Source organism: Cimex lectularius, unplaced genomic scaffold (genome assembly GCF_000648675.2).
Source record: "Cimex lectularius strain Harlan isolate CLEC.00 unplaced genomic scaffold, Clec_2.1 scaffold461, whole genome shotgun sequence".
Classification (NCBI taxonomy): Eukaryota; Metazoa; Arthropoda; class Insecta; order Hemiptera; family Cimicidae; genus Cimex; species Cimex lectularius.
This window is the reverse complement of record NW_019392982.1, coordinates 1-132419: the sequence shown is the minus strand read 5'-3', so window position 1 is coordinate 132419 and position 132419 is coordinate 1. Positions and strand designations below refer to the sequence as shown.

General features: G+C 35.5%; 3 protein-coding genes across 8 annotated transcripts; all 3 read left to right on the top strand.

The window, feature by feature from the left end:
- Positions 1 to 14598: 14598 nt before the first annotated feature.
- LOC106670527 (teneurin-a) lies at positions 14599 to 89296 on the top strand. The gene is made up of 32 exons (XM_014400963.2): positions 14599 to 14758; positions 38973 to 39650; positions 42716 to 42907; positions 68454 to 68663; positions 70155 to 70340; positions 70415 to 70561; positions 70682 to 70889; positions 73157 to 73183; positions 76498 to 76617; positions 76682 to 76869; positions 76942 to 77078; positions 77316 to 77724; positions 77782 to 78031; positions 78092 to 78230; positions 78293 to 78389; positions 78458 to 78615; positions 78674 to 78847; positions 78919 to 79109; positions 79166 to 79577; positions 79861 to 80019; positions 80087 to 80294; positions 80365 to 80624; positions 80723 to 80889; positions 80952 to 81084; positions 81157 to 81566; positions 81625 to 81948; positions 82019 to 82186; positions 82241 to 82514; positions 82573 to 82830; positions 82887 to 83064; positions 83190 to 83800; positions 85668 to 89296. Exons 1-32 carry the CDS (start codon positions 14599 to 14601, stop codon positions 85977 to 85979), a joined length of 7545 nt encoding a protein of 2514 aa, XP_014256449.1. The 3' UTR covers positions 85980 to 89296.
- A 5669-nt stretch (positions 89297 to 94965) lies between these two features.
- Positions 94966 to 100001, top strand: LOC106670586 (TBC1 domain family member 19). The gene is made up of 15 exons (XM_014401069.2): positions 94966 to 95151; positions 95261 to 95332; positions 95410 to 95727; positions 97384 to 97557; positions 97624 to 97762; positions 97839 to 97926; positions 98033 to 98093; positions 98151 to 98265; positions 98324 to 98436; positions 98493 to 98567; positions 98623 to 98685; positions 98796 to 98958; positions 99017 to 99218; positions 99278 to 99464; positions 99518 to 100001. Exons 3-15 carry the CDS (start codon positions 95560 to 95562, stop codon positions 99893 to 99895), a joined length of 1926 nt encoding a protein of 641 aa, XP_014256555.1. The 5' UTR covers positions 94966 to 95151; positions 95261 to 95332; positions 95410 to 95559; the 3' UTR covers positions 99896 to 100001.
- Positions 100002 to 109134: 9133 nt separating this feature from the next.
- LOC106670536 lies at positions 109135 to 125669 on the top strand. Of its 6 annotated transcripts, none has more exons than XM_024229582.1 (3): positions 109135 to 110001; positions 116141 to 116212; positions 122225 to 125669. In XM_024229582.1, the coding sequence occupies exons 1-2, from the start codon at positions 109503 to 109505 to the stop codon at positions 116188 to 116190; spliced, it is 549 nt and encodes a 182-aa protein (XP_024085350.1). In that variant the 5' UTR covers positions 109135 to 109502; the 3' UTR covers positions 116191 to 116212; positions 122225 to 125669. The 6 variants fall into 6 exon arrangements, 5 of the variants coding, with proteins under 5 accessions (XP_024085350.1, XP_024085348.1, XP_024085349.1 ...); XM_024229580.1 differs by lacking the exon at positions 122225 to 125669 and adding an exon at positions 117648 to 122025; XM_024229581.1 differs by lacking the exon at positions 122225 to 125669 and adding an exon at positions 117697 to 122025 and having other exon boundaries at positions 109136 to 110001.
- Positions 125670 to 132419: the final 6750 nt, after the last annotated feature.

Here is a 132419-nt window from a genome sequence, read left to right as displayed (position 1 = left end):
CCATTTCATTTGTCGCCGAGAATCAAATAGATTACACGGCATTTGAAAAATGGCAAAAAGGAGGGAAAATTCAAAAGGTTGGGTTTAGGTGGGAAGTTAGTGTCCGAGTGGATGGAAGTCAAGATAGCTTAAGTGGTAGAGCAGCGGCGTATTTAGCAATACCCTACATAAAGATTAATTAATTTAATTAATAACTTAAATTAGTAAATGTTAAAATTTACTGACAAATTGAAATGCATGGTACGATAAAATTAAATATTGATATTACATAGAACAATTTCGACTTCTGAATGGCATCATGATGATAATAATTTACTGTTATTTCATTCTTTATTCTTATTTAATTAACTGATTAATTAACAGTTATAATTTTGAAGGCCGATCACAATTTATAATTATTCAGAAATCGTGAGATGCGGTCTGGTGTGATGTAGGTTTCAGAAAAACATTTTCTTTATCGTGCCAAAGTTTCGATCTTTATTGAGATCATCTTCAGGGCTCAAAGTGTTTGTCTTCTGTGTAATTGGGCCATTCTTACGTGTCGTGTTGAGAGTGCCCAGCATTCAAACCTTCAGTCGTGATCAATGGAAAAATGTTTAATATACACATTGAATTAAGAATTCCTCTTAAAATAAAAATGAAAGTTCTCCGTGTTGACGGGCAATCAAAACAGAAAAGAGAGTATATTTTTTCTCTGGCTTATACAAATGTAAAAATATTTTTATAAGGAGATCGGGGTAATAGTTCCAAAGAGCTTCCAAAATATTCTCCGTGATAGCAACCATTACCAGGTAATTTACAGTCCCGCGCTCTGGATTTGACGTTATCCAAACACTGTATTTTTTTCTTTTTAATCAGATAACTCGTATCTTTTACGTCAGGGTTGAAAACACGGCCCGGTTTATAATTCGCTTCTCAGGTCGGCGTATTATCTGGGTGCGTAACGTGACGTAAGAGAAAAATATTGTTGCGCCGTCACGGTTTTTCTCGCCGACGGGGGGTGGGATTTTGTCCGCGACGATAGCGACAACACTGATTTAAACTAAACAGAGGGTCCGGCAAAAACAAAAAAGTACCCAAGAATTCATCGCGATATTAAATTCTTGTGGGCCGTGTTTGCATATTGTCCCCGGGTCATAAATACTGCCGTAGGCTCATGGCAGTAGAACGGAAAATAAATGTTTTTAGACAATTGAGATATCGCTTTGTTTTACTGCTCTATTAATTGAAATAGTTTCGATAATTTATGATCCGGTACTTTCACTTTTCAATTTCAACCGCCCTTGGAAGTTTAATTCCTTCCAGACAAAAAATATTTGTTGAGTTACTTGAACCGATTCTTTACAATGAAAACACGACAAGGTGTGGTTTGTTTTGCATCCCCTGTCACGTTCCTAGGCAGGAATTTTCAACCCTTCTGACTTGCCAATAAATAAAAAAGTTTACAAACGGTTAGCCAAGAAAACGTGTTTGCAAAAAAGTTGAATTGTTCTTAAGTCCATAGTTGTAAAAGTGGGGCCGAGGAAAGTCGTTTAAGTTTTTTCCTGAATGAAATCAGCATCTAGCACACTAACAAGATAATTTCATCAGGGCTGTACTTATGGACGAAAACGCCTGAAAATCTAAGGAAACGCCCCTTTGCTTATTACACATCTTTCCTTATTAAAAAAGAATACAATTTCCGTCGGTTTTTTAGGAATAAAGACGCAAACAAGCTTAACAAGAAACATTTTGAAAAGTGTGTCCATTTCACACCCAACGAAAACGATCTAGTTTGGTCAAAAATGTAACGAACGGCAAGTAATATAAATATTGATTTTAATTATTTATCATTTCTTTAATTTATATTTCGTGTATTACGGTGAAACAGGATTATCCTCGATTAACATGATTTGAAGTATTACTAATTTCTTATTTTCTTAATTTATTTCAATGGTCTTAATAATTCCTTCTACATTTTCAAAGTTGCACTGGTTTATAAGATAAACCTTCATTTATTGTGTATCTTTTTATTTATTTATTTTTTTATTTTTTTTTGACCGGGACTTCCGACATCTAGGTCATTTCAGCCCACCAACTAAGTCTACATTCTATTTACCCTTTCAAACACTACATTCATAAAAATAGATACATTCATACACATAAATACATCCATACAGTACACTCATTCCGTTTGGTCGGTGGAGTACTTGATATTCCTCCACCGACCATATACTCAAACTAATCTAGATTGGGGTCGATGGAGTACTTTTATAAATATTCCGCCATCGACCCCGAACACACACTCATACCCTCTCAACATTCGAGTGGCGATGATGACGTTATATTTCACCCTCACCCCTCGCCATTCACGCTAATAAATACATGCACTCAGACAAAACATATAGACACACAACACATAAGACATATTATATACAATAAAAAAAATTCCCCTAAAAAGCGGAACAGGGGACCCAAAAACTCGAGTACCATTTTCAGATTGGATGGCATGCCTACACGCTCCATGTAGGAAGCCAAGGCATGACGTGTTTCAAGTATGTGGGACACATCGAACAACCTTTCTCTGCATCTTGTTATTTATTACATTACAGTTTGATCTTAGTTAAAAGATTCGTCATTTATATTTTTCATTGATTTAATTAGGTACATATAGACAAAAAATTATTTGTATGAAAATTGTGTTATATATATATTATATAAATTATATAAATTACATTCATTCCTATAAGTTAACATAAACACAACACTCGATGCAAACCTAGAAGTCTTGTCATATTCACTCCCCCACTCAATTAAAATATATATATATTTTATTTTTTATTTTATTTATTTATTGTTTTTTTTTTAAATTGAGTGGAGGAGTGAATATGACAAGACGTCTAGGTTTGCATCGAGTGTTGTGTTTATGTTAACTTATAGGAATGAATGTAATTTATTAGCGTGAAAGCAAAAGATTGCTTAACCTCGCCGGATGAGTATGGAGTACTCCGGGGCGGGTGTGTGACGTCAAAGTCAAGGGAATCAAAGTAAATTATTTGCCAGATTGGAATGGGTTAGAACCACTACGAGAAATATTGCGTGCTCTCTGGTGAGTGAATGAGACCAGATGGTGTATGTACGTTGTATTATATGTATTCTGTACTTGACAACATGAGGTAAATGAGGGCGTAAAATTTTAGAAATTAGACTTAGTTTTCATATAAAAGCGGTTAGTCAGTAACATAGAGGCTGTAGGCTAAAAATATGCGAGAAGGACCAGAAAAGGATGTAAAAAAACGCAGAGGGCCGGCGATGACCGCATATGTTTGTCGGCCTCTAAACGTCCCACATTATTATTACTTCAATGAATTATTCTTTTTATCTAAAGTCTTGGTTGAGATGAAAAGGTTAGTGTCACCAGTGATCAGGTCGTGCGTTCAAATTCCGCTCGTGACTTTTTCATCTCAACCAAGACCTTAGATAAAAAGAATAATTAATTGAAATATTTAATACAAATACTTATGACCGCTAAACACGTGTGGATTATTATTATTATTATTATTATTATTTATTTTTTTATGTTGTTATGTTTGTTTCGCCAGCATTATTCATTTCATTATACACTGCCAGGCTAAAATTTCCACCTAAGTGATTTTTTTTTTCATTTTCTCGATAAAAGAAAATTCTGCCCTTCATTTGTCACATTGTTTTTATCAATAAATATTTGTTTTAAATTGGGAATATCAACTAAACATGAACACACTTAATCCTTAAACAAAAACAAGGATAAAGGATTTTTCAATGTTTTGTTATTACGGAATTTAAAATATTCATTCAGTCTCATTTGAATTCTGAAGCAATAAACTGTTTAGTTTCGAAATTTGTTTTCCCAATTTCAATTTTTACACTTAAAAATGCCTCTTAGTTCTTAGGATGTTGTGCGTGGTATGGCACTTGATGATGGACGTTCCATCAGGTATGAGGCTAATGCCATTGGAATTCCCTACGAACTCTGCGAGCCGCCGTTAGACGTTTTCGAGAAATTGGGTTCTACCATAAAAAGCCCGGTTCTGGACGCTCTAGGGTAATAAAACCACAGAATGACCGTTTTTTTACTTTGAGAATTTTGCGAAACCGTCACCTTACTGTTGTTCAAGCGATTCATCAGCTCCAAAAATTTCGATGTGTCCAAATTTCTCAACGCACTGCTCGATGAAGATTAAATCAGTATGAATTGATGACTCTTTGCCCGTAAGAGGACTAGAATTGAAGACCACACAGAGTTGCAGGGCTCGCATTTGCTGGAGAACACAGCCATTCGTCTTTGGACGATTGGTCTTCTGTACTTTTTACAGATGAGTGTAGATTTGCTCTACGATCTCCAGATGGGTGTGAAAGATTGTGGAGAAGGCGAAATGAAAGGTACGAAGCTTGTAATTTTTCCCAGAGCCAACCTTTTCAACGTAGCTCAGTGATAGTGTGAGCGGCAATTTGAATGGAGTGTCCTCCAAAATTAGTTGTTATTCGTGAAGGGTCTTTGACGGCCTCTCGCTATGTGGATAAAATTTTGGAACATCATGCGTTGCCTATCCTCGATGAAATCAGCGACAGTCCTATTCTAATGCACGATAATGCTAGCTAACCTCCAGCAAATAGACTTTCCAGACTGGTAGAAAGTATGCCAAGGCGTCTTCGAGATGTAATTAAGACAAGAGGAGGAAAACGCGATATTAAAATGTTAATTAACAATTTAAAACAAAATTAAAATAAATTTTATCTGTTCTTTTTTTTTTAATTTTATTTTTTTCATTTTCCTTAGCAATTTCTTTTTTTTACTTTTTTAAACAAAGAATCAATTATTAAACGTTATAAAACGTGAAACGTTGATTAATACATAAAAACATATACAAATCAAGCCATATTACAAGTGGGCGGAATTTTTTGCCTGTCAGTGTATCATCGTATCTTTATTATAGAGTACTTAATTATATTTTAAAACGAGAAATAAAATATGATAATTGATTTTTATTGTAAGAAAACATTCAGACAAAAGGAAATTTCCCTTTTTAATTTCTCTCGGGTCAGATTTTTACATTCCTTCAAATTAGGTTCCACGTTGAATAAACTAATAACAAGGAGCCTAAGCCAGCCAAAGCCCGGTCAGAGTACGACATTATTTATAATTCAGCCCCGTCTCTAATTGCTATCTTGCCAAAGGGAAACCGTAAGCTACTGGTAAAAGAAAGGGTTCCTCCTGCGAGGGCGAAATCCTCCTTTTCAAAAGATCTCCGCCCGTGCTTAGCTATGCACAAAAGGTTTATACATTTATAACTAACAGTAACAAATATAGCTGATTCTTAGAGGATTAACCGTGGAGAGGAAATATTTTGTTTTTGACTTCGCCAAATAAAGAAAGAATAAAAAATAGGAATTTCTGCTTAAAACCAAAGAGCTGTCTTAAGTCTGCAGTTTCTAAAAAAAATTGAAAGTGTTTTATTCCTTGATTATTTTTGTCCGCTTGTCATTGCTACATATCATGGTCAAATGCTATTCCGCAAATGACGATTTTCAGTAATTTCGTGCGTTTGCCTACCCTTGAGATTAAAATTGCCCCCTTACAATTGAGATTAAAATTCAAAAATTATATACAAATAAACCCTAATACAATGAGAAGACAGCAGTATGACCAACTCGGGGAGGACCATGCTTGTGTTATGATGAAAATGGTGTTCTATGTTGACGAAAACCGAAATTGAACAGCAAAGACACTGACCACCTCATAAAACCAGTTATGATAAGAATTATTCAGGTTTTCAAGAAATTGTAGAATAGTAATGGTGTCAGATATCTAAGGCTAGAAATTAAAAACAGATGGCAAAAACGGGCGGACCGTGATTATCTGAGTGAAAATGCAAATTGAGGAGAAATATCCATTTTTATCCTCAGCAGGAGCCCATTCGAACTGCAATCTCAAAATTGTTACTTTCATAGAACTCCGCATAAAATCTTTCTGAGGGTGGGTCAGGTGCGGTCCAGAAAAAGTTCCAAAATAAATTGATTAAAAAAAATTAGTTGTTATAAAAAGTTCAATAAACCAACTTCCGATCACGACATGAAACAAATAGACTGTGAAGGAAAAAAGGAGAAAAAACAAGTGAATGAAAACGTATCGTTATTTTCATTAAAAATACATAATACATATCAAACTTTCATTAATGTTATTACATGTTTTAAGGAATGTATGAACTGTGTAAATCTATATAAAACACATTAAAGTGTTAGCTGCGACATGGCCGGCAACCTTTCTTCCCAGTTCCTACGAAATATATAATAGAAACTACAAGAGAGTAGATGTAGTGCTGCTTTGAAGTTTAATAGCTTTTAGAAGAAGACGAATCTATTATCCTCAGTAATTATAATAAACTTTTCGAATTAAACTTTAATTAATTATTGTTTCGCGAAACAGTTACAGTGCAGTTTGCACCTGACCTTTAGAAGTTGGGTTGGTTGGGGGATGTATTAATGAATTCCGCTCGCAATACCCCTTTCCGCATATTTTATCGCATCTTAATTAGGTACACGGCGATGCCGGGCGAACTTTGTTGTTTCAATGTAAACTTTTCTTCTGAAAGTTTCACGTAGGGCTGTTGGATTGTGTTTCGACGTGTGACTATTTTTTACAACCTGATAATTTTCCTTTTCCGAAGCTGAAGAAGTGAGGAACCGATCGTATTTCTTACCCCTAGGATGTAAGGGGCGCATCTTCGAGAAGATAAAAACGCGAAAGTTTCTGCGAAAGGCGGGGCGCTTCGGAGGGGAGTGGATTGATGAACCGCGGACTTTCTTCTCTCCGGCCCCCTTTTCTCTGCCGCGGCACAATTAGGCGGAAACGAATTTTATACAAATTACCGATATCAATTTCTTCTTCCCTGTGTCGCTGAACCGGGCGATTCCCATTTCACGAGGAGCCCTGATAAATGAAGATGTTTTCCTAGAGGGCTCTAATGGCGCTATTGAAGCCGAGGGACCTTAATTTAACGAGGAAACAAAAATAAACCCTTATCTCGGTTCATTTGTTATCATTCGCATATTTTAAAACCGAGGGGGAAGACTCATAAATTCATTGTCTGCAATCAATTCGCCAGACAGCGTAAAACGGTCTTCCTCATAGCACCGAACAGCCCCTCCAGATTTCATTATTCACGGTTTCGATTAAATATTTATTATTAGCCCTTCTACCCATCTTAGAAAACATTCGCTTTCAGTTTTAATTATGTACGACATGAATAATGCTTTTTTGAAAAGGCCATTCGAGTGATGAGCAAAACGAAACGGGCTTGCTATTTTATTTGAGATGCTATAAGTAAAATCCTTGCTGCATGTGGAATTTACCTTATTGATCTCAACAGGAAAAACACAATTTTAAAAATGTCGTCTTAATTTATTTTATAATCCCGCCTTTAAACACAATCCCAAATTTTCCATTTCTTTAAATTTTTTGTTGTTTTTTCATTATGCTATATTGTCCTAAATCAAGTAAAAAAATACTTCCTATAAACTTGTTTGTGCCATGATGATATACAAGCAATTCACAGAAGTAGATTAATGAAGAACAGAAGTATTTTAATGCAGTTTCTTGTCACTTTGGTTTGCCTACTTTGACAGTTTTGGTATATCAGATGAGTTTCGGCTTCTCGCCATGTTCAGTGGTGTGATCGATTTTCCTTAAAGGCGGGTCACAGTCTCTTGAAACCAAAACGCGTTTGACAAGCAAAACAGCGCGAATAGCCAAACGATCAGAAGCCAAACTACGATATTAGTATTGCAAAGTTACAAATAGCTGGACTAACTAATATGTTACACTTAACAATGAAAAAAATTAATTAAATTTCGTGGTCCGATTGACCAAATAACATCTTACAATTAATTAATCTTTATTTAAGATTATTTGGTTGAGATAAAAAAGTTCGTATCACGAGCGGGATTCGAACCCACGACTTTCGGTTAAATACGCCGCTGCTCTACCACTTGAGCTATCGTGACTTCGATCCACTCGGTCACCAACTTCCCACCTCAACCCAACCTTTCGAATTTTACCTCTTTTTTGCCATTTTTCAAGTTATCGAGTGGATCGAAATCACGATGGCAAAACTAGCGAAGATAGGCAGACTAAAAGACTGGAAAAAATAAAAATACCCAACACATCGCAAGTAGAAATATCACAATTTATTTTTATACTCTCCTGTTATCATTTTAGAATTTTTTTTTCTTAGTTAATAATTTACGTTGTATAATATTGATTTTTTACAAGGACTTAAAAAAAGAACGTCAGAAAAAAGGAATCTTCTTCTAGATCACTATGGCAAACATCTTCTGTATTTTATCACAAGGCCAAATATTTTCCTCCGATCCACTCTCCATTGTTCGTCCCCCGTGTGGAGGAGAGTGGAAAAAAGACTACTTGAGCCGGCGGTAATTAGAGAAGGGGCGGAGCGGCGGTAATACCTGTGCCGAAGAGATAAGGGAAGAGGTCTACGGCCGGGGGCATTGTTGTCCGAGACAATGGGACACATATTGGATGACTCCAGTGACAATTTAGGGTAAATGTCACCGAGGCCGGGTCACGCAAAGCGTTATCTCGATGGTCAGGCATGTTTGATCTCGATGGTCCGGATCGGTACTGATAACGCTTCAATCACGCCGCCTCCACCCCTTTGCAATACCCTGGTAATTATTGCTTCTATTAACTCGAACGCCGCACTTCGTATCGGGATTCATTAAGGCACCTGTATTACCTGGAAATTGGAAAAGCCATCACTGCTTAATGCTCGATTCAGATGGTTTATCGGCTTAATGTGTTACAATCCCGTCTAGTGATTGTGAAAAAACAGTAATTGTAATAATGAAGGAAAATGGTTTGATTGAAAGTCTGATATCCAATGGCAAATAGAGTCTAACTGTTTTAAAATGTTTCACCTAGTTTTCTACACACCACGCTCCTAATTTCCAACCTAAACCTCTTTTCTGCCACTAATTCATCACTCTCACCACCATTGCCTTTCCCCCCACCGGAAGCCTCTCTCACTTAATTCCTCCCTCTCTTTTTTCTCTATCTCCTCTCTTTCTTTCTCTCTCTCCCCCTCCCACCTTCTCTCTCTCTTTCTCTCTCTCTCTCTCTCTCTCTCTCTCTCTCTCTCTCTCTCTCTCTCTTTATTTATTTATATATTTATCTATCTATCTATTTTGCAATTTATCTTTCTATTTTTCTATTAGACCCCTACATCTACATATCTACCTCCATTTAGGATTGATTACACTTATTAATAATTTGTCTTCTTTTCTCTCTCCCTCTCTCTTTTCCACACAACACACACACACACACACACACTCTCACTCACTCACTCACACACACACACTCGCTCGCACGCGAGCGCGCGCACACACACACACACATGGATAGAGAGAGATATATGAATAGAGAGAGAGAGAGAGAGAGTACAAGACAGAGAGACAGAAAGAGTGAGGGGGTAAATAACAAGCACTCTCAAATACGCAAAGGGTTAGGAGTAAGAGGTGAGGGAAGGGAAAGAAGATAAGTAATTTAAACTTCTTCAATTGATAATCATTGACCTAAACAACAAAATGAAAATTTTGTTGACACGAAATCATAATTATCAATTACCACACCAAAAACACAAACATTTTCATTTCAACACAGAAACCATTACTTACACCACATTCACACTGGACAAATAAACAAAAGTACACGCCAAGAAACATGCAAACACTTCTACGTTCACTGATAAACAATCCGCATAAAGGAACAAAGAATGTGAAGTAGTGCGTGACTGTCCAAGAAGTGGAGTCGGAGGACAAATAAATTATTAAAACAAGCAAAATATTTGTTTTTCTTTGTTTGTCTTTTCATTGTTTCATTCTATCCTATTGCGGATTACGATCAATTTTCGTCAAGATATGACCAATTCCTGATATTTCATTAAAGATTTGTTTATACATAGTTTTGTTTATAGTCTGGCATGGGTACGAGGTTTTTTTCTGAATTGAATTCAATATATCATCGAAAATTCAGACATAATTTTTATAAGTTCACGGACATTTTAAAAAGATAATCTACTAGAACCAATTGCACATGGTTTAGAGAAATTGATGGTATTTCTTCAAGTAGCATGAAGTCTCCCAATTGACTTCCTTGTCATTGAGCCTGTTTGTTGCGTGTGATGAACTCAGTATGATCGTTTTATAAAAATAGATACACAATAAGTTCATAATTGGACATAACCAACGTGGCCGACATACTTTTGTTTGGTTTAAAAAACGAAAGGTGCTCAGATAAACCTTTTAAGGGGCAGTTCGTAATTCGAAAACATGAAACTCGCTAAATTTCCAATTCATTCATGATTCTGTTCAAGGTTTTTCATTATATTGCCCTCTTCGCATAAAACTCTTTCAATTTCCCCTTATTCTCCGAAGAGGGTGAGCCCGTACGCACTGGGACGCGAAAAAATGCCGTCCGGCCACCCCCTACACCTCAATATCCCCAGGGGATGCTTTATGAATTCTTAAGGAGTCGCAAAAATTAATGCCGACGCCCGCCCTTCTCAGCCGACACTACTTGAAACAATTAGCCGATTTCCCCGAGGATAAATAAGAACTAAGGGAACCCGATTGATACGTGCTGGCAATAAAGAATTTATTAATAAACAAAAAGGTCAAGAACCACGTCCCACCAGATATGGATTTGTCCGGTCGTGCAGGGGTGTACAGAAAATTTTATGTTTCTTAACAATGAGACAAGGACCAGGGATGGTAAATTGAAACGTTTGCTTTTTTCTTCGACAAAATGCCAATACAATTAATTAATTAATTATTGAATTAATTAATTATACAATTGAAAAGCAGTATAATAAATCAATCTATAAGCACATCACCGCCTATTATTTCTTTATTTATATCTATTGATATTGATGATTTGGTTTACTGCGTATCATCTCAAAGCCAACATTCACGTATGCGCCAGTAATAATAAACAATCACCTATAAATTGGACATCGTTCAGACTCTTTTCAGTTGGTTTTCAAAATTGGAACGTCCAAAGTGCTGATCATATATATTTATTGTCACTCGATTTGTTTTGTTGTTGATTTTCAAACGTAATTTTAGTTTAACTAATCTCTCTAATACTGCTATTATTTTCTTAAGCAAAATTTAAAAAAATAAACCGAGGATGTTTAGTAACTTTGAAATACATTCACAACAAAGAACACGAAACAATAGAAAAAATTCTTTGTTTAAAATATTTTTTCTCCACTCTTAGGGCCAATTGGCGAGAACAATCGTACAATGTTACACAATCGTAGCTTCCCCTTGTTATTTTCTCCGACAGTGTTACAGGGAAACGTTCTCGGCCAGAAAAACAAACAAATTGAAACGCTTAGTCCAATTTGGGAATTATATGACGAAAAGATAATAATGATTTTGCTGGAGAATGACAAATTGGTAAATGATAATCCAACAAACAGCGAGACAAACCGCTCCCAACTTTTAACGTTCAGCTATCGAAGAGATAGATCTAGGTGGACAAAAACACGCTAATTTGTTACTGAAAGAAAAGATGTTGTGATTATGAGCAGTCGTGCGGTCGCGGCGACCAGAGTTAGCAGATGCTCCAAACTTGTGTACAAACAAAGGGTCGGCGTTGAAAGGGTCGCCAAATTGGGGTGCGGCTGTGAGGATCTTGTTCTGAAATTGACTTGTGACATTCGGGCCCCAACACAAGGGTCGCTTTGTGGCCGGATTGGCCCGAGTTCAGAACTCTCACCGCTATCTCCTCCACCTAGAAACGATCCGGGAGCCTTTGATAAAAGACTTCGATAAAGTCCCTTTAATAAACCTTAGAACGTCACGCTCTTGAATAGATTAAGCAAGCCGAAGTAATCACTTAGGGTTGTATTCAGAGGTCCTCTTTTTTCTCTCTCTCTCTCTCTCTCTCTCTCTCTCTCTCTCTCTCTCTCTCTCTCTCTTTCTCTCTCTCCTGTTCCTATTTATAACTTTCAAAGAAGACTCGTTTGACGTATTTAATACAAACCCAGATTCCGATCTGTACGGTGGAGTTGTTTTAATTTAAGATTACAGCCGCTCGAAAATTGGCAATTTCCGTTTTCTAGTTAGTATAGAAAGTCCCGATCTCCCTAAGATTTCAAGGAAATCCTGTAAATACGAGTCGCACGAAATCTTTCTTTGTGTTATTCTTATCGAAACTAGTTTTAAGACTGGCAAGGTTTTTCATCTGACCTAATTAAAAATTATTGATAAATCGGTCGAAATGTCATTTCTTTCCTTTTCTATGTATTATATGTTAATACTAATACTTACAGTATATAACCTTGGTCTGTTGTAATCGGAATTTATGATAAAACGAAATTATTTGTCTGCTAGGTGCTAATATTTCTCCCTTCGTTTTGAGATCCTCCTATATGGATGAAGCATGTTTCCCTACGATACTGCGATCTCAGGCTTCAATACTGCTCAGAAAAGTCATACGTTTTTTGTAGTTTCTTGACGTTCAGCATGTTACATGACAAGGAAGGTCCTTATACTTTGCGAGATTTCACTGTGTACTCTGCGGTGTGATAAACCTGCAATTTTGTCATTCCCGATCATTTTGGTCTTCCTATCCTCGCTGTGTTTTTCTGTCAGAAAAAACGCTCTGTTTCGTCAATTTACATTTTCACCACTTACACACTCGGACAACTACTAAGACAAAACATTTACAAAGCCAAACCACTTGGCAAAAATGCCATATATGAGAATGCGGAGACAAATATATAAGTCAAAAAAATAAAAGACAGATACAATGAACATATAAAATTGTTTAGGGAGAACTTAGCAATTCACACACAGAAAACAATTACGAACATTCAACGATCTAATAAGCATTAAAGTGTTTGTACAAAAAAAGGACAAAAAATGAACGTACGTAAAATGTGCTTGAAAACATGGAAATATAAAATAAAAAAATTTTGTCAAGAAAACAACTCATAATCTCACAAATTAACAATAGTTCACATACATCAATCACACCATTCAAAGTACAGTTAAAAAGAAAAACGACTGACGGACAAAGATCGATCGGAACTATACAAAAACCCATACTTAATCCACTACATACACCGACAAACTAATATAAAGCGGACACTCCTCATGACGTTATTAAGAGACCTGACTTGACAGAAATTACACATCTAATACTGAAGATGGCAAAAAAGTATTTGATTTATCAAATTTGTACTGGTAAATGCCCTGTGACTAATTTTGAGACTAAAAAGGTAGTTTTTCTGTACATTATCAACATTTCTTGATAAATAAATTAACCATATATTTTATGTTTATCTCTGATGTATTTTGAGACATTATAATATTGCTTGTCAATCAAACAAAATGCTCGCTGTATGATTTAAAAAAACCCGTGACAACCCTTCTTAAGTGAATGTCGGCATGTGAAGTTAGTTTAAAAAGAATAGTAGAAGGAATATAATTAAAAAATATGGAGACAAAATTTAAGTTATCAATGTGACGAGATAAATAGAAAATAAAATGAAGTCGAAGGTTAGCGATCCTCTTAAATAAGCCTGTGCTTTTTTTAATGCCGTACCTCTTTGCCTTCTATGTTTATTAAATACACGATTTAGTAACACTGATTATAAAATCGATTTAAAAAATTGTGTTTATGACTTTATATAAGAAGATATGAAACTGAATTAATTAAAACTTTGAACATTTGGGCACTAATGAAAGAAAACCTCTATTGTAGATAATCTGTAACGTATATATGAATGAATCAACGTTACGCCCATGATTGAATCTCACTACAAAGTAATTTTAAAATAAATTGTCTCTTCTCTTGTTATTTAAACTATTGTTAATGTTCCATTTGTAAAATTTGCAGGGTAACAAACATTTAAATAAATATTTAATATCTTGTTATATGTATTTATTGAACGAACCATCGTTTTAAAAATAGTATGTCTACGACTGTTTAGCTTTGGATATGTTCAACCCTGGACGACGAGGGTAGGTCTGTTCTTTTTCTGCAGTGAATCTCTCCTGTTATGACGCCGATCAGACCAGGGGCGAATGAAATATTTGTTATTTTGAACTGAATCGAAAGGTATAAATTCGCCGGGGGAAAATAAAACAAAAAAAACTTTTACAGCGCGATAACCTATGTTGATCGGGTTTACGTGCCCGTAAGTAAATATCGGGATGTGCGTGTCGGCCGTCACTCATGTTTTTGAAAGCTCATGTCGTCTGTTGACGTTCCCAACTGGGTCATAGCAAGAGTTTAAAACAGGGATACACTTTGGATTAAATAATAGCAAGGGCTTCCGAGCAATTAAACCCACGGCTCCCGGATCGGGAAAGGGTGATAGCGACTGACATATGGAGCTGAACCGACCCTAGATAAGGAAGTACTAAGTTAATAGCCGTAGCGTGACTTTACTCACACCCGGGGCTACAAATCCGGGCACACATATGTCCCCAGACGGACATTACGCCTTCTCACGTACCTCCTCTAATGCCCCGAAACGCACGATAAAAATGTTAATTGGACTAATCCAGATTGTTCTCTATGTTGCAGCTGTGAGCTCGATGAGGTCGACCATGGATCCTTCCAATTGTATAGTAGTAGAGGAGTCAAAAGTAATCTCACAGGACGTACCGCCAAACGATTCTACTATCTCACAAGCACCAACAGAAGGTAATTAGATATTAATTTGATTAATAATTCCTATTTTATGTATGCTCAACTTATACATAATAAGTCCGCTTTAAAAGAAGTGTACTAATTTAATGAAGATAAATGACGCCTTCACATCCACCCTAACTAGAGTGTAACATTATTTGCATGTTTCAATTAATTAAGGTTTTTAGGTGAGATAAAAAAGTCAGTGTCACGAGCGGGTTTCGAACCCACGATCTTCGGCTAGATACGCCGCTGCTCTACCACTTGAGCTATCGTGACCTCCATCCACTCGGACACTAACTTCCCATCTCAACCCCACCTTTTGAATTTTCCCTCCTTTTTGCCATTTTTCAAATGTCGTGTAATCTATTTGATTCTCGGCGACAAATGAAATGCCACGGAGAGCTTTAGTGAAGGTATACTTCATTTTAACTTATTAAATTCACTAGTTTTCGTGGTCCGCTTGGCCATTTAATATCTTTCAATTAATTAAGGTTTTTAGTTGAGATAAAAAAGTCAGTGTCATGAGCGGGGTTCGAACCCATGACCTTCGGCTAGATACGCCGCTGCTCTACCGCTTGAGCTATCGTGACTTCGATCCACTCGGTCACCAACTTCCCATCTCAACCCCACCTTTTGAATTTTCCCTCCTTTTTGCCATTTTTATCCGAAGTAATTAAACAAACCCGCGAGTGAAGACGGACCCAATAAGCGACCTTATGGCGGTTCAGCATGAAATTACACAAAACAAGCACAAGTGGTTGAAAAGTTAGTTTACCTGCTACGAGCCGCAACTTTTACAACACTGTTAACTGAGCGAAAACAATAGCAAGAAGAGAAAGGGAAGGAGGAAAGAATTAGAGCAATTTGATCTATTATGCATGTTGATAATATATATTTTAAATAAAACTCTTTTCTGCGTATTTAAAATTTAAAAGGTATATTTATCTGAGGCGATTAGGGACAAGAATGGGCGTAACTGATAAGGTGACCCATCACTGGCCTCTTGTCCTCTGAGAGAAAAAACCTCAACGAATTCGAGTTTGCCCGAACGAATAATCATGAAAACTGGCGAATGATCAAAACACATATGAGTCCATTAGGCCATCTTATTCGTCGAAAATATTGCGGATCCAAATCAGTTTGGATCTTTCCAGCGGAGAGGTACGAAAAAGTCTGCTAGCCCTCTATCGCTGGTCATTTTATTTTCTCAAATCTACATCATCTTTCTCCTCTGTATGGAGTCTACAAGCCTTTAATTATTTTTATTTACTGGCTCACCATGGGCTAGGAAGTATTAATTTTTCCCTTGCAGGAGAGTTTATATAGTACATAATAATATGTATAATATATTATATATAATAATATATATAATTATATATATAATATATACGATCAAAGGGAAAAATTGTTTGCATTCCGTTTATGGCATAGATTAATAGATTAATCATTAGGTATTGTTTATTGAACCATCGTTCACAAAATAGTTTTTAAATGTTTTTATTATGTATTTATTATGTTTATAATGTTTTTCAATGTAAATCATTTCCCAGGAAAAAGTTTCCCGATTCAAGACTAAATTATGATTTCTTACTTGCTTACTGCCATATCTCCATGAGATCTTCAAAGATAGGAAGTTGGATATGCTAACTAAGATAATTAGTGTATTAATGTATGGATTACATCAGTATAACAAAAAAAATAGAAATTAGAACACTTATTGTTACTTATTAATCTCTCGTTAAATTATATTTTGCCCAAACGATTAGGACAAAAGAAAAATTCAAATTGATCAATTTTGTTGTTAACTTCTAGTATTGAATCAGCCAACCGTTCTTCAGGTACATTCGTCTCTCGAAACTGCTGGGTTTTTTTTTCCAAGCAATTGTTTTTTTAAATGTTAACTAAATATGTTACTGTTCATTCGGAAATACCAATAGTGGTGGCTTCGATCATTTTGTAGATCCCTCTATTAATGAACAAATTCACCATATTTTTTACATTAATACATTTTATCCATATTCTCCGTCTTCTCTATCACACGGCGTGTAACCTCCTCCAAATTACTGGTATGAAATTTGGACGAATACTGCGGCAATGGACGCCATTTCATGCGTAATGATTCACATGAAGTTTCGCAGTTCGCAGCTTTTTGTTTCCAATGGACGCGAGGCCTAAGGATTCACGTCTTGAATCTCATCTCTTAATTGGAGGTTAAAGTTCTTAAAAATGAGTCAATTTTTTTTTCAAAATCACTGAAATCTAGGGGATCGATATGGCCGCGTAGTTATGATTCAATTTTTCCAGAGGAAAGATTTTAATAGAGGAGTAACAAGAATACGAAAATTTTACAAAAATTAACATGATAACTTTCTGCATGCTCCGGTTAAAATTTTACAACACAAACAAGGATCCTTTTAAATTTAATTATAACTTTTTATGTTCAAAAATGATTCCAGACTTTAAAAAAACCAGAACGTTTGAATCTGGAAAATGAAATCATTTCAAGGATTTTATTATTAAAGCGTTTAATCTGTCTCATATATGTTGGATACCTCCGGGTTTTAAACGGTCAAATATAACTTTTATTTCTCCGAAATATATATATATATTAAACTTAAATAAAATATTTATTTAGAAATTGTGAGATGCGGTCTGGTGTGATGTAGGTTTCAGAAAAATATTTTCTTTATCGTGCCAACGTTTCGATCTTTGACAATTAATTAAGGTTTTTAGTCGAGATGAAAAAAAGTTAATGGCACGAGAGGGATTCGAACCCACGACCTTCAGCTAGATACGCCGCTGCTCTACCACCTGAGCTATCGTGACCTCGATCCACTCGGACATCAACTCCCCATCTCAACCCCACTTGTCATCTCGACTAAAAACCTTAATTAATTGTCATGTATTAATTGGTCAAGCGGACCACGAAATTAGTGAATTTACCAAAAGGTTGATAATGAAATGTTTATATTATAAAGATAATTTATTACCTTCTGGGAATGATCAATACACAATTAGATAAATTCCATGATTCAATATTAAATACACCTGGATCGAGGTCACGATAGCTCAGTTGGTAGAGCAGCGGCGCATCTAGCCGAAGGTGGTGGGTTCAAATCCCTCTCGTGCCATTAACTTTTTTTCATCTCGACTAAAAACCTTAATTAATTGTCACGTATTAATTGGTCAACCGGACCACGAAATTAGTGAATTAAAGTTTCGATCTTTATTGAGATCATCTTCAAGGCCTGGGATTTACAAACATTGTTTACATATAACAATTACATTTTGGATGTGGAAAAGTGAATTTATACAATGCAAACTATATTTTTTATATATTCAATCAAAGTATTTCAGTTTTCCACATCTAAAATGTAATTGTTATATGTAAACAATGTTTGTAAATCCCAGGCCCTGAAGATGATCTCAATAAAGATCGAAACGTTCGCACGATAAAGAAAATTTTTTTCTGAAACCTACATCACACCAGACCGCATCTCACTATTTCTAAAGAAATATCGATTAACGGTCACTAATCACCACACATTAAATAAAATAATATAATATCGGCATTGCTGGGACAACAGGAAATAATATTAATCCTTCAAAACTAGGAATAATTATTTTATGCACTTTGCATTTTCGTAAAACATCACTCAAGTTATTAAACTATGAAATAAACTTAAAAGGCATCCATTGAATTATGATGAAATAATGAGATTACAAGTCAAACGTAAAACATTTTGAACTTGACCTCCTTAAGGGCCAACTATCAATATTTTTCGTTCAGACATTACAAGATTATATTCGTTTAAAAAAGCATAAATTATTAGCATAAATCAAATGAAAACTCGAACTGTAGTCGTAGTTGGATTTCATCATCAGGTAAGATAGTGTACGTGCTAATAATACATATAAATACATCTTTTACCTTTTAATTTACTTTTTTCGGGGTTCGCACAACATTGCCAGTGTTTAAAAAAAAATAATAGGTGGAATATATATTTTATTTTATTTGTAGTATTATATTATTAGAAAGCATAAACTAGACCCTACCAGCATTGTACAAATTTTTTTTAGATTCCCTGTCATCGTTTTCCTTCCATAATTTCAATAATCAAGCCCGATTAAACACAACTGTACATGAAATAAAAGTCAAATTGTGGTATATTATTGATTAGCCTGAAGATGTTAAAGTAATTACTAGTTTAACCACAATCAAGATGGAGCACTGGTAAATTGCTCTTACCGATAAAACAAGATAGGCGCTGTCAAAGGTTACATGTCTGCAGTTAATTCTAGATATATATTACACTCCAGAGGTGTAATAATTGTCGTCTGATAGGTCAATAGTTAGTACTTAACCATCGCTTTGGCATGACGGATTGCTTTATTGATTAAACTCAAGCCCGAGTATTGGTCAATTTTATTTTGGGCTAATTAAAAAAAAGCGATTAATTTTTGGAAATTCGTCACTAGGTCGAGTTTTTTTTATCGTCTCCGCCCTTATTGCAGTTCCGGGCTACTTTGCGTCTAAAACTGAATAATACGCCGCATAAATCCTCACTCTCCTGTAAATGTACAGGCCACGGAGGAAAGAAATATGAAAGGGACTATTATGATTTACTCTTAACCCCCTCTAGGGCAGTGAAAAAACGCTCGGGAGTATTTTTCTCTTCCTAAACCCGGTCCGATAGGTGGATTGGACATTTTTTAAACCAGTAAGAGAATCCCTATTTATTTATTTTTCGGGAATATTAATCGAAACGCTCCGATCTGGAAAAGAGGAAAAGAAAAATTGGGGAAAGAACAAAAAAGTCAATCCTTCTCAACCCTCCGTTTTACCCCTTTTCCTCCTAGAAAGGGTAGATAATCATCATCTTCGCTTTGAATTAAACCGAAAAGTTTTGCTCATTGCATTTTAACAAAAATAAATCTGTATTGAAAAACAATAAACGTTACTCTTTTCCTAAGAGACATTTTTATAAACCATTCCCATTAAGTTATACACCAAGTTGTATTTAAGTATGAAAGTAAATCTCATTTTCACGACTACATATCTACATATCAAGCTATGCGTAAATTTGAAAATTATTTAGAAAAAGATTTTGAAATGGAAAAAATAGTCAGAATGAAGGAATATAAAACATTTTTTGATATGCCCACAATTAAAACAAAATTATAATATTTTCTAAAGAATAATAACAATTATAAATATATACATTATATTTCCTGGTCTAATTACCCAAATAATTTCTTTCAATTAATTAATCTTTATCTAAGGTATTGGTTGAAATGAAAAAGTTAGTATCGCGAGTGGGATTCGAACCAACGACCTTCGGCTAAATTCGCTGCTGCTCTACCACTTGAGCTATCGTGACTTCGAATCCCGCTCGTGACACTAACTTTTTCATTTCAACCAATACCTTACATAAAAATTAATTAACTATAAATATATATTTTCTGTTGATTACAATGTTTGTTTTTATTATATTAAGGGTACATTAAGGTTTTCTTCGTGAATCACCATGTGACGTATACAGAGTGAACCCTCTTCTTTCTATATTATTTGCTACTTTGTTGAAGTCGAGAGGGGGGTTTAAGAATGAGGTAGTTTAGAAAAACACAGTTTTCATTTTTTTGCCGACGTTTCGACCTTTATTTAGGTAACCTTCAGGTCATAAAGTGTGGTGCTTCTTATTATATATTTTAGATTTGTCGTTAAACAGGAGTAAAATCGCTCAACACTCGCATAGACCACAAAGTCGAGGCTTTCCGAAAGATGAAAGTTTATTAATTTCGCCCAATACGAAGTGTTGTCGTTTTCTTGAAGACGAATTAAACTAAATTATGTTTCTCGGAGGGAGGATTTATCCCAAAGGAATAAAAAAACAAGAGATCAAAAGAGATGGAATAAGAGATCAAAGAAAAATTTGCTAATGAACAACTCCAGAAAGCTACGTCCTACAGGTTATTAACAATTTGTTAACGAAGGTCTTAAGTCCCGTGAGTAAAAAAAAAAAGAGAAAAACTTAAAGATCCCAAGAAGAATAATAAAACAACAAGACCAAAGTAATTGAAGAAAGAGGCTGTCTGGTGGAAAAGGGGCGAATTTTGGCTTGCGAGAAATCCGATCCGGCCCGCGTTCCCGACGATCGGAATTAGCAGTTTCTGCCGTCCCCGGAGACCCTGTCAATCCCAGGGAATCATTAGTATTTATTGTCGGAGGAGGATGAGCCTGCGGGATCAATATCGTCTTCCAGCCGTTCGTTCGGGGTTTTTAATGCTCCCCGATCTGGAGGAAATCGCCGCTGCCGTCGTCGCACATCCTGACTGCTGTGACATTCAATTTTATTATTAAAGAGGTTTTCAGCCGGGCCCAGATTTCCACTTTTAATCTGACCTGTCCCTTTGAAACGGTAGAAATGAGTAAAATACATTTCCTACACTTTCATTTTCAGTTTATTATATCGTCCGAGAGAGTAATTCGATGTATTGCTTAAGAAAACTCCTATCTTCTTAATCTCTGTGCAATATCTTCATGGGATCTACGGGGTGATAAATCTGTGGTTTGAGTTTTCCAATCATTCATCAGTCATCCAATCCTCAATGGCTTAGTCTGACAGACACGTTTCAGCATTCTGCAATCTTCAGTAGGTCTTCATAATTTTGATCTAAAATATGTTTTCAAATATCTTTCAAAGCTGAAAAATTGTGCTATCTCTTGCCGATTAATAAATTCGTATGTACAAGAAATACAAATAAAAAAATTATTATTCCAAAATAAAAAACAAGCCTACACTCTTATTACTAGTAAGTTCGAGCTCAGTGACGCGGTCATCAAAAACAAGTAAGTTTTGCAACTTTTGCCAAGCTGTCAACCTTTATTGATGTCTTCATCAGGGATCTACAAGTAATAACAACATTTATAATTAATAAATAATAAGTAACACAATAATTCTCAAAACAATGGATAACTTACTCGTCACGTTATTAAAAATAAAATATTATAATGATAGCGGTTACAAACAATAGTATATATATATAATGTGTGTATTGTGTTTGTGTGTGTGGCAACTGTAGAGGGCCCTAAGATTATTGATATCACTTCTCAAATTCAGTGGTGACATCAGATTTAATGTGTAGCATTTCTTTCAATTATCTTCGGTCCAAGATTTTCTCCCTGTCAACCACAACCACATCATCATAATTTATTTCATGATTGGTTACATGATGATGCCTTGAAAAAGCTGTTCCTGGCCTGCTATTGCAGAACAATCGTATCTGTTCTGTGTCAACCTTGTATCAAGGCAAAAAGGATAAAAAGGAAGGAAAATACAAAAGGTGGGGTTGAGATGGGATGTTGGTGTCCGAATGGATCGAAGTCACGATAGCTCAGGTGGTAGAGTAGCGGCATATCTAGCCGAAGGTCGTGGGTTCGAATCCCGCTCGTGATATTGGCTATTTTATCTCAACTAAACACCTTAATTACTGGTATCAAGGTATTGTTTGGTCTGACCATAGTAAACCAAGGGGGCAATCTTTTCACGGGACAGTCTTAAAGGCGGATCAACACACTGTATTTTTGTGAAATTTTAATTTAATTCCTCTGCTCAATAGGAATGTAGTCAGGGACAAAGGTATGCGAAAAAGTTTATCAAAGGACCATCGCAGAAACTAACGGCAGAGCTACTAAATCTAGGACGTACTATGATTAGAAAAATAGTTGGACTGCTAACTTGACACTGCAGACTCCAGAGGCCTATGTAGAGACTCGGGGTGACAGAAACAAGCCTTAGCAGATATCGCCAAGAAGAAGAAGAAGAAACAGAGGAACACGTTCTCTGTAGGTGCGAAGACCTATGTGCACTGAGATTTCTAATCCTGGGGTAGGAAAAGGCAGGGCTTGAAGGAGCTCTTGAAAAAGTTTTCGAGTCTGGTAAAAAGCCTTAAGCTTAACGAGTAGGTAAAAAAATGGAGATGCACAATAGACCAATAGTGGTCGCACAGGTCGTAAAGAGGCCGGCTCCTATATCATCTAATCTAAGCTTATGCCAGTCTTAATAATGACAAAACAAATTTAATGGTTAAATGGTTTGTAGTTTTCATAAAATTATTGTGATATTTCGAAAAGTCGGTTTGATTTGTATGCAGTAATGAATATTGTATATTAATGTATATGACTATAAATCTTACGCCGGGTTTTATTTTACAAAAAACTATGTATTTGTATTCATGAATCCGTAAATAAAAATTACACAGAGATTTTTAAGTTAGCAAAACCTCAAAGTAGCAGGAACAATTTAAGATTTTTAACGTTCATATTCCAAGGTTCATTTCATGCTTATGAGAATACTAAAGGAAGCTGAAAGCACCTAATAAAGTTGGTTAACAGCTGTTTGTACGAAGCGGGAGGCACTTAAATAATTGAAAGTGGAGAACAAAAAAAAATCAACGATCCTAATAACGCCACGGTATTCATTTATTCCGAGTTTTACGATGCTGAAGAAACGCTGATATAAAACCGGCTTTCTTTTATTGAATTTTCACCGTTCGGCTTTTCCACCGAAGATTGATTCATTCCGATGAGTGCCCTGCGTGCTGTATCATACAAAAGAGTGTCTTACGTCGACCCCGCGAATAAGTAATAGAATTGACGATATCTGCCCCGGACCATGTTTTATTCAAAGGCGGCATAAATATTTTACAACATTTGTCCGCGAAATGACAATGTGGTAGGCGCCGTTTTACGGCTTGTACCCGGTTTTATGATATCGCCCCGAGTCACATTGTTTAAAGGTTTAGTTGGGCGGAAAGCGATAGGTGCTCGCCTTCTGACATAAATGTGCTGGTATCAACACTCAAAAGGGATTTTTGACCCCCTCCCCGACATCGGTGGAAGATAAATACGACAAATATACTGGTTTTTACGAGCGCCCAGTCGAATCAGACAAGGAGATAAAACCATACAAACAAAAAGATTAATAAAAATAATTTTTCCTCTATTCTTCGAGAACGTTTCAATACTTGGCACTACCGATGAAAAAAATTGTGTAAAACAGCACTGTCTTAAAAACAAATTACACATACATATATATTTTGTATATTCCAAAAATGATTTGTTTATTAATTAACTTACTACCCATCTATCAAATTTCTCATTCACGACTTCTTTGCAGGGTACATATAGCATAATTTTTAACAATTTTTATGCAAGGTGTAAAAATGTGTATACAAAATCATATTGACAAATTCAATAAAAACAATTTCTCATAGGCAAACATAGAAAATTAGAAAAACTAATATTGGAACTATGAATATACTGCAATAGTTTGAAGTCACGGAGCTTAAACACAACAAATGAAAATATGTGCGATTTCTCTGTACGGTGTACCTAGATGATGAAACGCGTCTGACAGACCAACACAGTGTGAATAATGATTTGTTACGAAGAAATCACACATTTAAATTAATTAACATGGGAAAAAAGAAGAAAGCATGTAGACATTTGTACCGGATTTTTTAACCAGTTTAGCAAGTTTCACATCAAGGTGAACTACAGAGCCCATCTTTGTTTTTGGTACACGGCACATTGCAGTTTAGTATAGACTTTTTTATTCTGTTATGTTAGTGCAGAGTTAAAATAAAGGTCTTAAGGAAATAATTACACTTGACATTCAAGTCAAATGATGTTTTTATTTTTAGAGTTTCAGATCCCCCAAATCCTAGCCTGAATTTTGTAGAATCATAGAAAAAAATTGGAACAAAGCAAAAAGTAAGGGGTATATCAACAGTATTTTTTAATTACTGATTATGAAATAAAGGTAATTTAAGTAGAATACCTAGAATGTATAGTTCTTGTGACCATGAAAGCTAAAGGATAAATATTTTTACACCCACAGATCGTTTTACTACGTTTAACCTCAAGTCTCTGTCGCGGATGAAGGTCTAACTTTATATACTTACTTGCACAATTTAAAAAATCAATGCTAAGTTTAAATGGGAGGCCAGAAATCGAACCCAGTACATGTGATCATCGAACTACCAAACTATAACCATCAAGTCCTATGTATCTGTGTGCAAACAATTATTTTTAAAAATTCGGATATTTCAGAACGATTGTTCAATATTATTGTATCATTAGGTGCGAGGGGTCTTCCACTGAGGTCGGGATTGAAGTCTAAAATTTCATTTTCATTGTTTTCCCCCAAAACACCTTCAGGGATAATCCCGGCTTAGAGGTGCTGTACCCCCCGGCACGACTTATATTTACATTCCCCGAGCAATTAAGGCGTTATCTAAATTGCCATCTAGTTAACAAATTTCGAGGCAAATGCTGACCTTAGGGCTTTATCTAGAACCGGATCTGCTCGGCAAACACATACTTAGCGCTCAACACACTGCCTAGAAATCCCAAGTGCACACGCATATCTCGGTTTAACCGGCTTCGCCCACGGAAGCACCAGCCAAAAGTCCCCTCCTTTTATTTAATTATCGCTATGCTTAATTGACTGGGTTATTTCAATTGGAAAGGTTGTCAACCAAACACGTGTTAGGATGGCCAGAAAAAAATCCGGACGTGGACCTTAAATTAATATTTATTTGAAGTGTGTGGTATGTAGTGACCGTTACTTAATGATTATTTGACATTACAGAATGACTCTCAACACAACATCCAACAATGACGCATCTACACAGAAAGCAAACACTTTGAGCCCTGAAGATGATCTCAATAAAGATCGAAACGTTGGTACGATAAAGAAAATGTTTTTCTAAAACCTACCTCACACCAGACCGTATCTCACGATCTCCAAATAATCATTTATTTTAATTTTCAGTTCTGAAAAAATACATTACATACCTTAAATTGTAAACCGTCACATTGTATTCACCCAGCAGATATTAACGATTATTTAATCTCGTGCAGAAATTTCAGAAATTTTGTAGGCCTCTTAAATTTTTTATAACATTTTAATATTGACATTCAAATCAATTTTAATTTTAATTAAACACATGAAAACAATTGTAATAATTTAATTTTGTTTTATGTAGATTTTCGGATGTTGTAGAGGAAGCAAGTTTGCTACAACAACATTTACATTTAATGTATGGTGATTAGTAACCGTTAATGAATGATTATTTGCAGATCGTGAGATGCGGTCTGGTGCGACGTAGGTTTAGAAAAAAATTTATCGTACCAACGTTTCGATCTTTATTGATATCATCTTCAGGGCCTGGGGCTTACAACATTGTCTAAATTATACAAATACATGTAGCATGTGAAAAAATAAATGTAAAATATTTAAATAAATGTAAATAAATGCAAAAATAAATACATGTAGCATGTTAGATTCAATTAAATTTCTATAATAGTATAAATTCATTTTTTCACATCTTATATGTATTTTGTATAATTTATACAATGTTTGTAAACCCCAGACCATGAAGATGATCTCAATAAAGATGGAANTGTCGTGTTGAGAGTGCCCTTTGTTTGTAAATGTTTTTCTGAAACCTACATCACACCAGACCGCATCTCACGATTTCTGAATAATTATCGATTAACGGTCACTAATCACCACACAAAGATCGAAACGTTGGCACTATAAAGAAAATGTTTTTTCAAACCTTCGACACATCAGACCTCATCTCACGATCTCCAAACAATCATTATTTAATCTATTAATTGTGGCATACTATCTAGTTTTCATCCTCTTCCTTATAACTTATAAATAAATTATTTCTAACAATCCAACCCAAGGTATAAAATTAAGCCAATAAGAGATTAACAGATTTTTTTTCTAAATGGTTCTGTCCTATATAATTAATTACTCCAATAAATTTCTAAATGTAAATATACAATTTTTTCATAGTATTTGGCATAAATATCACGTATATACAGGTTAGATTGATTTGACGATCTACGACATGGTCATCTCCTATGCCCTACCTTGTTCTTGCCATTCGGCGATAAAATCGTCTGTGGTTCGCGCCAATTAATGTATATTGCGAATTTTTGACAATACAAAAAGTGGTGTATTATTCATTGCACATGTAGTTCAGATTGTCTGAAAGACTTATTTAAAAGGCTAATTATTTGATGTACCTAATTGAGTAACGTCCTGTTGTGCTTATAGATCAGATGGTTTTGAAGAGGTACGACATGGTAATCTATTGAGCCCTACCATGTTGTTGCTATACAAAAACGGATTAATTGCTTAAATTCCCTCGAGAAGATCTGTACTTATTGTAAAGCGAACAAGCTGATATTCTAATTGAATAACATGTTGTTGCACCTTTATGCCAGATTGTTCTGAAGAAGTACAGCACGGTCAGCTATTGAGCCCAACCGTGTCATGCTATAAAAAACGGATTTTGTTATTAATTTTAAAAAAATTATTGTATTTATTGCAAAGCGATATAAACTGATGTACCTAATTGAAATAAATAAAATAATCGGTGGGATTAGTTAACAGTTTAATCAGAAAGAAATAGGTTGAGAGGTTTCTTATTTTAAAAAACACGCTTGTTGATTTAATCGTAAATATGTACCATGTATGAATATATCATATATATATTATGTGAAAGTAGATTCGCATAAAAATTTTGTTTCAATTTAAAAAAGTTTTGATTAGTATGGGCCTTGGTAATGACAGTACTTTTTAAGTTAAATTAAAATCAACGTTGATTTTTACGCTAAAGTTTCTGGTTTGGCTGAAATGTTAATCTCTTCAGATTAATCAGTATAAGGGAGTGTAATTATTGTGGTAGATTATTGTTGTCCGAATCCGAATCAACTTATTCATTTGCTCAACACTCGCCGGGATTAAATCCAAATCAATTATATTAATTATATCCCAGTTTCAATTAGGGGACTGGGTTGGTGATTAACCAAATAAAATAGGCCCGCCTCCCTTCAATGGTAAGCCGCCGCCGCCGCCACCGTCGGAGCGATACGGTTCGTTAAGATTTCGATCAAGGGCGCCGCTCATTAATGAATAATGATCCTTGCCGGGATCATAAGCTTCCGACGTCGGTTTGATTCATTACCGAGCTTGGCGACGCTATTCTATGGAGGGTTCCTCCTACCTCAACCACATCCTTGAAAAGAATTTCACCACAACACCTTTTCCTCAAAATCTTAATAAATATGACGTACGTATTCCATACCCAACGAATCTAAAATCTAGAAAGCCGAGATTAACACCTTTAAAATGTCTTGCATATTTACATAAATTGGAAAGCAGTCGACCAGTATTCCGTGTTCTTTCCTTGTGATGTCGAGTCTGTCTATTCCGGTTTTATTTACTATAATCACTATTGTCATTATCGAAAGTACACTGTATGTTACGAGTCACATAAAAAATTATCAGCCATAATTTTTCAGAAATTGAAGATTGTTGAACTTGATTTAAGTATTATCATATAAAATCATATTAAGTTTCAATTAAGGTTAATTTGTAACAATTTGTGCTCAAATATTTTCACATCAGTGCCCACATTCTCCCTCTCTCTCTCTCTCTCTTTCTCTCTCTCTCTCTCTCTCTCTCTCTCTCTCTCTCTTTCGTTCTCACTCTCTCTCTATATATATCTATCTGTCTGTCTATCAATCTCTTTCTCTATATTTCTCATTCACTCACCCTCTATATTTACCTGTCTTTTTGAAACTCTTTCATACACACCTAACATACACTCTCTCTCCCTCCCCTCCCATCCCTTTCTTTCTCTTTTTCACTCATTCGCGAATTTTTTCACACGCTCAAATATTTTCCTGTATTTTTAAATCTCTCTTACTTTTCTTCTCTCTCTCTCTCTCTCTCTCTCTTTCTCTTTGCTCTCCCGTCCCCCTCTCTCTAAAATCTATCTACCTATCAATATAAACCACCTATTAACCTGTCTATTCATTCATTCTTCTCCGTCTATTTATGCATCTCTATATCCGATTAATTATATACGAAGTGCTTATCAATGTTACTAATAATTAAACTTGATTTTTTCTAAATATATTTATTAATTCGAGATTGATTGTCTTATTCTGAATTTATTTCTGATAGGAAGTGCCGCTGTTATTGATCGACCTTGGTTATTAGTGAAATGATTGATACCTAGTTGGGTCCTAAATGATCATTTCAACCTACTCATCAGTCTACAACCATTTATCACCACAATCATTTTTTAAGCGAAATTATCTTTAATGTTTATGTTTACTACTCCATTTTAAACAAAATTAGTCATTAAAAATAAACATTAAAGATTGATAATGTCACGCACTCGTAATATCAATAAATTCACATTGTTTAACATATGGATCTTTCATGTGTATAAAGCAAGATCTAGAACAAATGATGAAAATACTTGCTCGTCGCACAATTTCAATTAGATATTAGCCGAAGATTTATAGCTAAATGATTATTCGAAGCCTGTCATTAGTTTGTTTGATCATCTAACAATCTATTACTAGATAGATAGATAAATTTGATTTATTGGTAATAAAATTATAAAACACATTCCTTTAAGTTTCAGGGGAAGTGGCGGGGCACTATTAAATCCCGTTGATCTATTTGATCCCTAGTCTAAATATAAAAGAATTACAAAAAACACCAAAAAAATAATCGATTACAAAATTTAAAATATATTAGATGATTTTAAATTAGTTACCATACAAAGGTTTTAATACTGTTAAAAATAATCAAAATTTGATTTGATTTTAAATATTTGCTTTTCTTGTGTAGGGTGGTCTTATTCGAAGGGTGTGTCATTATCAAGTGTGTAGCAATACAGATTCTTGTCACGGAAGCATTTGACAATAGACGAAATCAAGGGGTAATCGACAGAGTGTCTATCAGCCCAGCACTGTTGTAACGTGATAGCGTTAAGGGGGCGGGGGCAAGAAGAATAATGCAATTACACAAAGCCAGTTCACAACGATTGTGAAAACGTAGAATTCGAAGTGGTAAGGTGTATAACCCTTGTGTTCTCCGCCAACAATTTCCGCAACCTGGAGGACCCCGAGGAGGAGACTTTTATATCCTTGCATTCGAAACGATCCGGACTTAACTAAGGCGAGGGCTGGAAGGCTAGACGGCTTCCATCCGAACTGTGTGGAATTACGAGACCGCGGACAGAGTCTAGTTATCTAGTTTGAGATGTAAATAGACAAAAGGGGAGCAGCCGAGAGTTCATCAACTAATCTGCATCTTATTATAAAGCCTCGCCCGACGGGGAATCCGAAAAAGCCAACGCCCGCAGCGAGAATTCTTGACGTCCTGATGAGACAAACTTTATAGCGGCCTTGAGGAAAGCAACTTCCCCTGGGTGAAACTCGACACTAATTATTTTTACTCTGAAGTTAGTTCCTAATTGCAGAGCGAGATACTCGCGTAATTAGCGCGAGTGAAAACTTCCAAATATTGTGCTTTTCCAACATTCATAAATTTACAAACACGACTCCCTTCGGTATGGAGTCCCGAAACCTTTGGGACGCCGGTTTCTGCAATACATGTGTTGTTTATTCTCATGGAAAATCGTCAGATGGTCCCGTCTCAGAAATACCACCAAAGCAACAGGCAATGGGACTAAACGTAGGAAATATCAATGCTGTAAATTAAAAACCAAAAAACACCACTTCCCTATGCTCCGTCTGCTCTCTGTCTGTATGTATGTATATATATATATATATATATACTGTATATATATATATATTNTGACAGAGAGCAGACGGAGCATAGGGAAGTGGTGTTTTTTGGTTTTTAATTTACAGCATTGATATTTCCTACGTTTAGACCCATTGCCTGTGATTGTTTCATCAATCCCATTGATGTTGATTAATCATATATATAATGTATGTATGTATATATATATATATATATATATATATATGTATATATACATATATATATGTATATATATATATATCATATCTCATGATCATATATCATACCTCTTGAATATATGGAATATATGGAATTTAATTTTATTGCTTACTTCCGTGAACAAAATAGAATATTGCCTTCACTCACTTTATACAATTAACTTGATAAATTACATCATTGATAAATGTATTTTTAATACATGATTAATCAACATTAATGATGTGTTACTATTAATTTAAAATTTAGAGGAATTTATCAATTTTTTGTTGTTAACAAACAACCCTAAGCTGTAAAATGCAAATAAATGAATGACAATCATTATGATGAATAAAACTAATTTCATCATACTTGAAAATATGATAAATAACAGTACCTATAACAAAATACAGTCATTTTCAATGGTAGAACAACATTAACATTATACGTATAATCAACGTCATCACTGATTGTTATCTCCCATTATACTTGCAATTTGATAATTCATCGCAAAACCTCCGTCTATTGGTCAAAACAGGATGCAGGGCACAGTGGAAAAACGATGAGGGTCCATTTTTTGTCAGAATCGAGATTTCACCGGCAACTGTTAGCTTGTGACATTAACTATTAACCCGCAAATGTGCCTAGGGAAAACCAATTAGAATCCACTAAAAATCGCGTTTGAAAATGGGCGGCACAATGGAAGAACGATGAGACTCTTGTGAGCCTAAGGAAGAACGATGAGGATCCTTCTCTCCGCCTTTTAAAAATTCTTCCACAAGCTGTCAGAACGCTTAAATTTTTTGTGACTCATGTGCAGGGCAAAATGAATATTATACAGTTCTGCGATTCCTTCACCATCTCGCAACAGAAAAAGGGAGAATATATTAGGGAAAAGTTTTCTTCCCCATCCGTGGCCATAGCTATCTGGAGCGCGATAGAGATATGAGCATGATTAATCAAAAATCCTATGTAGATATGCCTCAAAGATGAAGGGATGTGATTGGTCCTAGCAGATGCAAACCCTACCCGTTCACTGTTATCGATTGTAAAAGGGAATTTTTCAAATCGTGGACGAATTACTTAGTACCGATGTACAAACCGAAATGTCCCATCCCCATAAGAACGATTCTATATTTGAAGATATCTCTTATACACTACAGTATAAACACCACCGCACTTCATTCTGTGGAGCTTATAATAAGCAAAACGTGTTGTTGGTGCCAAAAAGGTAAAAAAGGGGGAAGAACCCCGCACCAAAACAGCAGCTTCGTACCTCCTACGATGGGCCCCTTCCTATTAATTTGGAAAAATATAATGACTTGCAACACCTGACAAAGTTTCTCACCAACGAACGCCAGGAGGGTTTACAATAATTTGGTCACAGATAAAACTGCCACAGAAACTCATGATGTTTATTTTGATTATGAGGTAGACGATGAATAACGTAAAACTTTTTAGCTTAGAGCTTTTTAGCTTTTTTCAGTTTTATTTTTACAATAATTAATCTAAAATTTTGACCATAGATATCATTTCAGAATTTTCGTTTCACTTCTCTGTTCATCTTTGAAATTAATAATAAAATTTTGTAATCATGGTATTTTCTTATTCGTTCCTGGGTTCGAAATGAGGGTTTAATGGTTTTTGGATCATGAGAATTACTCAGAAAGAACTCTAAATGTTATTACAATCATTGAATCAAACATAAAAAAGAAACTATTTCACAAGTAGTCATAAAACTTTAAATTTAGTGTTTCTCAAATGTTGAAAAAATGGAACCTCATCATTTTTCCACTGGACCCTTCCGATGTAAATAACACTAATGAATTATCAACGCAGACAATAAATATATCGAAATGTTTGAAAGTGAAATGGAATAATTAGTATACATTATATATTATAATATATATAATATAGAAATGTGTGGTGATTAGTGACCGTTAATCGATAATTATTCAGAAATCGTGAGATGCGGTCTGGTGTGATGTAGGTTTCAGAAAAACATTTTCTTTATCGTGCCAACGTTTCGATCTTTATTGAGATCATCTTCAGGGCTCAAAGTGTTTGTCTTCTGTGTAATTGTGCCATTCTTGCGTGACGTGTTGAGAGTGCCCCTTGGGCAATGGCATTAGACATTACCAAATTGCATATAAAACTATTATTATGACGATTATTATTACGACGTGTTTCTTTGTTTCTCAGTGTACAGAAAAAACACCTACAGTGTTATGCAAAATTGTATAAGTGGCTTTAAAAAAATTGCCTTAAATACAGAAAGTTGAATTGACAAATTTGGTCCAATCACTTCAAAATTACCCTCATTTTTTTGGGGGGGTACCAAGCACGAAAAGGGTCATTTAATTAGCGCAATAGGCAAGCAGCCGTAACTTTTCTAATAATCATGACAAGTCGCGGCCAAGCTCGCGTCCCCTCAGACCGATTAATTGCACAACTTTAATGTTGCATTTGATAGTAATTGGTTTTCCTCTTCGAACTTTGAGTAAACGATCCCGTTTTCCACGTACCAGACCGGCTGACAATTAATGCACAAATTCAACATTAGAGCCAAGATGATTTCTCCCAAGTTTGAACGGCTTGAGGTGACCGGTCAACTTGATTCCGGTCGATAGAGACTGTCCTGTGGATTGCCAAAGAAAATAGTATCGACAAAAGAAGCTTCACAATGCGGACAATCGAAAGTGAATCCAGTCCCTTCGAAATCGCCAAAGTAGAGAGAGGCCTGGGAATTGAATGGAGTTACATAGTGGAATAAACGCAGCGTAGGAAATTGCTAGGGTTGCCTAATAGCTTAAATTGACCAAATTTATCACCTTTCAAGGCCGTTGAACAGAAAAATCTCCCTTTTTCTAGAGGGAGGTTAGAAAAACTTTTATTCATTTCTAAGGAAATAAATATCCGGAAAAGTAAACATCATAAAACCCTCCAAAGAGTTGTCTTTAAATAAAAAATATTACATAAACAATAGAGATAAACTATTATTTAATTTAAAACGGTTACAAGATAAATGATTCAATCAGTATAAACTTCACCATCACCAATAACTTTCCACAAGGCAGTATTGTAGAACGTTTCTTATATAACATCTATATCATTCCTGTCCTCAGCAATGGAACTGATCAATGTCGTAATAAGTAATGATCACTGACATATAAGACCAGACAAGATTGACAAGTCGTGTGAAATCAAATATAATTGAAATCTGCATACAAATTAGTCACCAAGAATATTCCAGTAGTCTTCAAGAGAAAGCAAATCCCACGGGGACATCTCGAACTAATCCTTGACGAGAAAACACATCTGAGTCCTTCTTAGAAGGATGAAACAAGAATGTAATGGCCCTCCTTTTTGTCATTTTTCATTTGTCGCCGAGAATCAAACGGTTTACACGACATTTGAAAAATGATAAAGAGGAGGGAAAATTCAAAAGGTGCGGTTGAGGTGGGAAGTTAGTGTCGAGTGGATCGAAGTCTCGGTAGCTCAAGTGGTAGAGCAGCGGCGTATTTAGCCGAAGGTCGTTGGTTAGAATCCCGCTCGTGATACTGATTTTTTATCTCAACCAATACCTTACATAAAGATTAATTAATTGAAAAAGTTAATTGGTCAATCGGACCACGAACAATAACGGATATAATAATCATTGACTCTTTATTATTTTGTTTGTCGAACCTGAGGAACAGCATATGTCTTTCTTAAATTATTAAAATGTAAACTTGTGGAATAAATTTTTCTGGAAAACGCAAATGCTTCCTCGTACTTTATAAACTACCTCCATAGTTCTTGGATGTATGGACTGTTTCAAAACCTTTATAAGGTGCCGATAGGAAAATGTGTGCTCTTGAATTGAAATGCTTAGAGAAACAAGTCTGAAGTCAGCTGGCAGCGATACAACTGTCAACCTGGCGTTTAAAAAAATATCATAATGAACTTTAAGTGTATAGGCAACAAATATAGGCACATAAACGTGTTTATTGTTAAATTTTCATTATTATTTACGTTATAGATTTTTTCATCAAATATTAATGTCGTTTAATATTTCTCAAAGAGAGCCCTACTATTGGATAGCTGGGAGTCACCCTGTTTCGATTTATGAACTTGTTTTCTTTCATTTTGCCTAATGTGTATTTTATGGACAAATATAAACACAAATAATTAAAAAATACATTTAATCAATAATAAAACTGAACCCTGGTAATCTTCCAATTTCTTCTGGAATTGTTGATTTTTTCACGTTTTCAATATTAACCATCTTCAATTTTACAAATTGAAAAAACGTTTCGACAGGTCGCAAAACAAAAGAATGTTAAATTGACTCATTTTTGACCGGCAGCTTTTCTTTTATCATACATTAAAGAAAAATAATGAAAGGGTTGTATTTTTAATTAAGCACACTTTTGCACCAGAGTTAAAATCACTTGATGTTTAATTTAAAATTAGACGCCGATGACGTTAATTGCCACCCTTTGCAATTCTCTCTGTTCAAACACAAATAGGAAAAAGAATTTCGGGGAGTGTAGTCTTAAATTACAAGTTTAAAAGGTTCGAGGAAAGGACACTCTTTTAACACTACCACCCTTGAAAATTAGAATATCTCAGCTGGTATTTAATTGCCTTTGGAGCTCATCAGAAAACATAGGATCGTGTCGGAACGAATTTTCATCGATTCATCGCGATGTGACACGTCGCTTCTACCCAAGCTTCTAACTAAAAAGGAGTTTATTATATTCCCAATGGGCGGGGGTTTTCGAATTCCTGGCGGGCCAGACATCAAACGTTTAATTAATTGAGTTTGGCGGTGCTGTATCGGATTTTGAAAAGCGGGGACGGGACCTCCTTTACACCCCCTTCGCCCTTTCGCTATTTTCCATCCCCTAAACCGACCCCCTTAATTAACCTGAAAAGACGCCCCGGGAAAGTTGAGAGACCGCGGGAGGATTAGGCGGAAATGAAATCCCTCTCTTTTCCATGCCCAAGGACGGGCGGCATTAACCGTTTAATTATATACAGACACATCCTTTTGAGTTGATTTTCCAGACGCCCTCAAACCGATGGAGAAAGTGCCAGAGGCGCCTTGTTTCTAATTCGATGTCTTTCCGAAAAATAAAGCTCTCAAAAAGGAGAGAACTGTACCAAGGCTAAATTTAAAGTTTAAAGAAAGAAATATAAAACAATTTGACCAAGAAAATATATAGTCTGCTTTAACTGCCATTTATTTTAACATTTTCTTATCAGATAAGGCTACGCTTTTGAAGGATCTAGAATGTAAACACATTTGGAGTTGGTAGTTGGTAAACATAAATACCACTTTCGACATTATGGGTATTCACGATATTAACTCTGTTAGGTCGTGTTAGATCGAGAAAAATGATGTAGATTTGTAAGAATCGGGTAGTTAACATTGTTCTAACAGGCCAGGGACAATGTTAGATGTTAGGTCGAAAATGTAGTCACATTGCTATCCGTTAGGTTGTAGGTAACCAACATGGCAGCCATGAATTTAACAGCTGTTTTTTGTTTACACATTTTTTTATTTGTAAATACGCCTTAATTAAATCTTTCTTCAACAAAATTTCTTTTGTTCATTCCTGACCTGTCATTCATAATAGATACATCCCCTATCCTATAAATTTGTAGGCTGTTAGACATTAGAATACACGTTGGGTATGTCGGCTCGAATTGAAGCGTGTCATTTGTTAGTACTTTTCGTGTGTATAGATAGCATTTTGATTGAAAAAGTTGGTTAATTTTCCTTTTTTTTAACTTCTGGCATCTTACAATTTAACACAAAAGATAACCAAAACAAACAGCAACAAGCCTTCAAGGACTGTTATAGCTTTATTTTTGGTCTATCTTTCTACCTGTCGCTACACGCAGCATTGCGGAAAAATTAACGTTTAACATGCTAAGAGAACAATGAGGCGTTCACGATCTTACTGGACGTTTGTCTATTCGAGTTAACACGATTTAACATCTTACAAACATCGTGAATACCCCTATTATGTGGTACAACAGAATAGTCAGCAGTCTGGTAGACTGTTGACATAGCTGTTGATATTCAAGAGACTGACGGGCCTGTTCTGTTCCTGATATTTTAATTTCATCCCTTGGGCACGGAATGTCAATATGCCTCTGTACGCTGAAGAGATTGCTCTCTACTCCTTCTGGGGAATAGATTCAATATCGAATATTGATTAAAGCGATGGGCAATTGAAATTTTAGCAATCGTTGGCAGATAATAAATCAACTGTTGCAATTTTCACTATTTTTCAAGGAATGGTCGTAAATTTGACTTTATTACTCACATGTAGGAGGACTTGGTCCACCAGGACATATCTGCTACATGAAAGCTTTTCCTCCTGTTCCACTCAGACTGTCGAAAGCCAATAAACGCCTCTTTTTCCTTTTTACCACGAGCTGGTCAGACTGATGTTTCCCGTTCTTGGATTCGCCTAATCAACATAAAAACAAGTTATCTACTATAGGTTTTTAATTGGTCCAATTAGTATTAGTAATTACTAATTGCTTTAATTACACGGTTTAGTTGAAAAATTAGTGTCACAAGCGGGACATAAAAAAACACTCGTTTGACAAAAAAAACGACTACACCAAAAATGTACAATGTTACATAAAGGCCGGGTAATTGCGGAAATGCGAAATCAATTTTAGAAATCTGAAATTTTGGAAACTCAAAAAAATCAATCTACCTAAGATCGTACTTTTTGATATAAAAGAAACAATTGCCAGTTTGTAATAAATATTAATTTAAACTGAAACTATTTATTTGCTGTTTGTACGCTTCAGTGCTTGGTCTGACCCCCATGAAGAAATCCCACAAACCAATTTTATTGTCATGCTTCAACCAATGTTACAACGCTTTAATAATTGTTATGCATAAACATTGTAATCAATTTGAAAGTTTTACTTAAAAAGCATATTTTGTTTCAAAGCGCAAGGCATAAATTTTTAATTTAAAATTTTAATATTCCAAAGAATGAGTCATTTTATTCAAACTTGCAGTCTTAAACAACAGTTCTTTGCAGGTTTTTTTATCGCTTTTAAAACCAGGAGCTATGAAAGAAAGAAACTTTAAAGAATTTTTTTTAATAAAAAGGGAGGGACTTAATCCCAAATGATAAATTATTTCTATATCCTCTTGGTTATTTATTTATTAACAATGGGATTTTCTAAGTGATTGTAAAATCAAAATATTATTGTAACCAGGCCGAGAAATTTTTCATTTTAATAAAAACAAATAAGGTTACATTTTTCCAAAATAATAAAATCCAAATGTAAAGGATATATTGAAGACTGTTTTTTTTTTTTTTTTTAAATTATACGATCGTCATAAAATATTTTATCGTGTGCACTCCGTGCAGATCGAAAACTGTATATTTCATTATCTCGAAAGGTGAGTTTCATCGGACTAGAAATACTTTCTCCCTTCATCGCTGACAATATGATTTAATTCAATTGGCATCACATTTTGTTGTCTGTTTGTTCATTAAATAATAATCTCCGGGTCTGCCTATTATCATGTTTGCACTCGGCCAGCGTCATGGCTTCGTCCGTTCAAAGTAAACACGACAGTCATATTTTATTGTTTATTCAAGAAAATGGAAAATAATTAGATTTTCTACAATATTTCCATGTGTTGTATAATCCTGAAAATTTCATTATACTGTCGTGAAGAACGTTTACAATCAAATCCCACTACACTTGTCGACTAATTTTAAAAATTCACCAACTTTTCATAATAAAATGTGACGATCCAGTAAAATCTTTGTCGGTCAGGCATTAAAAAAAATGTTTAAACCCGTTTATAAAGAGTTCTAATAGCGGTCTAGCTATTGATCGGGGGCTTCTTACCACTTTGATTCTTCTCCCCCTTTTTACTAGTTGCTTCCTTTTCAGAAGGCCTCAAGGGCTGCACCGCCCGCCCCGCCCTTCAACTCTAACTGCCTTCACTGACAGCTAAAACACGTTTTACTTTTCTCGCCCTGCAACGTACAGGAGCCCAAAGTTCCTCTCTACCCGGATCGAAAATACATGGAGCACTTGGAAATTTCGTACTTACATTCCGAGGAAATTCGGTTATGAATTGAACTGTCCATTAAAACGGTCTAAGTCTTATAAAGGTTGATCAACGATTTCTCATGATTTTTGCACGAATGCAAAACCAGGAGAAAATTTCAATTTTTTTACTTTAAACGGAAGTATAGTCGAGTATGATTTTCTTACATCTTCCAAGGAAAACTAAGTTTCTTTATTACTTTATTCTCTCAGCAACTTGAATTTTTCTTTGTAGAATGTATGCTAATTTAATAAGTAGCAGAAAGTAATAAAAAAAATCTTTTTTTCAGAATCGTTGCCAACGAGCACAGCAGTTCATTACAGCGGCCCATCGCCGAGTCAGCCGGTGTCGACTGATCAACAAGAAGTCTCGATTCAGCATCAAAGCGAGTCCGCTCTGCCGCAGGCGGCCTCGACCGTAGAGATCCCCAAGTTCGGCGTGCCCCATTCCTTCACAGTTCCACCGTCCCAGTTCTGGAACTCGGAATTCCGGAATAAGCAGCCGGCATTCATCAGGTTCAACATTAGCCTGCCCTGGGGTGCCAACTTCGCTGTCTACGGAAGACGGAACGTCGCCCCGAGCATCACCCAGTACGACTTCGCGGAGTTCGTCAAGGGAGGTCGGGTCGATCACAGGCTGCGACGGTCCATCATCCTCACCCCGGCAACGCTGCCATCTAAAAGAACAGGGTCTAAAACCTACGACTTCGACTCGCCGAAACATCTAGTCAACAAGAGATCGGCTGCAGCGATGCTCGTCAACGTCACCCTCCTACAATACCTCGACGCCGGGAGGTGGTTTCTCTCGGTCTACAACGACGACCTGAGGCCCCACGAAGTCGTCCTGGTCGTCGAAGAAGCGGAAGGAATATCAACGGCGTGCCCCAACGACTGCTCCGGCCACGGTTCCTGTTACGTCGGTAAATGCGATTGCATCGACGGATTTGAAGGTGTCGATTGTTCAAAAAGTAAGTCTCGCATAATAACGTCAGATATAATTATGAGAGTAAAATCAACTTTAAGAATAAACGCAATAGCTGTCAAACGATCTTTCTTTGTTAGTACTTCAAATTCGATTCAAAACAGATCTAAGGATAGTATTAAAACAACGTCTAAATCCAAATTCAATTCACAAACAATGCATAAATATGAATTGTAAAGTTGCTAACATATAACAAAAAAATAAAAGTATGAAAGTGAATAAAGTATGAAAACCCCATTTAAAAAACGAACCCAGCTACTCGGAAAGAGTTTCTCTCGATAGAAACTTTGCGTATAAAATAACCTGAGAATGAGGTCATATATTCCACATAGATCGATTGAAGGCTAAAACAGATATAAAATACAAAAAGGTATGGCTGATTTCATCACGAAAATTATTTTGCACAAAATACTTTTAAACGAAACTTTTTAAGAAAAAATTTTGAAACTTGTCGATAAAAACAATGAGAAATTATAGAAAAATTGAAAATCTACAAACACGAACACATACAGATAAGGAAAATAACAAAATCCAAACTATTTAAACCTCATTAAACCGATATCCAAACCTAACCGAATCCCTCTGTTTCATCCAACTTAAGATTTAAAAACTTTATTTTTGAATATACATTGCTCCGTAAATATTTTCTTTTATTACAATACTTATTTGGAATGGTTGTCATTTCAGTTCAATTACTCTTCTTATTTGACGTAAACAGTATAGAAATTTTTTTTAAATTCTCATAGAAACAATTGCTTAGATGACAAAAACATGGATTCAACAAATAAAGCTATTTCCTTATTAATGATTACATTTTTAAACTAAAAAATTCCCTTTTTTGTACACTCAAAGACAAAAAAACGGACCCCAGACGTATTTTGTTGTTTATTTCAAACTACATGTATTTTTATCGTTATATTAATTACAACATACTTATGTTAATGTAAGCTAATTAAACAAAATCAGAAATCCATGAATTTTCATTTAAAAAATTAATAATGATAGTTTGAAATAAAATTCACCAAAACACCGAAAAATCAATTAGTGATAGACAAACATTGTTAGTTAAATTCATTCTTAATTATAATTAATAAACAATAAATCAATTTAACAATAATAACATGTAATTAAAAATAACCAACAAAATATGAGTGTGCGGTTTTTTTTGGTCTTTGCGTATATACATATTTAAATAAACACAGAAAGTTAAAAAAATGAAAAGAAATACATAACAAATATAGATAAAAAATATATACATATATAAGCAAGATGTAAAAGAATAGCAAAAATGTATGTATATATAATATATAACGGGTACTGCCCGTGTCGATCAGTATTCGTGCATTTGTTGCAGGATCTACAAAATATGGCAACTCGTTCCCCATTGATTGTAAATTCATTATCTGAAGTTGTCTTGTATTTTGGTAACTCCTAAAAAATTACCCTCTTCTGATTTGGTTAGGTTATGGGATTCATCTACCGAATTTTCGGGTGGTTGTTCCCTAGCATCCATCTTGAAAACTCGTGGTTTTTGAAAAGAGTTTCTTGTTTAGATGCTCGTGGGTGTTTCTTGGTTTCTTTGTGAAAATGGAGTGAAATTTTGTTTAATTTGTGATGGTTTGTTGATTTGCATGGGTCTTTGTGTAAATTCATGTGGTTTGAAATTTTGCTTTTGATTTGTGTTTTGTCTATGATGTGGGAACGGTTGTTGGTCTATTCTCTGCATATACTGGAAGTCGTTTAACATTAACTTTTCAATGTCTGACAAGGTTTTAGGATTCCTAGTAGCTAGGTCATTTCTTAAAGGGTCTCCAAGACTACTTATCAAATTGGTGGCCACTACTTGCTCCTGAAACCTTATCAAATATAATTTTTCGTTGTCTGTACCGTCTTCCAGCTGTATTTTAGCTCGTAATAAATCAAACCTTTCCTTAATTTCATTTTGTTCGCAAAGGGGATTTTACATTTAATTTCAACGGGTCAACCAATATACTAGCTGGACCCTGCCTGTCTCCAAATTCAGTCAATAAATGTGATTTTAATTTCACTAACTCGTGGTCGGCTTGACCAATTAATATATTACAATTAATAAAGGTTTTTAGTTGAGATAAAAATAGTCAGTGGCACGAGGGGGATTCGAACTCACGATCTTCCGCTTTATACGCCGCTGCTCTACCACTTGAGCTATGGTGACTACGATCCACTCGGACACCAACTTCTCATCTCAACCTCAACTTTTGAATTTTCCCTCCTTTTTGCCATTTTTCAAATGTCGTGTAATCGGATTGGATTCTCGACGACAAATGAAATGGCCACGGAGAGCTTTAGTGAAGAATAATTCATTTTAAATCTTTAAATTCAATAATTTCGTGGTCCGCTTGACCAATTATTACCAATATATTACAATTAATTAAGGTTTTTAGTTGAGATAAAAAAGTCAATGGCACGAGCGGGATTCGAACCCACGATCTTCGGCTTTATACGGTCGGCTCGACGTTCGACTTAAGTTACTTCTCCGTTTTAATAACGAGACTTCTTTTAAACGACTTTTTTAAAAAGGAAAGAAAAACAATTTGGACAGAGCAAATATAAAACAACTACAAAAAATAACAAAACTAACAGCTACAAAAAGGACGAACTGACAAGAAAATCTCTAAGATAGTGAGCAAATATTAAGCGCAGTAATACACGTTACTAATTTTTATTGAGTTATGATTAATGGTATTTCATAAAATACTGACTAGCAAATTGACTCAATACTAATCGCTTAATTAATAGTAAAGCAATACGCGGCTATAATTCATGTGTAGGATCAAAAATCATTGAATCAAATGGTTCTGTTTTGAATCGACCAATATTTGTTTAAAGATGAAATGAAATTACAAAATAATTTCAAGAAATATTTTTACAAAATCAATTAATATTAGAAAGAATTAATCGAGATGTGGAGTTGTAGATATTCATTGTAGAGGCGAAATCCACATTATCTTCTTTTTTAATATTTATAACCGCCGTTTTGTTTTGTAAAAAAATGTTTCACTTGTTTTCAAGGTGTCTGCCCTGTGTTGTGCTCTAATCACGGTAAATACGGAGGAGGTGTGTGTCATTGCGAAGAGGGTTGGAAAGGGCCGGAATGCGACATCCCGGAATCGGACTGCCATGGAGATTGTTCTGCACATGGAACTTGCATCGATGGAACATGCGCCTGCCACACCGGCTGGACAGGACCTGCCTGCGATCAAGGTAAATTTGTTCAAACCGTTTTAAACCAACGAGTATTTTAACAACGATTCATGCAAAATTTTGTTCCGTCAATTAAATTATGAGGGATGATATTATGTAATCAGAAACAAGAAGCCTTATTTTGTATAATCGATAAAAAATAGTATAAGCACAAAAGACTTTCCTATAATCCGTCGGTAATTATCATGTTACCATATTATAATCATATTATAATAGATTTCATTAGCAAATTTAAAATTTAAATATAAATCCAAGAACGAAAACAAAATTTTCTTGACAAAAACAACTCAAAAGTCTAATTGGAAGACTTAGTTCACCAAAGGGGGATAAAGTTGACTGATAATAATGGAAGGACAATCAATACTTGTAGTAGCTTGTGGGGCAAACTGTATGTATACGTATGTGTACTAAATGTATAAGGAATTAGATAAGAATTTGATAGAAGAATTATTGAAATGGCCTTTCTAATCTAATTCTTTTACCAAAAAATTATTTGGCTGTTATATCATTCAACAGGACATCTAATGTAATGACATATAGGCCGTATTTGTCCAGGACGATCACCGATTTTCGCCTCGCCTTTACATACGAGGAGGGTGCGGTGGCGTGCGCCGTGCATTGCGAGGGTGCGTCCACATCATGGTCAATCCCACCGCACTATAGCGTTTAACAGCGGAATTACTTGAGGTTTGACATTCGCTTGAGATGATTAGATATGATGGTGGCACTGTTCACCTGGTCTGCACTTTCTCCCTCAGAGACGTTACTGCTGTCCGTGACAGGTCTTCCGTCAAACTTTCGTTATGGTCTTGTTGGAGATATACCACGAACTGGAGCGCATCAGCAAAACAGTGATTGTTGTCTGGGTACCCGGCTAGTTCTGGAGAGTAACGAAAAGATGGCTAACGCCGAAAGTCCCAATCACAGGGCTTACCACCGCGACCCGGCCTCCTGATCCTAAAAATGCAATAAAAAACATGATTAAAAGAAACTGGCAGAGAAGCTCTCGCGTATCAAGAGCATGTCGATAGCCCTCGGACGCCCTGACTCGTAGAAGAAGGGTCATCCTCACCAGATTAAGAATAGGCTGCGTACGTGTCCGGCATGCAGAGAAGGTTGCTGGATGTGTTCCATCTAATTGAAGGATACAATTCCTTGTCTCCTACAGAGAGCGCGTAGGAATGCCACCCATTATGAGAATTGTGCTTGTACACCGCAGCGAGTAACTGTTCTTCTACCGATTTTTGGAGCAAAACGGTTGTTCCTAGCATGTACTGAGAGTGAATGTGTAATGTGAAAGGACCTATGACGGAATATTCAATATTCCATTGGCCCTCAACTAGGGTTGTGATATAATAGATGTAAAGGGTGATGGAGAAATATCCACTATCCAAACATGTTTTATGCTTCATATAGATCAGTTTGTTAAATTTGTTTCTAAATGAACTACGTAATTAATTATATATCTTTCTGTTAAATCTTTTTGCGCTTTCCCTAGCTGCACTCAAATATGTTATTTTCTCTCAATAGATTAACAAAACATGAAGTTACAGTGTTCAATCTTCTCTTTTTTCAATCTTCATTTTGTCTGAAAATGTAATAGTTTTTATAATCGACATAAGCGTTTAAAAATCATGTACATTTGTATGTCCATGAAAAATAAGTTTGCTTACAGAACGAAAGACGTCTTTCTTTGACATCAAGAAATAATCCGACGGATGTTGTTATAAAAAGAACATTTTTGTAAATCCCATTAATCCTTTAATTGCTACTTGAGAGCCCTTTTAGAAGAGAATTGGTTTTCGGAAGGAGACTCATCCCAGAGATGAACCTGGCCGAAACCAATTATAACACCCTCGCCCCTTTAATTGCTGCCGCATTAAATCGAGTATGCAACAATAGCCTTGATGAGAAACCGGGATCGGGCCGATGAGCCGACCGGGGCGAATAATTAAAAACTCCTGAAACCGGAAGGACAAAGCACAAACCGAGGGCGCCGCCACGCATCGCTAGTCTTTACGGAAAACAAACCACAAAAGCGTTTCCACCAGAGCGCTTTACCGGAGCGAAATTAATACAAACTAGATTATTAATTCGGGGGTAATTTCATTAGAAAACTCATGAGAGAAAAAGTCTTTTTAAAGGTAATTTGAATTTGTCAATTTCCACTCCTTTAAATTTCTACTTGAATTGCTTTTATTTTACCCGCATTGAATGCTTTTCATTTACTAAATTACTTTTTAATATTTAAGTTTGTTGCTGTTATTTAAGCTTAAAAGAGTCCTACATTCCACTAATTTATACTGCTAACCATATTTGTCCGACAGACATTTCCAGGTTTGTGAGGGTTATGCACGCTCTTTTATTTACCGAATTAACGTATGTGTCCTTCTAGGAAATAATAATAAGTAAAGGCATTTTTCTGTAAATCATCAATTCGCCGTCTCACAGGATGAAACTTAACCACTGAAGATGTCAGAAGGTTCGCACCAAGCGGTTCACGCTATGCAAATCAGAACATATCTGATTCTGGGAGATCCCAAGCAGATCCGTCTGAATGTTAAGTCATGCAAACTGGTTGCTTCGATCTGACTTGCAAATCTTAACGCAGTTTGTTCGCCGTAAGGGATAATTTTGGCTTGTCATACCGGCTAATTTTTAATGAGGCTATGCCTCTAAATTCAGCCGTTTGCCCGGTATTCAATAATCTGAAAATGTGTATATCGAACAGTAAGTTAAAATTATCTTATTCAATTATTGGATCAACTAAGATTTTTCTACTTAAACAATTTGCTTTTCTGTCGAAAGTTTATTTCAAGTTGAGTTCAAAGGATTTTTTACGGTCTTAATTGTTGCAAAATGACATGTCTTGTTTAAAGTACAAAATGATCAATTTTTAGTAATTATCTAGAAAAGATTGTAAAGGGTATAAAGAAAAGTTTGTTGTAGAGAACAAAAAAAAAGTTGATTTTCAGCAAGTTGGTGTGTTGTTACATCCCTTTCGATGGGCAACAAAAGCAGGAAAATACACCGAAAAGCGATACTTCGCCCTGGCCGTAAATAAATCCCAACACCACGTGACAATGTACACGTGGGGTGGTTCAGTTTTTAATTACAGCACGTGTAGCCCCTAGGCCATCAAGTTTTCGACACGACCGGAAAATTCAGGAGGTGCGCTACAAATGAGACCGGCCGAAAAGTTAATCGTATATGATTAATTTATCAGCCAGCGGGTTGTGTGATTGGTTTTTTCCCCCTCTTCGTTTTCTCGCGCATTTTTTGATTAGCCTTTCCGTTTTTCGCTTTCTTTCAACTTGCAAGTCCGTGACATTTTTACATTGATACACCACATAAATCAAACATTTAAAGGTAATTGCCTAGCAAATATCTAAAAAACATTGGACATCATGTGAAAACATTATCAATCATCAAATTATAAAATTTTCCTAATTTCTAAATTGTGATGAAAATAGCACAATGTTCGCCATTAGCGATGGACATTCTATTCAAGGAATGCCTCTGTCCACAGACGGTCTATTGAAATTATGCCTGTCCTCTAAGGTATACAAGCCGATTCCAGGAAATCAGTCATTACCAGGATTTTCAATTGATGTTCAATTAGTCTTCTGAATCAATTTTCCTTCGAGATGTTCGTGTATAGTTTGCGTGAGGGGTCGCCGGGAAACCTCGTTTCGAGGTCACTGCAAGATTTGCGGCTACAAATATAAATCAGTAGTACATCATAACATAGTATATAACGTAAATTTAATTTTTATGGCGTTATTTTGTATATGTTGTTCTAAATAAAAAATATGAATGAGTAAAAGAAATGATTGCCGAAACTTTTCCGGCAGAAGGTTACACTTGCCGATGATTTAGGTTTACGTTTATTTGAGAAAAAAATTTATTGGATTTTGTACAACACATTTTATGTCTAAGGTAAATCTTAATGCCGAAACTTAGTATAGGATAAAAAATTAGTATCTTTCCTAAACTTTCTGTAATAAAGAGGTGAAAATGGCTGATATAAAAACCGATCTATTATAAACTTAATCAAATTATTCAAATATGTTTTCAAGTCAATTTTTGTGCAACAACAGAAAACAGTAATGGTTGGGAAAATTAATTTAAAAAGCATGGACAATTGAAAAGGTAATAACACAAAAAAAGATGTCCAAACAGGTAAAAGAGCTTAAATTCAAGCGGAATTGGAAAGGCAAAGACCCCTAACTTTCCACGGCGTCTTTTTATACGGCGATGCATCATTTTCCAAACAAAAGATCGAGCCCACGTAAGCAGTCAGAAAGTTGGATGTCCAAGATTTACAACTTCATGCCCCCGCCTCGGCAACCCTGATTCTGTGACTTTTGTCAAGTTTATATTCCATTTTTTCCCCTCCTGTGTCATCAACAAAGTATTTGTTTAACTTTCGTTAAACATTCGGCCATGAAGGCAATGTGAGCCTACAAATGCAACTATGTTTTTTTTTTACTTTTATAAAGAGTTGTAAAATTTTTTGGGCTGGACTAGTTGTGGACAGCTTGGCGGACCGTCGTGGATCAGCAGATTCAGGCGATTACTTACCAAATTTTATCTGTAGATCCGTCGGTTTTTTTTTTTTTTTTGGTTTTTTTAATTATAAAAATTTCACGTTGGAAGCGCTTTCTACATAATAATACCGTCTTGTGAATTATTCTCTTGGGTCCTGAGGATTGATATACCTATAGGTTGATCGGTTTCGAGCGGTCTGTATATCCTCGCGGTTCTTGTCTGTCAGATTTGTTTAAATTTCTCCCGATCGTCATTACACTTATAAAAGGAACCCGTGTAAACAGAAATCACAAATCCACCACTGAAGTCGGCCAGCACAGACAGAGCAAAAAATCAACAAGAATAAGCGGACCTAAATGACCAGAAACGACCAAACTACAAATATGGTCTTGTCTGACGATTGTACAAGTGGCTAATCATAGAATTTCATTGAACTCCATTTCCGCCGACTTGTATTCGGAAGTGTTTGACGGCTAAAAAACAAAAGAATAAAAAAGTGTGAAACGAAAAGTTGTGAATGCACGTTCCCCCCCGCTTGAGTCACCGTAGATATTGAACGATCATCGGGGAAAATACAATTACGTTACGAGTTTCGGTAACTGTTTTTCCTGCCTCAAGAGAGGCCACTGCGAGAGGGGATAAGTTTAGTTTAACGACTTTGCCCGAGGGGCACCCTGGAAGGCTCGTCTATAAAAACCGTATAAACTTTTAAGCCGGAACAGAATGAGAACATTTGCAGAACTCTCATTTTACAACAAAAAACAAGGAGAAAAAGTTGACTTGCATTATAGAAATTATTTTGAAATTTTAATCATATTAGTAGTTTTTAGCAGGTGTTTTAGAGGTGGAAAAATATCGAGGGATATTTCTACCCTCAAGACATTGTTAGCGTAATTTTAAAGAAATTATTTATAATATTTTTTTAATCTTATTATTTAAAAGTAATACATATGTTTTGTCGTAATTTCATAAGCAAGACACCTTTTTGGACTGTGCAGCAGGTACACCCATCCTTCACGACGGTACGATTGTGCGGGCTTAGTCGTACCTGCCCCTAGATCATACGAGTTCAGTCGGTCATTGGGAGTTGTCGAACATCGTAGTCTGATTCTTCTTAATCGCCCATGTCCGCCTGTTGAAGCTGTTCCTTACAGTTAGAATTGTTAGCATCTGTTTTAACTTTCTCATGGAAAAAGTGGACTTGCATTACAGAAATTATTTTTGAATTTTCAACGTAAAGGATCATGTTAGTAGTGTTTATCAGGTGTTTTAGTGCTGCGAAAATATCGAGGGATATTTCTACCCTCAAAACATATTGTGACTGTGATTTTAAATAAATAGTTAATAATATTTTTAAGCTTAAGTTTTATTATTTAAAAGCTTAAGTTTTATTATTTAAAAGTAATACATATGTTTTGTCGTAATTTCATAAGCAAGACCACCATTTTGGACGGTGCAGCAGGTACACCCATCCTTCAAGACAGTCCGATTATGCGGGTTTAGTCGTAACTGCCCCTAGATCATACGAGTTCGGTCGGTTACTGGGCGTTGTCGAACATCTTGGTCTGATTATTTTCAATCGCCCTGGTCAGCCTGTAACTGTTTCTTACTGTTAGAATTTTTAGCATCTATTTCACATTTCTCAATTTCTCTTTAGTCATTTTCTTTTGTAATTTCTTGTGAAATATGAATGACACGTCATCCAAAGCCATTTTTGCACGAAAAAAATTAAACGTAAAAGAATATAGGAGCACGTTGGAGCCTTGAAGGGCTTAAACAAGGGCGGGAAGAGGTTCATTTTTATGAAAAACCAACTAGAAATTTGTAATAGTAGTGTACATAACTATTTAATCGTGTATTAAAATAATATTTGCGTAGTATTACATCTACTTGCCTTTTAAACTATACATGACGCCATATTGGGAAGACGAAATAAAGCTGAAGCGTCGGTCGTTTCCCGGGCATCATTTTCGAGTTGGATATTTTCATACTATTTATCAATCCTAATTTGGCCATTAATATTATTATTAGGTTATGATTTTTCCTTCTCGAAGGTGGGATAATAGGTCATCTCAAAAAAACAACAACCATTTTTTCTTTCAATCGGCGTTTCGGATTTATTTTAATCCTTCCTCAGGTGAGTTCGCAGTGGTTTCTACCCATTACTATTAGGCTTACCTTCGATCAACTTCAGAAGAATAGGTTATGGTTTTCTCACCTGCCTTGAATTTACGCTCCGACAATTGCAATAATAACTTATCGTAGTATAAGTTATTAAATTAACTATTTAACACATTAATTTTTTTTACAAGAACAAAGAAGTCAACGACAATCTCGAACACACACTGCTCGTCCCATTTCAACTATCTGCCGCCTCGGGGACATGCTGTAACCTCCGACGCATGATTTCTTCCATTGTGCCCGATCACTTCTGACCTCCGGAGGAGCCAAATGAGTTAAATTCACTGATACATATGCATGGGCGTTATTAAAAAAACGTTAATTCTCAGCGTTATTTAAAAAAATATAAAATTGACTTGGGTCTTCGAAAATTTTTGCAATAAATTGAATTGACTAATTTCCGGTAATATATTATGCACTTTCACTTACTATAATGATTTCGCACATTATTTATGAACAATCCCGAAGCAGACGGGATATTATAAACTTATTAACATCCAAAATTTTGTTTAAAAACTAATCACAAAGATTAATTACTAATGGCAGAACAAGGAGTTAGAAAATTAAAAAGTTCAACATTTTTTGCTCAGGCAAACGTTATTTTGAACGTCGTGATAAACTGAAACTGGAAATTACAGTCCTTGCTTAAAAATTAACGGTGTCTTGAAAGTTTTCCGATCGGGCTTTACCAAAGCCGTTGCCATCCCTTCAATTAACTGGCATTTCACCATTAAATTCACAAGAAATAACCTTAAAAGCTAACCACCTTTAGGCTTTTATGCCAGTAGATACTGCAGAAATGCTTTATCGAGACGGGATTGTACAAAATTACGTCATGTTTAAAATTCGGGGTCGGGCACCGCTTGATTCAGGTTGGAACCGTTGTAAGTGGAACAGGTGTTGCCGATGGCGGAGGAGGAAAAAGTCTCCCTGTCAATATATATAAATATAAGGCGGATAAGCGCGAGGGACTTTTACTATTCCAACAAACTTTGTTATTCTACAGACGACCAAACACGGGGTGGGTTCGGCGATCCAATTACTTCACCCTCGCCCCTTCCAGACGGATATCTAGACCTTCTTTACCAACGGGCCCGGCTACAATTTTACGTAGACCTTCTTCTTTAATTTAAGCTTATAAATCTAGTTACGATAAATAATATACACTTTTATAATGATAAAAGCTCCTTGTTGTAGTAAAGATATCGATGTAATAATCTTAATACATGATGAAATCTTATAAGTTTGTTGTATAAATAAATTTTATTATATCAAAAAAATAAATAAACTAATAATTACTCGAAAAGAACGATGTGTTGTTTTTCTGGTCTCTGATCTTTGTTCATTTAAAGCAGTGGCTTTTGTAATTCTTGCCTTCATGGCTAGTTTTAAAAAATGTATGATCAGAAAAAATTGCACTCGAGCGATGAACAGTATCATTGAAAAAAGTCTATGAAAAACTTCAAAGGAACGAAAATTCAGTCATTATACAAAGTACATTTAAGGAAAAAATGTTACCCAAGACGATGTTACGATATGAAAAGCTAAAAAATAGAGGAGCCATAAAAGGTCTATATGAGTATTATACATTTTTTTAGAGGGGTAGGTAAATAAATGAACACCTCACCTGGTGTTGTAATTTTATTTAATTTTTTCTTTATTAAACACTTATTCCTTAATTTGTTTCAGTAAGATTAATTTGTTTTAATTATATTCTTATCACAGAAGTAGAAGAATAAGAATTCTCTGAAGTTAAATTATCTAAATCTGATGATTTAAAAAATAGGTCGATTGAGTCTGATAAAAAATAGTGGAAATACGAGCACCATTAAATCCTGTTAGGATAATCCTACAAAAATTTCAAGTTTGTGTTTAAAAATTTAGATGTCACAACTGTTTAATTTACAGTGTGCGAAAAAAAAATTAAGATCGTTTATCTTAATCAAACCATTGTTTCGCTATGATGCCACAAGATGTAATTTAAACAAAAACCGTGGTGGAATAATTAGTGTTTGATTATAGTAACGCATATTCCTAGTTTCTTGAGTATTATCCAAGTCCGTTGGGCAAGCGGATCGTCAATTTTGTCACACGAGCCGCAGCCGATGTGCTAGGCCCACCGACCCCAAACATATTTGCATAATAATAAACCATGATTCCGAGCACCGTCGACTAATCAGAATTCGCGTCGGGTCCTATGGATAATTTAAAATCCCCCTCGTCCTCGGCGTATCAAAAGCAAATCAAGTGGGCATTAATATTAAAAGCAGAAATGTTAACACGAAAAATGGGAAATATCAATTATTTCACGGTTCACTAGTTCTGAATAGCAATTTCCTTTTGCCTTTTTTTCATAACGGGCGTCACACTCCGTTAAACTGGGATGAATAAAAATATTCCCCTTTTTTCATTGTAAGAGGGTACAATTTCAAGAGTTAAGAAACAGAGCGAAACCGTTAATGCCTATTTATTAACGCACTTTTTTACATCTATCCAAAAGCCTTAAGCTATTTTTAAACCGATAGTACCAGTACATTATAAATTGGCCTTTTTATAATCTAAAGATTAAACATCTAAAAAATTAAAAATAAAAAAAACTGTAAAAATGACTGTAAAACGTATTTCTAATCAGAACTAATAAATATGCATACAAAATTTTATATAATATGTGTAAATTATTTTGATGGTATAATACGTACATAAATTTGCCCAAATTACGTTTTTTTAAATATATTTATGAGACGTTACAATCAAAATTTAACAGCTTCAACAATCTGTATTACTTTTAAAATGTATTTTTCAATAACATGCAAAATAATCATTAGTTTTTATTAAAATTGAATCCAAATCTATGAAATTAATTTTTTACATGAAAAACCTCATTACTTCAAGGCTGTATTTTACAGTAACATGTACACGCAAAGTGGCCATTAGTTTTTATTAAAATTGAATCAACATCGAAATGATTTTTTACATCAAATTATCAAATCCGATTTTAAGAATTTTTTTTTGTTTATAAGGGTTTTACCTTTATTCTTAATAGTTATGGACTTTCACCCCGAAGAGTTGTCATACACCCTTGCTGACCCTAGGGTCTATGCCTCAGGGGAGTACATCTACCCATTATGCGGCTGTGCAACTACTATCCCCTAAGCCAGGGGATCGTCGCTTACCAACCAAAGGGGTTAGGTTGCGACTGGGCCTTTCGAGAGCTAGGTCTAGCCTAACAGACAGCCTAAAACTATCTAACATGTTAATACAAGCGCACAAATAAATATCAATATTCCTCCATCGATCTACACACGATAGTAATAAGCTAATCAAAAACAGGAAAAATTGGACACTTTATAAATATTCCGCCATCGACCGACACAAACACGACAATCTGGAGGGGAGGGTGACGCTATATTTAACCATCAGCCCCTCACCACTCATACTGATAAACAGTCGCACTCTGAAAAAACCCAGAACGGCAAAACATATAAAACAGATCTATGTACAATAAAAACACTCTCACGTCCTCTAAACACCGGAACAGGGGACCCAGAAACTCGCTACTGTGCCCGAGAACCATCTTAAATCTGACGGCATGACTACAATTTGTGGGACACATCGTACAACTTATTTCATCATAGTAAGACATGCGCGGGCCTTAGCGTGAAGTGAAAATGAGTGTATGGACAGAGATTAAAAAAACGATATTCGACGTCCAAGCTCGATAAAGAATTTAGTTCGACTCTTGTCATATTGTATTGTAAAAAATATTCCCAGACATCACCAAAGGAGAAATTATCCCCAATTCGGAAGTGCCCGGCGGATGATGGATCGCCTGTCATAAAGAGTGGGAGGAAGACGGTGTCATGAGGAAAAACCGCCGGTTTGTTCACGGTTCGATTGTGGAAAATGTTGTATGTGAAACAGGTGTTGTTCCCCCGAGTGCTCCACGACTCCTAGATCCGTTGAAGAAAGAGCAGAGTAATGTTTTCCTCGGAACGGCTTGATAAATGAAGTGGTGAAGGGAGTTGTCAGTTCCCCTGAGGTACGGCTTAATACTACCTGATACGGTATCCGTACCGTATCACCGCTGAGACACGAATCGGTTACATTCAAATTTAGGGTAAAAGGCTATAAATCACTTAAAGACTAGGCAGGTGACTTTTCTTCTAAGGCTCTTACGACACACTGCAGCCGAGATGTTATTTCTTAACCCCAGATAAGTTCTAGGGATCTTTTGTGCCGACTCGCCAGTTTTCTTTTTTCTCGCCCTTTCTCCAACTGGTTTTTCTCTTTAGAAACGAGGGAGGGAAAACGTTTGACCATTTATCGAAACGAGAGGACAGGAGTTGTCTATCAATTCCCGGCCATTGTGCCGCCCAAGTCGAATCTCTTTTTAAAGTTGTCAAGCCTCGGAAGATCACCGACAGAAATAAACCATTGTCAATTCCTCGGCGAATCCCTACAAAGCGACCGGGTCCATTGTCGGGGGCGACACTCTGATAAAACTTTTTTATTTCTGTTGGTTCTTCCTCGTCGGATACAGACAATCGACGTCCACATTTTCCAGAAATATTTCAGAAGAGTTTAAATTTGACGTGGACAAAGAGTTTCCGCCTTTTCCAGGAAGTGCATGCCGATAAAAACCATCGACGCTTCGATATGGCCTTCTATTCATCTGGCCGTTTCGGAAAAAAGACATTTAAGGAGTGAAAAACGCTCACCAAGCTCGGTGATGGAATGATCAGTCCTGACTCTTGCCCGCCGGCCATTTTGACATCAAAGAGCGAATTCATCTGCGGAATGGACTCTTCCTGGAATGCTTGAGGCTAGTCCTACATTATTTTAAAGCATTCAGACTATGCCTCTGGCACCAGATGTCAAAGGAAATTCAAAAATTTAAAAAAACACTGGATTTTCGATTTTCAACAACGAATTTTACAAAATAAATATACAGTTCCATCCTCTTGCAGAGAATAAATACCCTACAATTGAACCAACAAAACGATTAATGTTTTGAAATATAACCTTACAATTTACTAGTTAACGCAAAAATTGAACATTTCTTATTAACGAAACGTGTCATTATTTCGTATACATTCATTCTAATATACATACCTCGTAATATTAAAATAGTATAAACAAAGCTGAACAGCTTAATATTTTAAAACAATAAGTTCAAATCTATGAAATTTTACTATCATAATGTACAGATCGAATATCAAGTTTTACGGTTTCGATTTTTTTTATGTGTTGTACATAAGCATATACAAGATGTATTAACTTCTATAGTCCATCCATTTTTTTCGGAAACGATTAGCAAAAATGGTCTTATACAAACTCCAAGTTAATTTGGCTAGGAATCACATTGTGGTAACAAATTTAATATAACTTTCTCATCTAGCTGGAAAATGATACTAACTTTGCTATTTTAAATAAGAATCCCATATTTTTATTGAACAATTTGATTCTAGAACTTATTTTATGCCACTTTTACTGAAAGGAAAATTTTGATAGATCCGACCATTTCTGAGTTATGTCCGACGGAATACGCGTGAGGGAGGTAGGTTTGTTGTAACAAAAAGGTGGCCCACCCCCTTTATTTCGAAAAGGATTGGCAAGTTAATTTAGGATAGGAATCGTTTCAGAATAAGGTAGGGATCATGGGGTTACTTTTACGCTTAGCTTATATTGATTTTTGGGAGAGAAAAAAAGCTTTTTACAAAAAAGATTGTTTTTATCATCATCGAGTCTACTTTTTTTTGTAAAACTTGACTCTCAGCTGTTATTGTGTATTGTTGCAGATTTGGCCATTTGTTAACATTTATGTTTATAATAAATGCTCAAACACGCTCCTTGCATTTGATGCGCAGAGCTCTCCTCGTTCCAAGAATTTTTCATTTGTGACCTTTTGTATTATTCCTGGGTTATGCCACAACAATTCTTTGTTCCAATTTTTGGAAAGTCAATACTAGAGAAGGATTGGCCTACACTCGATTCTTCAATGCCCCTAATAGGACCTTGCGTGACGACGCGACTGTTGTGAGCGGGACAACCGTCTTGTTCGAACCACATCTTTCGCCTGGTATATAGCGGAATTCTCTCCATCTGATCAGGGAGAGTATTTTCTATAAAAGAATGATACCCCTCCCCTTAGAGTGTTCCGCTAAAAAATTTGGTCCAATAAGCTGTTTGCCTGCCAATCCGTACCAAACATTAGTCGAATTGACGTTTGATAACGTGTTTGAATATTCCAACGAGGATTTTCTATTGCCCAGACATAACTGCATAGTGGCATGTTTGGCTCAGCAGGTCCAGTTCCATTTCCATTTGAACGAGGATTCGTGAATTGAAATCCAAACGTCTCGTTGGATCTCCCTCGCGAATGCCTTATGAAAGATGACAAGGTCACAAATTTTTTACTTTCAATATTCGCCAGACCCACTGAACCGATATACTGAGAATGGACGATCTCTCTCTCTAATTGAGAAATGAGGATTTTCCTCAACGGAAAGCAACACCGCCCAAATTTTGGTAAAACGGAGAAAAATACGATGATCAGAGTGTCTCCTATCCGGAAAACTCTCTTTGAAAAAAGTGAAGAAAAGTATATTTCAAATTGTGGTGATTAGTGACCGTTAGTCGATGATTATTCAGAAAAAGTGAGATGCGATCTGGTGTGATGTAGGTTTCAGAAAAACATTTTCTTTATCGTGCCAACGTTTCGATCTTTATTGAGATCATCTTCAGAGCCTGGGATTTACAAACATTTCCCTTCGTCGGCTCTTTTCACCTCAAAGGCGCCGACTCCTTATACAAAAATAAGGAGTTAAAATAAAATTCTATACAGACTTCTTTCCCCACCCCTTCAAAATCCAACGTATATAAACACAAAATAGCAAAATCTCACAGGCACTCTCACCACGACACGCAAGAATGGCACAATTACGCAGAAAACAAACACTTTGAGAGAGTACAAATACTTTGATTGAATATAAAATTTCTTGCATTGTCTAAATTCATTTTTTTTACATCCGTGTATTTGTAAATTTTAAACAATGTTTATAAATCCGAGGCCCTGAAGATGATCTCAATAAAGATCGAAACGTTGGCACGATAAAGAAAATGTTTTTCTGCAACCTACATCACACCAGACCGCATCTGACGATTTCTGAATAATTATATTTCAAAGGATATGGTAACCATTAGGAAGTAAGTAACCTGTAGAGAATAGACGCAGACCTTCCTCTCTTCCCAGCATCAACAAAAGCAATAAGCATATCTCTCATCTCAGCGCTTGTACACATTTTTGTTGAAAGTAGAACATAAAACGAATACTCATGTATACATTATTATGCTATAGAATCCAAATGATTTCACGAGGATCAACTTCGAGAAAAGAACAAAAACAAAAAAATTCACAATAAGAGAGGTAATTTTCATTCGAAATTTAACTAGTCGTAACAGAATATCGTTTAAAATACATATTTACAATTAGATAAGAAAGCTGAAACAAAATGGAAGATAATACCACAGCTTGGCCAAAACAACTGAAAATAGATTTTTTGCTTGCAAACAAAAAATCGGGCATAACCCCGAAATGGTCGATCTTATCGAAATTTTCCTTTCATTAAAAGTGGCATTAAAAAAGCTGTAGAATCGAATTGTACAATAAAAATATAAAAATATCCCATTCAAAGTAACAAAGTTAGTGTCATTTCCCAGATAGATGAGAAAGTTATGTTAAATATACCACCACGCGGTTTCTAGCCAAAATTAACTTGGGGTTTATGTAAGACCATTTCTATTTATATACCATTATTATATATAAGACCATTTATATATAAGGTTTACAAAATCATTCTTTGCTCTAGCTAATTGTTTCCGAAATAAATGGGTGGACTATAGAAACACCCTGTATATTGTTAATATATGTTTTGTGTTCTTTTACATGTTTTTAGAAATAAGGATAAAATAAAAACCTCAAATCAAAATCAATAAATTGAATCTAAAATATCAAATTATCGTGTCACAATCGGTGGTCCAGTTCGCGCAGCTTTTAATAACAAATTACAATAGCAACTACACTAAATTATGTATGACTAGAAATTTAATTAAATGGGCTTAACATTAATTTCCTTTTCTGGCCGTAATTACTCCTGTTTGTCAAGCTCAATCTTAAATTACTAAAGGTCCTTAAATACAAGACAATCTTCAATTCGTAAATATTTTAGAAATACCCAATCCAAATTATAATTGTTTAAGGGCGTTAAAGGTTTACTTATTCTATCAGTTCAGGCCGTATAAAGCGATTGTATTAAGAATTGCCCAAGCAAGATTTTATTTTGGGTTTAACCTAAGCATTGTTGGGATAAAAGAAGTGTGAATTGTTATTTGTTTATGTTTATGTTTGGATTGTTTATTTAAATATATCTTAAACCTCTGAAACGATGTAATAGGTGTAGTTAAAACTAATGAGTGAAGTGATGAAGGTCTTGTTGTCTTTGTGAATAATTGCTCCTCTGAAAACACAAATGATACTAACCATTGTCTCTTATTCACGATTAACAATTCAAATAATCCCGTTTGCATCATTTCAGCTATAAACAGAAATTATTGGGCCCAGAGAGTAGGCTTGCCCAATTTCCATTAAGCCAGTAGTTTCAAATGTTAATACTGTGTAAATATGTCTGGTGAACCGACTAGAAACTACGATGTCAAATTGTCAGACTGTTATTATAAATCAAATACCTTTTACATGTTTCTGAAAAAATATGTAAAGAATACAATGCGCACATGCTCAAGAGAAGTATGGTTTTTATTAGAACTTAAATGTATTTTCTTGTTTTTAGATAGATTTGGAAATTTACTGTTGTAAAAAGGTTCTGTGACTGTCATGTCACCCTATAAAAAATAATATCTATGTTGGTTTCATGAGATTCAAACATAAATCAAAATTACTTAATCAAAGTTTCTGCATTTCTTTGAAACTTGCTCAGAATCATATATTTTATGTATAATGTTTGGAATTGAATATAGACTTTCAAACTTATACAACGGATATAACAAACGTGTTCTTTAAATACAATCCTCTTAAAAGCACTATATTTAAACTTTATTGTATTGAGATTCTTACTAAAAAAGAATTGTTGAGTGTATATTATCTAATACTAAAAGAGTTTCTTCTACGCTTTTTATCATTTCGGAAGAGCGAATACAGTAAGATCGCGTTGTAATGGCATGCTGCAGCCCAGCCAATAAGGCGGCTTCTTTTCGTTCGGACGTCGGCTGAATAATCCAAGACGAACAGTTAAGCCTTCTTTTATCTGAGAAACACGGCCCTAACCCTATTTATTTACAAGGAAGGGGCAAGAAAAAAATGAAAATCGTCTTTGAATTTTTCATCGGAGCCGCCTTCTTCAATTGTCTGCCGCACGGAGAAGGTGGGCCTGGGATAAGTGAGAAAAATGGAAGCGTTACACCTCCGGAAAAGCGAATCGTGAATTAAAACGTTGTTTATATTTTATAACAGAGAGGGCGGTCTCAAAGAACTCATTTTCTCTACACAACAGACATAACGGTTTCCAATTTTTATGGGGGTATTTTTTCTCCTACCCAAACTGGAGGAAACGTTTTATGATTAAAATTGATAAAATACTTCTCTGAACTTACGTTTGTTTTAGAGAAAATTTAGTAGTATTTACAAATCACGTTATCTATAATTAATCTTTAACAGCAGCATTTCATCTTTATTAAATTTAGAATTGGATGAATTTGAACATAATTGATCAAATGTTTTAGGAGCAACATATTTTAAAACCTGAATTTTCCCATAGATCACAGCAATTAAAACATGAAGTTTTAACGGCTTTGTTTCTTTATCACAGATATTTAATGGTAGTGAATCAATCGTTATGAAATAATTAAGAAATTTAAACAACAAATAGAGTTACGTGTTTAAGTTAGAATAGAAGCAATTAATTAAGGTTTTTAGTTGAGATAAAAAAGTCAATGGCACGAGCGGGATTCGAACCCTCGATCTTCGGCTTGATACGCCGCTGCTCTACTACTTGAGCTAGCGTGACCCCGATCCACTCGGACACCAACTTCCCATCTCAACCGCACCTTTTGAATTTTCCCTCCTTTTTGCCATTTTTCAATGTCTGGTGTCCGAGTGGATCGAGGTCACGCTAGCTCAAGTAGTAGAGCAGCGGCGTATCAAGCCGAAGATCGTGGGTTCGAATCCCGCTCGTGCCATTGACTTTTTTATCTCAACTAAAAACCTTAATTAATTGTAATATATTAAGTGGTCAAGCGGACCACGAAATTAGTGAAATTAGAATAGAAGTTTTAAGTAAATACCAAATAGAAGTTTAAGCAAGAATGCTGCTCGGGTCTTTCTCGATGTCGAATGTCTGTTTGGTCTGGAAATTCAAGGGCATCCTACCCGCCTCACACTATCCCATCCTTACATCTTACCTGGCCGACAGGACTTCTCCTTAGAACAGATTGAACGCGAGAATCCCTCAGGATTATCGTCTTCGGCCCGCTACTGTACTCAGTATATTTGCTAATATCCCTTCCTATCCCGATACCACTTTCCTAACATATGCTGATGAAACTGAATTTCTATCCTCTAACTCCAAACACCTCATAGCTCCCTCCAGACACACCTATATTCCACTGGTCCAATGGTCCAAAAAACTGCGAATCCAACTAAATACTATACAAGTCCCAAAACATAACCTTCATCCTCCGTTGCATCACTCTACTTCCAATCTATAACCCCACCTCCCTTCACATCAAAAACGTTATCGGCTACCTAAGATATCTGGGCAAACGACTAACCTGCAATCCCCATACACGACTCAAGAGGATAGAACAACCGACCATAATTAAAATTAAATAGATTACTTAAAACATTACACGATAATAGAAATAAATTCTGTCTTGACAACAAAATACTCATACAACGCAATACTGAAACTAATATTAATGTTTATTATACAATGGAGTTCAACAAACCTTCCAATCTCCACAGAATCCAGACATGGCAATCACGAATCCTTAGATCCATTGTAAACGCTCCGTTGTATGTTTCTAACCGCACCCTCTTAAATGTTCCCAATTTTTTTAAAAATTAACTTGTCAAATCCAGCTACAAAACATTCTACACTAACCTCCGATTCCCTCTAATCCGCACGTACAAGTACTTTCCTCCCGATCTCATCCAACATTCCTCCTTGCCTTCTATAAAGGCAGTGGTGACCTACTCTGAGAGAGTGCGAGTGGTTAAGTGACGATTTGTGATTTAGGAGTACATCACTGCACACTTCTCCAATCAACGACTTTTCTGTTTGTTTGTTTTTTTTTATTTAAATTATTTCGTTAACTATGTAACATTTATATAATCCTCGTACGCTCGAGGAAGATATTTAGAGTTTTCTTCCAAATACGGCTTTTCCCTGATAGATTTTTAAATATAAAATCTCAATTTATACAAAGTGAACTATTATATTTCTGCAGATTTCATGAAGAGTGAGATTTCGTTGGTTGTGGATCGCCCGTAGTCAACAGTTTGATCAATACTGATTACATCTGTGTCGCGCCTTAGTGGCAAAACGCGTTTGACTGGGGCGAGAATACGCAAAACATCGTTATCAACCACTTGCGCATTGTAAAAAACAGCCGGAAATAACTGACGCGCGTTAGCGATGAAAAACTAGTGAAAAATTAAGCAGCGTGAAATGTTAAACATGGCAGTCAAAATTCGGTTGATACTTTTTCCGATCTAAAAGGTAACAGTCGAAATAAATAAATAAGAAGATTTTTTTTTGTAAACTAAAATAAGCAATTAGTGAACAAAGATATCNTATATATGAGAATTTAAACACAGTTATTGCACATTTTATTCAAATTTATGTTAAATAAATATTTTATCTTCTCTCTCTTCCCCCTCTCTCTCTCTTTCTATCTATCTATCTCTCTGTCTCTATCTCTACTGCTCGATCTCTCTTTATTAAAAAGATTTTAATTCATTTGGTCGAAAAATATTCAGGTTTTACTCAAGGTTATATCTACTATAATTAGTTCTTTTTTCGTTTTTTCCAGTTAGTGAAGGATTGAAAAGTGATCTTATATCCTCATCTAGAAATGTTTTCCCATTAGCCAGGGTGAAAAGAGAAGGAACGTAGGGTGGAAGGAGACGTGTTAAGCAGAGCCTTAATGGAATGTTGATAGGACCCAAAGAGTTGCCCGGCACGACAGAGGAAGAAAATTGCTCTGCACCTGCTATTACATTGGCCCCTATGATTAAAATGGCGTCAAACAAAGTTAATTGTTGTTCAAAGGGTGCTCAAAGAGGGCGGACGGGCTCGGAAAATGGATGGCGCGGGCGAAAAGGGCTGCGTGCGCGTATAGGGCCTGAACCTGTTTTCCAGGGGGGTACCGATAATTAGTTTCGGGGCATTATTGCAGCCCCACACTCCCTGCACTGATTGCAAATCCCGATGGATTATATTTCCGGACCGCCAGGGCACAAAAGGGTAGACGAATTTCAATTCTCCCCAACCACTGGAGCCTATAAACAAAAACTCTCTCAACAACAAAGGGCGAATTAAAAAGACAAAAAAATTGAGGCCGTTTTCGAATTATTCCCGCCCGAGTTGATACCGCTCTTAATTATATTCCACTTTTAAACATAAACCCCTTGAAAATATAAACGGATGGGCGATCGGCAACTTCCTAAAAATAAATAAACCACAAAATTACGAATACAATGAAAACTTTTCAACAATAACGTTGTTTTCTGTCTAAAACAAATTATAAATGTGTTACTAATGAATAATACAAACGAATTTCAACTTTAAACACCTGCATTTTCTTCCATAGACTCAGTTACTTACCTATCTGCCGCATCTGTCAGGAAACTGTTCTTTTATGCAGAAGTACGGACAGGTGTGTATCAATAGGGAATGGCCCAATAGCAATCGAATCTGAAGATATTTACTTATATGTTCCTAAAAACTCCTTTGGCCTAAAACCAAAAATTGCCTTCTGGTTTAAGCAATTATGTAGTAGGAACAAACTCTGCAGTCAAGAGTAAATGTGCTCCTAAATGTTACCTATAGATACGGGAGCCTTGATGACTACGCAGGCTGCTGCCCTAGAGATTTTATTAATCCAACACCATCTTCTTGCCTTCATCCCAGGAAAAGCAAAATTAGTTGCACATAGCCTTATCCAAGGACTGGTTTCTATCAGCCACCTCTATGGTACTCATCAGCTAAAAATTAGAGAGGAACGTTGAATGATGTAACATTGAGCATGGTCATAGACGCAAAACTACCAGTCAACGCTGACTCTTTTGGTACACGTACAGCTCAAAAATCAAACAGCCGGTACATATTTTTCTTCTTAAAAAAATTAAAAAAAGCCGAAACCGTGGCAAGTAGTAAATGTGTTATGCGCAAAAGAGTGTAAAATGATACTCTAACAGCCAAGCTGCGTTCAAAGTACTAGCCTCGCTTGAGGTAAGATCACAAACAGAAAGGAACTGCGAGTGGGCGAAATAAGATAAGACAACAAATTGCCGGAGCCCCAGGACACATAAGACAGATGAGACTGATAAACCAATAGAGCTCATGGAGGGAGGAAGGCCCGAACCCAGAATCTGTAAAATTTAAAAGGGCGGTAAAAACAATTACCGAATGGACGGAGTTAGAGAATCATACCAGATCTAACCACATCCAACGACAGGCAAAAAAACTTCGTCATAGAAGTATCGCCTGTAGTTACTACTTATCGGTTATAAAGTAAAGAAGAGCAGGTATTTGAAATTATTAGGAGTCGCAGAAGATAGCCTGTAGGTTCTGCCAAAAAAAGAAAACCGCAGAATTTATTATACCCTACTCTAAAAGTATACATACATTATGGAAAGACAAACTTAACTGAAAATTCACTATCAAGACTGCGGAAGTTAACAAAAATTCTGAAGATAAATAGCGAGCTGATAGAAGAGAAGTACAATAGTACTACTTGCAAAAAACTCTAGCTACTTAAGAAAAAATCTAATTTAAGCTTTCATTTCTGATGTCAGATTTATCTTGATCCATTCTTAATGTATCTTCAGTGTACCAGTCCTCACGTCAACTCGAAACCTAGATTCACAATTCATATATTGAAAAAGGGCAAGAAACAAACCGACGTTACAATTTTACCACGATCAAATTTGGACGAACGACTGCGAAGTTTGGGACTCGACCAAACATTTAAACTTCCAACTCGTCGAATTCTTTCAATCTAAAAACACAAAACTCTTAAACTGTCGATTAATAAATAAACAACGATCTTCACAGTTTGTACGTAGTTTGATTCAATCCCATTTCATCGATCATTCAACCCTGATCCTTATCCTCTAGTCCAACGGTTATCCTTGCCCACCCCACCTGTTAATCCTAATGACTGAAGCTAAAGTGGCCGAGCCACCTGCGTGATATTGAATGTGGTTCATGGCAACGGTAAATTTCAGAAGCCCAAATAAATGGAATAATTCTGAGGAATAAGGCAGACCATGAGGATCAGAATACGGAAAAATTAAGAAAAGTCTCTAAACCAAATTTCTTAAACAACAACGTCGGTCTGTACAAAAATATTGTGTAATTGTTCTGAAAACTAAATACATTTCAAAAGTATTTTTCAAAATATTTAAATCGTACAGCTTTTTCGTTGAAAAAAATTATAAAAACATAATTTATTGATTTTTTTATCGTTTTACTCTCTTTCAAGTAAAACATCAATGAAAGTAGTCTGTTCAAGACTACCTTCTTTTTTACGTGCATGATGGAAAGAGTATTTACATCTTCATTATACCTTTGATATTGAATACAACAGGCAATTTAAAAAAATTAGAAAAAATGACAAGCGTACTTTTAACAATGAAAATGTACAGACAGTTTTCCCTTAAACCCACTGGCTGAGGTTTTTGTTTTCCATCAAAACAGTTGAACAACCAAATGGAAAATTTAACCGATCGGTTTTTAGCTCCAGAACAGTTATTATTTTCATACCAAATCCTAACAGCAAGAGGAATTTCAATTAATAACCATACTGGGAAATCCTTGCAAAATCCGAGAATTTCTCAAAGTTTAAATTCAACATGACAAGGGCATAATTTATTCACCTTTTGAGATGTAAACAGTCTTTCGTTATAGGATTACTTTCCACGGAGTTTCTTTGTTGTATTATTGTTAACAACCAACAGGTCTTAACCGAGATCCTCCCTACGGGAAAAGTCTTTGAGGCGTATTATATATATAGTGAATATTATATTATTAANTATATATATATATATAATATTCACTCCTGTAACACGTTGTTAACAATATTAAAACAAGGGAGACTATGTTTACCTGATAATTAACAAAGAACCTAACGTCCACAGACATATGAAATTATAAACACCCGGGGGAAAAAATTTTTAAAGAGTTATTTTAAAAAATGGCTTTGTTTTTCTAGTTGTTACACATAAATGGGACAATTATTTTAAACTAACGATTATTCTTAGACCCTTCCTACTTCTTAGAAACCCATCAGTCTTTTGCATACAATCACTAAGGTTCTAGAAAAACTACTGCTACAGGAATGCTGGTTCATTTGCAGGCGTATAATGAAATGCCTTCCCACATTATTCCTAGCCATCAGTTGCAACTCGTCTATCCATCAAGCTCATTGCATAATAGACGGCAATGTCTCTGCCCTCGAGCTGAAGAAGTACTACCCTGATGTCTCCCCGGATATATCTCAAGTATTTGACAGGATGAGGCACTTTGGTGAAAGCTTATTGGCATCCTATCATCTACCTTATACCAGATACTTGTCGTACTAAATTGTCTAAAACACTTCTTTCTTCTCGGTTTACCGGATTTTTGTTTGTGCCCTAGCACTAGGGTAGAGTATTACTTGCTCATCTCCCCTATACACTTGTAATATACCCACTCACCCTGACTCTTCCTCTTTTACCTCTATAACAATACTCTGATAAAGGCCCAGCTACAGCTTCACATAATGAACGTACAAAATCTCTTACAAACTCTGAAATCCAGGATCCGCTAGTGAAGGATCAAGGTTTACGAAACTAAATCCAAATATATATAGTTTTTACCCTTAACAAAAAAAAATCCCTCTATATTTCAGTATTTTTCTATTCACGTTGCGAACCACCTACAATGCCTTGGCATTTACCTCAACGAACGACTTACATACGAGACTCAAACGTAAAGACTTTAATAAAAAAAATTCAGCCTTGATGATGTGTGTCGGTCTGCGAGTCGGTGAACCTATGCTTGAAGCGGCATAGGGTCACTTATTGGGTCCGTCCTCACTCGGGAGTTTGTAGGATTACTCAAACACATTTCGGCATTGCGCCATTTTCAGTGATAAATCGTCTAAACATGTTTGAGTAATCCAACAAACCCTTAAGTGCAGACGGTCGGAATAAATGATTCTATGCTGGTTCAGAATAAGATTCATACTTCTAAAAAATGACAGGCACTCTAAACATAAATTAATAAAAACAAAAAACGAACTATAAACTACCTACACCTTCCTCGAGCACCGTTAGATTGGGTGGATCTAAGGGAAACGTTAAGTTTAAAAGCCCCTTTTCCAGAACCAAAATATTAGGAAATTGGCGCGGTCCGCTCGTATAGGGTCTCCCATAAAATACGGCGGGGTGGCGGATGGGCTCTGCTCTGCTAGTTCCCTTTGGACACACTCACCTCTAAGCGGTTCCCATCTTAACAGCCTCCAAACCCTACAATCTGAAATTTTCAATTGATCATATAACACTTCATGCTGAACTTTCTACGTCTATTATAACTTCGTTTGCTCCGTCATCTCTAGTTTATTGCAAAGGGTCGCAATAAAAAAGGCAGCCGTGATTGCCTTGGGATGTGCACTACTCAAAAGGAAGGAGTTGCTATTTATTTGTTGTTGTTTTATTTATTAATGTTGTGCTATTTATTAATCATCTTTATTTAAGTAATACATAACTACTTACACTTCTGCAAAAAATCATGCGATACTGGCAACGTCTAGGTCTAGACTAGACTGCCAAATGAGTGTATCTTTCGTTATTGGATTTTCTTTTGAGTGTCATAGTTAAGCATAAAGCATAAAGTTTCCGATCATTTCCGGTCAAACCCAACAAGTTGACGAAAAGCCGGAACGCGTCTGACAGGTCAAACCAGCGAATATAGGCAGATCAAAGTCTCCGCAACTTACAGGTTTAAGAATGAAGGAGAAAGAGTTTTTTCTTTTTCAGAATCTACAGTTGTACAAAGAAATAAATGTTTTCATGTTATTGTTTTTTCACTTATTTTTAAATAAAATTCGACAAAAATGAATTTATGAATTTCATTGCCAGGATTTCAGTGTTCAAAAACCTTCCTGCTTTTAACCTCACTTTGACCCGGTTAATTAAGGTAAATATTCAAAGGAGTGCTCAAGTTTTCTCGGAGGCACGTCACCTTTGCCACGACGCTCATGATATAACCATAATAACCGCGTTAGGAAGCGAGCCTGGAAACTCTTCGTTACTGCATATTTGAAAGGCTGATGAAAAAAAATAATAAAAAAAGGCCTGCTTATGAATTATCCAGCTTATCGATATCCAGGGTAAAACCTTAATCGAGCTGAATATTTGAAACGCCTCTCCGTGCGAGCTCTTGGACATAATGGTCCTCCCTGAGGCGGGGGGAAACGGGAGGCCAGGGATTACGTTTCAAATCCCAAGCTTACTCCAGAGCCGACATCCTCTTCCCCTCGTTTAAAAAACGCCGAAGAAAAGATCCTCGTCACACCGCTCTGCATTTTACAAACTTGACTAAATCAGCTCTGAGGACGGGGTTGGTAAAAGCCTAGCATGAATATTCTTTTATTTTTAATTTGGACAAATCCCCATTGTTTGGTTTTTTTGGAGAGTCAGTGAATCAGTAATGATCAGCAACCTTTATTGACCGATTTGGAAAAGCGATATAAAATTTCCCATGTCTGACAATTCAGAACGAATACTCGAGTTTCGTTGTACAATCAAGTACAACCTTTTCAAAAAACGCCTACGAAAGAGTTTATTATATGATAAAATGCATGATAACATATTGATGAAAAAATATTTATGAGCCATAACACATGCGAGAGTTCTTCCTGGATGAAGAACATGTAGCTCAGTTGTTTGTGAAAATTCCTACCAATCTTTTTGGTCTGACAGATGCATTTCGACTTTTTCTGAGATCAGTTTTTATCATAGTCGCGTTCTTTTCGTACGTTAGTGAAAGAAAACATGGACATGTTGGTGACAGTCGTACACAAGCATATAAAAAAATTGTAGAAGGAAGAAAGATAGGTCTGTGTTAGCAAAGCCATGGGGACAAGAAAACCAACATAATCGAAAACGTCCAAATTACATAAGAATTTTCAATGTTAGTTTAAAGTTTACAATTTGAAGATCGTGTAGTATCCGAAAGACAGAAATAAGTTTGTTATCCTGAAAGATAATAAAATTCTCTCTCTCTCTCTCTCTCTCTCTCTCTCTCTCTCTCTCTCTCACACAAACACACTCTCTCTCTCACTCTCTCTCTCTCTCACACTCACACTCTCTCTCTCCCTCCCCTTCCACTCTATATCTCTCCTTATCCCTCTCTCTTTCTCTCTCTCACTCTCTCTCTATCTATCTATCTATCTCTCCCTCTCTTTATTTTTCTCTTTCTCTCACTCAGACAATTTATTATCTGACTAAAAATTGACGATTTTTCTGTTGCAGTCAACTGCCTGGATCCAACTTGCTCCGGACATGGGACCTGCGTCGCCGGTCAGTGCTATTGCAAAGCGGGCTGGCAAGGAGCAAACTGCAGTTCTGTGGACCAGCAGGTTTACCAGTGCCTCCCCGGTTGCTCAGAACATGGAGCCTACGACCTAGAGACGGCCTCCTGCGTTTGTGAATCATTGTGGACTGGCGCCGACTGCTCACAACGTACGTATAACCGTTTTTTTTTTTTTTTTTTTTTTTTTTTTTTTTTTTTTTTTTTTTTTTTTTTTTTTTTTTTTTTTTGGGGGGGGGTATTGAATTCCATCGTTCACGTTCGTAATTGGTATTTATTTATATTTCTTTAAACACAAACCCTCTCTCTCTCTCTTTCTGCTCATTGAAATGTAAGTCCAAGCCAAATCACAGTAGAATTCCTTGTTATTTGACGGGCTTTCAGTGATGAATCGCAAAAGGAGGAATCGGGTTAAACGAGATTGAGTGTCATCGTCATAACCCTCCAAGCACTTCGTTCTGACCTACATATTAATTTACCCTTTTATCATAGTGGTTTCCTGTTTCTCAGCGGAGTCGTATAATTTTCCCCCCTTTGTTACCTGCAGGATCTGAAGGAGAAAAGACAAATTGTTCCAACTCCCTTCAAAGGAACACCTAACCATTTGCAATATGACTTACGATCAACCTTTAAGGGGCGAGTAACATTACACCCTTGATGTTTCTTCCCATCATCCTTATTTTTAGATTCTCCGAAAAGCCCTATGATCAACATTAAGACGCCAAATCAGCATCATTAATATTTAACTGATTAACTTTATTAAAGTAAATATTGGCTACGTCAAAGGATGACAGTTCATTACATCAACATTCAGTTTCATTTTAACTGTAGCTGTTGTAGCTGAGTAGATAAATTAAGTAAAAGATTAAATGTGAAAACAACTGTCGATAATCCCTGAACTGGAATCTGACGGCAATAACTGTTCCACTGTGTGAACCCGCTTGTTGACTAACTACAGCAAACATTGCAGGCCTATTGACTTATAGATGTCTAATTGCTCGTACTCGAGTGGCCCGGAATTATCCATCGGACGTGGTTAATCCTTGATTAACATGATTTTATGTCTACAACATGGCGATTGCAATAAACGACCGATGGGGGGGGAGGTCAACGTATGTTTGTGTAAACACTCATTATTGACCACAATGCCTGCCAATCAGTATACATGAATATATAAATAAAGTTGAAAAATAGATATGTATTCAAACATGGTCTCTAGGTTTTATTTATAAAAAATACTTAATTGTTAAGATTGATTTGCAGTTGTTAACTTTATAATGAGTTACATATCTTCGAATATTTAATCAATCCAGCATGCTTTCCTCTTTTCTTTTAATGACAACTGCCATATGTAGTTCAATATGTTCTTTTACCTTATAAAGCATCTTTTCACTACCTTAACTATGCATATAAATGTATACCTTCCTTGCTCTTGAAATGTCATGTTACAATCTAAGCAGATCTTTCTATTCATAATTAATACACCCACCCAACCTCCTACACTTTAACCATTTTTCCTCTGTTATATTTGTAATTATATTTCTTTATACACTAACAAAAATTTTCTTTTTATACCTTTAGTATAATAATTTACTTTGATTTCTACACATAATTTATCATTTTTGTTGATAACCCACTTTCAGCTTGGTGCCGTTTGGACTGTGGGCCCCATGGCCGTTGCGATTCTGGTCGCTGCATCTGCTCTGATGGTTGGACTGGAGACACATGTGACACTTTGCCGTGTGACTCTCGCTGCTCCCAGCATGGGCAATGCAAAAATGGAACTTGCGTTTGCTCACAAGGCTGGAACGGCAGGCACTGCACTTTGCGTAAGCCTCTTATTTCACTTTTTCTTTTATTAACTATAAAAGTCTATCGATTATAATCCCTTTCTTACAAACAGCCGGATGTGTAAGTGGATGCAGCAGACATGGTTCATGTATTTTGTACGAGGGTGAATACACGTGTCAGTGTTCCGATGGCTGGGCTGGTGTCGATTGTAGTGTCAGATTGGAAATGGAATGTACAGATGAACTTGATAACGATCACGGTAAAGTATTCCCATGAATTTTGTAATAAGTTTTTTTTTTAATGCAAATAAATGTTATATATTATATATATTTAACAATATATATGAGGAAAAAACTGATGAAGAAGTTAAATTTTCTAGATGGAATGGTCGATTGTTCGGATTCAGAATGTTGTTCCCATCCTGCTTGTACTGAGCATATAATGTGCCTTGCTTCAAATGACCCTGTAGAGGTACTTCTTCGTAAACAACCTCCTTCTGTGACCGCTTCTTTTTACCAAAGGGTAAAATTCCTCGTTGAGGAGAACAGTGTGCAAAGCTATGCCCACATGGATGAATACAGTGAGAGGTAAGTCCCTCAGAGTCTGCTTATTCAAAGTCAAAACAAACTACCTCCCCAATTTTTTCTATTTTACAAGGCAAAAATTTACTGAAGTTTTGATTTTTAACGATCAAGGTGCACCAAGGGACAAATTCAAAAGCAATTAATGTAGTTTTTTTATAAATGCCATAGATGAACCATTTTGGAAGATATTTAATGGCATGTAAATATCTTTGCAATTTTCTAGATCGGAAAATACCATCCGTACTAAATGAGCATGGAGATCAGCTTTGCCTTGTAACTAGTTTTATCCTTTCTCCATAGATTTTAATTAACTAATAAGCAAATTATACGCAACAACATTAATTACCAAAGATAATATTGTTGTTCGTATAGTTTTACAACTGTTGTTTTTAGAAAACAAAAATTCCTGAAGGTTTTAGAAGAATATATCTTCCTTATAGAAATGCTGGTTGAACGGGTTGAAAAAAACAACAGCACTTCTCAGTGGTTTACTAATTTCTTTTTAACAAATAAAACATTATTTCTTTAAAGGTTTATTTTTATTTTATTTTTTGTATTTTTATTTTTATAAACTTATGTAAGGTTTTGTAAAAGTTTGGTTTTCAGCTTTGTGCAAAAGCTAAACCAAAGTGTTACTCCAAAATACCTTTGTGTGTGTTTTGTCTATTGTCTTTGTCTAACCCATGCCTATCCTTTACAAAACTATAACACCTCCAGCCAGTGATGAGTTAAAGAAAGTACAAAATTTATTCTTACTAATTTCTTCTTCAGTTCTTTTGTTTTGACTAATGCAAAGTATAATTTCCTAACTTATAACTGGCTGATAACCTTGTGTGTCTGGCTCCCATTTGACCCTGTGATAAAACACCCTAGAAGCATTAATTAAAACTAAAAATCTAGTAAATCACTTTGTGCAAATTGTGAATTTGTGTGTTTGTCTTATCATAAACAAAACAAAGAGGCTGACCAGAACTCCGCTCAGGGTAAATATAAGGACTGACTTTAATTATTATTAACAGTTTAAAAAATAAAAACAAAATAAATTAAAGAAAAGCACTTTTAACATGAAGCATACATCCTCAAAGAAATTGAAAATGAATTTTTTTAAATAATAGTTTTTGGCACATCTGAAAAATCACACAAATAAATTCACAAAATAATAAAAGAAAACTGTAAAATCGCTGTTTTGCCGGAGCTAGTGTGATTACAAATTACAGCTTTTTAGAAGCTTGTTTTTATATGTTTCAACACTTTCTGCTACACTTTTTTGTTTGTTTGTTTTGGTTTTATATTTGGTTTCTTTTTGTCTTGTTCCTATGTTTTTATATGTTCATATATGTAAAATGAATTTTAAAACAAAACTGCTCACGTAACTATTGTAAGTTGCTTCAGCATAGCTCAAACTGTAGATTTTTAATTTTGATACAAACAGGTTTTGATTTATTTAGTGCCTTTATTGATTTACACAAAATAAAGCACTGAGGGTTTACTTAATCTTTCTTTTAACAATTATTATTACTTTCTATAATTTTTTTCCGTTCTGTTCTTTTGTTCAACTGTATTAGATTCAGTGAAATTTTATTTTCATGTGCCCTCAGTGCTTTTGCAGTATAATTTCACTCTCTTCCAGTTTGTCTTTTGTCTGTACACTTGTATACTGAATGTCTGCATAAATGGAAGTTTTGCTAATATGGATCACATACTGCCCCACACTATAACTCGGTTATCTATTGAGCAATAATTAGAACGGAAACCGAAATATATAAATAAATAGCTCCGTAAGTCAAACGAAATGTTTGAATAAAAAAGTGTTGAGTCGAATTTAAATTTTTAAAGCCATAATAGAGGAATTACATTTATAATATCCATGCGAAATCCCAGTCATGTGTGATTGTACACCTTACCCATCCTACCCTAATTAAAATGGCATGGATAAATAATTTTTTTCTTATTCAGATTTTTACTATTCATTTCTAATAATGAACAGTCACTTTAAAGTAAAAAAAAATTAAATAAGTCTCTTTAATTTCTATAAGGAAAACAGAGTACTGGTGAGAATGTGTATGTTTAGGTATTGGACATTTGGGTGATTCCATCATTGTTTTCAAGTACTTACACTAATTTCATTTGGTTAAATACTTTAAAGAAAAATGTAATTGTCTATTAAAATTTCCCTGTTCTGAACCATCCAGATGTCTAATTAGTTGTTTACTTTAACCACAAAGTAATGTGTCCTTGTGTTTCTCTCTGTCCTTCAATCCTGTGTGTAGTCAATTCTGGAACTCGTTTGTACCTCGGTAAGTTCAAAAAACGAAACTAAGACAATTTGCCCGAATCACAAACTTTCATTTCATTCCGCTCGAACCTTATATGTGTCTTTGTGTAGCTTTTTGTTTCACTGATTCCAATTTTAGTTAACTCCTTAATCATATTTGTGATGTGCCTAACACCCCTAATATTTCATCCATTGCTATGGTGATGTTTGAATCTCATTCACTTTTTTTAAAAGCTATTCAGCTATTTTGTATTCATTACTACCAAGTATACACACTTTTGTTATTTTTGTTTTTCAATGTTTGAATTCTACAACAAACAAAAAACAACCACCAAAACAATGGAGAAAACCTTACATCCTTTCCGCATTTTATGTGTGTGCAAGTGTCAAATTATTGTTATTTTAATTTGTTTTATTTAATATTATTTTTATTCATAATTTTTTCATGCACTGTTTTTTTATTTTTTTATTATTAATTTCAATATTTGTGTCTCGTCATTGTGAATGTTAACACTTGTATGTTATAGTTTAGTACTTGTTCGTGCTTTGTCAATTTATATTATTGGAAACCTAATTTAACATGGTAAAGAGGAATAAAGAAGGAGGCAAATTTACTGTGGAACAAACATTTTGGAAATTTTGTTTAATAATATAAAGTAAAAAAAAATATATAATGAGTTATGGAGAAAATAGCGATACAAAATTAACTTAAATAAGACTTCGACCCAAACGGCAGCCGTCTTTGACAAAAACCCTTAACCTATGTGTTTCCTTACCAATTGTCTTTTGTCTTTGTCTATTGTCTTAACCCAACCCCATTCACTATCCTAAATATTTTGTTGTATTTTTTCAGATATATTTAATTTTCTATTTTCATTTTTTTCTTTATTTACTTTTCTTTTCTTTTGTTTATCTTAACTAGAGGTTTTATATGTTTTGTGAAAATGTCAAAAGAAGAAATTAAGAACTGTTTACTCATACAGGATGGTTAAAGGTTGAAAACGGCCAAAAAAACAAAAAAAAATTAAATTTCATTGGCTGACCAATTTTAGCCCAAATCCTCCAGGACACATCCGGCTGAGATACCGAACTAAACCAAATTCCAAAGAAAATCTAATAAAATAGTTACAAACTTTGATCAATAAGTATACCATTCTGTTGTAGTCCTAGTCTATAATTTGTAACCAGGTCTATAATTATAAATTTCATTAATGGATCTCATTGTAGCTGTCTATAATCTATTTAAAAAAATCATGATCAAGATGGATAAAAAGTTGTAGCATTAAGGTATATCTATGATTAAGATATTTACATTTGATGAAAATATAAATGAAATGAAAATATAAACTCACTTAATTTTAACTGTATTCTAATAAAATTTATAAATTGCAAAAGGTAAAACTTTTTTTATAAATATGCTCAAAATGGATAACTGTATTGAGAGCTATTGTAAAATGTAAATTCTTATTAATATTCTAGTCTAACAACTTCATTATTTTGTGTGCATAAAATTTGTACTTTAGTCTGTCATCTAATCTTGCCGATTGTAGAAAAGAGGAATTTTTTAGCAATGATAAATTCATTGCTCAAATTAACCTCAATATTGTCAGTTTTAAACCTTTAAGTATTTTTAACTGTTGAGTTTTACTTTTTATTCTATATAAAAACACTTTGCAAGAGTAAGAAACACAACTTGTATGTTTTATTCAACGTCAAACATTTTTTTGAGATGTTACAATCTCTGAAAAGCACCTTAGAAACTCATGTAAAACATTAATATTATGGAATTGTTCCATTCATTTCATTATTTCTGCAGAAAACATGGGTTTGATAAATGATTACAACAAAGCAGATGTGAATAGGATGATTTCTTTCAATCAAACATCAAATAAAAGGAAAATGATAGAATCTGGAATTTTTTAAATTAATTTCTTGTAAATCTTTGTAAATCTGTACAGGTCATTTGATTAGACTATTATCACAATAGCATATTTAATTGAATTTCTTCTTGAGAAATGAATGATGTGTAGAGGTTATAAAATGGCTTGATGGGTGTATCAAAGAATGTAGACCACTTTTTCCAGACAAATAAACATTTTGCTTTATTAATTTCTCGAATTAATCATTGTAACCATTGCTTAATTTCCTTCTGATGGCATTTTAAGACATAAGAATCAATATAAAATCTCATTTAATTGTTTATATAAACTTATTTTTTTATTATCTGAAATGTACATATTTTTAATATGATTTGTTTGTTGATTTTATTTGATTTCATCAGTTCAACACCAGTTAAGACCAAAAATGATACAATATTATTTATCCAAAATATCCAGCAACCAAAGTTACAATTTTCATTAAAAACAGAACAAAAATTTATAAATGAGGGTTTAGTGTTAAAAGCAAGTGCTGTTTATAAAAGCAAAAACCTTTGGGTTTAACTGATGGGGAGGGAGTTGTGGGAAGTGGAGAATGCATGGCATATCTAACATGAAAAGCATCCCCACAAGCGATGACATGCTTTTCAGAGATGAAGCGATTTTGTATATATTATATAAATGTATTAAATGATCAAATTGTATATTCTATATGTGCGTTATATATTTATTTAATTTAAATAAATGCTGTGGCATTGATTATATATATATATATTTACAACATTGGCCTTGCACAGATAGTTATGCATGTTTTATCTGCATTACATGTACATATACGTAATCCTCATCTGCAAAAATCAATTTGTAAAAGCACAAGGTCTTGTCCGTCATGATTTCTTATTGACTAAAACCAAATTTAAATATTAATAAGTAAGCGTTTCTTTTCAAATTCCAGTTAAAAAGAAAATAATGATATCCCGTATCATTTCCATTCTTATAATTTCATATTGCATGAGAAGTGTAATAAAACATTACTTATTTTTTAAATGAATATCAGTTTTATGAATAGTTTTTTTCATTAAACAGTTTTTTATTGTTTACTTATTTTTTGAAACATTATTTGTAATATTTAAAAAAAAATTTTAATCTTTACCTGCATGATAGTGAAAGTATTTATTTTTTGCACTTTCTAAAAAATTAAAGATAAAAGGCACGCTTCAATTATAATTTATTTCTCTGAAAAATATACATCGCCCTTAAAATTGTGATAAAATAAATAGAAGAATTATCAAGAACATTATTAGGCAAAAGTGCATGGCAAGAAAACATGGCAAATTAAATTATTTAGAAAAATTAAAAAAAAAAAAGATTAAATAATTTTGTGGGTGAAATAGAATTTTGTCAGACATAGAAATAAAAGTGAAACTTCTGTGTTTTAATTAATTTGTCCATTACACAGGAGAGTGTCTGTGATGAGGGGTCAAGTCCTTTCACCGCAAGGTTTGGGAATAATAGGGATAAGAGTATCGGTAGACAGAGATTCTCGGTTTGGATTTACTCTTACAAGGGCAGGAGGATGGTGAGTCGAATGAACAAAGACGGGAATGAAAGTTACAGGGACAATTCTAACTGAATAATTCTAGGTTTGATGTACTTGTAAATGGAGGAGGTGCTGTAACACTCCAGTTCCAGCGAAGCCCCTTCCGACCGATGACAAGAACTGTCTTTGTACCCTGGAATCAAATAGTTGTTCTTGCACCGATCACAATGCAGCTGTCAGATGACACAGACATGTATCGTGAAAATGCACAAAACTCTGCTTTGGCGCCAGGTATCATATTTTTTTCATTTATAGGTAATTAGAAAAAAATAAATTTCATATATTTTCTGTATTTGTTTTAAGGATTTGGAAGCCCAGTGCATAGCACACCTTGCATCGACCATGATGAAACTTTACTAATGCCAGTAATACTATCTACATGGATGCCAGAGAAAGTTGGTGGCAAACCGGGCAAGAGTCTGATATTTGCTGAAACCCAGGTAAGCCTGGACCTACATTTTATTTCAAGTCTTTTCAGATATCACTTAAGACTAATACTATATTATATCACCTAAGACTAATAATATATTTTATTATGGACGTTGTATTTGACCATGGTTTATAAAAATTCTACTCTTACTGATATGTTTGTAACATCAACAATATTTTCCAAATTCTAAAATCATTAAAGGAAAAACCCTGTAACTTTCAGTACATTCTTATTTTCTCCATTTTAGATGCTTCAAGAGAGCATAAGAATCCCTGGCTCGAGGCTACATCTCATGTATAGGACAAGCCTGGCTCCTGGCTACCTAAGTAAAGTGGTGATGAGACTGACAAGGTCTGTGATTCCCAAGTCTTTGGTCAAAGTACATGTGATGGTGGAAATCGAAGGCTCGGTGCACACCAAGGTTTTTGAAGCTGACCCCAACCTTACACACACATTTGCATGGAACAAGCGTAACGTCTATAAACAAAAGGTTTATGGAGTTGCCCAAGCCAAAATATCTGTAGGCTACCAGCATCTGACTTGCCCAGGAATTGTTTGGGAGACGCAGACTGCCACTCTGCAAGGTTTTGATGTCGACATATCTGACGTAGGAGGCTGGAGCCTTGACATCCACCACCATTATAACTTCCACGAAGGTATTAAAAATGCTATATATTAGTTTCAATTACGTTTCTATTTGTTGTTTTTTTTAGGAATTTTGCAAAAAGGTGATGGGTCTACAGTCCATCTGAAACAACTGGCCAGAAGTGTTAAAGTCGTGATGGGAACAGGCCTTCAGAGGCCTCTTCAATGCAAAGACTGTGATGGCGTAGCTAGAGATGCAAGACTTCTTACTCCTGTTGCTTTAACCTCAGGGCCTGACGGATCAATTTATGTTGGAGATTTTAATTTAGTGAGACGGCTTACACCAGATGGCAATGTTTATACCGTCCTTCAACTTAGGTATTTAAAACATTTTTCACACCTCTCACATGCATTTAAACATAAATTACGTTTTTACAGTGCCACAAAAGTATCATATCAGTATTATCTTGTACTCTCTCCGGCTGATGGAAGGCTGTATGTGTCTGATCCTGAGAGACATCAGATCCTTCGAGTAGTCTCTTTGGAATCAGTGCCAGAGCCTTCAATAAACTGGGAGGTAATTTATAAACTTGTATTTCACCCCTTTACTATTTCTGACAACGTTGTCGGGTTTTGAAGGTTGCTGTGGGTTCTGGAGACAGGTGCATTCCTGGTGATGAAACAAGCTGTGGGGATGAAGGTCCTGCTCTGCAAGCTAAATTGGCACATCCCAAAGGTGATTTGAATCAATTTATTAAACAAAATACGTTAATTGAATGGAAGTATATTAACAATTTTTTCCAGGTTTGGCTATTGCTGCGGACAAGACAATGTATATTGCAGATGGAACTAACATCCGATCTGTAGATCCCAATGGAATAATCCACACACTCATAGGGCATCACAAACATCATAACATCTGGCAACCAATACCTTGCAAAGGTGCCATTCCTGCATCACAGGTATTAACGGAATATTTTAAAATTGGAAAAAACAGATTTATACAATGATTGTTTCTAGGCACAACTACAATGGCCAACTGGTCTTGCTCTAAGTGCATTGGATGGCTCGTTGCATTTCATTGATGACAGACTAGTTCTTAAGTTAACATCAGACCTCAAAGTGAGACTTGTCGCTGGAACACCTCTCCATTGTCATTCTAACCCTGATCATAAAAATTCTGATGAGTCCCAGGTAAATTTAAATCTTTACTTAAATAAAGCCAAATATAAAAGCAAAGATTAAATTATGAATTGCCAATACAGCAGAACACTGAAGAAGGAACTCTAGCGACTGCGACAGCTCTTGGTCCCGTGTTTGCCCTCGCTTTCAGCCCAGGTGGCCTTCTTTATATTGCCGATACCGATTCACAAAAAGTTAATGCAATCAGGGTTGTTGATCCATCAGGAAAGATGGCCTATTTTGCTGGAAGAGTATCACAGAGTAATGATAAACCGTAAGTTGGAATATGAATTCCTCGCCCATTTGATTTTACAACAATATAATTTCCAGATTGTGTGATTGTTCGAGCAACACCACGACACTGTGCCCATGCTTCACTGAGACTAGTAATTCAAAGGAAACCCTTTTGTCAACAACCGCAAGGTTCACCTCGATATCAGCTATTGCAGTCAGCCCAGATGGAATAGTCAATGTCGCTGACCAAGGCAACCTCCACATCCTTGCCCTAGAGCATTATCTTCCAACACAAGATGAAAACGGGGAGTTTAGGATACCATACCCTGCCACAGAGGAGATATACATATTCAATAGATATGGCCAGCATATCTCAACCAGGGATATAACTACTGGCAAGGCCAAGTACACCTTCTTGTACAGCAAAAACACAAGTTTCGGAAAATTATCTACGGTTACTGATAGCTCTGGAAATAAAATATTGTTTCTAAGGGACTACAGCAATGTTGTAAGAACCTTTTTTATTTTCTAATAACTTCATTACATTGTCTGTATAATTTAAAATTAATTTTTTGCAATGTAATTACCTCTATTAAAATTAATTAAACTCTTGGCATGGTATAACTGACACATACTTCATTTGTTCATTTGTATTCAAAATAGCAAAAATGTGTTTTTTTAAATGACGCTTAATTTTCTCTTTTAATATGAACAGTAAATAAAATCCTACAAACCTCTTATAAACAAAATTAAAATTTATAGCTTAAAACTAAATAGCTTTTTTATTTTAGGTAAGTGCAATTGAAAATAGTCAGGATCATAAATCTGAGCTTAATATATCAGGAGTGGGTTTCTTGACTAAATTTGTTGAGAAAGGAAGATCGGAAATAGTTTTAGATTATGACCCAGCATCTGGTTTATTGACGAGCAGAGCTGATTCTTCAGCCTCGGTAAATTATAATTTAATAGAAAAACCGTAAATAGAAAGTACGCTAACATACGGTTGATTCTTCATAGGGTGGATCCACATTTTTATATCATTACGATTCTCTTGGAAGAATCACAAGTGGTGTGTTACCGACTGGAGAAACTGTCGCCTTGACCTCTCAGCTGAGCGAAAAGGATGAACTGGAAGTGTATGTCACGCTTCCAGTCCACCCGAACAATCTTGCTTTGCACAAAGTTGGAATCAGCATGCATGATAATACAATCACTGTTCGAGATGGTACTACTCGCAAACCACATCACAAACAACCAGAGCTCGCCTAACTTAACTTGTTAACTAATATTTTCAGGGATGTCTGTAGTTTCTGAAGCAGGTATGCTGAGAAACCGTACAGTTATTGTAACTGGAAGCGCCCAAGGCCGGGTAGAGTTGAGGCCAGGAGCGAGACATCCACTCTTGGAGCTTGCAATGCCAGTGCAAGCTGAAATGTGGCCCATGTGGAGCAGGCAGATGGCGATAAAGCACCATATCATTAACCAAATGGCAACCACTTACACTCTTATCGGGGATGCTGCTGCTAACCAGCACACAGTTCATAGCCATTTTTGGGTATTGATTTTTGTCTTATTCCTATTTATTTAGGATTTCCTTTGGAAATGTTACATTCATTTAAACAAAAATTCTATATTGAGCCATTTAACTTTTAGGTCAACAACACTAAAATTTTGGGAATTGAGTATGACCAGGGCAGAGGAAAGAGGACAATTTACGACAAAGACCAAAATCCTATTCTATCAGTTACTTACAATAGTCAAGGTCTTCCCACTTCTTGGAAACCAGCTAATTCCAAAACTCTGAATATAACCTATGACAGGTTTGTACACTATATTAAGTGAAAAATGAAAATCAGTTAATAATTTTATTTGTGCCATTTAGGTTTAATCGAGTTGAAAGTTGGAAATGGGGAGTACAGACTGAATCTTACAGCTATGACAGACATGGTTTACTTTCAGAAATCAAAACTAAACAAGACGGTGTTATTCACTACACATACAATAATCTAAACCTTGTAAATATTTCTCTATTAAACTTTTATTTATAGGTTAGCATTTTAGTTATATGCCTTTTTTTCCTTTAATAGGTATCTCAAATAACATTAGGAAGTGGGAGAAAAGTACAGCTTGTTTATGATGACCATGCTGGTTTGCGGCATGTGGTTTTAGCATCAGGAGCAAAGCATTCTGTCTCCTGCCAGCCTTCTTTGGGTTTTGTGAGGTTCACCTACACCCCACCCGGTTCTACAAAAGCATACTTGCTGCATTACACTCATGCCGGCAAGCTACTTCAGATTGTCTTCCCAGGTGATGGAGCGAGGGTTTTGTACAGGTATCATCCATCTGGCCAGTTGGCTGAAGTCGTCCATGGAGATGGTATCACTCAGCTAAAACACTGGGCCGATTCCGGGTACCCAAGCCAGGCGACCCATTTCGAAAAAGATTTTGAATATAGATGGGATTACCAGTACTCTGGAGGGTTGCTAACAGAAGAAAGGTAGAAATATTTATTTGAATTTTTTTTAAACTCTACTAATGCAATTATTTGATTTTAGATTGGATTATGGCCCAAAAACAGGATTGAGCAATGCTAAATTTATGTACCAGTATGATGACAACTTCAGATTGATTCTGTTGCAAGGAAGGATTGGAGGGCAGACCTTACCTGAACACATTGTTCAGTACAACCCAAAGACTGGTGCTAAGAGCCTGATGGGACTATTCGCCGTATCATGGCCTTCTCCAAATGAAACATCCCTTACAGATAGCACAGCGGTTTTCAACAGAATCACCAATAAACAGTTTCAGGTCACACAAGTTGCTGTTACAATACATAGGATGGAAGTGTTTAGAATGGAATACATTTACGATTCCAGAAAGTATGCACAGCTTTTATATTTATCCTTTGATAAATTGATACTTATAAATTTGTCATTTCAATTATTTCAGTCGAATAAGCCAAACAAGAACATCAACTAGAAATGTAGGTGTCAACACTTACACAAATGTTAAAAATCTAACTTGGGATTCTGACGGTCAGCTTGTTGCTGTCGAGGCTCAGGAGCCTTGGGGATTTAAATACGATGAAAATGGGAACATGCTCTCACTTACTTATCGGTAAATAGTATAAATAAAACTAAAATAAAAATATGCTCATATATAAAATTTCAGTGGTAACACGATACCTATGGAGTATAATGCGATGGACCGGATTGTTAAGTTCGGCGAAGGCCAGTACAAATATGACAATAGGGGACTTGTTGTGCAAAATGCAAGAGAAGAGAAGTTTCATTATAATGCAAAAGGTCTTCTAGTGAGAGCTACCAAACGAGGAAGATTTGATGTCAGATACTACTACGATCATCTTGACAGACTGGCTACTAGAAAAGACAACTACGGAAACGTGACTCAATTTTTCTATACTAACCACAAATGGCCAGATGAGGTACTTCCTGCATATTTACAAATTCAAGAGCATGTCTGATTACATTGGATTTTTACAGGTCACCCACATATACAGCCCAAGAGACGGCAAATTAATGTCGCTGACTTACGATGACCGTGGGCATCTGATTTATGCTCAAGTCTACCGACATAAGTACTACGTCGCTACAGACCAATGTGGCACTCCAATAATGATTTTCAATCAATATGGAGAAGGCATTAGAGAAATTATGCGATCACCTTATGGTCACATAGTCTATGATTCCAATCCATATCTTTATTTACCTGTTGACTTCTGCGGTGGACTGTTAGATCAGGTACATTAAAAATGTCTTACTGTCTTTACAAACAAATAATTATTATTATTCTTTAGGTCACATCCCTGGTCCACATGCCTGGGGGCAAAGTCTATGACCCGTTGATCGGTCAATGGATGTCGCCAATGTGGCAAGAAGTAGTACAAAGGTTGTCCAATCCCACAAAACTCCATCTTTACAGATTCAATGGCAATGATCCTGTAAATGTTCATCAGACTCCACATAAACTTGGTGGTAAGATAATTTTATTTTACTAAAATAGTGTTTAACTTCATTCAGAAGTGCAAGTCATATTTAGCTTACTGTGATTTTGTAATTAGTTTGTTATAAGATTGTATATAAATGTTGTGTGATTTCAGATGAAAAGAGCTGGCTGACCCGACTAGGTTATGACTTATCCAGTTTAGCACCACAGCTTAATGAAAACTTTATTAAACTGTCAGGCCTTCATGACACAGATTTCAGCCCACCTTTCACGGTTTCCTCAGGATTTTTGTCACACTTATCAGAAAAGTTCATGAAAGACAAACTGTCTTCACTACCCCAGTCACAAATCAAAATAAACCCAATAACAACTGAAGAAGAACCAATAATCGAGGATTTCAACCCGATGAGGTCTGCATTTGAGTTCAGCAGACCGCCTAAGGGTGGTATCAGGGTGCAGCCGGGAGCTGAAGCGGAACCGCCTTTTGGCCATGGCATACTCGTCTCGAGGACACACGAAGGAAGGGCCATTATACACAGTGTCCCGACAGCTAATTCCATCTACAGGGATGTCCTCACTTCAGTGTTCAACAACACATTCATGCTGCCATTCACAATGGTGCTTCACGGCACCCTCCAAGATGCTTTCTTCTTTGTGAAAGAAAATGCCTGGAGGGCAAGTGAAGATCGAGGCCAACTCAAACGATTTGGTAGCCAATTCAACACCACATTCCATGAAAAGGAAGGCGAGACTGGTTCTGGAAAGGTTAGTTATTATTTCTTAAAGAGTTATGTTTATTGCATTAAAAACCTTAAATATAGGTAAATATTAAATATTAATAAATTTTATGGCATTGAAATCATAATTAACTTCTTGAATTTATAGAATTAAAAGCTTCATTAAAACATGGCTTTGCTCATGCTCGATGAACCAAAAATTCCATGTCAGATTGGGGTCCATGCTCTCCAGGGACTTTGTTCAAAAGAATGAAGTCCCTCACGGTTCAGTGATAAGCATTACACTTTTCTCAATTGCAGTGAAAGATATCAGTCATCGATAAATGTGGCTGGCTGGAAGAGCCGACGAAATTGGATTCACCTTCTCTACATCAAAAACTGTATGCATTCACTTTTGCAGGCTGAGGAGGGCCCACAGCCTTCCGCAGCTCTGTCTGAGGGGTACTGCAATAAGGTACGTAGAGTTGGTGAGGTTCCTCGGTCTCACGTTTGATCAAAAGCTTAGATAGCAGCCTCACATTGTCACCATCGATGTGAAGGGAAGGAAAGTTATTAAATATTATTAAAGTTCATCAGTCACTTCAGATGGGGAGCAGATAGGGAGACCCTACTGAAAATATATGATTTCTTGCTGTGCTCAACCTTGTTGAAGCCTTAGGGAGGGGGGAGACACTTGGAACGGTACTCAGGCTGGGCAACCAGCTGACCCCACCGTCAGTCCTCCCGGCTGTACTCGTCCAGGAAGATCCTGCCGTGTTAACCAAGTCATCTACTCCTCCGTACCTATATCAAGATAAGTTCTTGGAGCATATGTCTAGGTACATTAATTTTCAGCTCATCTTTACAGGCTGATGAAGGTATGGCATGTGCCATGTTTTGCGAGGGTGCATCCACTTCGTGGTTGCTAGTGTTTACATGACAGAACTGTATGCAATGCAGAAGTTTTGGGTGATTAGAGGCGATGGTGGTTCTGCCTACCTAGTCTGCACTGATTCCCTTAGTGTGGTTACTGCTGTCCATGTCAGGTATTCCATAAAATCATTATGTTGGAAAGGTACCACGGAGCGTCTCAGCAAACTGGTGGTTGTTACCCAGACACATAGGACTGGAGGGTAATGAAAGGGCAGACAAGGAGGATAAGGCCAGGACGTTCCAACCTTTGGACTTAACCAACGTGGTCATTTGATGCAATAGAAAACACGATTAAAAGAAAGTGGCAGTGTCAATGGGCAGGATTGACAGAGAAGCTATCGCAATAGGTGGCCCTCGGAGGTTCTGACTTTTAGAAGAAGGGTCATCCTTACCTGATAGAAGAGGCCATACGAGGTTGACACATGGACATCTACTTTTGGGCCAAAGCCCGCGTTTGTGTTTGGGTCTGCAGAAAAGGACGCTCGATGTGTCCCACTTAATTGAAGAGTGCAATTCCTTGCCTCTATACAGAGAGCGCACAGGAATGCCACCTGATTTGAGAATTGTGTTTGGGCACAGCAGCGAGTATTTGAAACTTTGAGTCTCCTGTTGGAGGAAACAGGGTTGTTCTATTGTATATAGTAAGAATAGTGGTGTGTAGCTGCTAGCTTGTGTTGGGATTGAATGGATTTATTAGCTTGATGTCGAGGGTCGATGACGGAATATCAAGTACCCCATAGATCTTGAATTAGGTTAGTTGTGTAAAGGGGGATAGAGGAATATCAAGTACTCCACCACCCTAATTGAATGCGTTGGGTGCTGATTGATCTAGCTGTTGACAGCAGCAAACAGGCTCAACTCGGCACATATTTGTATGTATGTGCATACGTGTTTGGATTTGAGCCTATATAAATCCAACCCATTTCTAATATTTCAATTTTTTTAAGTTTTACATGGTAATTTCAACAACAATCTATTTTCAGGTGCTTGATGTAAGAATACACCGTCCAAATGCGATTATTAACCTGCGCTATGGAACAACCGTTGAGAGAGAGAAAGAAAGGCTGCTGCACCATGCAAAATCTGCGGGTATGAGAAAGCTCTGGCATAGAGAGCGTGACTGCCTGCGCAACGGCCTGCCAGGCTCAAGGGATTGGAGTCAGCAGGAAGCGGAAGAGCTTCTCAAATCCGGCTATGTCGCTGCTTTTGACGGCGAGCACATAAGGGACGTTCATACCTATCCTGAGCTCGCCGAAGACCCATTTAACATTAGGTTTGTTAAGAAGAGCCGATAGTAAGTCGGAGAACTGAGTCCCCAAACCCCACCGCCCTACATCAAAAGAAAAAACCAAAAGGAGAAAATGTTTTCAAAAAGATAACAGGCTACACTGTATCAAAAGGCATGAGAGGCCGTTTTCATAGTTTTCGGACCACTTGATGACGGATTATGCCAATTTTAATATATGTGTAGCATTATAGTTGGTTAAACTGTATAATTTGGGGTGTCAAGAAATTAGTTTTTTATTCATTGATCTGTTGTTTATGGTCCAATTGTTATCGTAGGATTTAAAGACCAACTCAAAGTGAGTTTGTTTTTTATCTATATTGAAAATAAAGAACGTATTTTGTAAAATATAGAGTACATTTAGATAGAGACTAGAGACCCTCGTGTTCAAAACATTTGGCAAGTGTATACTCAGGTATATAAAAGTGCTGTTGTAATTTTGGACTATTCAGGAGTAGCTTATCAGATAAACGATAAACTGAGTCAACAAGTGCCTCAAACGTTTAGAACACAGTCAAGCATATTAAACATTCCATGAATAAATTTTAAATCAAAATAAACGAGAAACATATAATCCATGTAATGTATAATACTTGATAAAGGCAGTATTAATAAAAAGTGAGATTTTTAACAATTGTAAATAGTTTATTCTAAAATTGGAATCAGACTACTTTGAGTTGGTCGTTCACAAATTGTTAATATTCACTTTAATTTATTTTGTAATTATTAAATGTTAAGTGTTCCTTGCATTTGAATTTTCATTTTGTGTAAATGAGCATTTCGATAAAGAGCATGTCTGGAACCCGAATTATATATGTTAAAAAAACTATAATAATTTATATTGAGCACAGATTTAAAATTTTGTACTAATGACTTTTTAGAGCTTATGTACATAATATATATTTATATTAAAAGAGACTATTATTATAAGATAATGTATAGTTGATCCAGAAATTATTTAAGACACCTGAAGGCGTTTTTCCAGTTGATATATCTTTTTAGATTAAAACCAAAAATGATTAGTGACTAATATTCGAAAAACACCCCCAGACGTCAAGACAACTGATTATTGGATAAGTATATTGTTGGCCTACATGTGTACATGTGGTACGAACCATAAATGGCCTCTTTCAATTAATTTGGAAAAAGTATATATGGCATATATAACTGTAAAAGAGAGAATTTGCATAACAGGTTTTGTTTATTCGGTGCTATTTTATAATACATCCAGTGGGGAGAAAAATACATATTAAAAAGTTTGAATCAATAATAAGTGTGAGCACTGGAAAGAAATTTTTTTTTTGTAAATTTTTATCAGAATTAGGATGTTAATTAGCTTTAATGAGCCAGTCTTGCTGACCTCCAAAGACAATATTTGTCTTTGTTAAACCAACAATTTTGAAATCATTTGTTCCCCAATGTTGAAACCAATTTTATAAAAATTTCTGAAGTCCGAATGTATTGCAATGAACAGATTTTCTTCCAACATGGCATGCATATTTATGACAGAATGATTTAAATTAAGAGAAACGAAAAAATCCCATTGTTCTGACTAAACCTTGTATTATTTTAATATAAGAAAAATACGTTTATAAAATTTAATGAGACACTAACTCTTATGTGTTCATTTTTTTTAATCTGTAAATGTTTTAACATTTCTATTTTAAATGGAAAAGAAATAATTTAACAGTTTAAGGAAATAATTAAATAAAATAAAAAGGCGTATGGTTTAATTGTAGAGACGTCAGTCAGACTGTCTCGAGCAAGATACAAAAGTTCACTGTTCCAAATGATGCTAATAAAATAGTATTTGTTTAAATAGTTGCATGTAGTTTACATATGCAGTAATATGCACCTGTTTCTGTGTTTTATGGATATCGAGCTGTTTCTAACATTTCTAACTTCAGTGTTGGACCACTACTTTTGCTCTTTTTCTCCTTCATTGATTATATAAACAAAAAGTATATATATATATTCAGTGTTTGACCTGGCATTGTAATTGTTATATGTTATAGAAATGTTAAAAATGGCAGTTAGTTAGTCATATAGCTTTGTGACATTTTGGAGCTTTACTCGTGTACAATTTTTGTCGGTGTATTTTATTCTTCTAGTTGTACACAGTATGAGCTACCAGTTGATGTGCATGATTATGTTATTTCCCCCAAAACTGTACTAGGGATAGTGAAAACATAAAAATAGTAATGGAAAATGTTCTCCTCTATGTGTATATGTGTATAAACTATGGAACTCTTTTACCCGAGAACAAAGTGATTTCTGTTAGTATTTTTATAATGTTGGCAACGTATTCGTCCAAAGTTAGGTGAATGGAGTGAACTTACTTGTGTTGAAATTTAATCAGTTCATGTAATGTAAACATAAAAAGAGAGTTTGTTGTGTTCTAAGAGGCTCATGTTGACATAAATTCCTATATATGCCAAAACCTCCTTTTTTTAGAAATAAAATAAAAGACTCTTGATTTGTAAGCGAATGAAATTCAATGCCAAAAAAAGGTGATTCTTAATTTTTATAAATGCTACCTGCCGAAACATGTTTGATGTTAATAAAATTTAATATCCAAGTAATTTACTAATATAATGAGTGGAAAGCACAATTTTTCATGTTTTTGAAGAAAAAAGTGAGAAAAAACATTAAAAAAATGAAATTGGAAACACAATTGAATATTTATGAAGAAATTATTTTTCATCAAGAAAGACTGTTCAGTAGTTAACTTTTAAGTTTGTTAATAGATTATAATTTTAATTATTAAGTGTGATATTAACGCAGGTGATTCCACTATAATACTTATTGACAACACTTCCTAAAATATAATTGAATGTTATTTTCATAAAAGAAAGGAACAGGAAACTAGTTGTATTAATATTATTTAGAGGAACCCTGCATGTTTAGAAACATAATATATGTTTAATGTCTGTTATGATTTATTACGATCATTAATGTTTTATGACTTTTTTTATATATGTATAATAAACAAACCACATATATTATTTTTGTCTTTGTATATATCCGTGTCAATAAATAAATGTAAAAATTCACTGCTTTAACATTAGGGGATAGAAGTTACCTAAACAATGGAAAAAATAATAAAATAAATAAATTAACAAAAATGATTTGGCTTTTGACGACTTACTCATGCGTATATATTTAATTTTATTTTTCTTATCGATTAGTTTGTGATTTATATTTTTCATGTTACCTATGTACAGAATATATTTTATAAACAATTTCGAGTGAGTGTATAAAATAGTCCTTAAATGTATGAGAAGATGTAATAATTATTTGTTTACTGTACGAATTGAAAATATCATAAAATTATCAAAACTACTGTATTTTTATATTATACTTCCCTTTTTGCAATTGCAGCCATTGTATTACCTTGAATATGGCTATAAGCTCCAATTATTTGTTATAAATAAATTATCTGTGTTCATTTTTACATCATTAAAGGGTTTTTAGATTTTGCAATTCTTACTAATTGCAAACACTCATTCAGATAATTCTAGTTTCTTCCTTGTTGTTGCAGATGTCCAAAGGTTTGCTAGCACCTACATGTCATAGCGGCCCTAAACGCAAAGTTTACGCACGCTGGTTCATTATTAGTTCACCATTAAGTTATTACAAATGTCAGCAACCCATGTACCTGGTGGCATGAAGCCTGGTAATCTGAGGAAACATAAGAAGAGGGAATTGTATTGGTTCAAATCTGTTCATTGAGTTTTTAGAAATATCAACAAGCTCTGTGTCAAAACATTGTCTGGTAATCTGAGGACAAAAATGTAATAAAATAACGGGATGAATTTTTAGAGGTCAAATTGTCTATTCCTATGATGGGCAAAACATTTAGACAACCAAATTTAAGTGTAGGTAAGTTTTAGGCATGCCAATTTACCAAGTGGTGTACATTCATCACACATTGAGAAAAATTGGATAAACAGACGTGACTGAAATGAGTTTAAAATCTGAGATACCCCAAACACACAAACTAAATATGTCTTCATGGCTTAGGCTGACATTTACCGGCTTCTATAAAAATATACGCCTTTTCTCAGTTGGAAATAGAATTATTTCATTTTCGCTTCATATCTGCTAATGGTCCTGACCATACATGTGATAAAATGGATTTATGAGGGTTTATAAATTAATGAATTTACAGAAATTATAGGTAATTGAATTCCAAGATCAAAGAATACCGACATTCCCATGCCATTTTACAGTATTTCTCTAGCTTTGTCCAAACATTTCTATTTAAGTATTGAATGTATCCATTAATAGTTGTTAATCTTTGTTTAGTACGTTGTATGGAATTCTTTGAAAATGGGGCACACAGCCACAAAATGATAGACATCTTGTTCCTCCTCTTCCCTTTACAAGCAATAGAAATTATTAAAAAAGGGGGTGAGTATGTAAGTTAATCTTATTAAAAAGTTAGTTCCTACTCACAGTTTGTTGTTTTCCACTACTATCCGCATTTTAAGCTTAAAGCCATCATCAGGTTAAAAGAGTTACAAGCTTTAATGTCGCTCAATTTTGAATGTGCGAAAAATGAGAATTACAACTACATATTATCTAAAAAATACTCTGGGAAAATTATTTCAAATTAGTGATTAATTTGTATGTCTTTCCATTAATTAATAATAAAATTGGTAACAAAAATTGACTTAATTACTTTTTTAGTATGTATATAATAATATTTGACATACAAATTAATCTAATTTATTTATTTATTTATTTTTGGTTAATTTATTAGTCTATTATTAATTTAATTTTAATTGTATTGATTAATTAATGAAAAGACAAACAAATTAATCACTAATGTAATTAGTTGGCATTTCAACTATGAGGTCGTATTAACCCTTGGGGTTGGACCCTTTGAAAAAAAGTCCATTTGTAAATATGTGGGGTTCAAATGCAGGGGCCCTGGATTCAAACCCTGGACCTTTACCTTACAGTGATGAGCACCATGTCAACACCTAAGCCATTGCGATCACCGATGCCCCCAAAATTATTTTTTTTACAGTTTTTATTATGATAATTTTTAGTTGTGTTGTAATTAAAAACCAGCTTCCCATTGGAATGTCGCGTTGGGGGATCAGCAGAATATTTCGTGTCGAGACGTGCTTGTAACTCCTTCAACCTGATGAGCTCTAAGCATGAAATCCGGATAGTGGAACACAACAAACTGTGAGTAGAAACTATCTTTTTAAGGATATTATAGCAAGCAGTGTTTGATGTGTTAATTTAAAAAAAAATTAAAATAAATAGCTCTCCTCTAACTTTAGATAGTCAACTTATTGCATTAGAGTCTAAATTACACGAAGTGTTGATTTAAGGACAGTTTTGAAGATAATGTAATTCCTAGATATTTATACATGTCTTATCAATGTTTTTTCCTTTTTGTAAAATCATGTCTCGAAAACTCTAGATCAAGATATGGTCTTAAAGAAAAAGAAAATTCAGTTCTTACTGCCAAGCTATTTTAAGGTCATCATCAGGGCAAAACAATCTTAATCTGTCTACAGATTGAGGTATTTAAGTTTTTGACAGGATATTTCAAATTTCCTTGAAGACCGTCTCAGTTCTAACATTGACAAAGGCTGTTTTCGTTACAATAAACGTTACAGTATTTATTTAACAAGTAACATATTAAAATTGTTTTTCCCTGATGATTACCTTAAAATAGGTCGAACGCTTGGCAGTAATAACTGAATTTGATGTTTCTACAAGACCATACCTTGATCCTGTGTTCGTGAGTGAAAAAGTGGTCGATACTTCTAATACTGAAAACAGAAATAATATAACAAACGCTATGGCCATTTTAAGTCATATTATAAAGCTTACTGTAATATCTTAATCAGGTGAGTTTATTTTTGGCATAAATATATTTGTTGTTCATTTCATTATGCAATGAAGTTTATTTTTAAACAGTAAACTGGTCCCTGTCTTAACATAAGTTAGAATTAGTTGTTAAAATATGTTAAAAATAGTTAAAAGGAAAGTCAAACATTAGTTGGAAATAAGGCTGTAAATCTGAAGGATCGCCTATCCAGTGGTGAGCAAAGAATCTTTTCCCACAAACCTGGAAGTCATAGGAACGCATTACATGAACATCTTTTCACTAAATAGCAAAACTTGGGCAGTTATTTAGTGTGGGAAGTTTGTCGCACACATCCAGCAGTGGGACACTAGAAATCTGGGGTCATATCAGCCAAGTGGGTATTGTACATTCTGGCCAGATGTCCATCGGCATGAGATCAGGAGGTTGTCCCGAGAATTAGGAGTTATTGCACGGCCAACGCTTGCAAGATGGAAGGTGACCCATCTGGCCTAACAGATTTTCCTTTTCCTTTTCTCTCTAACCTTGGTCGGAAACCAGTATAAAAGGGGATAGTCAGCTAACTTGAGGCTCAGTGCGGACAAGTCGATCCAAGAACCCAGTCAACCCGAGAACTCAGTCCAGAGCAGTTAGGCAGCCACACTCAGCCAGCAAGAGCTAGCAAGGATCTAGTTATTACGACATATCGAATAGAGTCGACTGTCGAGGATTCAGGAAGCTGCAGGAGAAGATACTGAAAGTCGCTTAAGGATGTGGAAACTCACTTGCCTTCGTTGTTTGACTTTATATTAATTTCATACATACAAGACAGGCCAATGTAACAATAAATGATATGAATATATCTCTAGTTTCTCCTCCTACCTTACCCCACACAAAAAGAAGTTAACTAGTCCACCACTCGTCTACTATACTGGTGTTCTTCATCATATCTATATTTTCTAAAACTGTTACATTTTTTCATAATTTATTATTGGTGTCGTTTTAGTTTTTAAGATTTTTTTATTTTATTTGTGCATATTTTACATTTTGTTACAACAGCAATATCTTGTACTGTATATGCAAAGGGTTAAATATCCCATGTTCATATAAATAAATAACAATCTAATACTATTTAACGAGATTTGTAAATGAAATGTATTTAAGATCTTTTAACATATTTTATCATTTCGGTCATTTTTCTTTTAAGACATTTATCTTCATGACGGCAATAACAAAATTTCTTAAATAGTAATTCGGCAAGTCACGACAGGCAGAGATGAACATATGACGGTAGTTAAGCCTTTAGCTATTATCGTTTTAAGATTCGTGAGTAAAGGCGATTAGGGTGAATACCAGGGTGAGTTCCAAGTATTAACGATGCCATTAAATTGTTTTTAAACAAAATATAGATATGCCGGGCGGATACCAACTGTCATGAGATGTCAACCCAAACTTTCCTTTTTTTATTAACCCTTAAAAACTGTTTGTTTTAAACTGATTTGTAACGAAAAGACGGGAAATGTAAAACTAGTCCATCGAGAACTCGATACGACTTTTCGGGGTATCTGCCATGGGTTGATTAGGGTGTCATTTGACAACTCCCTTGCATGTTAGCCAGAAATAGAAATCTATCGGGAACAAGGAACGATTCCTATCTGTTAGCCCAGAAATGGATAACGCCTTAAATAAGGTCGTATTGAATTTCTGCCGGTAGCAACGGGAGATGTTTTACGGTCGCGAGTCGTCGCGGACCCCTCGTGCCGGCGCGCCGCCCGGTGGCATCATTCCTGTTTTTTCATCGCTTCCAGTCTTCCACAAGCACGGAACAAGGCTGGTCAAAAATCTCAGAACACTCTGCTGTTTTAAGCAGACAGGATGGAAGGGATTAAAGAAGGCAGCATCCATTGCACAGCGGAAAAATTGACGTCGGAATTAAAAGAAATGTCCGTTTATAAAGGATATTATGAAGAAGTGCAGGTAAGTTTTCCAACACAATATTGGTTTTTTCTTCAAATTGTGTTCTATTGGAAAATTTGTAGATATTTATACAATTTTATGAAATATTGATCAAACATCGACTCATAAGACACATTTAAATTACAAACTAAATTTTACGTACTTGTTCATTCCATTTACCCATGTTGTGAAAATTTTAATGACACATGACTTGGAAACTCGTAAAATAATTCTTTCTTTTAATTAATTTTAAATTAATGTAATTTTAAAAAAATGGAAAAATTACCTCGATATCTTTTACTAAATATTAAATAGTTTTATTTAATTTATGAATAATATTTTTAATTAGAATAGATTTTTTGTTCATTTAGGAGAGAGCTAAACGTAATGTAATTTCTATAATGAAAATCAAGATGACTGCCCATAGTTGTACTTTTGTAAGACATTTATTTGGTTTTTTCGTATTATGGCTCCTACATTTTTCTTTGTTTTATGATTGATCTTCTTTGACATTTGTAAAAAACGGAACTGATACATACTGTAATATACACCATAAATGTACATCAATCGTGAATTCTTCTTGGGGTCAGGTGATGAACCAGTAGTTTGTTCATTGGTTTGTTTATCCTTGTTATTGGTTTTTTGTCTATCAGACAAGTTTCGACATACATCAAATGGCCAGATTACCCAATTTTGGAACCTGATAACCACCATTAATAAAAAAAAAAAAAAAATACGCCTGATCAATTAATTTATACATTAGAAAGACGATTTAAATCAAATATACATTTCTTTCTCTGTAATTCATCTCTCACTCACTCTCTCTCTCTCTCTTTCCCTCATCCTCCCCCTCTCACCCTCCCTCACTCCCTCTATCATGTTTCTCTCTCTTTCTCTTTCTATCTTTCTTTCTTACATTGTTTCTCTCACTTTCTCTATTTCTCGTACTCTCTCTTCTCTGTATATATCTATCTTTATCTCTTTATCTATCTAGAGAGACAATTACTTCTACTGTACAATTATCGTTTGCAAAAAAATTTTAAAAAGAGAATAAAAATGATTCAATACTATATGCTTCTTTATTTATTGTAAAAATTGGTATACTATTGACTGACTTATTAGTAATTTATATTGATGGTTTAAAAGTAGCTGACAAATCAAAAAAGGAATATTTTGTGAAGGGAACCAATAAAATAAATCGATGACCAGATGTTCTTAAATTTTGAATTTATAAAAAAAAGTGATCATTAAAAATTCCAGTTCATCCACTGAGATGTAAATCAGTTTCTGAAACATTTGAAGCACTTAAAATTTTACTCATAAATTCCTTCGAGAGAAAGGGAGGTCAAAACAAAAAACTTAAAATGTATTAACATCTAGACGTGTCTTCTATGCGGTTCGTTTATAAAATTCTCAATTAATGATATTTTTAACATAGTGTAAATTGACTGAAGGTAAATTATCTGTTATTAAATCTGAGTGAAATAAGGCCAAACGTTTTCCAGTTTATGGAGGTTGAACAGCTTTCTGACAACGATAGTATTTTCATTATCTTGCGTTCATTTGTTTAAAAACTGGTAAGCGGAATTTTGGTTAAATTATCTTTTATGAAACAAGCTTTTGCAACATACGTTTTATTATATTATTTTTTCAGAAAATAAAAACAAAACAAAAATACATATGAATTATATTTTATGCTCGTTCTCGATTCAGACTTCATTTCAAGTGTTTTCCAAATATTGAGTAGTCCGCATTATAATGACATATAAAATCATCAAAAACTCAAAATTCGTACAAATCTCAAATGTATTTCTTGGAAAGTCAGCGTGATGCGGGAAGGGGTACAAGACAGAAAAGACAACCGAGATTAAGCAGTCGAGCTACGGAAAAGAAAAACATGAAAGCTATCGACGCCCATGCTCACGGGGAGCCGAAACCTGCCAAAGGGCGTTGCTCAAAAACGGGGAAAAAGGTGAGTTAAAATAAATACATACATGCAGTTCTGAGAAACAGCCATACGTCGATTGCGAAAATGCTAAACTAACATCCAGAGGAATGTAAAAGAAATTACAACAAAACAAACGGCATACACTAATGGCCAGACAAAAAATAAGTTATAAACTTTTTGTAGTTTTGTCGTTAATGAACCAGGTCTCCTTAGTCTTCCCGACACGATACGCCATTTTTTCTTCCTCAGTAATGGGTTTCTGTTTTAATTTTCTTCTTTCATTTTCCTTTTTATGTGTTCAACTGACAGCGATGATTGCCAACAGGACAAGAAATAGTTTTTCATAAATGTATGGAAGAAAATTATTATGATGAAACCCTTCTGACATAAATTGTCCAAACTGTTGGTCCATACTCCATCACCCCCACAGACCTCAAGAAGAAATTTCACAATATAAACATTTGTAATACAAAGACACAACTTCCGATTTTTTCCCTCTCTCTGTGGTTTTACAGACTGTACAAAAACAACACATATACAGGTAAAACGCACGGACTCAAAAATACATATAGGATACAGTTTATGCTATTTCTTTATCTTTTAGAACAGTGTGCAGTAAAAAAGTACGTTTGACATATTTTTAATACTTTCTAGTCAGCTTTAAAGAAATTTCATTATTTCAAACAAACAGGTTTAAAGCTGATTAAGGAAATTTGACAGAATGGATCAATAGGTTTTGTTCTCATAAAACTGTTCTTAGTAAATGACCCCATCTTCACCATATTCTATACTTTCCGTACCTATTGTTATCGACTAGGTTTCATTTGTGACTACTATCATTAAACAGTAATTTAATTCACCTTATTGAATTGAACTAATATGCATTATTAAAATGGTGAAAATGTAATCCAAACTGTTTTCTACCAATGGTCTTAGTTGGCTTCAAGCTTATTGAGGATACAATTAGAAGAAAAAGGTTTGAAGGTTAAATTATAACATTTTATGTATTTTTATGTATTGGTGAATTATCAACTAACATAGATCAACTGAATGAGTAGAGTGAACACGCCTGTGGCTTTAGAAAGGCCATGACCTCCTATTCTTCAAATTTAAAATTGATTTGTCCCATGTACAATACACTGCCAGATGCTACCTTTAGAAATCATAAGGCCAGGGTTTGTATGGTCAACATCCTTTTTGACTCATCTGTGATCCATATCAGTTTTTGGGATGGCTGGAGTGTCGCAATTGGATAATGTTGTTGAATTTAAATATGTTATTCAGTGTTTTGTTTAATTTTTAGTTAATGCATACAAAAAGAGAGACATATTTAACAGGGACTAGAGCTCTGAAGCTCTATTTGTTAATTTAGATTTTCGTTAATATTTAAGAATGGGATTCTTTTACAGTTTCAACACTTTTCTGTATTTGGGGTTCCCATACCTGGATATTTATTAATTTTTTTCTCATCTTGTATTCTTTTTTAAATTGGTACAATATATGGACTCTGAAAAGCTTCTTAGAGTTAAGAACAAAGTTGGTTTCTTTGTATTTAAATAACTTCTAGTAAATAAGCTCTAAAAACCAAAAATCTAAAATCTCAATGAAATATGAAATAACCTTTCACCCTAAATTTCTTTTTCGTTGGTCAAAAGATATAAAGATCAAATTATTTTGTAGAGGCTTGTCTCTTCAAGCAAAGTCTCGCATAATGAGTTCCGAAAAAGCCTCATAGATGCTATGAAAGACACCGGTGTCGAAATTGAACTGAGGAACACCGTTTATCACTGGCTACGCTCCCACAAGTACCCACCTATAGTCAAAGAGCCGCTGCTTTACCTCCGAAAGGCGCAGGTACTTGAATTATCAAAAAATGCTCCAATGTGGACATAATAATTCCACCGTCCCAATCGAATGCAGGCCCAATGGGAAAAAAGGATCCACAAGTCTTTGAATTCAATGGCGGCTGAAATCAAGGTGAGTCTATCACAGATGAGGACTCCAGAGGACAGGCAAGAGATGCACGACAAATGGAATGAACTTAGCGTGTATGACATCGGTTAGGTATTAACACTTAGTATTTTACTTTTGTGTTATGAGCTGAAAGGATCTAAATTATAAAATTAATTTTTCAGATCTCAGCCAGTACCGTCCAGTGTATGCTCCTAAAGACTTCTTGGAGGTTCTCATGTGGCTTCGCAGCCCAAACTACAAACCGATAGAGTAAGTCAACCAATTGATAAATAGAGGGGTGGGGGAAAATTTTAAGAAAACTGACATTAAGTGACATTTTAGGGGTTTTGATTGTAATAATGTGTTTATATCCTAGTGGTCTGGTGAGTTGGGAGTTTATTCATTTGCCTTTCAAAGTCAAGAACCTCAAAGACCTCGTGAGTAAACAGTCGAAATAACTTCAGACTGAATTCTGAATACCGATGTTATTCCAGATGAAGCTGTATAGTGAAATTACAAGAGGAGAATCTTTGATGGGCATTGACCCCGATGGCAAAGCAACACAATATCAAAATATTATTGGTGAAAGGACAACATTAGGAGAAAAAGGTTGATTCTGTCTTAATTTTGATTTTAAATTATCATAACCATGAATTTTATATTTCAGTTATTTCCTGCAGCCATGCCCCTGTTACACAAGAATTTTTAAAACGGGGTGCACCACGTTCTCTGAGGGCAAAGCTGTGGGCCCAGGTCCTTGGAGCTGAAGTCACCCCAGTTGTAAGTTACTTCTGCAATGCTTCAACACAATCATTCATATTAATTTTTATTTTCAGCTTAGGAAATATTGGATGGGCCTTAAAGGGTTGGTTATGCAGTATGATTTAATGGTGGATAAACTGATTATAAAGGTAATAAAATCTCTACTTAATATCATACTAAATAGTTAATACATTATTTATGCAGGACGTTCAACTTACGGCTTCTAATGATCATCAGTACTTTGTCTTTGAAGATGTTTTATATCAGGTGAAATAAAAACTTACAATTGCTCTACCCTACATTATTGTCCCTATTGTCAAAATTTATACTTTTTGAGTAATTGAATAGTTGTATAATTACATCTTTCTTCTGCTTAGGTTATGTTATGTTTTTCAAGAGATTCTGCTGTAATTGAAGTTTTCAATCACAGTTCTGCAAGTCCTTTACACGGTGTGTTAAGAGGAAAAGCGTCCAATGTTGAAAACACTGTCATTTACCCACCAAGTGGAGTTATACCATTCCATGGATTCACCATGTATGGTATGTATTTTAATACTTTGTGTTAACTTTTTCCATTACTGTTTAAATTTAATTGTAGCAACTCCATTCTGTTATTTATACGATGACCCGGCGGAGTTGTACTTTGTGTTCAGAGCTTTCTACTTAAGGTACTGGTTCCGGCTGCACGAGGTATCATCCCACCCACAAGGCATCCTGTCTCTGTGCCTACTATATGAACGTCTGTTGTACAAGCATGAGCAACAGCTCTGGCTACATTTCAAACGCCATCAAGTCCAGCCGTAATTAATCTCATATCATAAATGACAAAAAACACAAACTTATTGACTGTTATGTTCAGGGTGAGGCTCACTTTTAAATGGATTATGAGAGCTTTCAGTGGACACCTCCCACCTGAACAGGTCCTTTACCTCTGGGATATGATTCTCGGTTATGATTCAATGGAAATCCTCCCACTACTCGCTGTCAACATCCTTAGTCTTAGAAAAGATAATTTGCTATCTGTCAACACCATGCAAAACTTTGAGGTAACTTCATTAAATTTACTTTTTTCCTTGATTCTATTGAATATTTATTGCAGTCAGTTTTGGCCGATTTGTCGTCGATCCACGTAATGCCCATTATTCAGATGTGCCTGCTTAATTATGAGAAAGAGCTGAACAACTCAGGATTACTACAGGCAAACAACTCAAAGTTTCCATACGGCTACCCTGGATTCACAAACCAAATGGAGTCATCATGGCTGACTTCAACTATAGCCAACTCTTCAACAGCAACATGGATGAATGAGCAGCAAAATGAAAGCGAGAAAAGCAAAATCAACCTCGAAAACCTTGGGAGTGCCTCTTCCACATCGAGCAGCTCCTCAACACACTTGTCAAAAAACGACCCCAGTCCCATAACAATAACGGGCACTACATCGACCGTTGTAACCACAATGACTGTAACAAAGAGCTGACAGAAGAACACATGGAAAAGGAAAGCTAAATAGGATTGTCTCTTTATTGGGTGTGAAAAATGTGATAATTTGTCTTTTAAATCGAAAAATTCAATTATCAAATATTTTGTTTTTATTTATATTTTTATTAATTTATTACAATTTTATATATCAAAAATGCCTTATAATAATTGTTATATTAAAAAATATATACACTTAAAAAGCAATAAAATAAAACAAAACAACATTCAATAACACAAATTTACAAATACACCCAAACCTGTCTTTTATCTTAGGCTATCAAACCCATCTAGACTTTTTTCTCGTCTAGAAAATAAGACTCAAAATATAAAATATCTGAACATTGTAGTGCATTTTTCAAATGATTAATTGTAATAATTAAACAACTTTTCACTCTATAGAGCCACACTACATTCAGTTAAGCTAGTAAATTCTACTCAATAATACCTGAAGTGAAAACTAATCGTACTTTAGCATGAATTTGCATTATTTTAAATTACACACTTAGGGTCATCAGTGGCCACAACGGTTTAGGCATTGACACAGCACTCATTACTGTAAGGTAAAGGTCGAGGACTCAAATGCAACGGCCATGCATTCATACTCCCCCATACAAACAGGCTTTTTTCAAAATTACCGTCACCCCAAGGGTTCATATATCCTTGTTGGAATATCCTCATTAAAAAAAAAATTACACGCTTAGATCCTTGGCCTTCAGTATTTTTGTTTTATTTGAAGGATTATCTGATAGGATTATTATTTTCAATCAATTATTTTAGGCGATATTTCATTGTACATGCTGACCATTAGCAGCAGGATATAAGAATATGAAAATGTGACATTGCGTCTACAAACTAAATCTTTCTTCCTTATAAAATAATAATAATATATTTAAATATTTTTTCTAATATTTAGTTAAATATTATATTTTATCAGTAGTAGAAATAATAAACATAGTCCATGCAACAACTTAAAAATATGAAAGGAAACGTTTACAGGAAAATTTTACATGCAATAGATAATTACAACACTATTCAACTACATGAATAGCAAAACCACACACACAATATAAACAAATATGCAGTGCTATAAAGGTGGTAAAACAAAGTTGGAGTCACATTAAAATTAATGACCAGCAAATTAATATATTTAAAGTAATTAAATTTTAATAACCTATGGATATGGAGATATTAATTAAAGAATGGCATGTTATACTAATGTTATTTTTCTAAACTAAATATTGTCAGAGAACATAATTGTTTAAGTTGCTGTAAAATTGCTGAGCCTGTTTTGGCGTGCAGCAGTGAAAAGTGGATTTTCTTGTTGCCCAGGAGACAGCACTAATTTGTAGACCAGGCAGGTCACCGTCTTGCTTGTGAACTTGGTCAAAGGGCTTACTTTAGACGAATCCATGACTGTCCCTTAGCAAGAGGTTTTACTGTACTTTTGTTTTGTGTGTATCATCTTAATGAGATTAACAAATAACTGCAAGATCCACCAGCGAAATTGGATCCTTGTGGTGTGGTTGTGCAACGTACTATGTAAAAGGTCTCTAAACTTGCCCAAAATTTGGACTTCAAATTTCTAATTCCTGGATATAAAAACATTATTTTTGTAAATCTTAATATATTATTGAATGGCTTTTGAACATTAAAAGATAAATCATTTAATTTAAAGGTTATTTGTTTTCATACTAATTTTGATTACGCTAATCAAGAGGGAAAAAAAGTTTCTGCACAATTAGGCAAACACTTTTGTTTTTCAATGTCCACTATCTACATCTTGATTCTTTGTTTATTTTGTGTAATATTATCTTAATGGCAATCAAGTTTTGCTTATTTAGAATGATAATAGCCTTCAATATAGAAATATCTCAGACTACTCTGGAAGTAATGTTAGAATGTATAAGGAAGGAAAATCATTTTATGAAAATAAAAAATGCACTTAATAAGCGACCCTCATCAATTCATTACATCATCTTCCTGCATAAGGAGCCCGACAATGCAGAAAACAGATCATGTTTAGGTTGGCCAGAAAAATTAAACACCAACCAAAAGTGTGTGCCATTCTCAAAGAAGTGACCACCAACTGATTAAATATTATAATTAATTATAATATTTCAGTTATGCCCCAAACATAATACCATTAAAAATCAAGTCATGAATGGTCACAATCCCAGAAAGATACCCTATAAGCAAGAAGACCAGGGAAAAGTGCCTACAGTTTGCTAAAGAGCCTTTAAATAAGCCTGATGCATTTTGAAAGACTGTTATTTTCACCGATAAGAGCGAATTAATGTCTCAGGATCCGATGGAAGAAAGAAAGTGTGGTGTAAGCCAGGGGACCACTTGAAATTAAAGAATAACCTACCAACAGCTAAACATGGAACTCTTTTGATTTTCATATTGTCAATATACTTTTTTTTCTTTGTGTAGAAGATCGTGTCTTTTCTGTAGATTGACTTTTCTCCATTTTCTTATAGTGTAGAAATGATTGAGGTGAGGTGAGTATGTCGATTCACTTATTGGAAAATACAGGTGTAACAGACTTCCGTTTCTAGCAAGATAACAATCCCAGAACGGCTACTTCGGAAAACTCAAGAATGGCTACTACAAAATGTGTCTAGCTCATGACACCACTACAATCACACAATTTAAATTCTATGAGCACGTGTGAGATCATACTGTAAGGCAGCTTAAAAAAGTAAGAATAAAAACAAAAACCATCTAAAAGAAGAGAATGCACAGTAGTGGACTAATTACATCCCTGTACATGACAAAAAACTAGTTCTATAAATGCAAAATCATTTATTAACGATAATAAAAAGTATGTGTTGACCACAGATTACTGAGATAAAATGTAGATAAGTGTCAGTAAATAAATAAATGAACAATAAGTGTTCAGAGACTTTTTTGCTTGAAGCGAACAACTCTATATATGTACATATATGTATATTTGTATTGATTACTATTAAATATTATCTGACTTTTGTTGTTGAATAAAGTTTATAATTGCAAGACATTGTGTTTTCAATAAATTTAGCCCATTATTATTTACACTTAAAAGGTGTGCTTCTATTTCTTTGATGAAGCTTTGGTACTTTTTTCTAAGCGTATCAGACAGTCAGAAGTGTGAACGGCATGTGAATTCTCTATTAGTGACAAAGAGTTTTATGTTTTTTAATAAGTTAGAAGCTGTAGTTTTAAATAGACAAATAAATGAATAATAAGTTTTTATTGCAATTGTCCAGCAGGGATAACGAAAGTCTGATAATTATCACAGTCAAACCGTGGGATTGATGCTGCCCCAGTAGTTTATATGGGAACGCCAACCCTGGAGCAAGTAGTTTTTTTTAATGTAAAATGTCTTACCTGGCTTTCTTGCTAGCCAAAGCCCCAAAGCTGTTTTCACGCTTTTGGCTCGTTTCGCCGGTTGTTATAAAACTTAAAAAAAAAGTAAAACAGGATATTACAAGAAACGTCCGCTTCGACCAAAGAACGAAAAGCGCGGTTTTTCGGTACTTCCAGGGCGACCGAAAAGGCGGGAAGACCGCGCCATCCGGCTACCTTATCACGAAAGATAACACGTTGTACAACTCATTTATTTATTTATTATTATTTTATATTATATTTTAAGATTGTCAAAAAGGAAAATATTTATTAAGTAAAGTGTAGAAAATAAACTGCCAGGAAAGACGTATCAAGCTCGCGCTGCTAGATGAATTAACCAAAGGTTGTCAGAAAATCTTCATTGTGCAGTTCAACTATCAAAACACAAAGTTGTACGATGTGGATTTTTAGAAATTGAGTGGAAGAATATTGTTTAAAATTGAAAACAAAAATCTCAAAAGTTATATCAAAAGTACAAACTGTAGATGTAACCAACGTGAAGGTTCCCATGATATTCGTCATTTCGTCATTCGTCGTTCGTACTTCACACTGTGAAGAATTGGAATAGTGCTCGTGCGTTTGTTGGACTGTTGTCAGTTCGTACGACGATAGTGAAAAGTAGATGTGTTTAAAAACCAACACAAATGAGCCCTGTAAAGCCGAAAACAAGTGACATTTCTCGCGAGTTCCGACGGCCCCGGAAATACGTGAATTGCCCCGAAGTGCGGGCGTCAACACGTGGGGCCGGCAGTGTATTTTCGAGGATGATTAACGATTCTCATTTACCCATCGGCCTCATCGTTGCCGTGAAGTGACCCTCATCATTGTGGATAAGAAAAATTCTCATTCTCTCCGTCCGTCTACTTTCTGGCGCAGGTCTCTTCCAGATAGCTCGGCGTGAGTGTTCCATTCAATACACGATATCCGCTCGCTCGGCTGACGCCAGGTTTTTAACATATTTTTTTATATATTAGCTATTAAGAATTTTACCACTGGAATAGTTAGTGGGAAATCGCACTTTCATCATTATCCCAGTTGTCCATTGCCAAGGACGAACTGATTCCCCAACTCTGATATTTTATTAAAACTAGTGATTTTACAAATTTTATAAATTTAGAATAAATAATAAAAAAATTTCATTTTGGCAGAACAAAAGCCACAATGTCCCTTTTGTAACATTTCAAAATGGCCAACCGTTTCCGATATAATTTTAACGTAAATTAAAGCAGATCAATTATCATTTGATTATGGATGCACGAGTTTTACATTTGGTCGATTTAAAAAAAAAAAAACTTGTAAGGCAACAACCAAAATAAAATTCAAGCGAATCGAGTCTTAAAAATAAAAGTTCACATATTTAGATAGGTAATTTTGATGTATAAAATTAATTTTTCCACAATTCGTCAGCCATTTTTAACTGTTCCAACCAATATCTGAACCAAATATTTTTTTATTTCATTTATTTGATATTTATGACTACAAGTGATGTATTGAGTAAATATGTACGTAGTGAATCCAATCGGAGGTGCATTAAAAAACGTCCAAAAAGATGGTGGGTTACAAATATTTCACGGCTGGGATCAGCACGGGAAAAATCTTTTGGACGTTGAGATTAAATGATGGCGCAGGCCGCAGGGTTCAGAAATTTTTTGAGGATGTCCACGATTTCGAAACCTTTTTAATGAAAGTTGGCGGGAAAATTTCCATGAAAGATACCAACTTTCGGGAATCTTTCTCTCCGGCCAACAGATTAGCTGCCACTCTCCGGTTCCTAGCGAGTGGAGACTCATATACAAGCATGTACACCTTCAGGATTTCAAAACAAACGGAACTGTCCTTTTAAAGTGTGTATTTTTTCAATTTCGGCGCCGGAAACACTGAATTTTTGGGCTTAACCGCTCAATGTTTGGCTTTTCAATTATCGATTTCTGTATTCCGTGAATGATACATCCCACAAACACCGATGGGAATGCATGGTCCACAACATAGCTTTATACAAGACACTGTCACTTTCATTAAAACGTCAACTAAACAAATGAAGCAAGAGCGCTGTTCCGATTCACGTCCGCGCTGGCAAATGTTGCGCAACATTTAGTCAAAGAATCCCACATCGGATGGGATTCAAAAGAGTCCGAAAATGCTAGCACGTAACATACCAGATTCATCGCAACTATGCGTCGGGGCAGCCAGGACTCGTGCTAGACGAAGCCGAGACTCTCCGGAGATTCAAAGTGACGATTCAAAGAACCCCAGTGCGTACTTACCTTTAAGCTCGAAGCTCCTGTGAGAGAAAAGGTAGTCTTAAGAAAGCGGATGCAGGTGTTAGCTGAGCGTTTCCATTTTGACGGTCTTCTTCATTTGTTGATTCCATCTCGTGTGAAGGTAGAATAATTTTCTTACGACGTCGGCGGAGAAAAGCCATCGTGGGGATAGCTAGCTAACATTATGCCGATATATATTATAACATAAAGTACATGTTTGAAAACCTTGAGGGAAAGTAAAGTGTAAAAGTTCAAACGGTTGCATTTTTATATTTGCAACATGTAAATTTTCAAAAGACATATTGATTTTTGCTTGGTCAAACAAAACTTTGGTTTCTTTAAACATTGGTATTGTCTTTTCATTTAACAATCTTTCAATTCATAAAAACAGACTTACTATTAACAAGATTTTCGTTTGTTAATATTTTTTTAGACAATCATTATGAATNTCGTAGTCATATCCGAAATTTTCTTAGGCCGGTTTTGGTGTTTCCCTCTCTTGTCTATCGGTGCATCGCCTGTTAGAACGAGGTTTTGACGCAGATGTTGAAGTCTTCCTGATGTTATGCCATGTATTGCTAAAAAGGCTTTTTGGCACACAACTACGTCCTGCAATTCAGAGTCAACAAATGAACGGACTCTATAGGAAAAAGACGCGTTTTTGGCTAATAATCTATTTGGTCCGGCAGAGCGGCGTCGTGCTATTGGTAGAACTGAAATTAGTCCACAGAGGTGTTCTGATTGTTTATTATAATCTCCAAGGTCGTTAAATTGGCGGATTATTCTGATACGCTCTTCTAGTGTAATTATATTAAAGCACTGGTTCATACATTGACACGCGGGGCCAGTCTCGTGGGTCGATGATTTCAATTTTTTCATCACATCCGTCATCCTTCCAGTTTTTTCCCTCTTTTTTGATTTCCTACTCTTCAGATTTTCCTCTTCGTCGTCACTGACACTGTAAGCACTCATTATTTTGGCAAAAGCAATAATACACTTCTTCTAATCAACAAAGGAATCAACCAACACTGAAAGAAATCAAAACTAAGGCTGATGCAATATTGTGCTAATGGAGGGGTGAATTCCACAGGAAGTGGAGTTAAATCGTTTTTCCCTACAACTTGCGGAGTTGGACTGTTTTTCCCCAGACCACCGACACTTTTTCTTTAAAAATAAAGGCCTTTAGCGGGTTTTTTTCCAAAACAGCGTATTTCATTCGATTCGTCTCTTCTAAATCTACTAGATAGCGTTAAAATCTAAAATTCGAAAAAAATGGAGTTATACTGTTTTTCCCCTGACCCCTTCAATTGTTGAAGTATAAAGTTGCTAATTTCTATACACGTAGCAGTGAATAAATCATCCTTCGTTTTTCATGTCGCTCAATTGTGACAACCAACCTCAGAAATGTCGGGTCGAGACTGGGGTAGAAGCAGAACTACACAGACAGGGAAAAAAATTAACTTCTGTATTAAAAAGTTAACAGGAAAGAAGGGCTTGCGGGAAACCGACTCTCCACTTGATGGTGTTTTATAAATAAATATAAGCCTTTAGTTCCAGCAGGTTTATTTACATGGGAAGCTTTTCAATTATTTTATAATCATCTTCAGCCTTTAACATCATAAAACAATATCATTTTCTTTCCCCTTTTTAATTCAGTTTTAAGTACAACTCACCCCTTAACTCACAGCCTTGTTATTTATATTTTTTCATATAACACTACTTATAAATTAATAATATGTTAACATTGACGTCCCTTTCTCTAACCTAACTCGTGGTTCCCATTATGCCTCCTAACGTCACGTTAGTGTCCTCCAGTGAGTGGTGAATCCACTAAATCCAACTGGTCGTTCACTGTTTCCACTTCTTCGTTATAATTTGATAAGTTTATTTCTAGGTCTTCCAATGTCTTCTACCAAACTTTTCTTTATGGAGGAGTTTAACGTTTTCTTTGGTAAAGGTGTGGCCCCTTTGTAAGGTGTGTCTCGCTATCTTGCCTTCTTTGTATTTTTCCACCTTTCTTTGTAGTCTTTGCAATTCTTTTTTCTTTTAGTTATTCAGATATCGTGAGATGCGGTCGGGTGTCCATGCTTTGGATTGTGGTGTTAGTACTTTCTGAAGTCTCGTTTGAGATACTGATCCACCTACTCCAATGGAGGATATTTGTGTGGATAGGTTTTTGAAAGTCGACAATCCTGCTAAGAAATCCGACATCCCGGACACGAATTGTAAATTGAATCCCGTGTTTGGTATTGTCTCTGGGAAATGAGTAGCGGTAATCCGAAGATTGAAAGCGAAATTCTTCGCTTCGTTTCGTCTGTATCCCAATGAGCTATAGCCTGGTAAATTTTCATTTACCACTAGGTTGGCTGTGGATAGTCTGGATGCGTATGAACCGGGTTGGGCGTCAGATAATGCGTTGCAGATAGCATCTGCTGCTACGCCTAGGCATGGTACCTCCTCGTACAAGTTATGATTGAGGTTGTCGATCGGTACGCCTTCAGCCGCTGGAGGGTAGAATCCTCTTATGTGTGGGAAGAGGCGGAAATGACGGCCTGAGATGAGTTTGCAGACCGGTGAGAATTTCTCCCATGCTTTTCAGTAAGCCAGATAGTGGCTGGGGGAGAGTGAAGGACTTGCCTTGAACTTGGTTGGCCAAGTTGATTTCGTCTTGAGTGAGTGGCTGTTGCTGTTTTAGCTTCAAATCAACGATTCTCAGCCACAGCATAGTCGTATTATAATAGTGCAAGTACTCTGGAAGAATATTGCGCTCCACAGTGTGGTTGTCTATTGTGTATTGGACAAACATTTCACGAGAAATGTCGAGGCATGCATATGACGCTGTGAAAGAGCGAAACGGGTTCTCTTCTCTAATTTCCATATTAGTGGAGAATAGAGTCATCTTTCTTCTGTACTAGTGAGTTGTCTTTCACGTGCTGGGGTTTTGGAAGCTGAGTTGGAGCTCTAGCTGCTTGTCCTGCGCCAGTATTCTTTGGTGGTGCTTGCCTGACAGAGCGCTGTTTCTGCTGAAATAAGTTTTGCGCTCTGGGATTGCGCTGCTTTTCAGGAGGACCCCTATAGCCGCGCGCTTGTGTGTCATCCATATTAATGTTGTCACCCATGGTAGTTTTGTAGTTTCTAAGGGAAGCTATTGTATTTGACTGTATACGTATAATAAATACTACACAGTACAAATTGAAGTTCTTCTAAAAGAAAAAGGGAACTAANCCGAATCGGAAAATAAGCGATATTTATATTTGAAATTTGCGTTTCTACTGTTGGGTTTCTCTGTTGGTGTTGTGATAGATTTATGAGGTAGGAAGGGTGTAGGCACGAAGGGTCACAATAGGCCAGATCTATTGAAAGTAGCCCAAAGGTTTTTTTGTTCTGGTCGGATTGTTTTCCTGGATCGTAGGATAAACGACGGAATCCGTTATCAATGTTCTCCAGCGCCTGGATTAAAAACGGTTGAGCAAGAGAGGGATGCGAAAGGGGAAAGAAAGAGCGAGAGGGTGAATGAGAGATCGTAGCTGGTTGACGGCCGGAGCGACAGATAGCGGGCAAAGCGGAATAGGTGGCGCTACAGCCGTCGCGGCCCTCGGCTATCAGTCAGTTCGGTGCCGTCAAACGGTGAAGACCTCCTATCGGTGTGTCAAAGAAAAACACGTTTTTATTTACGTAGACGCGAATGTCACTTGGAGGTTTTTAGTTAGCGACAAAAAAATAATCATCAAAAAAACATGCACTGATCTGTTGCCGTCTTTAACTTTTTGTTCTCGGTACTTTGCCGTCGCGTTGCGGACAACGCTCCTTCCACCCACGACGTAAAAAAACTCGTCAACAATTCTCATACTGGGCGAACTGGCCGAGGGCGGCCCCTTGTACGACAATGGCGGCGGTGGGGCAACAGCCTGTCTCAGAGACCCTGGGACTCCCGGGGTGCCGGCCTCCTGGTGGGCGATGATGAACGGCAACGCTTACGAGGACCAGGCTCCTCCGACGCTCACGCCGATCAAAACTTCGCCTAGCTCGACGCCCGTGACAACGACGTCCACCAGCTCCACTTCCCCGGTGACGAGTCAGTCGGGACCCCTGCACATCCCGGCCAAACGTCTCGGCTACGAATGCATGGAACCGGCGCCGGGTGTCATCAGGCATTCTCATCACGGATCTCAGCCCTGGAACTACTCTCCCGTCGACGGACACCACGTGAGTCCGGCATTCGACCAGTATGCTCAACCGACTTATTACAATCTCCCAGACGGAAGGGACAGAAAGTCCAGTCTGTTTTGGAGCCCGCCCGACTACAAGTATTCTTCTTCCGTGACGCCGGGAACATCTTCTTCTGACCCTGCCGTGTCCACATGTCACCAGAGCTTCTCTCAGTCCTGGTGCAACTATCCTCCTTACACGGCCACCTCCAGGCACCATGTCGTCTTTCCGGACATCTTGATTAGAGGTATTATATGGGTAAGAAGTCTTTGATATATATACGCGCACATTTTCAGCACCATATTTTCCATCAACCCTAATAGCTGACAATAAGTCCGTTTGCCCTTTGTAATTTCCTAAACGATACACTTTCAATTTTTCTTTTGAAATACACATGGTTATTCCATTGTCCGCCAGAGAGATCATCCCTCCATCATGAAGAATGTGAAGAACATTTAAATTTCGTTTATTTTCGAAAACCTTAGGAACACTGAAAGTAACATCAAGGAGAGCATAATTTTTTATAGTAAAAAAGACTTCTTTTAATATTTCGGGCCCTTTTTCAAAGAAAACGCATAATTGCATATATTGGTCAAGAAGACGAGGTTTAGTCGTAGTAACTTGATTGTTTTCAGTCATTTTAATGCTTCGCAGATAGACTTCGAATCAGCAGGATCCAGAACGTCGCACTGAGACTAATACTGTGTAGATGTTCTTATGATTTATAACCCCTCCCATAAAATTCTCCCCTGTAGCGAATTTTAGAGTCAGGAGATGGGGAGCAAGGTCGGGTTCGGGGTTCTGAAAAAGTTCCTCCAGTAGGGAAACAAGATTTTTATTTTCACAAGGTTACCCTTTTACATTCGTGAATATATGGTCAAACCAAATGAATAACTCTCCGGAGATAGGGGGGGCGAGCAAAGAAAAGGAAGCCTTCCTACCTTGCCCGAGGTGGTCCAGTGTCCTCTGTTAGTCCCGTCCGGGTAACTTCCTCCTTTTTCTTCTCTGTTCTCTTCCTTGGTAATCCGTGCTTTTTTCTTTTTCTCTGTCCGAGCGTCCAGTCACCTTCCGGCTAGGGAAACGAATTCCCCCTCTCTCCGCCTTTTCCGGATATCTCTTCCTTCCCCCACTCCCGGTGGATGCGGACGCCCTCCATGGGCAGAACCCATGGGGGGGGGATAAGTGAGATAGGGGCGGTGATGAGGCCCTGGATAGGGCCGTCTGTGGTGGTTCCTCTGGGTCACCACAGTCATTATCTCGGGAAGACGGAACAAGGGAAAAATTGTTAACTTAAAATATTTATAGGTAATTGGAATATGGTTAGGTAATCGTTCGAAGAAGTCTTATTTTTTAAAATCTTTATTGTCAAAACTGATTAAGTTTAAACGGAGGGTGTCGGACATAAGGTTATCGCACGGATTGGGGATTAGGGATTATATACTATTTTAAAAAAAATGCTGATTAAGATAATAGACGGGGTCTCGACCAGCTGACGTGTCGTTCTGAGGGGCAACTAGTTACTTCATAACTCCTCCGTCCCCTAAGTTTGAAACTCCTGCGAGAAAAAAGGCAGTCCTGTAAAAACAGACGCAGGAGTCGACTGAGTCCCCCTTCCTTATGAGGGTCTTCGTTTTGAGTTCGTCCTGCTTTTTGTGCAAGTAATTTGTCTTCTTTATGCTGACGGCGAAAATAAACAAACATAAAGAGTTTTGACAGAATGCCATACATTTTATAACGTAAACATAAATTGTTGAAAATGTCGAGGGGAACATTTAATAGTTCCAATGGTTGCATTTTTACATTTAACCTGTGTATGTCTTCAAAAGATATATTAGCTTTCGCCACTCCAAACACGACACATAACTTTCGATTCTTTAAACATTGGCACAATTTTTTAAATTTAACAATGCTTCATTTTTGTCTAATTTAAGTAAACTAGTTTTATCTTTGGTAGTAACTTACTGACTGACGCAGTGGAGAATGGGGGATTCTCGGGGAACCAATACTACAGTCGGGCGCCACACTATTTGATCCAGGGGAAATAGTGAATCCCTAAAAAGAAAAGGGGGAAAAAAAAAGGAAAAAAGTCTTAAAACGAATACGATTCCCCTGCGCTACGAGCTGCCTTGTTAGTATCTGACTGTTCACCTTACTCAATAATTAAAGTCAGTAGACTGGCATTAGCCAGGGGTCGAAAAAACAAAAGAAAATTGAAACAAAACATAAATAAATAAGTAATAAAAAAAAATGAAACAATCTGAATTTAGACGAAACAAAATCCTATTAATTACGATTTGATTTACAATAGGGCTATCACGCGAAGGCCTCGCAAACGAAATTAAATTTACAATAATTGGAGTATCCTCTCAAAAAAAAATTCTTAACACAAAAAACATGAAGTCTTTTCGGAGGATCTACGGAAGAGGTCAAACACAGAGAAAACTTCCTTTCGGTTTTCGCCGAGCTTTCGACAGTTTTATACTGTCATCTTCAGGGCCTGTTTTATTATCATATAAAAAAAACAATTAAAACATGAAACAAAACAAAAATTGCACAAAAATTGAAATATCTTACTTAAACCTTAATGGGGAAATAAACGACATGGTGTTTTGGGCACAGAAGTACATTGTTTTTTGGAGCTCAGCATCTAAACATTATTTAAATTGAATAAATTAGTAATTAAAAATTACAACTAAAATTACAATAAGAATTAAAACGTGGTCGAGAAAGATTACCTCATAAAAGTCTAAAAACTAGTAAAATCTTCCTTTCTTTGTTTTTCAGGTACATGTGATCACAGTGCGTTTTTTAAATATATAAAAGTTATGGTTTCGATGTAAGAAACTAATTTTTTTAAAATAACGTTTATTCAATACAAACTACAATTTTACACAAGGATTCTATTTTACAGTGTCTATACTGTTCGGAGTCCCGAGTGGATCTGTGAAAGAAGGGGTCATACAATACAATCTACATTTTATGCTTATAATATATTCTCGGAATTGTATAGGGGAAGAATCATTTGTTGCTGCATTAGTGGTTTCGTGCAGGCGTAACTCCTCCACCCCCAGATGAAACATTCGGAGAATGTTGGTTTTCGGAGGCGGCAGCTGCTGCAAGTTGCTGTCGTGCGAAGATATACCGGATGATTCCATACCCAGAGAGTAGTAGAATGAGTCCATACAGGAGGCTCGTTCATATACTTATCGTTGTAGTGATGATTGGTTTTGCAATAGCTGGAGACAAACGTTGACTTTCTAGTCGGTTCAATTTGACATGCTTTACATTGATCGTAAATCGTGGCTGTTGTTCCTCTTTCAAACTAAGTTTCACTTCGTTGAGGAACTTTGGATGTCCTCAAGTATGTGGTGAAGAATGAAGAAGCTGTTTATTTCGAAATGTTACATTACTTGATGTAGTATTTATTAAGAATATTCCGTGTAGACTTCTAGATATTGTGTCCCCATGTTTCGTTATTGTGACGATTTCTTCTTTGGGAAAGCTGGCTAAATATTGGTTTAGTTCAGCTATCCAGGTTACATAGTTGTCGTCTAAATTGATGCTAGTGTATTGGCAGGATGATGTGTCTCCTGTTAATACGATTTCTTTCTCGCAGTTGTTTTCTTCATGATTAATCGATTGCGTTGAGCATACAGATATTGATTGAAATTTTTTACAATTATTGTCTAAAGGTACAATATTTAGTTTATTTGAATTCGCTCTTGGTTTCAGTCAATATTTTACATTTGGAACAATTGTTATAAAATTAGAGTTATGTGTTGTTGGTACTGGAATTAGTTTATATAAATCATACATTTGTTTTCTTACTAAGGGTAATTGTAAAAGATAAATAATTTGATTGTTTACAATTTTACATTGTACACTAATTAAATTTTCAAATTCAAAAATGTTCTTTAAACTTACTTCAAGTGGTAATTGATCCTCATAATACGTGGAAATTCTAGAAATTTTCTTAAACAATTCGTGAGGAGATATAATACTAGGGTGTAAAGTATGTAGTTTACAAAATGTTCATGAGTTTTCGATATCCTGTACTATATTTAATAGTATTTCATAAGTGATATGTAATAAATTGGTTGTATCTCTTAATTTCTCTAATTCAACATAACTGTTTAATTTTTTATTTACTGCTAAAATTTTCGATTTTAGTTCGGCTGGATTTTCTTCAACTACTGTTAATGATTTATTAATTCCTCAATGAGTTCATTGATTATTGAATATTGCAAATTTATTTGTTTTTCAAAATTAATTTGACTACCTTGTAGATTTTCAATATCTTTATTAAATTGAGCTCCATCGTACCTGTAATTGATTTTATGATGGATCCTTATCCATTAATCAAACCTCTTTTAGTTCTAATATTGTTAGTATTTTTTACAAACACTATTTCTAACTTTTCTAATATTATTCCTCTAGTATTATTTATTAATGCTAAATAAATTACAATGTCTCTTAATTTTCTACCATTATCAGTTACATATTATATATTATTTTTATAGCTAATATTCTTATTATTAATACAGATATATACTTCATTATAAATTTTATCCAAGTTGTGTAATTGTTGAAACAATAGGTCAAATTTAATATAATGAATGAAAGTATGTTTTGACGTTCCCAACCTGGCTGGCCCAAGATTTACAGGAATTATGCCAATGCCGTTTGTAATATCAACTATGTTGATTCCTCTGGTTGTGGTCCAGAAGAGGAGTGGGAAGAACCTGTTATCATCATTAGAGTCTTTATCAATTAGGTTTTTTCGCTACATAGATTATTTACTATACTAAGATACAAGTCATCAATATCATTTAATTTAAGTAAAATTTTATCAATCTTAAAATAATGTACAAATGCGTGTTCTGACCTTTGCATTCTAGCTTCCCACAGTTGGATTGGTATTATCCCAGGATTGGTTGTTATGATTTTAATATCAATTCCATTCAAAAGTCCAAAGTGTTGGAAGTACTTGGAACATCAGGATTGTAAGTCTGGTTTCTTGGTCTTTTAATATTTGAAATGTGTATTTTATCCTGAGTATTTTTGTGTGTAGGAACAATTCTGGCTGCTTTTAGTTTAGTGTTTATAGATTTTATTTTTGATGGTTTAAATTTTGTAAGTGTCTTACTTTGTTTTAGTTTGTTCTTAATGTACACAGTGTCAGGTATCTGTGGTTCTCGTGTTTCGTTCAATTTTCCTATAGTCCCCTGGTGCTTATGAAGCTGTGTAAGCTCGATATATAGCTAATATTTCTGCAACCCTTCCTAACACTTGGTCCGGTTCTAGTGCTTTCCTGATGATCTGGGGTCTCGAAGCACCCACACGAGTCACATCTAATAGAGATATCCCCTACATCCCCAATAGTCACTCCATAAGTTGTCCATTTTGTTTGTAATTTCTCTTTAAAGATTATCTGTATAGTCTCATATAAAAACTCTAAACTAGCATTGATGTTTATGTCAGATCCCCAGCTATCTCCGACAAATTTCATTGTCTTCATACGAGACTCCTATTTGTGGGATCATGACTGAAGGTTTTTTACCTGGATTGGCCTGGAACCATTCTTTCGGATATTGAGGTTTTGATTCTAATGATATATCTGGAATATGTCTGGAAATAAATTTACCTGGGGCTTTTTTAATATGAATCTCAGTCTTATCTTCTTGCTCTGTCTTAGCCATTGCTGTAAATAGATAATGAAAGCTTTTGAACTACTTTTCGCTGAACTTATATCTGTTATTACATCCTTATTAAAATCTAATTTAATATTTAATATTTTCATACTATCTAGCCCGAATAGCATGTCGAATTTATTGTTGAAGTTGAATAAGAATAACTCTAATGTCAAGAATTTTCCTTTAAAAGTGTCGGTATTAAGTTTAATGCTATGGCTGCCTTTACTAATTCCATGAACTGTTTTTACTTCGAATGGTTTTTTTATTAAGGGTGGCGAAAATGGTGGATGTGTGGGTATCTGAACGGTCTAGGTGTATAAGCTTTTGTGTTCCTTACCTGTCCAAAACTTTTGGATCCTTGAGTGGATTGGTGCTGAAAATCATTAGTAAGCATATTGAGCGCTTCATTAAGATCTGAGGGGTTTCTAGCTTGCAAAAGAGAACTCATGGGCTCTCTTAATCCCTTTAATAAAATCCATAAACCTAATTTCCTACAGAACTCACCCAGAGTGTCAGCATTATCCGGCATTACATTATTGAGATAACTAATTTGTAAATTTAAAAGTTTTTGAATCTTTTCGAGAAATTGAAACGGACTCTCGTTAGTTTGTTTTAATTCCGAAAGTTTAAGGACTAGGGTGTAAATGTCTCTCTTGTCTGAGTAACTGGTTAACAATGCATTTTTTATTTCAGGCCAACTACTTGCGCCTGAGTTGAAGACTATTTCCGCCGCCGAACCCTGAATTTTCGAATTGATACTTGCTAGTAAGTACTCATTTTGAAAATCTTCCGGATTCGTCCGTATGTAAAATTTGTCAACTAATTTTTGACAAATACCAATGAACCTTGCTAACACTTCAGGCTCGCCCTTAAAATTGGGTCTCATGTTGAGATACTCGCTTTTTAACGTTTCTGGAAACGGGGGATTCATGATTTTATGAAATTCTGTACTAATTGTATGTGCCTTATGTTTAATTTTACAAGATTTTTCAACTCCTTTTTTAACTTCAAATTTACGTAAAAACTGTTTTCTTAAATCTTTTATAAGACCTATTTTGTTGGTGGCAATGGCAAAATTTATAAAAGTTTTTTAATCAACTCACAGTACTAGGTGACACGCTTCCATGTGAATTCCTGTGTAGAGTCTCTTCGATTGATTGGTCCTTGCGGTAAACAATTGAATTGAAGAAAATTATATTCCAAATTGTTAATTCATTCAGGTGTTTTTGTAAGTGTTGAGTGTTAATTGAGGGGTCCGAATGTGTGTGTCGAAATGTCAACGTGTGTAGGAATATCTGCAGTGTATATGGAAAATAGAAAAGGGCCAAGTATGCTTCCCTGAGGAACACCCGCCCTTATGCGTATATAAGGTGAGAATTCAGTTCCCTGACGGACTCGATCATTGTTGCCAAATTGTTACACCCAAAAGTTGTTTCGGGTCAGAGCAAAATTTATCCCGGTAGCTCGTCGGGAGTGGGGGGGTAAGAGTGGAGGGACAATACACAAAATATATATAAAAAAAAAAAATAAAAACAATATTAAAAACCAAAGAAATATTGATGAGTTGGGCGCCACCCCATTTTATGCGTCCAGAGTAATGGGGAACTCCTTTAACAAAAAAAAAATATACCCTTGTCTATACTCTAAATAAATTTGAGAAAAATAAATAAATAAACAAAACAATCAATATACGAGAGGAAAGTAGTATTTTCTATAAAAAAAAAAAATAAATTATTTCCTTTATTCCATGGCGGACACTCGCCATGGGGGGGGGGGGGTTGCACTCCGGGCAAGGAACATTTATAACATTTTGTGATAATACGGCTCCAGTAGCAAACTTAGAAGCGTCTGTTGTCAGGTAGAACGGTTTTTCAAAATCGGGCATGTGTAGTATTGGGTTGTTTTGAAGTGAAAAGTTTTTGTTTTTGTGATGTATGAATGGGGAATTTGGAAATAGCTTCAAGTTTCGCGGGATTGGGTCGGATGCCTTCATTAGAAAGTCTATGTCCAAAAAAGAAGGAGTTCCTTTTTGAAAAATTCTGTTTTGTCTAATTGAATTTTTAAATTGTATTGTTTAAATTTCCAATATGCTTCTACGCTTCTCGTAATTTTAATATGTTATGTTGTTGGAGAAAATAATGCCATCCATGTAAACTAATACATTAGGAATTCTTGTAAATATGATGTTCATACTTGATAGCTTGCTGAAATATTGGCGGAGCGTTTTTTAAACCAAATGGCCTTCGTAGGAATTGAAAATGCCCTGCCTCGGTGGAAAAAGGTGTTTTAGGAACTGACTCTGGGTCCATTTCAATCTAATGGAACCGTGAGGCGAGATCTATTGCAGAAAAATATGTTGCACGACCTATTCTGGCAAAAAGATCTTCAATTTTTGGTAACGGGAATTTATCTTCTATTGTTATATTATTATGTTTTCTATAGTCAATTACCATTCTACTTGTCTTCTTTCCAGAAGCATCAGCCTTCTTAGGAACTATACCAATTGGATTATTATATAGGGCATTAGAATGTTGAATTATCTTGTTTTTTAATAATTTGTCTATTTCTATTTATAGTTCTTTCTGATACACTTGTGGGAATCTATACTTTTTCTGAATAAATGTGTTTTTCGTCAGTTGTTAATATTTCATGTTTTAATATACTTGTTCCTCTTATTAACTTCGGGATATCCTTTCAATAATATTAATTTTTTCTTGTGTTCTGCTCCATTCTAATTAATGAGAGTATGTCTTCCCTTACTTGACTCAAGTTTGAGCGTATTGACATTTCGGGGCATTGGCCATTACTATGTCTTCTTCGCTCGTACGAGTGCTTTGCGTTTCGTCAATGTCCATGAGTCTAGGTAAACGGTCATTGTGTGAATTTGACGTAGCAAACTGCTTCGTTTTTTGTATTATTATTTATATATTTTTTTATTTAAATTTAAAATTGATTCATTATTCAATTCTGGTTGCTCGAATGTAAGTTTCAGTGGCATCGATCTACCAGGGTAAAAACGAATATTGTTACTTAAATCTATTTTTATGTTGAAGTCGTGCATAGTTCTATACCATAGCAAAACGTCATATTTGTCTGAAAAAGGAGAGAGGTGAAATTTCGCTTTTACACGTTTTGAAAGATTTCGTACAAACTTAGATTTTTCTCCGTACTTTTTACCACTCGGTTTGGACTTAGGGTTCCTAGTTAAGGAAGTAATATTTGTAGGGTTGAGGTGGGTTGGTTCTGTAAGACTACTGATCCCGTGGGACTCGTTCTATAAACCCTTTTTTAGTCTTACTATTTCGTATCAATTATCACGACACTACGTCATCACTGGGGGGGGGGTCTCACAAGGGCTCACTATTTCGACGAATCGCACATTTTACCCAAAACCAATGCCGTCTGTCGTTGAATAATCTGCATGATCTGCTCCGTTAGACATCTAGCGACTGCCGAATAATTGCTCCTGCACCATTAGTTCGGTGTTGGTATTTTGTCTGGGACTAGAATCGCAATTCTTTTATATTTCGTCTGAAAAGTTTCCGTGATCTCCATCTCTTTTACTCGCTTCGAAGTTCAAGATTTTCCCTCGATCTGAACCCTCGCCAATCCAAAATTTCAAATCGCCTCTAATAATAATTATTATTGAATATTTAAAAACTCCGCCTTTATTCTCCGTCAGCCTATTCCACTTCTGAACTGTTAATTAATTCTAAATAATTCCACTTTCAATTTTAAAAGACTAATTTGAACAAGCACGTTTTAGACACCGTTCCTCTATCGTTCCGGATCAGCAACCGAATGACCTGGTTTTTGGTTATATCTCTTCCCATTTGAAATAAATTCACTCTAAGAAGAAAAGTCTGAATCAAAATCCTTCTCTTAAGCTTCCTGGTGGAGGGGGGGTGGCGTCTCGTCGATCGGAGGCTGGGCCAGGTCGGGTGGCCGCGAGGATGGGTATCCGGGCGCTCTGGGCGCGTTTAGCCCCGGACAGTAAGGCACGTGGACTTTTCCATAGTGCTTTATATGCAATGTAAATGGTTTTTATCTACGTCCCTCGGATACTGTTCGTTAAAATAGAATCATGGTAAACTGTGGTAATAAATTAGAGTGCCTGGCTGTCCGCCCTGGGGTCGCTTGCCAGGTCGCTGACTTTGGTTTGCGGGTTCTACTCCCTCTTCATTTGGTCGTTAGATATGTTCATTGAAACTTCCCCCAAATAAATCCTTGACGTCCTCGCGACTTTTTTAAACGACTTCTTCGATAATTTGTTAAAACAAACCGGTTTAAGCCTTGACAATAAATTATATTCCGTGGTATTCGCTTATAACGTTCTTCACGGGACGTAGGGAAGTTCAGATAAAGGGTACATATTTTATAAATGGTTCACTTGATGTAGAAACAGACTTGCAATTAGAAAGATTTTCGTTTGTTAATATTTGTTTTATACAATCATTATTAATTTTTGATTTATTTGTACAATATGTAAAGTTATTAATTTCTATGCATATAGCAGTGAATAAATCATCCTTCGCCTTGAGTATTAAGGGTGGATAAGTGTATATTGTAGTTGCTCGGGAGTTTTTAAGAACGGTATAGGATAGCAGGAAACAGGCATCAAAGGTTTGGCTTTGTCGGGGAATATTAATAAAATAGTAAATATTATTATCAACAAAAGAGCAATGAACTTTAGTTAGTTGCCAAAGCGTTCTAAGATCAGGTGATATAAACGTAATTTTTTTTTTAGTTTCTTTTAGAGACTCAAGATCATCGTATGTTAAAACAGAAGTATGTAGCATTTTTAATTTGCAAACTTTCTCGGTCTTTTAACGAGGTTAGGATGTATTTTAAATTGGTTTTTTTTTGTGTAATGTGGCTGTTTTGTACTATTCGAATACTTTGCCTTTTTATATTTCGGTTTGCTAAGTTTAAACTAACTAAGTAAGTCTTTTACGTAATCTAGTTCCGTTTTTATCTGTTCTAAATTGATTAAATGAATTAATGTGTAATATTTGTGTTATATGTGTGCTATCAACGAGAGTCTTAGTGCTTGGATTAGAGGTTATTTTTTTCGTGTTTTATGATTACGTTTTCTGTGGTCAATTACCATTCCAACTTTTTTCTTTCTTGAAGCATCCGTGTTCTTAAGAACTACCCAAATCGGCCTATTGAAAGGCGAATTGGAATGTCGGATTATTTTATTTTCAAGCAATTTGTCAATTTCTACTTTAATATCCTTACGGTACACTTGGGGGTACCTATAATTTCTAGAATACACTGGTTTGTCATCAGTGGTTAACATTTTATGCTTTAGTATGTAGAACTTAGTCTATCGTTTTCTCTTTTTATTATTCAGGGCATTCCTTTAATAATTTTATTATTTTAAATTTTTCTTCGGAGTTCATATGCTCCGTTCTAATTAGCTCGGGTATTTTCCCTTATTTCTTCCGAAGCCACAGCTTTCGACCTTTCGGGGCAATTGGCCTCTAATGAGTCGGCATAGCTCGTAGGGGTGCTTATTTTGTCGATGTCCATAGGATCGGGGCAAATGGCCATTACCTGCTTGGATTCTTCTTGTCTTCGACATTTATATTTTTTCTTACCTTTTTAAAATATTTATTATTTACTTCTGGTGGCTCGAAAGAGAATCTCAATGGAATCGTGCCACCGTCATAAGAAAGAATTTTATTGTTAAGGTCTATTTTTACGCCTAGCTTCTGCATGGTTTTATATCTTAACAAAACTTGGTATTTATCTGAAAATGGGAAGAGATGAAATTTCGCAATATCTGGCTTTTTGAAAATGTTTGAAAGATCCAAATTGCAAGATTGTTCTCCGTTTTTCTTTCCTGTGGGAGTTGAAATTATAAAAGGGTCATTGTTTAGAATTATGTTTTCGGGTACAGCGTGAGGGGTAATATAATTTTCTGACGATCCAGTGTCGATTAACCATTTGAATCCGAACCGATCAACAAAATGTGGTAGGGACTGAGAGATGGAGTTTATTTGATATTCGGGGGGCTGCCTTTCGATTCTTTGCAGTTCTAAAAAATGGTCAAATTTTTTTGTCAATGTGTGGATGCTGTGTTCTAATCTGCCAATTCTGTCTCTCGAAATATAGTTTGTTTTTGCTTTTACGCAGTGTGTTAATTCGTACGGGGACCTCAACTCTGATATTCGAGGTTTTCCCACCGATCGCATAGAAACTGTGTTCTGAGAGTCGCGTTTAATGAATGGTCTTGGCCTATTAAAAGGGTGATTAGGATCGTTACAATTTTCTGGTTTTTTGAAGTGTTGACCATGATAATTATTGGAGTGGAATTCTGTTGTCAAACGTAGTGTTAATGTATTTGGATTGATTGTTGTTGTGGTGAAAATGTTTAGGACCATTAGAGAAAGCTTGTACGTTTGAGAGTAACAAAGAACATTTGTTATACATTGTGCTTCTTACATCATCCAAAGACTCGGGATTAAAAATCATAATATGGTTGCTTATGGCAGAGGGTAAACATTTGTATACTACTACTACTATACGTCTTTATTGTTTAATACAAAGTTTACAGATCGGCATTATATATTACAAAGCAAAAAAGACATTCCTCATGGTTTAAAACCGTCTGAGGGAGTCTAGCACATAAACTTATATAACTAAAATCTCTCTTATTNAAATGATTTATTTCATGTGACAGGAGTACATTTCTGGCAGGGCCAACTAACTTGCTCTTTGTTTTTATAAATAAAATATTATGATTATAATCTCTTTCTACTAAATTTTCAGCACAAAGGACACTGTAGGCTGTTTCAAGAATTTCACAAAAAAATGCTAATTCTGAAGGGTTTCCATCAAAGAAAGGGATATGATCATAATCCTCTTTTGCAATTTTATAGTTAATTTTCTGAGACATTTTAGTGGTTATAGGTGAAGGGAAGATAATTGCGAAAGATGAGGACTCGCTTCTACGCTGGTGTTCTTCTTCGCCAGGCTGTCTGTCTTACTTCTTGGTTCTTGCTCTTTTCTCCGTCTTGAGGCGATTTTTCACGTTGACCGCCCCTGGATGGGACAAATGATCGCAGCCGGAGATCTCTCGGTCTTGAATTTGTTCTTGAACCGCGATTTAAAGCAACGATATGCTCGCTAAAAATTCTCGTTGGGTCGGTTGGACGCAACTGCGGGACAAATGGTCACGACTTTTAGCTTCGCGGTCCCTGTTCCGGGCGCCAGTTAAATAACCGCTCTGCGGAAGAGAATTTTTAAAAAAGGAAGTTTTATTGTAAAATATTACAATAGTGGAACCGACACTATGACGGACAGAACGCAACAGTAAGAGTGAGCCCCTTCGTAGCAGATACAAGGGGTTTTATACATATTTGTTTAATTAGTTTAATTGGTCTAAGGGCTGATGTGTTTGGTTGCAATGATAGAAGGGATAAGAAGGGCGCTTTATCGTCTCTGGCCCCTAGGCTAATTGGGTCTTGGATATCTGGCTGGCTGATTATCTGTCACCTCTGACCCTCTCGACTTATCTGAAATGCTGGTTGTCTACATGAAGTGTAGGTCGTTTCTATAACTTCGATGACGATGGAAGAAATAACATCTAGCTTACAGTGGAGGAAGAGAATCCGTACTGTGTGCTGAATGCTAGGCAGAAAGACCGAACCCGCCGGGACGTCTCCCTACTAACGGTATTGTCCAATCCTAGTTCTTCTGCTCTGGAAGAGTAAATACTCGATCTCCTGGATTGAATGAAATTTCGTTCGGCCAAAATCGAAATTTCATGCATGTCTCCCCAATCCGACTTCTGCCACCAAAATTTGCGTTGGTGTGATAACCAACGTCAGGATTATCGGGTGGAGACTGACGTAGAAGTAGACTTACGCGGGCAGAGGAAAAATTAACTTCTGTATTAAAAAATTAATAACTTCAAGATGTAGGGCTTACGGAAAACAGACTCGTCAAATATTACAATCAGTCCTATTATATACCCTGGTGGGAGCTCTAGGAAGGATTTAACAATGGTGGGAGTGAAGAGTGTTGGTAAAGTCTTAAGTCGGTACAAGGGGGAAAGATTTTTTTCATATGGTTTGTACGTAATAACAAAGTTATTTCATTAATTAATTATTCAAGATTATAGGGACAATTGGTCGCGTTATTTTTGGGTTCGAGGATTGTTCTAATTCTTCCACTTCCATGGGCTCGGGACTTAAGGTCATGAGTTCATTGGAATGAATTACGCATAGACATACATTATTATTGATATTAACAATCCCTTCTTCAATGTTATATTTATATAGTTTTTGATCGATCTCTATCTACAAGCCAATTACCGTTTTTCCAATCGACAAAATCCGGTAATGATTATTAATCGTTTTTAGTTCGAACTGGCTGGGTGGTCGTTCGGTGATTTGGGGTTTGTCTCTAAAAAATGATCGGTTAGATTGTTGACCGCTTTTGTTAGTGAATCAGTTTGTTCTTTCATATGTCGCATTTCATTGTGACGGAATTTACCTTAATTATCTAAATGAGTTAATTATGCGAATTGTTTTGAAAATTCTTAAAATTCTGTCCTGAGGATACAGTTCTCATTGAGACTGTATTTTGGGAATCCCTTTTTCGAATAGGCAATTGGGGTTTGAAAGGTTGATGCTGAAATGGTCTGTTGTAATTGGTTCGTCTGGAACATTGGGTTTTCGTTATGTGGTATTTTACAGGGTGGTAATGGTGTCAAAGGTTTTTTGAAATATATTTTATTAAAGGCATCTAATGTTGTAGTGTATTTGAGTTGTTGTAAAATGATGCTTCAATCATTTATTAATTTAGTTCGTGCATCATCTAAGTCTGTATTTGTAATAATTGTAAATGTGCACTTAATGAAGGATGTACACCGTGTACTAGCGTTCTGATTATTGTTGCATTTAATTGAAATGTTAAGTGAATCAAGAATTCTCCTGACATTCGATCTAATCGATAACGTGTGATTACTGTAGTTCTTTTTTCATCTAATCTGTTTAAAAATTCTATAGGGTGTTCTCTTGGGGTATGATCTCATGAATGTTAATTCTTCTGTTAGTTCCGGGATGGTTCGATTATCAGCCAAATTTTTCTTTAATGCTTTAATTAGTTCAATGACTGTTGAACAATTATTGTTAAAAGCTACGATTTCAGTAGGTACTTCTACACATGGCTGAATTGAAGAGGAGCCAGTGATTGCTTTCTCTTTCAATAATTGAGGGGTCAGATGCAAAAGGGTGTGACAAAATGCTGATTTTGAGAAGACGCTGTTCAAAGTCCAGTTCATTTTGAAAATTCTACAGTAAGTAAAAATTAATGTTTTCTCAATCATCATTATTAGAGTGTTTTTCTCTAACTCATATCAAAAGAAGAAATTGTTTGATAACCATCACTGGGGTGCCCAGCACGTACAAGTCAGAAGTACATCACTTTTGCGACTAAAAGATTTTCGGTGATTATTTCCTAAAATTTAGGATTATTTATTAAAAAATGAAAATACCACTATCGCTACATCATAAAGTAGTGTTTTTATTAGAATGAACAAACTTGAACCAGAAGTAAGAAATTTTTGTTATTAAAATGGACCAAACTTTAACTAGATGCAAGAATGTTTTGTTTGTAATGGAAATAAAGAAGCAAAAAATCGTTATTGAAAGTAGGCATGAAGATGAATGTAATCAAAATAGCAATCATTCGTCAGATTCAAAATGTGTTGAGATGTCTGAGCAATCCTCATCATCGGGTTCTCGTGGAGGTCCAGGTCGAGCAGCTGGTGTACTGGCACCTATCTGGTTCCTATCATTTTGAGGAGCCTATTTCTTGGGCTCAGGTAGGCTGTGCTGTTATTGTAATCGACAACGATTTCAGAATAACATCCCTTTGAGGTTTTAGCAACGACCTCTACAGGAACACACTTAATGAGATGTATTATCTCACCTCTTGTTAATGCCGTATAACCTGGTTGGTCCCTTCTTATACGCATAGGCGAATTCGTCTTCAGATGTATATGCTAGTGCGAGTAAATTGGTTAGTATAGTTGTTTCAGAATTACATTTCTGCATCATTAAATTGTTATACATGCTATTCATTTTATTGCCGATATACCGCTCTACGTATACTATCTTCGTATTAATATAGGCGCACAAATCGGTATTTATCGGATTACTTGATTTAAAACTGAAAAAGTTTAAATTGTTCTTAATATAAACTATTAAGGAAGTTTTATTGTAAAAGATTACAACAGTGGAACCGACACTAATGACGGATAGAACGCAAGTCTAAGTATGTGATATACGTGGAGTCTTTAGATCTGTCATATTCTTTCATGTAGCAGTTATTTGCTTCACTGTATCTGTTTGACACTTGACAAATACCACCCCTTATGCCTTTTTCAATCATTAAAATCTGGTCGTACTCGGTTAAAAGAGCTAATTCTACGTTCGTATATTTTAACATCGCATCCCAACTGAGGCCTGGAAGAGTGAAATAATATGCTGGATCTAATTTATGAGTTTGAAGGGTTAAATTTCGAAAATTTTCAAAAATATCCGTCAGTAAGACTACATCAATTTTTAAGTAAATGTCACTATACTCTCCAATAGTTTGGCAATTAAAAGCTTTCCATATTTCTTTTGCATGTCTTTCCATATTTCTTTTGCATGTGTGTAATCTTCATCTGAAATATGTTTTAATATGATCGGCTATAGTATGGTATATCCCATCGAGTAGTGCAATGAATATATATCAACTTACGAATACGTGTGTATTCTTCAATCTCACGTAGTAGAATGACGATTGAGATATTTGTAACAGCTTGCATGACGATTACCCCCACCGAATATAGTTTTGCATGTCTTAGACATGTACGATTACGTTACTTGCAAGCGTCCTACAACTCAAATGACGTCACGTAAGAGATCTTTTAGCGTTTATATTCATGTGCAAAAATTTATCGTATTTTGTCAATATCGGTTTGTTGACAATGTTTATGTTCTATACTTTCGAACCCTCCTATACTAGGTAGGAAATCACTAAGAACCCAAATTAAATGACTTATAAGAAAAGAAAAACAATACAGCATCGGAAAAGTATAAAAAGGTTCATTGTTTGATTTTTATCTAGTTTGAAAGATGCGTTTAATAAAGCAACAAGTCAGTCTGGGATTAGAAGACGTAGAAGGCAAATCTAAGATAGGAACGATTTCAAAGCATGGTGTACTTTTTCCAGATAGCGTGCGATGTTTAATATGTGGACCATCAAATTGCGGGAAAACAAATTTAATGATCAATTTATTATACCATCCTAACGGTATAAAATTTCAGAACGTTTACATATTTAGTAAATCGTTGTACCAACCAAAGTACATACAAATGAATGAGGTTTTTTCGAATTTAAGTGAAATCCGTCTTCATCTGTTCGAAGATAACCAGGTGGTTCCATTTCCTCAAGATGTACTTCCAAATTCCGTTTTCATTTTCGACGATATAGCGTGTGACAAACAAGACCGCGTCAGATCGTACTTCTGCATGGGTCGCCATAACGGCATAGATTCATTTTACCTATGTCAAAGTTATACGAGAGTCCCGAAACATTTGATAAGGGATAATGTCAATTTTCTTATACTTTTCAAACAAGATTTATGTAATATGAGACGCATATACGAAGACCATGTAAATTCGGACATGTCATTCAAAAAATTTTCTGACATTTGTCGAAAGTGCTGGGACGATAATAATTTCGGATTTATTGTGATTAACAAAGATTCTTCCATAAAGAATGGCCGTTATCGGAAAGGTTTCGATACCTATATATTGTTTTGAAGTAGAGAAAAAAATTCATTTATTCTTCAACATTGGAAGAAACAACTTCACCTTGTTTAACAAGTGAAATCGAAAAAATAAGGAATAATATTAGACAAAAATATAAGGCACTAAAGCGATTAAAGGAGGAAAATGATGAATACCGTAAAGTTAAATATAAAACCTATTGTTAATGCTATAAAAGAAACCCGTACCCCTCCGCCTCAAGAACATAATCGAGAGATAGAGGAAGAAGCGTCACTTAGACAAAAACGATTATTTCTAGAGACTCTGCCCAAAGGTAGCAAAAACGTATTGGACATATTCAGATCACAGTCAGGCCATGATCTAAGTTTTTCTTGTAACGACGATGAACAGCGTAAAGAAAATATCGAATCGTCCAAACTCAATGAAAGTATTGATAACGAAGAAACGTGTAATTCATCTATGAAATTTTCTCGTCCTGAACTGTTTGAATACACTCCTTCCAAACCTTTGCTTGAACAATTGAGTGAGGAAGTCAAAACCCCGGATGGGATAAAAATGACGTTTGATTTTTTGGGAAAGTCGGTGAGACACCGTCGAAATATGTTATGAAATTTTTAAATAATGATTTAACAGGATTGGATGAGACTTACGGTATACGTTTTGATGGAACGCGATTTACATTTGGTGACAGTGTGGTAACTATGGGCGATAATGAATTAGAGATTGGAGAAGAACGTTATATGGCCACACCAGGTTTAATGGAATTGTTGTTCATGAAAAGCCCAAATATGTCCCTTGTCGATTCCGAGGATAAAAAACAGTATAAAAATATATTAACGCATACGAACGCTCATAGAAAACGTTATAGTAGCAGTGGCGAGATAAATGTCATTAAATCACATCCAAAGTGGGCTGTGATCTCATCTCTTTTCAAATATGAACCTAGGAAACAAAAACTATACCCCTATAACAAAGCTAAACGCGGCTTTGGAGCAATTGATTTGAATCACCTCATAGAAAGATTAAAAGTATTACTGCCTTCTCGAGAGCAAAATAGTAAATCCGAAATAGAATTCTTTGAATCTAAACTTCGAAATGCAGGTGTCACAATTATCTAGTAATTGTTTTTAAGGAAGGGATGGGCCCACCCTAGACTTTGTCTAGGTCCCAGAGGAAATCCCTCGATCGGTCTGACTATAATTTTGAAATTTGCCAGATACCTTTTTTTTATTGATTTTACTTTTAATAACAAAGTATTACTACTATTATTTTAATAAAATGTAACAGTATTATTTTAATAAAAAATAAAAGGACATGAAATTATTTTATGGTTAGAATTATTTTTAAACAATTTATTATTAGTAAGCAACAAGCTTGAAATGAGATAAATGAAGCATAAACAAACTATAATAATGACAATTGTTGAAACAAAATATATTCCTTATATTAATTATAAATGATATTAATGATATTTAAATAAAAATGAAATTAAACCTTTTCTTTGAATTTTGGAAATAAATTTTTTAACAAAGTAATAATTATAAACAGCCTAGATTAAGGAAAGGGACTTACCCTCGGAGTCTGGAACGTTTTACTTTTTTTAAAATTACTATTTCACATGCAACAAGGATGGCAGCGTCTTAACCAGTGAGCAGATCACCTCTATCTGTCCCACCATGTTTTTATTCACGGCCTATACTCGGCCCCTCCTTTTCTTAGGCTTTATCGCCCCGCGTTTACATCTCCAATCGAAACTGCAGCGTGGCAATTTCCAATTGTGACGGCCCGTAAGATGGGATCGTTACACAGGTATAATAGTATAAAAACCCAGTGTTCAATGGATATGGACCATTTCGTCACAGTTTTTCTATCATGTCTGAGGTAAAACGCCAAATAGTTGATGAACTGCATCGTCCAGCAAGAAAAAATTTCAAAAGACGTAAAGTAATAATTAAGGGAATTGGCGATTTGTGGCAGGCAGACTTGATTGAGATGATACCGTATTGTAAAGAAAATAAAGGTGTCAGATATATTCTAGTGGTAATAGATTGTTTTTCAAAATATATATGGGCACGTGAATTGAAAAGTAAGAAAGGGTGTTAAATAGCAGAAGCGTTTAGGAAAATATTGGAAAATTCCAATCGGCTTGTACCAAGAAATTTGCAAACTGATCAGGGTAAAGAGTTTTACAATAAAGAGACAAGCACTATGTTTAGGAAATACGGTATAAATCACTATTCCACCTACAGTAATGTGAAAGCATCTATAGTTGAACGGGCTATTAGAACCTTAAAAACGATGATGTGGAAAGAATTTAGCCTCCGCGGGTCTTACAAATGGTTATCACTGTTGCAATCTATACTCAATGAATACAACCATAAAAAACACCGTACCATCGGGATGGCACCAGCCAACCGGGAATTATTGAAAACAATTTATTAGAAAATATTTTCACATCAAAAAATATAGTTAAAAAATTACCAAAATTCAAAACTGGTGATTTTGTCAGGATATCGAAATAAAAAGCACAATTTACTAAAGGTTATACTCCCTCGTGGTCTTCCGAAATTTTCAAAATATGTAAAGTTAAAAAACCAAATCCTGTAACATATATATTGACAGATTCAAAGGGACAAGAAATAGCTGGAGGGTTTTACCAAGAAGAATTACAACTAGTTAAATATCCTGACTCTTATTTGATAGAAAAGGTTTTAAAGAAAAATAAAGGGAAAGCCCTAGTAAAGTGGTTAGGATATTTAAATTTAAAATTTACATATATAAAATGAGCTAGTTTTCACTGTCAGGTCAGTGTGCGAGGAGAAAACGATAAGTGGAGAACATGGTCCGGCAACAAAAGTCAAAACGAATTATTCGCCCACCTAAGAAAATCGGCGGTGGTAAATTGTGTCGTTTGTCGAAAAAAGCAAAGCAAGTATTGTCTACTTTTCCGCGATGTAGTTTGACAAATTTTGATATTTCTAGGATAGCACCTTTGCGAAAGATTCCAGATTTCAGAGGTGTATTTATGAGGGATACCCTCCCTAAAAAACCACACACAAACGAATGTGCGGTAGTTAATTTGGATAAAATTTCCGGCTCTGGGACTCATTGGATATGCTATAGGAAAATAGGGAAATTAGCAAGGTATTTTGATAGCAGTGGTAATGGGAAACCTCCACCTCAGCTCGTGAAATATCTGAAAAATATCCGTATAACTACAAACAAAAAAATTTATCAGACTCCCAATACTAATCTCTGCGGCCATCTTCGTTTGCTCTTTTTGTTAGGCCTTATAAAATAATCGATATCTAAAAGATAATTTCAGTATCTTCTCCGGTAGCTATGGGTGTAGACTTCACAAAAGTATATAAAAAAGGGATCTATAAACGGAAAGGGTTCAGTCTTTCAGGGGGAATTAAAGAGAAACCACCTATCATTTCAAAAGAAAATATTGCGTTTTTGAAATCAGCAGGATATCATATTTTACCAAGATGTCAATGGAAATATTAAATTTGGAAGAACGTCTTAGTTTCGATGAAATTGTAGAATGTGTAGAACTACATTCCCATTATCCTTATGCATCGACGAAATTACAACTGGCGATGAGATTAGAATCACTGTTCAACACCAAGATATTTACACCTTACCATGTGAGAGTTTTATCTACTTAGAGGGCAAATTTTTAAAAGAAGACGGATCAGGTTTACCAATGAACAGTAAACTAACCCAGAACGCTTTTGCGTTTTTGTTCGATGAAATCAGGTATGAAGTCTGCGGAACAGAAATTGATAGAACTAAAAGTCCCGGGATTGCCAGTACTTTAAAGGGATTGTGTTCTATAAAACGTGGGGGTGTTAATGAGAATGCTGGATGGATAGCGGCAGAATCTAAACATCTTACTCTAAATTCATGTGAAGGACATTTCAATGTTTGCATACCTTTAAGATTGCTACTCGGGTTTGCAGAAGATTACCAAAAAGTTATTATCAACGTAAAACAAGAACTTATATTGATACGATCAAGAAGGGATGAAAATTCGTTCATTTCTACAGACCAGTCGGAAAAAGCGAAAGTAGAATTGACAAATCTATCGTGGAGAATACCTTATCTCTATTTAAATGAATATCAAAAACTCGTGATGTTGAAACATCTGAAAAGGGAAAAAGTTGTATCGGTACCGTTTAGAAGCTGGGAATTGTACGATTACCCGCTTCTTCCTACTACTCAGAGACAATTGTGGGCTGTTAAGACTTCAACGCAAACGAAAAAAACCCCATTTTGTACTTTCGGCTTTTCAAATATCGAGAAAAAATAATTCATTGGTGGATGCGAGTAAATTCGATCATTGCAATTTGACTAATGTAAAACTTTTTTTAAACTCGAAATCTTACCCGTACGACGACTTAAACGTAAATTTTTCCACTAACCTGTACGGAATGTTATATTATATGTATACAAATTTTCAAAATAATTTCTATTCAGATCTTAATCCATCCCCTTTACTTTCATTATCCCAGTTCAGAGATGACGCTTCCATAATTGTAATTGACTGTGCTAAACAGTCCGAATCCATAAAAACGGGCCCAGTACATGTGAGACTCGAGACTCCCCCCAGAAACAACTGCATATTGTCTAATAATACATGATAGAATAATAGAATACAACCCACTGTCCAACCTCGTTCATAAAATGGTATAAATTAAAAAAATTTGAACCTTTCAATCTATTCATCATGATGACTTCGAACAGAGCACGTGTCGTAGAAATTCAATGCTTTGTAGACAATAAGAATGCATATATAGTGAAAGAATTGTCGATAGTGGATCTCGATTGCGAGTCAAGTCAACATTGGATTTTCAAACCTCCGGAAGAATGCGTACTGAATATTACAAGTCTCAGGATAAATAATTGGTTGTATCGGTATTTCCACAATATAAAATGGGAAGACGGCGATGTAGACTACAACGAAATAAATCATATTCTGCACTGTAATCTTGGTAAATATAATAAAATATTTGTCAAAGGTTTGCAAAAGAAGTTTCTTTCAGTTTTTACTGATTATGTTATCGATCTCGAAGATTTCGGTTGTCCTCAAATTAAAATTTTGACATCAGTGGAAAAAGGTCCACGGTGTTTACTACATACTTCTGCAATTAAGATGTGTACTCATTTTCGGG

What these genes read in the sequence shown, in the direction of transcription:
- LOC106670527 (XM_014400963.2), top strand. Translation starts at nt 14,599, where the DNA reads ATGTTAATTGGACTAATCCAGATTGTTCTCTATGTTGCAGCTGTGAGC. An exon ending in CCATTATAACTTCCACGAAG is followed by an intron (nt 77,725 to 77,781) that starts GTATTAAAAATG and finishes TGTTTTTTTTAG; the next exon opens with GAATTTTGCAAAAAGGTGAT. An exon ending in ATGCTCTCACTTACTTATCG is followed by an intron (nt 82,187 to 82,240) that starts GTAAATAGTATA and finishes ATAAAATTTCAG; the next exon opens with TGGTAACACGATACCTATGG.
- LOC106670586 (XM_014401069.2), top strand. Translation starts at nt 95,560, where the DNA reads ATGTATTTCTTGGAAAGTCAGCGTGATGCGGGAAGGGGTACAAGACAG. An exon ending in GCTCAAAAACGGGGAAAAAG is followed by an intron (nt 95,728 to 97,383) that starts GTGAGTTAAAAT and finishes ATTATTTTGTAG; the next exon opens with AGGCTTGTCTCTTCAAGCAA. An exon ending in AAACGCCATCAAGTCCAGCC is followed by an intron (nt 99,219 to 99,277) that starts GTAATTAATCTC and finishes TGTTATGTTCAG; the next exon opens with GGTGAGGCTCACTTTTAAAT.
- LOC106670536 (XM_024229582.1), top strand. Translation starts at nt 109,503, where the DNA reads ATGATGAACGGCAACGCTTACGAGGACCAGGCTCCTCCGACGCTCACG. An exon ending in TCCGGACATCTTGATTAGAG is followed by an intron (nt 110,002 to 116,140) that starts GTATTATATGGG and finishes TTTTTATTTCAG; the next exon opens with GCCAACTACTTGCGCCTGAG.